Consider the following 144179-nt stretch of genomic DNA (forward strand, 5'->3'; position numbering starts at 1 on the left):
TGTTAAAAGGGAGTTTTTCCTTCCCACTGTTGCTCATAGGGGGTCATATGATTGTTGGGTTTTTCTCTGTATGTATTATTGTAAGGTTTAACTTATTATGTAAGTGCCTTAAGTTGACTATTGTTGTGATTAAGCACTGAATAAATAATGTCTAAAACTGAAGTTGATACTTGAGGTGGTGTGTGAATGACATTTTGAAAAATTTAAATTGTGTGTGGAAAGACATTTCTTGTAGTTAAGCAAATACTTCAATGAACTCATTTTGTTTGGTAATGGAATAGGATTTAATTTTATCAGAAATCCGTACAGTAATTTTGGCTGTGGATCACAGGGTGCAGAGTGGGGGTCACCCAGAGTCATAATCCAGTGAGATATCTGCGTCACCTCTTACAGTTTTCCTGTAATCTGAGGTCAAAGATGAGAATATTAAAAGTACAGTAGAGTAAATTGTGCAAAGTTTACTATCAATTTTCTCAAAAACCGTACAGTAATTTTTTCTGTGGATCACAGGGTGAAGAGTGGCGACAGCCTAGAGTCATAATCCAGTGAGATATCTGCGTCACCTCTTACAGTTTTCCTGTAATCTGAGCTCAAAGATGTCAATATATAAAGTACAGTACAGTAAATTGTGCAAAGTTTACTATCAATTTTCTCAAAATCCGTACAGTAATTTTGGCTGTGGATGACAGGGTGCAGAGTGGAGACAGCCTAGAGTCATAATCCAGTGAAATATCTGTGTCACCTCTTATAGTTTTCCTGTAATCTGAGCTCAAAGATGTCAATATGTAGAGTACAGTAAAGCAAAATGGGAAGATTTTACTATCAATTTTCTCAAAAACCGTACAGTAATTTTGGCTGTGGATGACAGGGTGCAGAGTGGCGACAGCCTAGATTCATAATCCAGTGAAATATCTGCGTCACCTCTTATGGTTTTCCTGTAATCTGAGCTCAAAGATGAGAATATATAGAGTATAGTACAGTAAATTGTGCAAAGCTTACTATCAATTTTCTCAAAATCCGTACAGTAATTTTTGCTGTGGATCACAGGGTGCAGAGTGGGGGTCACCCAGAGTCATAATCCAGTGAAATATCTGCGTCACCTCTTACAGTTTTCCTGTAATCTGAGGTTAAAGACGAGGATATTAAAAGTACAGTAGAGTAAATTGTGCAAAGTTTACTATCAATTTTCTCAAAAACCGTACAGTAATTTTTTCTGTGGATCACAGGGTGAAGAGTGGCGACAGCCTAGAGTCAGAATCCAGTGAGATATCTGCGTCACCTCTTACAGTTTTCCTGTAATCTGAGCTCAAAGATGTCAATATGTAGAGTACAGTAGAGTAAATTGTGCAAAGTTTACTATCAATTTTCTCAAAATCCGTACAGTAATTTTGGCTGTGGATCACAGGGTGCAGAGTGGAGATGGCCTAGATTCATAATCCAGTGAAATATCTGCGTCACCTCTTACAGTTTTCCTGTAATCGGAGATCAAAGATGTCAATATGTAGAGTACAGTAAAGCAAAATGGTAAGATTTTACTATCAATTTTCTCAAAAACTGTACAGTAATTTTGGCTGTGGATCACAGCATGCAGAGTGGGGGTCACCCAGAGTCAGAATCCAGTGAGATATCTGCGTCACCTCTTACAGTTTTCCTGTAATCGGAGATCAAAGATGTCAATATGTAGAGTACAGTAAAGCAAAATGGTAAGATTTTACTATCAATTTTCTCAAAAACTGTACAGTAATTTTGGCTGTGGATCACAGCATGCAGAGTGGGGGTCACCCAGAGTCAGAATCCAGTGAGATATCTGCGTCACCTCTTTCAGTTTTCCTGTAATCTGAGCTCAAAGATGAGGACATTAAAAGTATAGTTGAGTAAATTGGGTAAATTTTATTGTTAATTTTCTCTGAATCATACAGTAATTTGGGCTGTGGATCACAGGGGTGAAAGTGGAGATTAACCAAAACTGGGAGTGGATTGTGAAGTAAAATAGTGTCAGGACAGAAAACACTGCGTTTCTAAGCTAGTCGGCACCTATACCGTAATATGCGTAAGAGTAGTGCAACAACATTTTAGGTGCGGCTGGCGGGGCGGCTAGCTTGACTGCGACTTCGTAAGTGAGGGCTCACTTGACCGCAGTCGAGATTGACCGTCGGAGCCCAGTCCTCCGACTCTTCATCATCCAAAGCACTTGGGCAGCCTATAGTCCCAATCAAGTCAATATTAGACTACTAACTTAAAAGCACTAAGTAAACGAGAATTTAACGACAACCTAATGCTAATAAGTTCGTTTGCAAACATAACATTACTTCTGACGAAGTGGTCGCTGCAGACACGGGCATTGGCAGACTCTGCTCCTCCCGACTGTAAACGTAAATTTAAAATCCATTTTTTCCTACGTTTTTCGGTTAGAATTTTCCATTTTTCTCCTCTTCGTTGGGCTATTTTTGGTACCCTAAAATACCGTTTATCAGTTTCTCTGGTCGACCTACTGGAGCATCCGTAAACACAACAGGACATAGGCATTTTGCGTACTGTCTGTCTGTGATTTTGCGCTTATCTTTTTCACTTCCGACCGCCAGTCAAATTTCGCGCTTTACGTCGACGTCACGTCTACGTCAAATGAAACCTAGCTATTGAATTGAAAGCTCAAGTCTGTTAATTTGATATCTGAACCTTAAATGTAAGACAAACTCACAAAGAAAAAAAATCTCTGAAGAAATTGAAATCAATAAAAAATGAATAAACAAACGGATCCTTTTTCATGCTCCTGCCGTGTCTTAGTGCTACCTAACTAACGCATGATGGACAGCAGAAAAACTAGTGCTAACTGTGAATGCAATGAGCAAAACAATGGTGATGCAACTTTATAGTCACACCTGTCATGCTGTACTGTCCCTACCTACTCTTTCAGCAAACAGTCTGAACCAGTCGCTTTCATTTTCACCGCTTTACAGCCTGTCATAAGGCTGCCAGCTCAGTAAACAAGCTAATACTCTAGCATTCAAGCTGCTGGGATAATTATTGGATTAGTAGATAATTTTTGTTTTTGGATCATTGCACTAAGCAGTTACTAGGGTTATCAACTCAGTCTAAAATATTTCAAATATACAAATAACAGTAGATTATCATATCAAATGATTTTAGGCTCACTTTATGTGAGAACATTTATATGGATGTGACTTTTACATATACCACATGTACCACCGCCCTACCTGAACACTTTTAAAGGTAAAGTGTGTGAATCTCACCACTAGATGTCAATAGATTTCAGATTCCAGTCAACTGAATTCTGTTTTCTTACTCCTGCCAATAATAAAAGGCCTAGTTTGGTGGCCACCAAGCTGTCAGTCTGCTGTTTACCTGGGTGTCCATGTCTGTTTGCTCTGGAGGTGGCTGTAAAGCTTTGGGAGAGGAGTCTACTGAGGTGAGTTGTTGAGGATATCTGAACTTTTCTGTTTTTGCTGCTATTAGCTGCTGTTAGCTAGCATCAGAGAAACATTTTTTGAAGTGTCTCTAACATTGTTTTCATCTCTTGTGATGTGAGAATGTAATCAAACTGTTTATTAGAGGAGGCCTAAAATTAGCTTAACATTAGCTGGTATAACATTAGCTTATAACCAGCTGTTGTTGTTGTTTAGCAGCTCGTTGTCAGCTGTCCAGAGATGGGAGGTTTGCACGATAAGTTATTGTGACTATACTTTTAATAGATTAAATCTAAGTTTATGACAATAAATCAGTTTTTGGAAGATATAATTATACACTAATACTATACACTATACTGATGAGTTCAGCATATTTTTGTATTAGATCCCAAAATTGTTTTACTTACTGCACCTTTAACGACGAAGTATCCCTTGACAGGGTAATAGTAGTAAATGGTAAATGGGCTGTATTTGTATAGCGCTTTTACTAGTCCCTCCTAGGGACCCCAAAGCGCTTTACACACCCAGTCATCCACCCATTCACACACTGGTGGAGGCAAGCTACAGTTGTAGCCACAGCTGCCCTGGGGCAGACTGATAGAAGCGAGGCCGCCATATCGCGCCATCGGCCCTTCTGGCCAACACCAGTAAGCGGTAGGTGAAGTGTCTTGCCCAAGGACACAACGACCGAGACTGTCCGAGCCAGGGCTCGAACTGGCAACCTTCCGATTACAAGGCAAACTCCCAACTCTTGAGCCACGATAGTACCCCCTCCCTTGCTACAAACACTGAAGAATCAAATGAAGTTCCCAAAGCACTGACCCATCCTAGAAATTCCCTAGATCCAAATTCTTGTGGGCCTCCATACAAATGGGATTGGCTGGAATGAGTTCAATCCAAGGAGGTCCCACCCTGCAGCCAACTGGACACACTCCCACAGAGAACTTTTGCAATGTATAACAGACTAGAACTGTTTTAGGGCCACGTGGGAGACCTAAACAGTATTATGCATGTGGTTTTAATGTTGTGGTGGATCGGTATACAAGAAACTTCTACACAAATCTACTGTCCTGATCACAACCTTTTATCATACACACATTTAACAGAGCACTCTTGAATACCTGCGGCAGCTGTAAGTCCCAGTGAAGCCACCTTTCCTTCATTAAGACATATTTCACTGACACACAACACTATAGGTGCAGCCTGTTTCAAGAAGACCCAGCAGGCTCTGTCTGGCTAATTTATAACCATTAAAGATGTGCGAGGAACCTGGGACAGGTGCTGAAACCTGTTAGTGGAAAATTACTTGTATTTTGACTCATAACATGATCACTACTTCGCTGAAGTATTTATGATGCTTAAAGGAGCTTATGATGCAGCACAGAACCACCAGTTTCTGATTCGATTTGCTTCACTTTGCTGCAGATCGTTAAACTCTATTTGTACCCCAAACATTAGACTATTGAGAAATATTTCAATAGTAGCTTTGATAGTAGCTTAAAACTCTATTTGAATTCCACAAATCTAATTTGTTTAAATGTTATCTGATCGAGCTTTTCACTCAACTGGAAGTTGCTACCCAATCCTTAAATCTTTCAAAATTGACAAGCAACCTGGTTTCCATTTGACCACTTACTTTAACTGCTTAATGGTTCCTGAACGCCTTAATCACTGCAGCTCGAGATATGCTTCAGTTTCTCACTAAGAAAACAAACCTTTGAGTTTGTTGCCTGCCGTTGAACTCAAATCCAACAGCACAGCAATTGTGTCGGCGAATGACGGGACAGGTGTGGTACACTTCAAGGAGGAGCGGCCTAAAACATCTAATGTGAGGAACTCGTGTCACAACTTGTTTCTTGTCTTAATCTCATTACTCAGACTTTCACCGTTTGCTCTGTTTTCTTCCAGGTGAGGAGCTGTGTCGAAAAGTCTAAACTTGTTACGATACTCTTGGATAGTGCGTTTGTCTGCCTTGTGCATGAGGCACTGCCTCGGGGTTACCTCCTGGGCTAATTGTGATGAATCCACCCCTGCTTTCACTCTAAACTCGCTCTCCTTTGTGGCAAAAACCAGGTGTGTATCTCAGGTGTGCTTTTCCTCCCAGAGGCCATCAGTGAAAATGCTCTGGATGTGCAGCAGTTACCCAGCAAGTTCTATTTACTTTATAGCTCATCTCATGGGCTTTTCTCCTCCTTCTGTCCAAGCAACCATGTAATGAAACCCTAATGAGCCCGTCACTCCAACTGTCACTTATTCTCACCTGGGTACACGACAATGGACAGAAAGAAACAGGTAAGAAAGGACATCTAAGAACAGAAAAACAGGGAGACAAAAATAACAATTTGTGAGAGACACACTTTAAACTAATACTTTATATCTCCAATGACTGGTTTCCTTTACAAAGGTTATAACATGATATAGTTTATAACTATAACAAAAAAAACTGGAAGGGGATTTTCCATTCGGTTTCGACCTCAGCTGTAAGTCTGAACACTGCTTCCAACATATTTTCAAAGTAAATTAAAGATCAAATAAAGTTTTATGTTAAGCAAACGAGCTGTGGCAGCACAACAATTAATTTAATTTTACTCCTTTAGAAGTGAAACCATCTTAAATCTGACTGACAGGAATCCATGTGAGTATCATCCCTAGGAAACATGTCCTCTGCAACTGCCATTTAACTGTACAGGATATCATCACTTAGATTGTTATTAATAAGGACCAATAGTTCTTCATGTAGCTTGCTGAGGAGTAGCTAATTTTGACTGCTTCATGACTTCACTAAATAAAACTAGTCTTAATCTGTCTCAACAATCCCAAGGTAAATTTGGAGACTTCATCTAGACTGTGGATAAGAGATGGACGTAGCTACTACCCTGTCACCCAGGTCCTGGTTAAGTCTTATGATTAAGGTGCCAGCTGCACATTTCAATCATCTTCATCTTAACCTTTTGAAAGCGAGAAGGTAGTCTGGAATGGTAGAAACTTGTCAGTCACAATGCAGAGACGCTCTAAAGCATATCTGCCTTTTTCAATCAAAGGAGAATAATTTTGTAGAAAATGGTATTTAACAAGACTCAAAACTAGTCATATTTCCAGATTATTTCCAGTCATCTTTCCCACAGGCTTCTGTAAAATTGCAAACAGGGCAGTTGCCATCTTTTGTATACAGTCTATAGCCAGAATGCAATTAACTGGGTTGAAAAAAAGGTGACGAGGTTAAAGGATTCTTCACCAATGCTTTTTTAGACACTTGTTACCACATTGATCTGAAAAGTATAAAATAAATGTATATAAGGATACATTAAGCTCCTTGGCTTTGTATAAACTCCAGTCGTTCCACAGCGTGGAGCCAGTGAGTAACTTCCCCTGCAGACAGAGAAAATAAAGAGGGAAGGACCGAGACAGGCAGAGAGGAACAGAGATCGACTGATTAAAAGCATGTGCTGACCCCCGATTCCCAAGTTATGACAGACAAACCGCAGCAGACACACAAACGCAAGAGAGAAGCAAAGACGTGCACACAAATGCACACGCATTGCAACACACAAACACACACTTTTGTCGACTAACATTTGGAAATAATATAGGTGGCGGTGAGGGACATTCACGGGTGAGGTCTTAAAATCTGGGTTTTGTACATCTATAACGTTACAACCGCTCATAATGAGCTTAAAATTGACAACGACGAGGGATGAAATGCAGCTAAACGAGTCACTGTAATATGCTCCTCACAGAGCGGCTCAGACCTCCATCTTTCTGTACACGCCGATTGTACACAGGTCACATCGCGGCCTTCTGTTTGGAAGAGCAGCAGATGATAACAAACAAGCGCTCGAGAATCAAGAGAGGAGCTAAAAAAGAGCAGAAGCGAGTGTGTGGGACCACGCGAGAGCATCGATGGCTCATGACGTGAGAAACTGCAATGAGCAAACAGCAAATAAATGACGGCAAAGTTTGAAACCCAGAAAGAAAGAAAGAAAATATACAGGCGTGCAGGCCTGCAAATGAAATAATAATGTCTTTGCAAACACAAGAACTGGGCAGCGAACTCAGCTCCACAATGACAACATGCAGAGACTCTTTTGTTCTCTAAGTGGTTGGTTGAGATGCCAAAGCTTTGAAGCTGACAGCTGATGCGTCCAAACCAAAGACTTAAAGAAAATGTGGCCCTAATTAAACAAATGCACACATTTTTATTCCCCATATTTATACTTTGCGTGCGTTTTCTGTTTCATTGCGATCTTTCACCATCCTTTTTTTTTTTTTTGGTGTGGTCTGGCTTTGAAATATTAAATATTTATTCAATCCTCGGAACAAAACCTCTCAGTCTTTTCACACTGGTGTGGGTTTCGAAAACACACACACATGCTGACTAGTTTACCTCTACCAAAACATGTTCTTGGAGTTTGGGTGAGTGGGAGGGGTTGAGGGGTGGTATACGAGCGCACAAAAATACATCAGTCTTTGTATGTCAGCGCCGTCTTGACACGACAGGGATTTGGTTTTTTTTGTTTTTTTTCTAAATGGCATGATGCATTACAGCTGCAAAAGCAAGAGCAGTGTCCAGATACGACATATTAGTTTGGTCTGTACCCAGAAGAAGTGGTCACGTCTGGGGCTGCTGCTGTGTTTGTCTGGTTCCCCCTTCTTATCTTTTGTTTATCTGGCTCTTGGAGCCCTGCAAGCAGTCAGAAAGACCATTACTGCCCCCCTCCCCTTCACAACCTATTTATGTTAGCTTTGATTAATAGTCTCTGCAGTTACAACAGGACTCACACATTGATTGAGAAGTGGAAAAGGGGTGACTTGTTTTAATTGCAAAAGGGAGCTTTATCCCCCCCCACTCCTCTTGTGACATGCCAGTTGTGCGCCACATGAGCACAAGGGGAGGCCAAGGGTTTGCATGCCAACATCTGCAAACAAGCTCAACCGGCTGTGAAGTGCATGGATGCTAATACTGTCGAAACCCTCGCATCTCTTTTCTTTTATTAAAATGTACATAAAAAACAGATTGGAAGCGCATTTTTTGGAAAATGTGATTGTGAACACTTGGACCAAGATAGAGGAAGCCTTGTGTGTGTCTATTTTTCATAATTTGATTTTTCTATTTGTATGAGCACCCTGGAGATTAGAAATGTTATAACTTAATATGATCCATTTATATTTATTTATGATCACCCATCCTCTCCCCCTTTTCTAGTGTGTGTGTCCAGTAGACACTTAAAAACAAGCAACCAGAAAGACATCTGTAAAAAGTGATTTTTATTGGCATTCTTAAGCCAAGTGTGAAATCATAACAACTCGTTTCAACAAGAGCCCCCTTCTGTTCAGAAGCCTTGCTCAATCCCTTATGTAAACTCAACATTCCCACAGTTGAGCTGTGGTGGCTGGGCTCACCTGTCCTGGCAGGAGTTGTGCTGACGACAGCGCGCGCCACTAAATGATGCGCCCTTTGTTTTTTTGTTATCTGGCTTTGGGTTGCTATAAATGTGTTACCAATACACTGCGTTACCAGGGCTCGGAGCAAGTACCAGAAGCATACAGTAAAAATAATTGCTGGGTAGAGTGAACACTGTGGGGCATACATCTGTGCCTCGACAGTTTAAAGAGTGAAATCTTCCAACACGCTGTTGCATAAGACGCTCCCCAGGTCCTGCAGCTGCAGAGTCGGAGCATGCTGCAGAGTGGGGCTGGAGTGGTCAGTGCAGCTGCATGCCGTTTTCCGGGCCTCCTTATGGCTGCTTCACATTACGGTATTCCTTCATTCCCCATTGTGAAATTTGTTATCTATCATGTGACTGCCTGGATTCTATTAAAGCTCTCACTTCACTCCATCTTTCCTCCTTTCCCCTTCTTCTCCAACTCTGTTGCTGATGGGGGTGGTGATTTAGGATGCTGAAAGATGGTGTTTTTTCCTCCACATTTGCAGATCTGGAAGCACATTCTTTTGTCTCTGCAGGAGGTTGCCTGCTATCTAGAAGTGGACTGATCAAGCCAAATATAGAGTATTGATATCCTATCGAATATTGATACTACCACTATGACCTCAATACTTTGTTTCTATCCTGTTCTATTATTTATAGCCCATTGCTGTATATAGCTAAATAACAGGAGCTGACCCACAATGTCAACCCCCGTTAACTAATTAATGCAAAAATAAAAATCTGGCTGCCTTTATAGGTTAAAAGTATCGGCATTTAGGTGATACTAGCATGTGTGTACTTGATATTGGATTGACACTAAAGTTTGCAATATTGCACAGCACTACTGTGCCTCTTCAGTCCCTGCCCTGCTCCCCATGAGAATCTGCATACCTCACACTTGTATGAATGTACTGTGTGTCTGTATCTTTAGCAATGCCGAGCGAAAAGCTGATCAAATCAATTCAGAGTGTTCCAGGATATAGCCTAATCTTATCTGTTGTGATTGGTAGAGTCATACAGTAGGTATGTAGTATTGCACATTTATGATAACCCACATGTACACAAGCCTATTGGCCTCCATGGGCCTGATAACAAGTTGGCGCCGCAGCAAAAAAAAAAAAAAATGATATCAAATGACAGAGTGAATGATTGGAAGAGAAAGAAAAGCGTCTGTCAAGCATATGACCAGACAGATAACTCCACCGTTCAGTTAGACCTCCATCATTCACTCTGACTCTTTATCAACCCCAACCCCCCTTGCCTGTTAACCCCCTCCCCCCAAAGGATCTCCATCTCTGTCCTCCTCCGACTCATAGCTAGGGGTGACTGCTGCGCTGCAGCTCTATCCTGAGGCCCGACTTTACACTGCTCTTTTGCCAGTGTCAGGGTGATGGAGAGGGGTTATCAGCCCAAACACCTCCTTTTTCTTTCCCTTTGCAAAGAAAAAGGCCTGGGAAAGAAAAAGAGCGAGGCTGGAGGGAACATTTAGTCTGATGGAGTTTTTTTCTTCCTGTTCTCTGGCAAAATGTTAGCCTGAGACAACGTGGAACACTGATATCAGTCAGATGAAGGCTAAACAAGAGGCTCCTTTACAGTGATCCATCATATTTGTTCAGTATGGCATAAGCAGGTTTCTACAGTAGCTTTAGAGTACACTCTAAAGTGCTATACATTTTAAGCTAAAATCCTTTTTCTCATACTGGAGAGAAAAAGAAAAGAAGACAAATAGCTGGTGACCTCAGAGAAAACCTAAAATGCAACAATGCTATTAGTTTAAAACGATAGCATTTAAATGCCTTAGGTTTTTTTTTGGTCAGATTGCTCAACACACATGCACACAGACACACACAAAGGTCACCCAGCTGTGAAAAGAAGCCAACATACACTTAACTAATCTTCTTGATCTAGCAATTTATTGACGAGAAAAACTTCAAAAGGGCTGAAACTTGAGCTGCGTGCGTCCACTAAACCATGGCCAATGCAATTTTCACTGGCAGGCAGGCGGGTGTGTGTGTTACGGTGGGAAGGACCTGACCAGTGGATGGAGCTTTATTGGATGCATTCGACTTGGCATAAAACTAATTCACCCTCGATGACAACCCAGAGCGAATGGGCGAAAGGCGAGACACATTCTTTTTTTTTTTACCCTCCTCCCTCAGCTGCCTACTTTATTAGCTGGCCCCTCTGTGACAGAGCTATTCATTCTCTGCCCTACTCTACCCTTTCTCTCTGACACACACTATGCACATGGCTCTTTCATTCTCGCACACAAACCAACCAAAACATGTTATATTACCGTTTCAGAATTACAGTGAAAAAAACAAAACAATAATACGACTCAGTCGGGGCACAGGTCTCCAGCCCTCGTCTGCACAGGCACGGTCTTTCATGGCAAGGCCCCTCGTATAACCAGAATGCGGCCAAAGCTGCGACACATGCAGGAAATTAGAGCAGGAAAGTCCTGACTATCCCACATCATCTGTACACACGTGCGCAAGGAAAGAAAAAATCAAAAGGCTCTTTATCGAGCATTCCCGTGTCTCCACGAATAGACAGAAGAATGAGCATTCTGGGCATGACGGCAGGACATTTATCTTGGTTAAGTAATTTATTTTTATCCTTTTGAAGGAGTAAATTATTGCTGGTTCAAAGCCAAACATCCCGTCATTTGTTAGCTCTACCTCGAACTTGCCCATCACTTAGGCACATAATCATAACTCTTCATGAAAAGCTCAAAGTCGAGGAAGATAAACTGCCGTTAAAAAATAAAAAACGTCATTCTCGGTAACACCTTCGCCGACATACCAGGACTGGAACACATTGCAGATCTTCCAAAGATCCAAAGAGCTCCATGTTATTCTGAGGTACTCGCAGCTCCAGCCGGGCTTCACCCACAGCCATGCCTCCAGCAGTTTTGCAGGCCTATTGGGTTTCCCTGATTGTGGGTCAGCAGAGCTCTCCTGGTTTCACTTAGAGCCCTGTTTCATTATTTCAGATTTATCACTGCCCTGTTTGCCAGTTGCTATGTTTTCCTTCCATATGGTCCTAGTGTAATTCATAGCATCTAATAATGCACAAACCCAAGACATTTTAAGGGACTGCAAGCTGGACTTGTTCCCAGGCTGTAGGGATTAGGGGCTCTAGGGGCTGCTGGGTAAAGTGGTGAAGTTTTCCTCAGAGGAGAGAAAGGCCAGTCCCAGTGGAGAAAACAATGCTGGATACGTACTGAGCCTGGATCTGATGACGCTCACAACAGCAGACCAGAGAATGGCTTAATGAACAAAGTAGTGCCGTGAATGTTTTTTAGATCTCAGATATCGAGGACGAACATCATTAGTGTATCATTATTTAATTTGCTATCAGAAACACACAAAAAAGTGAGCTCACTAAACTATTGTGATGAATTGAAACTGTTTGGGATGCAGACAAATATCATGCACTGTAAAGAACATTTTACTACAATGTACATCTACAGCAAGACCTTGCTTCTGATTTCTTAGAACTCTTGAGGCCCTTTAACTCCTGTTTTTTTGTGCTGGAAGCTCATTGGTGCTGGTGTGAGGAGGACAGGCGACTCGGAACTGGGATGGAGCAAGGAGGAGACGAAAGCTGGGATTCATCCGACATTACCATAATAGAATTACTGTGGCGAACAAAGCAGGCATTAGTGCGCCCACGGTGGCATTTGGAGAAGATCCATCTCTCTTTCCTCAGCAGGCCAGCCCTCGACGCTTAAAGAAAGAGAAAATCTACCCTTCAGTCCCCCTTTCAGGAACTTTTGCCAGACTGCATCAAGGGGCATAGTAGACACGCACGCACAAAGACCAGCACAAACACAGACACACACATTTGACGTGCTAGATGTACATGCTCCGATGTGTACTGAGTGCCAGCATTTGCGCTTCCAAGGCTGGCTGGTGCCTCAGAATTCAGCAGGCAGTTTGACCTACCCATCAGAAGGGATTACATCTACATAACTCCTACAAAACACTGTCAGCACCCTGCCCCTCCCTCATCCACCCATCCTTTCACCTCTCCTGTCATCTGCCTTTCTCCCCGCTCGGTCTCCTCATCGCTTTTTCAACTTGCAGACCTCCTCTCCCGCCTCTCTTTCTTCTCCTTGTCTGTTAGACTTTTGTCCAGTATGATGTAATACATTATCAGAACGCTAACATTTCTCCCAGCTGTGCTGAATCGAATATCACTCAAAGTCCAGCCAAGATTGAGCTTGAGTGCCAGTGAACAGTGACCTCTAAATATTCATCACAAGACCTGAGAGGGATTTCTGCATGGAATAGCTGCTGTGTTCATTCCCAGATAAGCGAACATGCAGCAGCACTAGTGTTAGATTCTCTGTTGATATGGGGGGGTGGGGGGGGCATGGCGCCACGATGCACAAACACAGTGGGTTGTTATGAAATGGACCTGCAACTTTTCTTTGCCTCGTTCTACTTGCACAACTTATTAACCCGCACCTCATCCTGCTGCTTCAGATGCCGTGAAGGGACTATTTTTTTCCTTTCAAAAACAGAAAACTATATCATATATGTGGACGACACTTGAAGGACTAAATAATGTGTTGAAATAAACACTGGTGCATTTTAATTAAAGGGGATGATGCTGTGGAATAACTTGCTGGCAAATACATAACAGTGAATATATGCATTTGGCCTCTAAACTCCAAGCTTTTCTCATTTCTTGTTTATGTAGAGTACTTTTGGTAACTGCATTTGGGGAATCAAATCCATCTAATCTAAAACTGGACTTAGATTGCACAAGGGCCTCACTGATGCTCACTTTTCACAGACCTCTGCTGCCTCCTAGTGGAATTATGGTAAACATCCATCCATCAGTTTTCTTCCACTTATCCATTTCAGGGGTCCCTGGGGTGGGGTGGATGTGTCAGGAGTGGATTAAGTTATGTGCACACTATGGCACAATCTAATGGACAAACAACACTACTTTAGCACTTAGCTCAAAACATGAATGAACTGTAACATGCTCAGGGAGTGATTTTACTTCAACTACAGCCTGAAACAGTTAGACATGTGTTGATGATGAGGGTGAAAGTGACTTATTACACTGTGAGACCATCACCAGACTTATTAATCCTCTTATCTTTGCTGAATCTACTACATACACCAGACAGTTGTAGACTATAAGGGGTCAAGAGTACTTATCCCCATCTGAGTAAAGTCAGGAACTGCAGCTTTAAAACAAAGGCTTTGCGCTCCACACTGTAGATATGACTTTTCCATTTTTGATTACCAGCCCAACTTAAAGGAACGGCGGATGTTTTCCTTTTAAATCCATGGGGGCGAAAAATCGAGCCTGGACCTGGTTCTCTTTTGGCAGCGTAGCACGTGCTTATCCCCAGGAGTGAAAGACTGCACGGGTCGCAGCAAAACAGCCCACCCCTCCAGCGACCCCCACAGTTCCACTCTGGCAGACACAGGGCCCAGTGTGTCTGCTTAGACTACACGAAGAGGAAACGCATATACTACGCTTGGGTAGAAATAAAAACACGCAGCTCAGCAAGAGACCCAAACACAGCAGCATTGCCCCTGTGCACTCACAGGAAAGAGGCCACGCGGGCTAAATAGGGAGCACTCTTGTACTTTCTTAAACTGAGCACAAGTTCATGCTCATATAAACACACATACATGCACATATGCAACTAGGAAATGGGTCGAGTGCGGCGCAGGTATCCTTTACATCCTCTCCTGGCTCCCACTGTAAGCCGGTGAAAGGGAATACTCCCCACTCCTGAGTCGGGCTGGCCTCGTGCACAGCAGCTTATAAGAGGCCATTTCCTTCATAATCGTCCCTGCCTTCTCCAGCTCTAATCTCTCAAACGACAGTGGCAATTAGCCCAGCGAGGGCCTCACTGTAGCTAGGGCATCTGCGGCATCTCTTTTACCCCATGACCCTCAAATAAACACATTAAGAGCACCTACACGCACATTTTGGGGTCAAGCAGAGGGGTAGTGTGGATTTATAGTGTTCTTCGAGACATTTAAATGCATACAATAGTCCAGGCTTAACTTTGTCTCGTCCTTATATACATACAGTTTGGTTAATTGTTCCTTTAAGCCTCTTCTTTCTTGATGTCTCACCACCTTATTGTTCACTTGCCAGGAATTTACTCCGCAGCCAGTGTCTATTTGCCCTTTTTTCTCTCATAAAAACACAGAAATGCAGTCACAAAGGGTCTGGATGTGGTTTAAGCTTTGTCAACAACAGTGGGGGAAGAGATCTTTCAACTGTGTCTGTCTGGCTTGTTGACAGAGCAGTGTGGATTTCCTATTATATTTGGTATTAATATCATTACATGAACCTGCTATTCCCAGTTTGGAAATTTCCCCACCCTGGCACAATAGGTACGTCAATGCAAGTTGAAATCACGCACCTCTTTCTGAAACTACTAATCCCGATTATTCAAAAGTATCTTTGGCGGATGCAGATCGCACTGCCGCGATCGGCAGAAGTGGCTTCACGCTCCCGACACAATGCGCTCAGACACCGCTTTCTTCTTTTTTTTTGTAAATAACAGTCCCCGACCACAACCTGCACACATGGAAGCCACAAAAGAGCTGCTTTAGAGATAAGGGGAGCTTTTTAAAAAAAGATTACCCCGTCCACAAGTCATTACCGGGATGCGATAAGAGTTTGTCATCATGTGGTAATGCTCCAGAGTTCCTGTGGTTCCCCTCTGCTGCTCCTGCCTGGCCCCCTTGTCCCCACTTTTTTTTTCTTTTACTGTCTCATTCATGCCCTTTTTCTTAAATGGGAGAGTGTGGTGCTGTGTTGAGGTGAGTACATGGTCTGCTGAGCACTGTGGGATTCATTCAAATGGAATCAGATAAAGCATGGGGCCTGAAGACTTGCAACATAAACATCACCTGGAGCCTCCTAAGCAGAGCCCCCAGCACTGCTCCAAAGCCAGTCAGAGCCCGCAAACAGAGGGTGAACAGTGAACTCGACCAATAGCAGCGACTGAAAGGAGGGAGGGAGGGAAGCCGCCTCCTTACCAGGAAAGAAACTCAGATGAGATCGAGCCTGTGGGTTCATTCCACGCCAGGTGATACCCCCAGATGTGGGCGATGAGAGGTGATGTGAGAGGGAGGGGAGGCAGATTGTTTGAGAGAAACAGATATGACCTTTACATGTATAGCTCGGGTTTCCCAAGGAGTGGAGTGGGATCACAAAAAAACAGTGAGGCGAAAGGCAAGAAAAGTGGGCATTGATGTAGAGTGGGCTTTAGTATTCAAGTCAGCGTCCCGGAAAGCTGGCATTTTGTGGAAAGGTTAAAAGGACATCACTGAAAAAGAAATAATCATGCCCATAAAAATAATTATCCTCATAAATGCGGCAGCCACTCAAACCCCAAATTATTCCACTACCTGGGGTGTGAGCTGCGTGAAGAATGCTCAGAAATGTCTGGGGGAGGTTAAGAAAACAATGGAAGAAAGGATAATTACACAGAAAATGAGGAATGAACTCAGTGGTAACCCTCAGCGAGAAACGGGGATGAGGGAGAGTGAGGGGAAAATCTCAAAACATCTCACACAAATGAAGAAGGAGTAAGGGATACAAGCGAGCTTGGACTTGCCCATCCTAGATAAAGCTATCTGTCAGGAGCACCACAGGAGGAACATACTCATGGGAACTGGATGACCCTGGTGTATGTCACTGTCTGCAGCTCACAGACCGTGCAGCAGTGCTGTGCTATACTGCGAATTCTGGTATTGATCCAACACCAAATAATCACAGGGTCAGTATCACAGATACCGATCCTTTTAACCTGTAAAGACATCTTAATTAAGGGAGAGCAGCGTGTCATGATTTATGAGCTGCATCATCAGCTTGCAAATCCTGAACACACTTTAAGTCACTGTGATTTTTTTCTTTCCACAATACTTGGGTAACACAACAAAACACACCTTTCAGCTTTTCCTGTATTTTGAAATTGGACACTTTGGGTCAGCTTCTGATGTTTAAATGAGCAATAGGCTGTTAAAATAGACGTGACAAAAACACAGAAAGATTCAGATATTTTGTATGTTTGAGATGTATTTTGTCATTACAAAAAAATTCACATTGTTGCTATTCTCAGTATGAATAACTAAGTATTGATCATATCACTAGTATCGATGTGATACTAGCGATATTTGGATCGATCCACCTAGCTCTCCTGCAGAAAAAAATAAACATGCGTCCACATCTGTAAACGTCCCCCCCTTCATCATCCTAAACCAGCGGTCCCCAACCTTTTTTGCACCACGGACTAGTTTATGTCCGACAATTTTTTCATGGACCGGCCCTTAAGGTGTCGCGGATAAATACAACAAAAATGAAACCAGTACCGGTAAAAAAAAAAAAAAAAAAAAAAAAAAAATTATTTATCCATAACACACGGAAAAAAGACAGAGGAAAACAGAGTTAACAATAAAAATGATTTTTTTAAAAAAAGCTAAAAACCGACAAAAATCCTGAAAACCATGAATTTCTCACCCGAGCCTCAACTCTCGTGGACCATACCGGTCCATGGCCCAGGGGTTGGGGACCTCCTAAACCACACCCCCCACCAGCAACGGAGTGAAGGGAAACGAATGTAGACTGGAGCCAGAGATTGAATGAAATCCAGTGGGTCACATTGTAACAACTTTCATAATGAGGAATGAAGATAAAAACAAAGTATCGATCCTATAGCGCTGTTATCGATACTTTCGATATCAATCCACCCACCGTGCCGCCTTGGCTTTACCTCTCTGCTTGCTGCACACACAGGCCCCTGTTCCGTGGCTACTTATACAGATGATTGAAAATGAGGAACAGCAAGAGTGCTGCATATGATTGATCTGTAGCTGGCTGCTAATTCTTGCAGTATGTGCGTAAAACAGTGGAGGCGGGTAATTTCCAGTGCTCCTCACGGCTCCGGTTGCTAACAACCCCTTAATATTGTGTCAGCTGAAACGGCTTTGAATTTTATTTAGAGGAAAATGGGGATCCAAGAGGTGAAAGCTAAGCAGCAGACGGAAACAAGTCTTTCAGGAAATTAGTGGAGATGGGGAGCAGCAAGAACATGAGTTGGCATGAGTTTATTCTGGTGAAAGAAGAGCGAGGGAGAGCATGTAAAGTGGAAACTGGGAGTTTGGGGTAAGCTGGGGTGGCAGCCTATGTAGAAAGCAGTGGAACAGCAAAGAAAAGCTGCTGCGAGGCCCCGCATACTGATGACCTGGCTGTAACGGCTGGATCGGCTCTCCGGCAGTTATTCATTAGGCCATTAAAAGGAGCACAACCAAGGCGCTTGTGTGGCCCCTCTGTTCCAGACTGTTTTTCTTCCCTTTGTGTTCTGGGCTGTGTGCAGGACAGAGAGAAAAAGCAGAATACACGTCAATGAATAAATCTGCGACGAAGAAAAGAGTGAAAACGGTTAGACCTGGACACAGAGCTGAAGCCAGCTGTTGGCCCTCCTTGTGAGCAGAAAGGGAGTAATTAATCGCGGAAGTGGCTGAAACAGGAACTAATTAACTTTTAGGACAGCTTGATGAATGAACGAACGCTCAAATTCAATCTACCTGGGTTGAAATTAAACGAGGAAAATTAAAAGGAACACTGGCTATAATGGATCTCTACAGAAACCAGTCACCCTGCCTCCTGAGGGATTAAAGCGCCCTCTTGTGTCTTCAGATCTGTAGCAACACACAGAAAACATGGAAGTTAATTTCGATTTTATTGCCATCCATATATATATATATATATACACATACATTTCTATTCTCTTGCAATATCTATATAACTTAAAGCATTAGGGTCACCGTGTAAACCGTGATCAAAGAACAATGAGGGAGAGGAGAGGGGCCACTAAACTTTGACACCATTACAATCATTTCTTACAAAATATACTGCTAAAGGCACGTCTCCCATCTACATGCCTCAATTTTCAACTATTTTATTTTGTTGAGTTCATCTACATATAAAGAAAAGCAGCAAGTGTTAATCAAACCAGTGCCCGATCACAAATGGGCAGTACAGTACACGCTGCTTCCACAATACCTTTACGACTGGAAGAAGATGATACAGCTTCGGGTCAGCTACATCATAACGTTGTCTGTTGGATTGTGCGACTCTACGGGATCCTACAGCACGTTATGGGGAGGCCGTGTGAAAATTGATATACAGGAAAAACATGCAGTCCCCCCCCCCTAAAATAGGACTGGGTTGCCATAGTGACACAGCCTGGGGTTTACTGTAACACAGGAGAGAAAACGGCACTGACGTGTTTATGAAACACAGTAACGCACTACAAGGTCCCGTGGATGAAGTTGCTGAACATAAAGCAAATTAAACACACAGTCACTAAAATCTTTGCATTGTTGCGCACATTTCGTTTTGTTTTTTTATGATCAGGACATTTTTACCATGTAACGAGGTGAAAGCAAAGGAAAGCTGGCGGCGTCTCAGCCAGTGTGTCGGGTTCTGTGATTGTGATGAGCAACAGCAGAAGCAGCACAGAGTATTTGTGTAAATGATCCAGAGGTCTGAATAAAAGGAGTTTTGACAGCTCTTCTTGTGACACACATACACACTAGAGAACAACTTCACTACACAAACATCAAAGTACACATGTTGCAACGTATCCTCACAATTCTCCGTTAAAAATAGAAAAGATTTTAAAAATCCATTTGGATTATTGGATTGGATTAACAAACAACCCTCTGCACACTCTAATTAAATGGTGCTCAATCCCTCAGGTGGCTGCGGTCAGACTCCTCTGTCCTTGGCATCAAGGGAGATAATATACTAATAAGTGTCTAATAAGTGCAGGGTGGGCTGGCTGTGCAATTTTACTGCCATCCAACTATTACAGCTGCAGAGGCGCGTGCAGCAAGAGCAGCAGCAGGCTTTGGTCAATTACTTATAAAGCACCACCACCTGCTGCAGAAACCCCTCCCCCAGTGTGCTGTGTGCCTGTCTACAGCAACATTACTGTACATTTCCAAGACAGTCAGGCAAGTTTTCAATCAAAATTATGCAGCTTTTTGGTTATATCAAATGCAAAACAAACAAAACAATTGGGAATGTGTCACGTCATTTGAAAATGGACTGTCACTTTAATGACACTTTCAAATGATTTGCATTTTTCAAACAGGAATAGAGAACCTGTAACTTGGAGAATAAATGAATTCTGCCACTTTCAATTTCAGCAAACTAAAGGCAAATTGAACATGCAGAGCTACAGCAGTTCTCGGAAATTAATACAGGCACGGAAAATAAGGCTTAACAAGTAAACTGTAAAAAAGAAAAAATCCTTTGAATTTATCAATCAATCTACCAAAACATATACAGATTTTTGGGGGATAAAGGTAAACAAGGGAAGTGTTTCTTTTGGGGCTGATACATACAGACAGAGCACAGACACAATGGTCTCACCAAACATGACGACATTTCAGTCTGATTACTGTCACAGACAAACCCACTGACTCAACATCAAATTAAACTCCTCATATTGATGTGAAGATGACGATCATGATGACGATCATAATGCTCCTGGATGCTTTGAACTGTTAACTAACTGAAGTTAGACTGAACGGCTAACTCTCGATAAACACCAAAGAGCGGGCTGTCCGTCGTCTTCTCAATCTTCCGTCTTCGAGGTCACTCTTTGCTCTCCAGGCCCAGCTCGACGACCTCTTCGCCGAGAATGGCTTCCGGTATACCTCCCTCTCCTTGAAAAAGCTCCTCCATCAGCTGCTCCCCAGCGCTGCCAGCCCGCGACGCCCACAGAGCAGCACCCTCCCGCAGGCCCAGCGTGCGCAGCAGCCGCGCGTATTCCAGAAATGCAGCTTCGATAAGTTTATGTGCATAGTGAGTTAAGGAGATGCCACAGCAGAGCGACTTGAAACTTTTACATACTGGCATCTCATCTATAGAAGTTCAAGAAAGATTAATCAAGTGTTGGTCTAATTATATCACTGAACCAAATCCAAAAAGGTAACAAATAAAACAAAAGCGTTTAACTAGAGAATAACACAATAAATGCAGGCGCTCAGCTCAGTGATACTGTTAGCTTCCTGCCAGTGCAAAGTGTGCATTACATTTAAAGACACTTTGAGTGCTCATGTGGAGTACAAAAGCTATATATAAGAACCAGTCCAAAGCAGACCACCCTGTGTGAGCATGCACTTGGCGACAGTGGGAAGGAAAAACTCCCTTTTAACCCCTGGCAGAAAAAGGCTCAGGGTGGTCCATCTGCTGCTTATGTGGTTTCCTGACATCCTAAGGACCTGCCAGCATCAGGGTGATAGAAAGGATGGAGCTGAGGGTTTCTATGGTTACCTTTTTTACTACCGTTTGTGTTTCCCTGCTCAAAATGTTTTTTTAGACCAAAAATAAGATCTAAGCTTCTTGAAAGGAAGATTGGTTGGTGCACTGCACTGATTTCAGCTACAGTAGGATGACTGCATTCGCCCTCTTGCACATTGTACATTTGGCTTATGTGATTACTAAATTTACAAAGATTAATTGGTCTCTCTCAAACACACACACACACACACTTGCTCTTTTGTGTGGGCCTAACTTCTAGGCAGTGTTGGCTCATGTACTCACAAAGTCTGAAAAATAGAGATATTTTTACTAAAAAGCTGTTTGACGTTATTGTCACTTCTCCAACAAAAACCTGCGCTCGAAGAGAGCCTGGCTTGATCTGGTCCTCATGAATCATAACTCGCTTTGTGGTTAAAACACAGAGTAAACACAGCTTTGACAAGACAAACAGATATCTTATTACACAGCAGAGATTTCTAGATGAAATATTGCTTTTAGGTGAATGTCAGATTCTTTTTCTTCTCTCACAACATACTCAGCGTGTATTAGATAAAATAGAGATTGTGCAGCACTGTGCGCATTAAAAATGTGGCTGATAAAAAGAAGGGTTTGGTAGGACAGATGTAGACATAAATTCTTGTTAAGGGTTACAGGTTATCTCAGTTGAGTCACAGAGGAGCAGGGGAACACTACAGGATACCATACTACTTGAGTTAGATGGTAAATATATTTAAATCTTACAGATAAGAAGTATGTGCCAAAACTGTGCCCATAGATGGTGATATACAATAAGCTTTCAAAGTTTAGGTTGAAAAAGTTTTCCAACTGTTCTCTGTGATCACAGTGTGTTACTGGCTAATGGGAAAGTGTGAAATAGAGCTTGATGTGCTCTGCAGAGCATCTAAATTGACCTTCACTGTGAAGCTGCCTACTATCAGGTGCATACTTGTAACGTGTAACAATAATGGGTTTTCAAAAAGGATATTGGACGAGTCGTTGGCCTCCATCACCCCATACTTCAGACAGGCTTCGATGAAGAGGGCGGCACGATCAAAGTGTCTCATGCTGTCCGGGAGATGGAAGGAAGAAAAGAAAGATACAGAGAGAAGGAGGTGAGAGGGACCATCAGAAACCAGCATCGTCCCTGCCTTGATGCCTGTGTTCCTACAGAATACATCAACCTTGTCGTCCTCATGTCTCTCTAATTCTCTCTGAGAGCTTTTTGCTGCCAGAAGCATCTCGGAGCATGAGCTGTTAAGGAGGGGGGACCGGTATTCTCAGAGGAGATCGATGCTGAGGTAAGAGACACAGGTACAGCCCACACCCTACACTGTGGTTTGTCCTTCAGTGTAATCAGGAAGAAAAGGACTGTGAAAGTGCAACGTCTTAGAACAAAAAACTTTAGTGCAAGAAAGGGAATCTCATTTTCGAGAAGAAAAAGTGAGATAATATATTTATACATCCATGTATTTTATTACAGGGGATAATTACAAGAGTCTTATCTTCCCATTTCTGAATCTATAGCTTGTTCCTACCTGTGGAGCATCTCTCCTACTTTGTAAAAGCAGCCCAGTGAAAGCAGCACCAGAATGGCTTTGGATTTATGGTTGACCTGTGGGGAGCAGAGGTGTTCTGCCCAGCGCTTCAGCACATCTGAGCTCTCTGCTGGGTTCAGACGCACCTGGAAGCAAACGCGATACGCAAAGGCATGAATTATTGTTCTTAGTTGGAGGTTTGTCACTCTTCTGCTAAAACACACTGCGTGCACAATTATTAGTCAACAAAATATAAATTTTAGTAGTGAACAACTACAGCACTCTTGGTAAATCCAAAATGTTGATGATATATGTGAGAATTGTCCTGTATAAAAATCAGGATCTTCTGAAAAGACGCAGACCTTTTCCTGTATGCTGCTTCAAGAAAGTGTCTTCTAAAAACTAGCAGTCTGTTTGGGAGTTGAGTTTGAGGCTATCTTCAACCCGAAACGATACATTAGCTCATCTTTAATAATACCAGCTCATATCAGTACCCTACCTCCAGCCCCACCTGATGTCTGCTTCAAAGTGGAGTTTAGAGTATTTAATGACATATGTCTGAATACAGACAGTGGAAAAATGCCAGTCTTAGTTTTGCTGGATCTCAGTGCAGCATTTGATACAGTTGACCACAACATATTACTCAAACGACGGGAAAACTGGGCAGGTTTTTCAGGAACTGTACTAAACTGGTTCAAAACATACTTAGAAAACAGGAAATACTTTGTATCAATAGGTAACTTCACATCTGAGCAGACAAGTATCACATGTGGAGTTCCCCAAGGTTCCATCTTGGGACCCCTTCTGTTTAACATTTACATGCTCCCATTGGCACAGATTATAAAGAACAACAAAATAAACTATCATAGCTATGCAGATGACACACAAATATATATCACAATGTCACCAGGAGACCGAGGCCCTGTACAGGCTCTTGGTAAATGCACTGAGGAAATTAATGACTGGTTGTGCCACAATTTTCTCCAGCTAAACAAAAACAAAACTGAGATAATAGTCTTTGGTGCCAAAGGAAAACGATTACAGGTCACCAGAGAACTTCAATCTATACACCTAAAAACCACAAACCAGGCGAGAAATTTGGGTGTAGTGATGGATGCAGACCTAAACTTAGAAAAACACATTAAGACAATAACAAAATCAGCTTACTTTCACCTCAAGAATATATCAAGGATAAAAGATCTGATGTCTCAACAGGACCTGGAAAAACTAGTCCATGCATTCATCTTTAGCAGGCTTGATTACTGTAACAGCATCTTTAAAAAAAATCAGTCAGACAACTACAGCTCATTCAGAACTCTGCTGCTCGAGTCCTCACTAAGACCAAAAAAGTGGACCACATCAGTCCAGCTCTGAGGTCTTTACACTGGCTGCCTGTCCGTCAGAGGATAGACTTTAAAGTTCTGATGCTGGTCTATAAAGCTCTGAATGGTTTAGGACCAAAATACATCAGTGACCTCCTGACCCAGTATCAACCTTCCAGATCCCTCAGGTCATCTGGATCCGGTATTTTATCAGTTCCCAGAGTCAGAACCAGACACGGAGAAGCTGCATTCAGCTTTTATGCTCCATATATCTGGAACAAACTCCCAGAAAGCCTCAGACCAGCTGAAACACTCAGCTTATTTAAATCCAGGTTGAAGACTCACCTGTTCTCAGCTGCATTTGAATAAAGCACCAAATCCACACTTTTAAGCTTAAATTTCAAATTTCAAATTTTAATCAAACTTAAATCATGCTTTTCATTGTCTTTGTTTTTTTAATGTCTCTGTAAAGCACTTTGTTGTTGAATTGTGCTATATAAATAAACTTGCCTTGCCTAGAGCCGGTTACCGATCCATCCAAAGGCCCGTCTGTGTGGCCTGACAACAGTCCCTTCCATCTGATCTTTAGATATTTTCTGGCACAGTACTGAGGTATTAATTTATGTGTCTTGTTCATTGGTGGTCGGGTTCAGCCTGTGGCTGTGTCTCTGAGCACTGAACACCTTGCACTGCAGGTAGGCTGCCTTCTAGAATATGGCAGCGCTGCAGAATAAGGGATTCCTAACAGCTTTATGTCTGAGTCTTCTCAAATCTTTGGCAGTTAATTTGACTCTTTTTTTCCCTCAACACGTATCTTGTCTGCGTGTTGACTATTTACAACAATAAGTTTAGTTCTGTCATCATGCCCTAATATTGTAACAATTTCTGCATCTCCTTGAAAGATTATTTTAAAAATAAGTTTTGCCCTTCAAAGTCAGTTAAATATCTTTTTGTGCCCATTTTGCACGAGGAAAAGAAGCTGATATAGATTGCTGATCTCCTTAGACCAGACCCTCCTTCATTACACACATCACCTGATATGCTTCAATCCAATAAGTCATTCAAGTTTATAAAGCTTATAGCTGGAAAATATGCATAAAAACAACGATAAGGTCAAAATGTTTGCCTAATAACTGTGCACACAGTCTATGTTTGTATAAAAGTCTAGGGGAGCATAAATATGTGACCACTACGAGAGTTCCCTGATGTGCAACAGCTAACAGGAAAACAAACTTCAGAGAATAAATCGTGGCGCCATAAGCGTCACACATCCACAACTCACATGCCCACAGATTTACACTATCCAAACATTACTCAGTATCTGATCTTCATCCTGCTGATGGATCCCGTCATGCTGAGTTACCTTAGCCAGCCATGCGGCTCGGTTCCACTCCCCGTAGGTCTGCAAGTAGCGGCAAGCATCTGCTGCCTTGTCAATCAAACACAACAGCTGAACTCCCTCTGATAAACAGCAGAAGATTGACAAGTCATACACACGTGTGAGACATCATAGCTATCAGTACCAAAGGTGGCCAACTTGGCCCTGAAAGCAGCAGAATGGTTTCATTACACAATGCTGCTATTAGCCAAATTGATAAGATAAGCATTATTTGATTTATTGATTGATTCCAATATAAATCTTTCCAATTTAAATTAAAAATAAAAAGATCCCAGGTGTATGCTATACAAATAAAAATGTTCTTTCTGGTATCAGATATAGAGGAACACTACCTGCAAGCTTGCCATTAGCTATCATATTGGTGGCCACTAGCTTGATTGTAGACTGCGAGGGGCCTGAAGAGGTGATGGTGGTCACTAGGCAGGCCTTGAGTGAATCACAGTAGTAGCTGGGGTTGTCTGCGCTCGTCTCCAACAGTAATTGCACCGCCCGGTCCGTCTGAGAGCAACAACAAAGAGATGAGAGCGTAATTACCGTGGCAGCAGAGAGAAACAAGGCATTAGTGGCTCTGATAGGTAACCACTGTGCACGAGCTGAACAAGACAGAGCTGCGAGGGGAAATTATGTTTATTATCATGCTTTTCATCTGGTGTAGATGAAGGCTGGAGCTCGTGCTGGGGTCAGCACCGACCGGCCTCTGCCTGTCTGCCTGCTGGATAACTGCACCTCCAGCAAACAGCCGGCTGATTGCAGCTTGTGATTAGAAGGAGAGTGGTGACATTGAGAGGTGAAAGAGGTGATGTCAGTCCCCGCAGGCTGTGAAGCTAGGGAGGACAGGAGCAGCGCTGATTTTCTTCACTGCGATATGAACTATTTATGACTATGACATTTTAGCTTGCATGTATGCACAGCTAAGGAGGTGTAGATTTGTGTGGTTTGCAATGGAAAGTGTGGTGCATAGTCTACCAGTTATGCCACATGACAACTCACAGCTATAGTCTCCATGCAGATGCACTTTAACTGTGTAGGCGGTGCGGTGGTGTCATACTTACCTGACCCAGAAGGAGGAGCTGGTCAGCGCATTTCTTAGTGTGTTCATAACTGGAGCGCTTTACTTCCTGCAGGTGAACTCGATCCAGCTGGAACTTCTGTTAAAAAGAAAAACACAAGGAGCAACAACTTAAGGAGTAGTAGGAATAAGTTTTTGCTTTGTGTAACAAGTGCTTCCAGAAATCCATTAAACTTTGTGTCAGAGAGAGACAGAGAGGATATGAGTTAGTACGCATGCATTAATATAGGGAGAAAGTGATGGATTACATGAATACATATACCAGAGATGGAGAGTATAATTATAATGTCTTTAAAAACTTCACAAGTTTCTTGGGTGTCAGTGCTCCCTGTACTGTATTTCATTATTAAGTCTCTGTTTCCCAATTCTTGGTGACAGGAGATCTCATTTTTTCCCTGTCAGATACTTCACTTCAAAGATGAAGTCAGTGGAAGAAATACTCTGTTTGGTTTAGGTTAAGGTGCTCCTGGACAAGACCACACAGGAAACACAACGCACCATCCACTCGCCCACTACTGTGAATTCAACTTGACCTGCTCCATTCTCACATGGGTGAGATCACGCCGACTTTGTACCGGGATGAGGCAGGTTAAAGCCTGCTCAAAGTCTGACATTTTTATTCTCATGTGCACCTCCACCATGTAATGTATGGAGAAGTTTAGAGCTGCCTTCTTCATGTCTTTGAGTGGACGGTGACACCTCTTCCATCTGTGGAACAAAGGCTGAATGAGCAGTCTTCACCAGACGCCAGCTTCCCACGTCCAGTTAATGCATCATGCTAACTGTATGTGGGAAGTAAACAAGACTAGTTCTTTGTTCACTGATCACGCAGTGATAGAAACAAAAGGTTTCCACAAAATGATGTCTTTCTAACTGCCTTGTGTGGACGCATCCATCAGTATGTGGTCACTTCTTGGGGACTTTAAGGGTCATCTCTGTGGAAGAGATACAGCATGCTATCTTAGGTTCGCCAAACATGACTTCGTGACTTTTTTTTATTTTTACCTACACTCTATGGCTCAGAAAGTCACTCAAACAGTCCTGTCAGTGGGAAAATGATGCAGCTGTCATCACTGCAGCTGCTGTTTCAAGGCCATGTCAGCTCTGTGGGAGTCTTGGGGCGTGATGCTATATCCCCATAATGATGTGTAATACTGACTGTACTGACACAAAGGGAGCTGGAGGACATGGAGAAAAATCACTGATGTGTTGGTGAAAATGTCTCCGTGGCTTCCCCGACTCAGTCAAAAATTGTCTCCCTGGGGGAAGGATAGACGTTCAGGTCTTCACTACCCTGGGGGTTCAGTGAAGGTGGCGTTGGATCTGATATATTATTTAAGGAGGGCAGGGCGTCCCATGCATGTCTCAACAGGCATGTTAAAAGAAATTCTTCAGGTTGGTTTCGCGTGGGCTCAATCTGCTATACTCACTGCAGGCATCGAGATTGTGTGATTGTATGTACTGACTGCACTCTGTTCAATGAGCAAAAGATAGGCAAGAAAAAGAAAAACAGCAGCTGATGGACAAAAGACTGAGTCATCAATTTTCGGGAGAGATAGCAGCATAGTAGATTTCTTTATAAGAATGGCTACGTGCACACATTTATTGCGTCTACATCTACAACAGAGGCTTCTTTTTTTGGCTTCGCTTTATTTTGATGAATTCTTCTGCAATTCATAGCTGTGGGTATACTTCCTTGCGGAGATACCAAATGAGTTTAGTAACTTCAGAGCTGTGTGCTCTGTACTGGAGTCCGGGATATTAGTAATTACATGCAGGCTGCTGCCACTGAAGTCGTTTTATGACAACAGGAGCCAAATGCTGCTGCACACTGTCTTGGTAGCTCTTTGAAAGTCCTAACTTTGTGATCACTGCATGGCCCCTCATTAGCAAGCAGCACAACTTTCACAAAAACGGAATGGTGCATAATCCATTAGAAAAAGATGTTAAGACTTTTTAATTGGAACTATACTGAGTGAAATTAGACAGTACATTTGCTTGTTGCTACTTAAAACCTTGAACTGAAAGGTCTGGGGCACTGTTTTCAACTGGCTAAATCGTCTTTTATCAAAAATGGAAAAGGTTTTTTCCTCATTTTACTTTCTCGGGTACACGGAGGTTGGCACAGTGGGGGAAAAAAAAAACGGTACAGCAGCCAAAAAAAAAAAAAATCAAAAAATCCATCTAGAAATTAAGTCAGTTCACAGATACAAAATAGGAAAACGATGGAGACATTTGAAAAATGTTGCTCAGTGTGCTGAAACACGTCTAACTAGTCTGTTAACTGAAGATGAAAAGAGAAGAGTCATATTTATAAAGACCTTGGATGCTGATGCAAGAATGTCTTCAGCAGGATGCTACGCAATCAGACTGCACAAACAAATTAGACATTTTTAAGAGGGCATCAATAAGGGCTTGAATCACTCAGAGGAGAGGAAGGCATGGAGTTGACCTTAAAGGCTTAAAAATGTGGGCGAGAGTAGATCCACAGCGTCATTAGTAACAGAATGCACTGTTTGACCGAGGTGATATTGACACCGTGGACGATAAGGGACAGGCCGTCTGTGTTTGTTTGTGCATAGTCTGGCTTGAGGACATCGACTGTCTTTGGGATGACTCCTGGGGGGATTTTTTTTTTTCCAATGTTGGCTGAAACTTATCTGTCTTTACTTTCTCTGCTCACCAAAGAGACAGCACCAAACACAGGTAAACACTTTCTCCATTTTCTCTTATTATACTGACCTGGAAATAAGAGGTTTCACACAAGACATCGTGGCAGATGTCCAGGTGGCTCTGAGGTGACGGTTGGACTCCTTCGCTTGGGGCCTGACCCTCTGCGGCGGACACAGTTAGCTGACGAGCCTGTGCAAATGACTGGATGTAGTGGGATGCCACCGTCCAGAAGTGAAGGTCTGACTCGTCCCCGAACAGCCTGCAGTTTGCCACAGAAAAACAAAAACGCATCACCTGAGTTCAGTGTTTGTCTCTGGACTAGTCAGATTCTGCAGCCTGAATCATCATGGCACCTGGTTTCCCTACTCGTTTGCTCATTAATGACCACAGTTCCTCCATCATCCAGCCTACGCTTTGTCTGTAAGTGAGCTCTCCTCCTCCTCCTCCTGCTTTACTTTCCTCAGCCTCCTTTAACATATCGGCACAGACACATAGCTGTTGCTAGGTTACCTTATGACATTAACAATGGCATGGAAACTTGAGACAGCCAGATGTAGAGACATAATCGTGAGCTCTCACTGAGAGTGCAGCCAGGGTGTTCAAGGAACAAAAATGATCTTTTAGACTTTCCTGGTAAATCATGGCATTAATAACAGGATGCAAACAGGGGTGGGATGATATGATATTGCCTTTCTTTTCATACTGGCTGCTCTAGATTTGTCAGATGCTCGAGGGAAATGAAGGCTGAAGCAGAGATGAGATGAGAGTTGCTGACACAAGCACAAGTCTCATACTTTTTTTGTGGTGCTTCAGAACTACACTTTACAGTTACAGCAAGTATATGCTCTTTGGCAGTTAATTTAAATGTTTCAAAAACAAAATAATTTGCTTTGCTTGATAATTTTACACCTTCTGGCTCATCTTTCCAATTTGTTCTAAATTAAGTAGTTACATGTTTATAATTATTTTCCTCCACAAATAACTAGAAATCCCTGCTAAAACATCACTTTACAATATAGTAGAAAAATGAGCCCAGCCTTGTGTAATAGCAAAGCTCTCAATAGCAGCCTCATTTCTCTGTTGACGAGTACAGTATTTCCTCTACTATTCAAAGCAACAAAAAAGCAAAAACTTTCTTAAAAAACAGCTTTTGGAGGAGAAAGGAAACAAAAACCTTCCTGCAAAAGGTAAAAACTCAATGTAGCACAAGCCAATACATCACTGACAGTCAAGTTAGAAAACCTGTGATCACTGAAACCAGACTGACAATTGACTCTGCAGCATGGCTCCATGAGGAAAAGAAAAAGCCAGGGAAAATGAAATTTGATTGTGAGATTATAAAAAAAAAAAGATGGAAAAGGACACAGGATGATGGGGAGACGGGCCAAAAAAATCAGTTGAAAGAAAGTTACAGCAGTAATCAGAAGGTATTGAACGAGATACAGAGCTGCAGTGGCCGCCTGGCTAAAATGACAGATGGCTACTTGCGCAATCTAGAGCTGAAAAACAAGAGTTTCAGACTAGGCACAATGGAAATTCACGTTTCTCTAGCAACTGACTGCATTTATTTGACTTTTCTAGAAACCATGAAGATAAGCCGGAATACTGAGCGTTATTTGGTCAGACGAGACCAAGACAAGTTTGTTAGATTAGATGAAGAGGCAAGAGCACAAATAGCACTGCAAAAACCTCTGTGAACCGAGAATGCATAGTCCTGAGAGTGATGCACCAAGGTGAGAGAATACGGCTCTTCAAGAGTGCAGAAGGAACCGGGGAGGTGATAATTATAGGAGGCACCATGTATGACTGTGGAGATTATGGAGAACAATACTGGCTGATGAGATCACTTTTCATCTGCAGAAACTGGGCAGGAGAAGAATATTCTAGCATGCTAACAATGCAAAGCATACCACCAAAAAGTCACGCAGGAGTTTAGAAAGAAGACACAAGCTATGATCTGGTCAAATGTATCATCATGGGCCACTCTCTGATCTTAAGTGGGCACGATCACTAAAACTACATGATAAATATGTAAAATTACAGAAACGGTACTGGTAGCTGCCCAGATTGTACTGTAATTGTAAAATTATGAAAAAAATGAAAGGAACTCCTGTGTGTTATTTCAAAGATAGAAAGTCGCCCTCTTCATCACCGAGTAGCTGAAATAAGCTCTTTAAAAGATGGCTGCAATATCTTTTAAGATTGGTATCCTCCATCCTGAGAATGTTTAGTCTGTCATACAAAAAATGTGAACATAGATATGAAAAAATATTAAATCCACCCCAAAAAAGCCCAAGGTGCTTTTCTTGCACAATGAGGGCAAATATTCACTGTGCAACTCATGTAAAGTCAGAATTATTATTTTTATTAGAGAATATCATTAAGTTAGTATTATTCTCTATATTAGACAACTTTTTTTCTTGTCCCTTATACTCTGATACTTCTGTTGGAACTCTGTAACCAAGGCTTTTATGAGTCTTTGACATAGATACACTGTCTGAATGTTAACAAAATAACCGCCCCAGGGTACTAGCGAACGCTCACGAACACGGTACAATCTGCGCAGAGACAAACACTGGCAACTTCACACAGAGCTCGAACTCACCGTGAGACGAGGAGGCAGCGCTGCAGAAGACTGAGCTCTGGGTCCTGTAGCACACTCTTCATATCACTGGGGGGCCAATCAGAGACAGACAATCAAAACACAGCCAGGGCCAATTACACTTCTCTAACACAGCAGGCCCAGTGTGGCTGTTCCAGGAGTTTCGTCTTATCTGTCAACCCACAGACTACATGCTCTCTGGGCCCGCTGTCTAAGCACTAAGGAAGGACTTACAGTTTCTAACTGTAAAACAACCCTACATGAACACAAACTGGAATCACATACATGCACTGTTATTTGGTTGTTAGTGTCTGTGCCATTACATTAATATCGAGTTATCACACGAACTTGGCATTAGAGGACAAAGCAACAGTGCAGTAACTCACTTTGATAATGAGTTGAGCTGCTCCTGGATTAGGCCTTTTATCTCATCTTTCTCACTGTAGTCTCTGAAACAGAAGGAAGGATCAAAGCAAGTCAAACGGCTCCTTTAACATCTACCTTAAATAGAACCTGACCTGATATTAAATGGAAATCTGAACACTTTTTAAGAGAAGTCGATCTGCGGTGTCAAGCGAAGTCTATTCTAACATTTAAGCTGAGGATGGGTATTGCCTTACACACGCTGCTAATATAGCTGCTTACTTATGATAAGGGAGCTGTGAAGCAGTGAAATACTCAGGGCTCAGTTAAATGGGTTTGTAACTACATCTGGCTTAAATAGTGTCCCTCTGGACGGCCTCTGCTGAATCCCGCGTTGAGCTGTTTACTTGTTTATACTGGTGATTTTTACAGACAGTGTCTGGGTGGTTGACAGAAGCTGTAGTGGTAGATGAAAAAGTAAGAGCCTAATCTTGCAGACATCTTACTTAAAATTAATTACATTTTCGATATTTATATTTTCAGTTCTCATTTTGCAAACTGGGTGAAAATTCTAACAAAGTTTTGTAAACACAGCTACCTATGAAAGAAGATTAGGGCCACTGGGGGGGGGGAAAGTGTGCTCGACTTTTTTGTTCTTCTTTTCCAGAATTCTGAGGAAAAAAATCTGAATTCTGAGATTAAAGTCAGAATTCAGACTTTTTTCTCAGAATTATTTATTTTTTTAAATTCTGACTTTAATCTCAGATTAGAATTCCGAGGAAAAAAAAAAGGGTCAGAATTCAGACTTTTTTCTCAGATTTATTTATTTTTTTAAATTCTGACTTTTTTCTCAGAATTCTGGAAAGGAAGAAAAAAAAAAGTGCCCCTCTTTTTTTTCCCCAGTGGCCCTAATCCTTTTCCATAACTACTTTTTAACTGTTCTTAAAACTATTTTTTGGTTGACAGACATAAAAATCATCCTTCAATGCAAAGTGAAAGTAGATTAAAAATGGATGGTATTACTAAATTGTAACCAAGATTCGCAATCAGATGATTTTTATTTCTCCTCAGAGTGAATCAGTCTGAAAATAGGTCAACGTTATGAATTAATGAGGGGAAAGTTTGGTTTTGAGATAGCAGAGTTGAAAACCTTCTCATACTCATTCATTAGTTTTTTGTAGAACATACTGTATGTGGGGAGATGAGATCAGTCTGTAACTGTAAAAGTAGCACAGTTCAACAGAAGATGGCTTATTGGTCTTCCTCCTCAAATAGAGCAGTACACAGTACACATGTTTAAATGCAATTTAACCTAGAGCATTTCACACAGATTACTGACCGAGGCTGTGTGGATATCAATAATTGAAACTACTGACAACAATTGATGTGCTGCTCTGCTCACTTACAACCGCCTGCTTTCAGGGTAGGAAGCAATATTTCATTTTTATTTTTAAAAACACATCAGTAAAACCCATCTTTACACTGCTCAAACAGTTTATTCAAACATCATATGGTCACAGCTCATACGGATCTTGCAGACAACCTCAGGTCAATTCATGAACTTCTACTCAGTAAGTTGCTTTCTCTTACTAAAATGTATCTGCACCCTTATGTACAAGAAAATGAGAAGTAAAGCTTCTGATCACGTCAAACCAAACCTATTCATAACGTTAAATCTTGTTGCTAGTTCCTTTAGCTCAGCAGCACTTTGTGAAAGTTAAAATCATCCTCAGGTCAAAATCAGTTAGCCTGACTAAAAAGACATGTAAACAAGGAGACGATTTCACAGTGAACACTTGTTCAGAGGTGAGACTTACACTTGCGTGACGTCCATGGTAAAGGTTCCTGACCAGGGCTGCAGCAGAAGAAAAGCCTTTAGAGTGAGGGCAGCTCGGGGCAGCAGCAGGTAAGGGCACCACACTGGATCTGTGCATATTTACCACAGATAAGAAAGAACACAATATTAGACTGTAGGTTTTATCAGCATCATAAACTGAGTGACTACAGATGCCAACCTGTAACTGGGTAAAGGAGCTCTAATCCACAGCTACACCGATTAGCCATAACAACCACCTGCCTAATATTGTGTCAGACCACCTTTTGCTGCCAAAACAGCCTTGACCAAACTGTGCTGCGGTTCTTCCCATAAAGTAGCATGGTGCCAGGTGTTCCCTAGGCATGCGATGCACACACATCTGGCCATCCACATTATGTAAATTTAAAAAATAAAACAGGCCACCTTGTTCCACTTCTCTGTGGTCCATTTACTCACGCGCTTATTATTGGCGCTTTTGGTGATGGCTGGGGTCACCATGGGAACCCCGATTGGTCTGCGGCTATGCAGCACTATACACAACAAACTGTGAGACACTGTGTATTCTGATTCCTTTCTACCAGAATTACATTTTTCTGCAAACTGAGCTTCAGTAGCTAATCTGTTGGATTGGACCACATGGACCAGCCTTCATAAGAGCTGCAGTTTAGGAGATGTTCTGACCCAGTCGTCTTGCCCAGTTTTCCAGCTTCTAGTTCATCAATTTTGAGAAGAAAAGGCTTACGTGATGAAGAGACAAGACAATCAGTGTTATTTAGTTCACTTATCAGTGGTAATAATGTTATGCCTGATCGGGGTATATGCAACCATTTTTAGTTGACACTTAACAAAAATCAACAACAAAAATCTACATAAACCTTTTCTTTTCAGTCCTTTATGCAGCATAAGGATCCTAGCTCACCAGTCAGGTCTTGTTCATCCATGCGGTAGCTGGCAGACTTCATGGCCATTTCCAACACTCTGATACAGCCATCGTCGGATGCCAGGACAACCTTGTCTGATGTGCACCAATCGATGTCTAAGATGCGGTAGTTCACATTGCGACCAATGCGCATGCTGCTGACCATTTGAACCTGCAGAAAAAGGACATCCAAGGTGATTGATTTCAAATTGCAATCTAATTGCTTCTTTTATTTGTAAGGACACAATATGGAAAGGTTTTTTTTGATCAAGTAAAACAGGAAACAGAATGATGTTATAGGCACACAAGAAAAAAAAAAAAAAGTACAGTAAATACATATTTGTTTTGGTAACAAATAGATATGCCTGTAACTGAACTGTTGTGAATTTGTATGTGATAGCACAAGATCCCAAATGGCTCATGTGCTTCCCGCTTCAGCTGCTGATTAGCTCATTGGAAGCTGGGGTTGAAATTCTCTTTTAGATTTCGAATCATAATTCTCATGATTTGTTACATTATAGCTTTTTCTTGTTTTATTCTACGGCTTGACTCATCTACTGTCTGGCTTTTATAACTGGGGACCATAAATAGGGCTCCACGATGACCATTTTCTCTCTACCTCGCTCTTCATAATAAACCAAATCATCGACGCGTGTGTCATTTAATCTGCCAGTTAATATCTAACACTGATTGCTGCTGGGTAAGCCAACAAAAAATGTAGAATGGATACAGATAACAAAATGCAGTGGATGACATTAGATCAAATAAAAAACTGAAATGTAAACAAGCCAGAAGGAATCTCGGGCAAGATGAAAAGTAGACTGCTCAGAGGGGACCTTGAGGATGTTGACGACTTTGGTAAACAAAGCTAAAGATGAAGCAGGGATTCGAGTCGCCTTCAGAACTCACAATCATCCATCCTGCTATGCTTGAGCTTTTACATGTCAAGAGAAAGCTTTTAAGAACTGCGTGTGTGTACCTATACAACACACTGTAATGATTTGTCAACGCAACAGCAGAACTGCAGCAGTTGTATTATTATTACAGTGTTAGCTTCAGAAAGGACATTAGTTTAATGCACCCCATAGAAATACTGTCATGCCCCAGTGAATGCCGTTCTATGAAAACCCATTAAGTGTGCCACAGTGAGCCCGTAAACCACTGCTATGAACCTGAAGACGACTGTTGCTTTTTTAACTTCTGAGCTACGCAGTGCAGTGAGGGTATGCATGCTGGGAATTTATAGCATCTCATATACAACTACCAGCATGTGGAGTTACTGTATAGAGTCTTACCTCTTTAGTGTCCCAGACCTCTGCTCCATCTGTGTACATGACCAGCAGCTTTTGGTTACCCTTCCCGGGGGCGAAGCGAATCTTCTTCACCCAACCACGATGTGTTGGTATCCCCCTAAAAATGTCAATTAATAATAAGAAGAAATGACCTTATTTACTTTGTGGATTTGACTTTTCAGCTTCATCACTCACAGGTTCATTCAAACATGCTCGTGAAAATGAGCCTGTGTGCACTACATGATGTACTTTGCACAAAATCTGAGAGCACATCAAAGGCCATATAATCCATTTTATGTGCCATGTATTCAGAGCAGGTCAAAAGTGACCCATGTGCGATTTCAAACACGAAACCTACAACCTCTGAAATGGGCTTTACTGATCGATTTGCTCATAATGTTTACAATCTATGAACCGTTTCTTTAACAAAGCATCAGAAAGCAAAACTGGAGCTATCATAAGGTTTTTCAGTCTAGCTGTTACCTCGACAAACGAGCTTTGAGATCCCAGAAGTTGAGATTGCCATCCACATCCCCAAGCACCAGGGTGTCACCTTTCCAGGCAATACAGGCTATACTGCCCATGCTCCCCTGCAACACAGGAAGAAAGAAAAAGGTGTTAAAGCAAAGATGATAAAGTGCTAGCCTCACACGTGAGTCGCTCTAGCTGTGTCCTCTGAGTTTTAAGATAAATTGCAGTTGAGTCCATGATTCTTCAGACATGCAGTCTGAAGTTTATGATTACCCATCATATAACTGGAGATAGACATCAAAAGGAATTAGGTTATTATGTTCACAAGTCACGTCTTTAATGCAGCCAACCATTGCGTAGTTAAAAAAACAAAAACGCGCAATTCAAACAGCATAAAAGCCATCCCTTTTCCCTCTGCAATAAAACATCTCGCTGCCAGGCATTTAATGTCAGGGCATGAAGAAAACAAGACAATAAATTGATATATGTGTGGCAGCTGAGTGGTAAACAAGCACAACATCTGAGTTTTGAATAAGGCCAGACTATGCTGTGAAGCAGAGTGCCAATGTTAAGATGTTACGTGTCAGCTCATCCTCAGTATGTGATAGCCCAAAACTTTTTAGAAGACTTTGGCTCAGTTCCCTGACAGAGATATGAAGATCTTCTATCATCCCGAAAAGACTGTAAAACCTTTGGGGTATGCAAATCTTTGAGAAATAAATCTCAAAGCCGTCACAAAACTAAGGCTTTAAAATCCCCAGGTAAACCGCCGGTATCTGTCTACGTGGCGGAAAGCAAAGCATTGAATAGGCAAACAATCCACCGGTTCACAAAGGAAACTAATATATTCCATAGGTTTCCCTTTAGAAATGCTACACGAAGTGAGATAAATGTTACTCAGTTAAATAATATATTAAATGATAATGAAAAGATATGAGATTGTGCCATCTTCAGTGATGACAAAGATGTGGGCAATCAACACCCGACAGCAGCAGGTGCTACACTACAGCGTGACTAAGCTCTAAACAACTGCAAGTTTGAACAAGGTAATGAGTCCAAGAAAGTCAAAGTCCTCCAAAAGAAAGGGAGGCTTAGGTAACTGAAACTTTCTTAATTAACAATCCGAAGCGTTCTTTGTTAGGGGTGACATGTCCACTTGTAAGGTAATCAAACCATCCTACAGTCATGATGTTACCAATGCATCCTGGATTCACCCGGGTGAAAAGAAATCCTGTCTTCAGTAATAGCTCGTTTCTTTTTACAAGGGAGGACACTTTGCTGTCAGAGCAGATTAATAGCTAGGTTAACATGTACTTGCTTTACATATAAATACACACACGCTTTCTTTTTCCTGTAGCCTGACTCATTGCTCCCTATCAGTGAGGTGAACATTTGCTAAACGCTATCTGGGACAAACTGATGACACCGTCAAATTCGCAGACATTCAGCTGGCCGTTTGGTTCCCAGGGGAAAAAAAAAAGAGAGAGAGAGAACTGGCAAAAAACATAGCGCTGTACAATTTATCTTTGAAACCTTTACTTTGATTACATTTAGTTTATGACTGAAAGAGACATTAGGTTGGCAACATTTTGTTGGGGAGCCAAAATCTATATCATCCCCTGCACAAGTTCTCACAAATAACCTGAAGGACACAGGATTTTAAAGAGGGAGTGGTGGCATTTACTTTATCGAGGGGAAAATTGGGCAGACACTGCCTAACAACCGGAAAGCAGAGCTTCTTTTGAGTAAAGTGACAAGACAGTGCAGATATAAAGTAAAACACATAACACCAAGGAGATATTTAGCCTCTAAACATAAGAGAGCCCAAAGTAGATGAAGAACATAAAAAGAAAAAAGAGCACTTATTAGCCTTTGGCTAACAAAATGACTGGAAGTGATGGATATGGTACACAGCAGAGGTGGGGGAAATCCAGGCCTCAGGGGCCATTGTCCTGCAGGTTTTAGATGTGTCCTTAATCCAAGACAGCTGATTTAAATGGCTAAATTACATCATCAACGTGTCTTGAAGTTCTCCAGAGGCCTGGTAATGAACTAATCATTTGATTCAGGTGTGCTGACCTGGGTGATCTCTAAAACCTGCAGGACACTGGCCCTTGAGGCCTGGAGTTCCCCCACTGATTGTATACAGTAAAAAAAACAACGTGTGTTAGGAAACAGAGAGTAAATAGATAAACAGATGGTGGAAGGTGGGTGATCAGTAGTTACACTGTCAAAAACTTCCTGAAATGAGCCCTTTCAGGGGGAAACTACTGTGAAATGATCAGCAATCAAAGGATGGCCAACAACATGGGTGTGTGGACACAGCCACAGCAGGTTGTTGGAGCAATATTCAGAATCAGAATACTTTATTAATCCCGAAGGAAATTAGGGATTCACTGATTTCATTGGCACACAAGAGGAAGTGAGTGCACAGTAAGCTCCTCGTAGGCTATGCTAACCTCTGATGGTATTGCAAACCTGGCCCCAAATTTGCCCAGACGGTTAGGTGACAGAATATTTTATTCTGCATATACACTATTTAAAGAAAAGAATGCACAATGGAATGTCACTTCTTTACTGTCACCAGCATCTTGAAAATGCAAATGTTTCAACTAAATTTTTAACATTTTTCCTCACAACTTATTACAGCAACAGAAACACAGAGAGAGAAAGCACACAGTCAGAAGGAAAAGGAATGACAAGAGAGACTGATGTAAAGGAAAAACCTGATTATGATCTGTGTGTACAAAAAGGATTAACATGATATTAACAAAATGAAAAGAGGTCGATATAAAGCGGGGACAAATAGCTTTGTGCAAGGATCGGTGTGGACGACCTTGAAGCAGTACAAGAGCTTATAAGGTAAAGAGACGAGGAAGAAGGAAAAAAAAAAGACAGTCTCGGGACTCACATCAGGTGGAATTCTTGCACCATCTTTGACTGTGTTGCCCTCTACAGTGATGTGGTACACTTGCCCATCTGTGTCAGTGAATACAAAATGCTCTCTGGCTGAGATAGCCTGGCTTGTCTCCGACTTGCTCTCAGCATCCTGCAGGAGACTGTAGGGAGAAGAAGACAAAAAAATGATACTGACTATTCTCCCACCTAAGCGCTCGTCTTTGTTCACACTTTCTCGTGTGAAATCTTTTGGTTGGACATCTTGTTATTCGGCTCCGCACTTTGACAGGGCTTTACGATTATGAGGAGCCTAGTGATTCCCCAGCAGGGGTGGTTGTACCGCAGGAGGCACCTCTGCAGTTGCCAGAGGGGGTGAAGAAAGACTGTCAAGAAGCTGAACTAATATGAAAAACTAGACACATATATGCACATATATATATCAGCTGTTACACATGAGTGCTACATGACATGTGGTTGAATTATTTATTCTTTATTACAATGTTTTCTCAATGAAACATAGTAAGGACTAAGGAATTTGTTCTGGACTGTCTGTTCTCTTAAGTTCTAACATTGGGACCATAAAAAGTAAATACGATCTCAGCCAGATGGATTTAATGCTGGATTTCATAAATGTCAGTCAAAAGGCTTCCAAGATTCTGGAGCTCCACAGCACTCACCTGATTACTGAGGATTCAACGCTACTCTGCTCGGCATCTGACACAGTCTGCCGAGCCATGGCCTCCCTCGCAGCCATCTGCTTCTTCTTTAGACTCTTCAGGTTGTGGGATGGGGACCATTCCTGTTGACATAACCGGGGGATTGCGGTTTTTGTAACAAAGCCATCCGTACAACACATTTGCGAACACAATAGCAAACAACTGCAGCATGACCCGCAGACAAAGACAGACTGAGAGAAGGGAGATCTGCACACTCACATAAATGAAACTAAGGGAGGCAGGAGATTTGTTTTCCTCAGCCCTCTTGTCTACATTCTGGTGCACTGTGGCTACAAGTCTGGGTGAGTCGAGGTTGTAATCAATATGGAAATGAGACAGCAAAACGGTGCTAGGGGAGGCCTGCATGTATTATTAAGGTTACTGCCGTTTTTATTCACACTGTGGACGATTTTTACGGCCTCACTGTAAAGTTTGTCCAGCATAACTCTTGTTTTATGAGCATTTCTCTGGCCTAATGAAGCCACTGCTGTTTGCTGAGCTTGGGGAAATTTTCCAGACTAATCCTTCAAATGACCCATGCAAACACAAGGCGAGGATGGGCCAAAAAGTATGAGACTATTAACGCAGGAAAGAGTCAACAATGGGTGTTTGCAACACTTTGTAACACAAGTTAAAATATAAAGTGTGGAGTTAAATGAACATTTAAAAGCAGAAATGATACATTCCAGCATGATGATGATCTGTTCTCTTAGTATTGTGGTCGACTGGTCGTCGTCTTTCGGATGCTCACCTCAGCAGATCATCAGCCTCACCCTATGCCCAGCATCCTCCTCTGTATGTCCTTCTTGACTACATCCATGAATGTTTTTTATCATCATCCTCTTTCTCTCCTCCCCGGCAGCTCCATGTTCAACAACTTTCATTCAATACATCCACTCTCTCTTCTCTATACATGTCCAAACCCTCTCAGGCTTCCCTCTTCTGACTTTGTCTCCCAACTGTTCAAACTGATGTGTCCCTCAGGTATACTCATTTCTAACCCTGTCAGTCCTGGTCACTCCCGATGAAAATCTTTGCATCTTTAAATCTGCCACTACCACCTCCTGTCTTTTTGTCAGTGCCACTGTCTCCAATTCATATATCATAGCAGGTCTCACTACCATCTTGTAAAGCTTTTCTTTCACTCTTGCTGCTATCCTTCTGTCAAAAATCATTCCTGACACTCGTCTCCATCCTGCCTGGACTCTGTTCTTTACTTGGTACAAAATCTAATTTTTATTAGTGTGTAAATGTGTTTGTACCAGTGCAGTAACAGTGGGGAAGTTCTTAGCCATCTCCCGGAGAAGAGTCCCAGTCCGGATGTCCCACAGCTCCAAGGGTTTGTCTCTGAACACGACCACCAGGTACTGCCTGAGGAGGAAAAACACAAAACATACATTCTGAACAACCAATATAAGGCTTGTTGTGGTGTAGCATAAAGTAAGAAGTTAGCAATGTGTGGCTAAAGTAATGATGAAGACACGAGTTGTTTTCTTTATTATGCAGTCTAAGACTTTTTGTGTTTATATGGTACAACAACTCCTCCTTTCTATTCAACTCTCCATATTATCTTCTAGCTTAGTTACACCACTGTTTACAGTGTACAACAGATTAGACATTCTGACGTGTAACCTGATGTTTATCAGACTAAATCCACAAAATAATCACTGTCCAAACCTGTGACCGAGCTAACAAGCTGTTGTTCTACTGTGCAATTACACAGAAGCCAATATTTAACCTTCAGCTGCTGTACAGGAACTTGAGCTTATGAAAAAACATTGTCTTCTTTCACTGTAAATACAAACAGTAAGTAATAATTATTATAAGATTGTGCTTTGTGGCCTCCTGTAAGATGTGATGAGTCTCCCAGTAATTGTACTTTTTTCTCCTCCCTATTATAATCACCTCAGTAACACACAGCCTAGCTGCCTTTTAAAGTGAGGCTGTGCAGATTTGGAGTAAAAGAAGCAACTTTGGAAATAAAATAAAATACATTTTTAAACTAATTTTGCAGAAAATCCCTCAAAAATCAAAACGTGGTATGAGCAGTCACAGATGATCTTTTAGAGTGAACTCAGTTTCAGAGGCCAGAAAAGCAAGACACAGATTGTGAGTGCAACTGAAAGAGGATAGTCAACATTTTCAGAATCTTTTCCAATGAATGATTGATTATTGAAGAAAAATAACTAAAATATTTGGTGCGACTCTAAGAACGTTCTTCAGCCTAACATCTTCAACAACACTAATCGGCCTGCAGTTTGTTGCTAACCACTTCGCTATGGCGTTTGTTGTCGCTTGTCCTGCTTTTGTTTATCTATCCTTCTCCCACAAGTCTGCCGAATCCTCCCGCCACTGTTTGTTTGGGTGGGTGGGTGATTTGGGCATCAATAGCATGTAATGTATTTAAATGATACTTCAGACTTGAAGTACTCCGGTGATAAGTAAACTCAACTTTGCAGTGCTTTACAAATAACTTTAGTTCTATCAACACTGCCGTCTGCAACAGGTTTAATATGTCCATGCAAAAGATCTCCACCTTTTCTGTCCCTGCACCTTTTTTCCTGTTTCGGTTCATGTGAGCGCTGCAGCATAGGTAGGCCCACCATTAAGTTTCTTTAATTTCTCTCTCTCTTTGCAATTGCATGTCATCAGCCAACAGTAAGCATAAGCCTTATAAAATGGTGGCAGTAGGTGAAGCAAAGTCTTGCAAAATTAAACATAGACTAGCTACTCAGGTTGACTGTGTTTGGCTTGTGTCAGCGCTTCGAGTTTGAGTGTTTCTATATTCATTAAAAAGGCGATGTCTAATCACTCTGGGTTCATTCTCAGGCCTATATGTCCACAAACTTTAGCACACAGGGTTTGATTCTGTTCATCTGGATGTAGCATTTTCAGTTGCAGAAACGTTTTGTCACTCATCCAAGTGGATGTGGACCCTAATTTGCTAGGGTTCATAAACCAGGACTAGGGCTGATTAAAAGGAGAGCAATAAGATCATGCACTGGTCAGTTCAGACTGAGACAAATGTGGGTTTACTGCTTGTTACTCAAGCTTTGAAAGCAGTTCGTGGAGAGGATACAGTTTACTTAGTAGAACGCCATTAGGAGTACATTACTTGTCTCCTCTTGTGTTACAGCTTGTGATATCATATATAACATTCTTATGGGCATGGCTTCTGTACTGACCCTTACATTTACTGCCTCCACTTTAGCCTGTTCCTTTCATGAGAGGATGAGAAACTTGTTGCCACTGGCAATAAAGTAAAATGCGCTGTCAGTAGTCGCCCAGTGTGGGCTGAATAATTAGATGTCACCTTCCATTACAATACATTACCTACCTTATGCCATTCGTAACGTATACACGAAGCTTGACAAAAGATGTTGGCCTTGAAAAAAAAGATGAAATGACTGTCTCCCAGAGAGCAGCAGAGTATGCAATAAACAGCTGCTGTATGAAAACCTTGTTTATAGTTTCATTTTTTTAAAAATGTGTGATGACTGTAAATGAATGCTCTATTTTTTTCCACTGAATAACACAGCCCCTTCAAAAGATAAGGCAATGAAAGAGAGAAAATGAAGTTTCCAAAATGCTGCACAACATGAATAAATGAAGGTCGGGGAATAATTACGAATGAAACAGCAAATTAAAGACAACTCTCAGCTTTAAAGCCCTTTTCACAGATTTCTATTACAATTGGATCCGAGTATGGCAAAGCCACAAGACCACTCACACCTTTGTGTGAAATGTACACAGATCTCAGGTAGAAACATCAGCAAGTGTGTGCCTCTTATTTGTATTTACTTTTGTTGGTGTTTTGGAGAGTTGGTGACTTACTTGAGATGAGACACTTTAATCATCTCAATGGGTGGCTCATCATTTCCGCGCTCGCCTCTGAATGCAAAGCATCTGCCTGGAAAGCACAACAAACACACACCGAGAGGGAGAAAGTGAGAGGCTGAAGGAGAGGAGGTGATAATCGAAGACAGAAGATGGTATCTTTCCTTATACCTATGAAAAAGCTGATCCATCTCATTTTCTTTTTAGTGCCAGTGCATCCTGGTTTTATCTCTTTTGTCAGAGCCAGGAGAGAAAGCTGTACACAACTTATTCTAACCATCTGCTCTAATCCGTGCTTAACACTCGCAACTTTCCGGTCACGAAATTCGACATTATGCAGAGCATCAAAGTGGCCCTGTGAGCAAAACAAGAATGCCCTTCAGGTGCACTGCATCACATTTGCCAACGGAAGTGCTTATCAGATTTCGCGAAGGGCACTAAGGAAAGGTGGCCTGATTGAAATGTGCAAGTGATAGAGGTGCCTGTTGCAAGTTTAACCTACAGTTGTGTTGATGACGGCAGGTGAGAGCTGTGGTTCACTAGAGGCTTATGAAGCACTGCTCACCATTTATGCCTTTATTTCCTTACTTATATAAAGTAGGAAGAATCGCATAGGTCAAATGTGCATTTACAAAAACACACATCGCAACTACGACCCAGGGTGGAGCAAACACAGTAACAGAGACACCAGAAAGGGAAATTACATTCGACTTCTCATTACCATAAAAACTGTCAGAACCTGAAGCGCTCCATGAATGGATTCTTTTTGGAAAGACAAGTCAAAGGGTTGATGCCTGAAATGATCATGGATGTGTAAGTAACAAGTAATCATCAACATTTATGCAATAAATTTTTACATTGTACACGAGGCGTTTCAAACTGGGTGCACAGCTTATCTTTACTGCACCTTAGAAAAATCCTTTCACAGGAAAAACAGCATATCCATTTAGGACAGCTGCTATCACTGCTGCAGAAGCCAAGTACCACCACAGCTGACAACGTGAAGACAGTTTCCCATCCATGAGTCTTCAACTTTATCAGGAAATGCTGTAAACGGCATGAGTTGCCCTTTAAGTGGATTAATGGGTGAAGTGAAAACATTTAAGAGCAGAACACACTTTTGTGCATGTTCACTTTCCCTGATTAACTGAGATGAACACACATAAGCTCGAGTAACAGAAACAAATCTGTGCGAATCTGACTTATAAAATCTAGACCATAATGTTCAGGAGTAAACGTAAAAGCTTCACTGTGTAATTGTTCTTTTAAACATTAAAAAAATGTCAAATTTTCTAAATCTTCTTTAAATGCAATTTAAATACTGTATGGATATTGTTTAGACTTGAAACCCGTGAATACTAAATTCACAGAAGCATAATGCATTCAGTTAACAAAACAAATAGTCCTGTTTTTCTGAATCAACGACATCATTATCTCAGAAACTCAAAGAAAACTTTCTACTGAAAAAAAAAAAATATTGCCCTGTTTTTCAGAACTTAAACTCCCAAAACAGGCTCCTAACTCGAAAGCTTGATTTCACGAGTAATAATGGTCCGACTGCTTGGTTTAATACAGGGAGATACTGTCGATTTGAATGCATTTCAGATCCTGGAGAAACGCTGCAAAATCCAGCACATATTACTCGAGTCATGAAATCAATCTCTCAAGTCAGCAGAAGCTCTTTTGAGATTTTAAAATATTTTTTTAAATTAGAAAACAGGGCAGATTTGTATTAATTTTTTTTTTGTTAAAAATGTTCTCTGAAAAACACATGTGCATTGAGCTTTTGTAGAAGTTTAGGTTGTAATCGGTAAATAAGATGAGCTGAGTTAGAGAACGGTATGTTTTTATAATTTCATTGGTCTTAGGGAGCCGTTTTCCTCATGAACCTAGCGCCATGCTAGGCTAAACAGATGAAATTAGCATTGATCTTTTCCATCTAATTCTTGGTAAGACAGCCAAACAGAACATATTTTCCATAATATGACGGACTAAACTGCACAACAGAGATGTAAACCTGGACAGCGAAGGCTAAAGATCCTGTCTGCACCTCCAGCATGTACAGGTGGATGACAAATTAAAGGAAAAACCCTTGTTTCAAACTCTGTCACGAGTGATGTGGTTTCTTCAAGCATGTCATTGTGAACCATATGCTACAGCCTTTGAGGTCAATATAAATGTGGTCTTTGTGAATTGTTACACTGACACGTTACACAACGGTGTCCACATACACATTGATTTTTTTTCTTTTCTCTGCGTCTCTTTAAACCTCTTAAATCCAGAGACGTAGAATAAATGCTAAGACACATTGATGCTATTCTGGCAGCACAAGGTGACCCAGCACCTTTCCTTTAATTTGTCACCTGTCTTTAAATTTGTATTAAAGAACAACTGAATGAAAAAGTGTGTTGAATGGCGTGTGGTATTGTAACCAAACGTAATGTCACAGACTATTAACTTTGACGATGCTGGTGCTTAAGACAGTTAATAAAGTGTCTGTGGCGTGGGTGTGGTCCTTGGCCAGCTGCAGAGGAGGAGTGACGCAGTGAGCTCCCGGGGCGGCGCAGGGGCGGGGTGAACAGGTGTGCTGGGATCTGACAGTGATTGTGTCTCTTTATATGTTGGCAGTGACAGCAGAGAAAGAGAGCGCGGGAGCATATGTGTCCACGTACAACCCCGAGTTTAATAAAAAGTTCTGCATTGTCAAAGTCGCTCCGGCTGGTATTTCTTGGGTCCACCGTTACACTGGTGCCGAAACCCTGGCGTGATGTCCGGTCCCCTGCCGGCTCCCCCTGCTCCCCCGGCGGCGCCGCCGCCCGCCCCGCCGCCCGCCCAGCCGCTGCAGATCTTGGGCCAGATGATGGTGGACATGGCGGCGATGGCGGCTCGTCAGGCGGCCACGCAGGACCAACAGTTGGCGTTGCTTCGCCTGCAATCGGAGCAGCAGACCGCGGCTCTGGGGCAGCTGCTGGGGAATGCGGCCGCGCCGGCTCCCGCCCTCCGCTGTCGGTGACGTTGCACCGGATGCGGGATGGGGAGGACCCGCTGGTTTTCATCGAGGCTTTCCAGGCCACGGCGGTGGCCTGTCGGTGGCCGGAGGAGGAGTGGGCCGCCCGGCTGCTGCCGCTTCTGTCGGGTGAGGCCCAGACGGCGGCGCTGAGCCTGCCCCCCGGCTCGCGGGGGGTGTTCGAGGACGTGTGCCGGGCGGTGCTGGATCGTTTGGGGCTCTCCCCAGAGGATTACCGCCGTCAGTTCCGGGCCAGCAGGATGTCGGGGGGGGGAGCGGCCGTTTGCCTGGGCTCGGCAGCTGGAGGATGCGGCAGCGAGGTGGCTGCGACCGGGCCCCTCGGCTGGGGAGACGTGGATGCTGAACATGGTCGTCCTCGAGCAGTTCGTGGGAGGCCTGCCCGAGGCGACGGCTCGTTGGGTTCGCTGCCACCGCCCGGCGGATTTGACGGCGGCGGTGACGCTGGCAGAGGACCATCTGGCGGCCGACCCGGTACCGGGCCGTGAGGAGCCGCGGCGGGGCGCCCGTGTTCCGCCGCCCAGGCCACCGGCGGCGGCGTCGCAGGGGAGAGGCGGCGGCCCTGCGGGAACGGAGCAGGCAGCAGGGTGGAGCCCCAGGAACCCGTTCCGGCCGCTGCTTCCCGCCGGAACCCCGGCGGCCGCCGAGGTTGCCCCGGAGCCACGGGGAGCCGCACAGACGCCGGGGCCGGACTGTTGGAAGTGTGGGCGGCCGGGGCACCTGCGCCGAGACTGTCCGCTCATGGAGGTGGGGCAGGTGTTCCGCGTTGCCGGCGCTCCAGCGCCCGCCCCCGGTCCAGGAGTGACGTACCGCGTGCCGGTAAGGTGTCAAGGGGGTATTCGCCATGCTTTGGTGGACACGGGCTGCACGCAGACTCTGGTCCACCAAAGTTTGGTTCGCCCCGGGGCATTGTTGGAGGCTGACTGGGTGGAGGTTAAATGTGTGCACGGGGATATTCACAAGTACCCAGTAGTGTCACTGTTGCTGAAATTCGGGGGCAAAACGCATAGAGTGAAGGCGGCGGTTAGCCCGCGCCTGTCGCATCCCCTTATTTTGGGTACGAATTGGCCGGGGTTCCACAGCTTACTGGGGCAGTACGCGGGGATGCGATCGCGGTCTGTAAATTCGTGTGACGTTTGCGCGGCGCTCGGCGGTGACGCGGGGTCGACCGACGCTGACTCTGGGGGGGGAGGAGGAGGCGGGGACTTCCACGGAAGCCCCGCCGCCTCCCGCTGTGTACCCCACGGAAGATTTTCCACTAGAGCAGTCTCGGGACGACACCCTACGCTCAGCCTATGACCAAGTGATGGATATTGATGGTCGCTCGGTGCGCCCCGACGCTGCGCGAACGTACCCTCATTTCCAATTGCGGAACGATCGGCTTTATAGAGTGAGCCGTGACACTCACACTAATGAAATCCGCACACAGTTATTGGTGCCGCAAAGCCGCCGGGAAATGATTTTCCAGGCGGCTCATTCGAACCCCATGGCAGGGCACTTGGGTGGCGAGAAAACTCTGGAGCGCATAATGGCCCGATTCTATTGGCCGGGCATTTGGGCCGACGTGCGCCGCTGGTGTGCGTCGTGCCCCGAATGCCAGCTGGTTAACCAGCTGGCCGTGCCAAAGGCGCCGTTGCGCCCATTACCGCTGATGGAGATCCCGTTTGAGCGTATTGGCATGGATCTCATCGGGCCATTGCACCGGAGTGCACGCGGCTATCGCTTTGTGCTGGTCCTGGTGGACTACGCAACGCGGTACCCGGAAGCAGTGCCGCTACGCACCATTTCAGCGAAGAGCGTGGCGCAGGCACTGTTTCAGGTCATCTCCCGAGTCGGTATTCCGAAAGAAATACTGACTGACCAGGGCACGTCGTTCATGTCGCGCACATTGCGGGAACTGTACGAATTACTGGGTATTAAATCTATTCGGACCAGCGTCTACCACCCTCAGACTGATGGGTTGGTGGAGAGGCTGAATAAGACTTTAAAATCCATGATTCGTAAGTTCATTCGCGAGGATGAACGCAATTGGGATCGCTGGTTAGACCCTCTGTTGTTTGCAGTGCGGGAGGTGCCCCAGGCCTCCACGGGATTTTCTCCCTTTGAGCTGTTATACGGCAGGAAGCCGCGGGGGGTGCTCGACCTGATTAAGGAAAACTGGGAGGAAGGTCCGAGCCCTGCGAAAAGTGAAATTCAGTACGTGCTGGACCTGCGAGCAAAGCTGCACACACTGGGGAGGCTCTCACGGGAGAATTTGCTCCAGGCCCAGCAGCGGCAGCGACGCCTGTATGACAGAGGGGCTAGACTCAGGCAATTTTCACCGGGAGATAAGGTGCTTGTGTTACTTCCTTCTTCCAGCTCTAAATTACTCGCCAAGTGGCAAGGACCCTTCGTGGTCACACAGCGAGTGGGGGACGTTGATTATGAAGTGGTACGGTCGGACAGGGGCGGGGCCACGCAGATTTACCACCTCAACCTCCTCAAAGCCTGGAGGGAGGCGGAGACCGCTTCTCTAGTGAGCTTGGTAAGAGGGAGAGATGAGTTGGGGCCGGAGGCGCCAAAGTCTAGCATCCCCGCCTCCCTCCATTGCAGTGACCATCTCACACAGGCCCAGAGGGCGGATGTTGCTGCATTGCAACAGCGCTTTGCCGACGTGTTCTCCCCCTTGCCCGGCCGTACTTCTCTCATAGAGCACCATTTTGAGACGCGGCCTGGCGTGACGGTGCGTTCACGGCCCTACAGGCTGCCGGAACATAGAAGGCAAATTGTTTTCCGGGAATTGAAGGAAATGCTGAGGCTGGGAGTAATAGAAGAATCACACAGTGCTTGGTGTAGCCCCATCGTCCTTGTAGTAAAGAAGGATGGGTCTATACGGTTCTGTGTCGATTATCGCAGAGTGAATGAGGTGTCACGTTTTGATGCTTATCCCATGCCCCGGGTCGACGAGCTCCTGGACCGGTTGGGCACCGCTCGCTTTTTTACGACTCTGGATTTAACCAAGGGCTACTGGCAGATTCCCTTGTCTACAGAGTCCCGGGAAAAGACGGCCTTCTCCACTCCGTATGGGTTGTACCAATTCGTGACGCTTCCGTTCGGCTTGTTCGGCGCCCCTGCCACTTTTCAGCGCCTCATGGACCGGGTGCTGCGGCCCCACGCTGCCTATGCTGCCGCCTACCTAGACGACGTCATCATTTACAGTGACACGTGGGCGGGGCATGTGCGGTGTGTGGCCGCGGTGCTGGAGTCCCTGAGGCAGGCGGGGCTCACGGCCAACCCGAAGAAGTGTGCGGTTGGACGGAGGGAGGTACAGTATTTGGGGTACCACTTGGGGAGCGGGCAGGTGCGACCTCAAGTGGAGAAGACGGCGGCGATTGCATCCTGCCCGCGTCCCAAGACGAAAAAAGAGGTGAGACGGTTTCTGGGGCTGGCCGGCTATTACCGGCGGTTCGTCCCAGGGTTCGCGGACCTGACCAGCCCCCTGACTGATCTCACCCGCAAGGGTGCCCCAGATCTGGTCCAGTGGACGGAGCGGTGCCAGGCGGCGTTTGTGCAGGTGAAACGGGCTCTCTGTGGAGAGCCGCTGCTGTTCACACCTAACTTCTCCCTCCCTTTTTGTCTGCAGACTGACGCCTCGAGCAGAGGGCTGGGGGCCGTTTTGTCCCAGCAGGTGGGGGGAGTTGACCGGCCGGTCGCGTACATCAGCCGGAAGCTCACGGACCGCGAGTCACGGTACAGCACCGTGGAGAAGGAGTGCCTGGCGATCCGGTGGGCGGTCGACTCCCTTCGCTACTACCTCCTGGGCCGCCCGTTCACCCTCTGCTCGGACCACGCCCCGCTGCAGTGGCTCCACCGCATGAAGGATGCCAACGCCCGGATCACTCGGTGGTATCTGGCCATGCAGCCCTTTAAGTTCAAGGTGATCCATAGGCCGGGCGCGCAGATGGTCGTGGCCGATTTCCTCTCTCGCTCGCGGGGGGGGGGGGGAGTAGGTTCGGCCGGATGGGCCCCGGCCTCAGTCGGGCGGTGGGGATGTGTGGCGTGGGTGTGGTCCTTGGCCAGCTGCAGAGGAGGAGTGACGCAGTGAGCTCCCGGGGCGGCGCAGGGGCGGGGTGAACAGGTGTGCTGGGATCTGACAGTGATTGTGTCTCTTTATATGTTGGCAGTGACAGACGGAGACGGAGGTGACAGCAGAGAAAGAGAGCGCGGGAGCATATGTGTCCACGTACAACCCCGAGTTTAATAAAAAGTTCTGCATTGTCAAAGTCGCTCCGGCTGGTATTTCTTGGGTCCACCGTTACAGTGTCGTGCTTGCTTTGCCATTGTCCTAATGAACACAGGGCAAAGGCTCAGTAAATGAACCACCATAGTGACCATAATTCTTTTTATTGCAGCCATAAAAAAAAACCTGGAGGAATTGGAAATATTTGACCAAAGCAGAAACGACTTATGGAAAAGAGGAAAGTTCTCATCAGTTCTTTGCATCTAAAAATTGTGTCTGATTTTCTAATATTTTAAAAAGAAGTAACAACAACACATATTTTTTAAAGTTCCACTGAAGCCATTAAACATACTTTTCCTCATCACCCGAGGTTACAGAGAAATCCTGCTTTCTTTCAGCTCAGAAAATCTAGCATTTCCCATTTCCACTCCTGTGGGAGGCAGAAACACAATAATTCTATAGATATGTAAGAAATCATGATGGATCTCACTTTCAGAGCTAAACTTCCTTAGGTGGTGCCCTAACACTGTTTAGTTTGGACCTTAATTTGGATAGTGTGCAAGTATTCCCTGGAGGGAAAATGGAAGTGTCTCTTTGAGAACCACACAGACAAAGAGAGACAGATAAAAGAGAAAGTCAGAGCGACAGAGACTGAAGTCTCTTTTTTTTGTGTTGGTAAGGGTGCAGAAAGCCAAAAGAAAACTCTAAAGAACAAAGGATAATACAAAAGTTGTGGTTGGTACCCTCAGGTATAGATGATAATATGTGCGTGTGTGTCTCTCACCAGTAGGCAGGTCGACATGCTGCAGTTCATTTCGCACCAGCCCCATGTTGTTGGGTGCAGAAGTGGCAAAAGACAGGAAACTGGTAAGACTCACCCATTCTATCCCCCTGTGAAATAAATCAATGCACACACAAGATTTTTAGTTAAACTAAAAAAAAAAAAATAGTGCCATCTAACAGATGCAGCCTAGCTGTAAAACATTCCCATTAATACATCCAAGCGTGGTGTGAGGTAGATGGGTTTCGTTAAAGCCCAAAACAGATCGGGAAGGAGCAAAATGAAGCTAGAGAGTGTGAGATTAGGATATTTTTCGAAGAAGCTGGCCCAGTGGAGGGAGCACAAACTCCACAGTAATGAGATGGTAAATAGCCACATGATTAATTAGTCGATTTCCCCACTAAATGTAAATGAGATGCTGAGAAACTGGGCTTCTTTCGGCATGGCTGTGCAGGGCAACGGCTGCTGGACTCATCTACATAAAGCATCTCTCCTCTCCCAAACTCATAAAACACACAGCTTTAAACCTAAGATTGTACATCACAGCACTGCACTGTGTTCCACCTGTGTCTGTATATGAAGAGAGAAGAAAATATCTATTTATATGATAAAAAAAAATGCACAGGGGGAAACATCTATGAGATCTGTTTAATACGAGCAAACGTATTTAAGCAGCGGACAGGTCAACGGAATACATATTGTATGCTGAGAGCGCAGAGCAGTGTTTAAGGAGACAAATTACAAGCGGATGAAGACATGAATCCTGAGTGTCACTGCTGAAGAGCAAACTCTCAGTCACCAGTAACCAGGCAGAAAAAGCCACTGCCTCATTTCTCCCTTTAATCCTTACATACACAGAAGGCGTTTCAAGTAACTTCTGCTCGTGTTGCGCAGCTCATTAAACTTTGCTGAAGTTTTGTATTTGTGGATACCAACTTCTCTCATTAAAGAAACCCTGGCTCTGCTTGAACGGATGGTGTTTGCTCCCAATCAATCTCTTAACAGTATTAATTGATTCAATCTTGTGCTTAATTAATCCTGGTCAAATAGCATTCTCTAATGAGCAGCAAAACTAACTAATGAAGCACAGTTGGCTCTGTGCTGATGTCTGGCGGTTGCATTGTGGGGCAGCTTTCTACACAAAGACTGTAAATAAAGATAGGGCCTTTATTCCAGTGTGGCTGTTACCTGCGGAGCAGGGCCCTGTTTCAGGAAGCCGGTTTAGAAAACTCAGAGTGAAAAACGATACGCAGGGTTGAGTAACCCCGAACTGTCCAACTCGGAATATTCGGTTTCAGAAAGGCTGATAACAAGTAGTTCAGTCAACGCGGAGTTGCTTTAACCCCAAGTGAAGCGCGCGGACGAGGATACATAAAGCCCTGATCAGTGGAGCACAGATTAAGTGAGTCACCATGGAGACGGAGGGAAAGAAGGCGCGGTCAATGTATTTCACAGCGCTTGAGGCCGAAATTCTGATGGCAGCATATGCCGATAACATGCAAATTCCGCGGAAAAAAGTAACACAGCGACAGCTGCAAAAGAAAGTGAGCATGCATGGCAAAACATAGCCGACAGAGTCAATGCGTGAGTGTTAATTTAAACATTGATCTAGGGATTTCCACCCATTTAACACGTTATTTTATCATATGTTATTTTATTTGTTATTTTATACATTTTATTTTGTGACGTGATGTGAGCGCAGGTGCAACCCAACAGGCCCCAAACGTTCCTGGCAGCAAGTAAAAATGAAATATAAAAATATAGTCCAAACAGGTAAGGTGTAATTGTATTATGAGCCATAGTGCTTGGTCTGTTTGTCCGATGTAAATCAATTGCAGTTAGAGGCTACATTAATTTTCTGTCTGTAAGCACTTATTGAAATTATCTGAGCACATTACAAGTACATATTTGCTTACTCTGTATGCTCAAATGTGGCCCGTTATAGCCAACAGAAAAAAAGCGGAGGCCCGAAAAACAGGTGGGGGTCCTCCACCACCACCACCACTCACAGAGGCTGAGCAGTTGGCCCTCAGCCAAAACAGTGGGCGCCCTGTGGCCGAAGGCATCTCTGCGGGGACATCCTCTGAGGCAATAACCCCGCAAGACACAAGTGCCTACATAGGGGGTAAATTCAAAATAATACATGATGTGCATACATCCTTTCTTCACAGTCACCTTTGCAGTGCTACTCATTCATTTGATAAACTCTTTACCATAATGGATTATTTTGTAGTGAAGTTATTTTCCTACTGATTTTGCCTTCCCTCAGTCTTGGTTGTCTTTGAGAGCATAATGACAATGAAGTGTAAGGTGATTGGTATGTTTGTTAATTGCCATTTGGTCCCTTGTAAGTTATAAGTGACCTGTATAAACCTCATATTCTATCAGTTGATGGTGATGGTGTACTGCATCTGGTGCAGCCTCCTGTTGAGCCAGACCAACATGCAGTTGTGAGTAATACTCCACAGATTATATGAGTTTACAGTAGAACAGCAATGTTGTTTATTTCTTTACTACAGGAAAATAATGAAGAAACATTGACAGCTGTTACAGAGGAGGAAGCAACAGAGACACTTTATGAGGTTTACATCTTTTAATACTTTGTGTACAGGAAATACAGGTGACCAATAAAGCCAGTTGAACAAAAAATCTGTTTATTCTTCTTTCAACATGTTGAGGTGATGGGTCAAAAGAAATGATTGTGACATATGGTGTCTCTGACTGCTCTTCCATCTTGTATGTCCGTGGGAGGGTCAGGATGTTCATGGTTTGGATCACTGCTGATGTTTGGTTCAGAAGGACAGTGTTCTCCTCTAATTGTGGCAATGTTGTGAAGAATCACACATGCCACAATAATGTCACATGCCCTTTCTGGGGTGACCCTGAGTCTTTGCAGGCACTGGAACCGGGCCTTAAGCATTCCGATAGTCATTTCAACTCTGGCTCTTGTCCTGCAATTAGCCAGATTATATCGCTGCTGTGGGCCCGGTTCAGGGTCAGAGTAAGGGGTAAGCAAATAGGGTAAACATGGATACCCCCTATCACCAAGCAAGTAGCCAGTGAACTCTCCTAAGACAGAAGGATACACTTCAGTTCAAATGTCCCTGAAGCAATTGGTCTTTATATATTTTAAAGTATTTTCAACTCACCATGTCCAAATTTTGTGCTCAGTGTACATTCACGGAATATTTGTGAGTCATGGACAGAGCCTGGCCACTTGGCTTCCACATTTGTGATAATGTTGGCAGCATCACATATGATCTTCACAGTGCAGAGAACACAAATTAGCATCCATTACTATAATGAAATAATTTGTTAGTTTGAAATGCTACAGGGAACTATGTACCTGTACATTAATGCTGTGGAAAGACTTCCTGTTCACATAGTCTCCTTCATTTACTGAAGGAGCAATGATTGGAATGTGAGTACCATCTATACAGCCAATCACGCCTGGGAACCCTGAAAATAAATGTAAAATTTAAGTAGTAGTTCAAGTATCACCACATCATAAATTAAGTTTTGGTCATCCTGATACCTGCAATTTTGTGGCATCCCTCTTTGATGAATCTTGTGGGTCTATGACCGGGGAACACCACAAACGTGTACAGGAGACGTTTCAGTGCAACTGTAACATTCCTGACTGCCCGACAGACGGTAGCCTTGGAAACGTGCTCAGCGTCACCAATATTATACAGAAAGCTCCCGTTTGCAAAAAACCGAAGTGCAATACAAATAATATGTACAGAACTGAGAGCATGTCCGCGATGTGTCACATGCGTAATATATGGCCTGAGGATGTTATCCAAATAAATTATAGATTGTGCTGAGAAACGGTAACGTTCGCACAGACAATCATCAGGAAATGATAAAATGTCCAAACGCGCTCTGATCACTCTCTCCCGGCGGAGAGCTCTGCGGAGAATTTGGGCTTCACGATCTACTGGCTCTTCAAGGAAGGGACACGCCATGTCTGACACTTCCTACTGTCAGGTTTCCGACAAAGGGGCGGAGACAGTCAGGGTTAGTTGTAGTAAACCTGCTAGGGGGCAGGTTAGCTTCACGGCGTGTGTCGTCATAGTGACTCACTCAGGCTTCAGCTGAACTCGCTTTGTGAAACCGAAAACCCAGAGTTTTCGTTAACTCAGGGTATACTTACTCAGTTTTTCCACTAAACCGGCTTCCTGAAACAGGGCCCAGGTTAGGAATGGGACCAGGAGCGTGCTCGTCATCTTGTCAATATGCATAAATTTATGCATCGTGAATTCGTCCTTCACTGTGTGACTAACAATGAGTTCTGTTTTATATTCTGAGGCAACCAGGCGGAAAACATTCAGCACAAATCACCTGAACTGTGACTCGTACGATCGTGTGCTGGCACGCAGTACACTGAAAAGTTTTTTGGCCGCGCCAGCACATTCACTCGCCGCTTGCCCAGCTCAGATTTCAGGTTCAGTGGCACACTGGAGATCCAAAGTGCATCACAGAGGTAAAAGTGTCAGAATGGGACTTACACCGAGTGATGTAAACATTAAAAAAACAGCCACTGTGTTGAAAACACAGGCACAGAGGACTGGCAAAATTTAAATCTGGTATGGTTTTTGATTTTTATAGACCAATTCAAGGACAGTTTTGATCACATCTTGTACATTTGAAGATACAGCATGTATCGCTATCCAGATCTGAAGAAGTGCATTAGGACAAATGAGTTAAAAGAATAGGAAAACTGCACTGAAACACAGTCAGATTTTAGTCAAGAACATCACCCCAATCTGTCTCCTAATTAGAATAAACAGCCTGAACACTTACTTGATATGAATTCGACATGACTGAATGGTGCCCTTATAAATATGTAAAATGATATGTGATGTGGATTCAGCCCAGCAAGCGTTCTGCCTAATGTGTAACCAGTCTTACAGTTTTATATCTCTTTCTGAGAAGGCACAGAGACATACACGAATGCAGACAACGCACTGCTTTCTCCCTCCCTGGATTTCTCTGTTACACCAACAACAACAACAAAACAGAAGGACGAGGTCTTTTCAGCAGCTCCCTTATTTCCCAAGAGGTCGCAAGAGTGGATGGATCCACACGTTTGATCTGGCACAGATTTTACACCGGATGACCTTCCTGACGCAACGCTCCCATTTATCCAAGCTTGGGACAGGTATTAGAAGTCCACTAGCTTGTGACCCTCCTCCTGAGGCTGGGTTTGTCAATTGAACTGAGAATCTTTCCCATGTAAGACAAATGCATTAACCGCTACGCCACTGACAACAAGGAAAATGCAACAGAAAAAACAAAACAAAAAACGTTTTACTGTTTTATTCTAGCTTTTTATTGTGTTTGTAGTGTTTGAGTTCCAATTAGCAGAAATGTCAACAGCTTCTTACTGCATCTGTTTTTAATGATCACTTTCCTGGTTAAAATGCATAGTTAATAACAGAGGGAAGAAGCTTCCTAATTTAGATTACTGCTCTTTCCTGAACTGCCCCTTTGATCTGTGATTGACAGCCTAATTAATTAACTGCTTAAACTTCAGGGATTGGTGTGTGTTCAGAGCTAAGGGTGCCACAACATGTCTGAATACTGGTGTTGAGTTTCTCCCTCAAATAAGTAAATTACTGTAAATGGCAGTGGGAAACCAATAAATCACTTTTTTTTTTTCAAGATTTGGTTATTGTACTTAGTTAAACCACCTCACTCTAATAAATACTTGAAAAAAAACATATAAACCAAATAGGGAATGATTTCTCGTAAAAAAAAAAAAAAAGGGTTGACATTAATTGTGTGACAGTGAATTGCCTGAATCCACCTCAAGCTGACTGGCTCCTGGGATTTGTCTAACATGTCATTTAGCTGATGTTTCAGCTAAAGACTGCCATGACTTCATATACTTGCTCATTACTGAGACTGAACTGTTGAAGTGTAAAAAAATAAGAATAAAAATTTGTACACAATAACAGAAACAATAGTCTTACCTGACTTCACATGAGTGAACGCTGAGTTCTTTGTGGAGAAGTCCACTCGTTAGGTTGTAGACCAGCACAGACCCGTTGCTCGTGCCTAAGCAGAACAAACGGAAACAGAGAGCAGGGAGTAAGACATACGAGCCAGGCTGATGCAGAGAGGAAGAAAGGTCACAAGCCAGAGTTACATATCATAGCAGCATCTAGCCTCCAGCAGTATCAGAGACACGATGTGTCAGTGTGACACCCCTGTGTTCCCTGTCACTGCAGTAGGTGTGGAAAGAGGCAACACATCAAACCCTGTGTCATTCAGCTCACAGCCTGAGAACATCAGTTTCATCTGCTGCTGAAAACGACACAACAGCTCGATCCATCCCTAAACTTTACCTGATTAAATACCGCAAGTGACAGTCGACACTCCCACAAACTCAAACTTTTTTTAAAAACATTTGTTCATACTCATATTGCACTTTTAATGTGATTTTCTGAGGTTTGCTTATGCAGCTAAAAAAAAAAAAACCCAAAAAAAACATTTTTTGAGCAAATACAAGAAATGTTTTTTTTGCCCTGACATAAATTCATACACAAAAAAAAATCAAACTAAGACAACTGAGTCGTCACTTTGAATCATTTGCATCTTCTAAGGATGTGAACAAGTTTAAGTTCTAAAGCCTCTATATCCCACCTTAGCTTAATTTACAAAGTGGAATGGCATCATGCCTATTGTACATATGCAAAAAACCCAATTTCATTTTCCTATATATGCAATAATATCCTTTATTTGCACTCTTTGCTTTAAACCATAGACTATGAAAAACTACCAAGTAGTTTGAAAACAATCAGGAATGACAAACTATTATTTAAAAAACCCAAACTCTGCGGTGCATCTAATATCTAATGAAGACTCAAGTTTAATGATGCCTGGAAAGCATTTAACTGGGTCTGGGGCATTCCTTCTGCAGGTGCAGAAACACATTTAGTTTTTGCAATTATATTGACTGTGACCACAGTGACTATGATCACATGCTGACAAAACATCTGGAATCGGTGATAGGCAGTGTGGCATGGGTGTTTGTGTATCCTCTTCCGTCTCCTGGTGCTGCTAATAGATGGCATGTAGTGTGGGCACAAAGATGCTTCAGCAGGATTTGAACAGGGAAGGACTGAGTGGAGATGACATTCCTGCAGCGTGACTTCCTCACAGCCAGTGTTTGTTTACTTTATGCAATATTAGTCAGGCTCTGTACCTCGCAAATTATCACCTTATAGCTTCAGAGATTGTTAATCTATTAAAAACACATGTAAAAATGTCAAGTTGTTGTTTTATGTGGATCTGGAATACACTTCTTGGCTCAGCATAATGACTCCAATGCTTTAGCTGCTTGGCAAGGTCACTGGAAGAACAAAACTGAAAGAAGTCGCTCCTTCAAGAAATATATTAGTGAGCATGCCTGCAGAAAGGCCAGCCAAGCAAGCTGTCTTTCCTAGTCCCAGTGTTTATGCACAGTTAACCAACAACTGGCTGTAGTCTCATATTAACCACACAGACATGAGAGTGTATACGTCTCCTCTAGCACTTGCTCAATAAGACCACACTATTGTTTATTTCATGTAGAATACAAATACGATGTTTTCTGACCAGCTATTTCTATAGTGCTAGTGGTAGTGTCGGCCTTGCAGTTTCTATCGAGACTAAAATAATAAGAATATCTCAGAGTTTGTATGTCTTGGGTTGTCAGTTCTATTTATTTGTCCTGTAATAAAATAAACTGATAAACCATAAATTAACCTTTATCAAAAAGACCACGGGAGTTAACTATTACAAAAATGAATCATTAATTTTAATCAAAACTTCATCCTTTAAACATTCGGTTTTGGCTTGGGCATGGATAGTACTTGGCGATACAGCCTCGCTAGCGTTTACTGAGGATTTCAACACAGCAACAAGGTCAAGGCTCAAATCAGCCAAATGCATTAAAAGTCATTGGAAAACATTTTAGCATTCAGCAACATAGCACACAGTCCTGAACAAATGGTCATTCAGATGTTATCACAGTGAAGAGTTGGGATCAGTGGGGACGATGCAAAACATTCAGCCAGGTACAAGCTAAAAAAATATTTTAGTTTTGTGTCATCATACTGGCATTTTATGTCATTTTCATGTAATATACTATAGTATTCTTTTTTTTATTGCTGGTATAGAATGTGCAGCAAAATATTTCATTAATAGCGTATTTAGACAGATTCTTGCACCTTCCCATTTAACCTCATGAATTCCTTGAGAGTACCAGAAATCATTTTATGCTAATCCAAAAATTAATGTTTCAATACCAAGTGATGACAGATCTGAACTCCATCTGCAAATGAACCCAACAAATTATGAGAAGGGGGAAAGATAGAAAAAGAAAAGAGACATAAAGTGGAAGCTTTGAATGGATTCTTTTGTGGGCTACAATCCCGATTCCTCTCTGACAGGCCACTGGAGCTGATAATTAAAATCCATCAATCCGATAATTGCTTTGCTTTCTGAAGCACAGTAGCTTTATTTTGTATATTTGTTATTGATAAATTTAGATTTTGCTTTATTGATACTTTATTTAAATCATCCATTTTCTCTGGTTCAAACCACACAGTGGAGTGTAGCTGTCAGGAAAGTGTGGATAAATAAATATTAGAAGGCTGGGAGGGATATCAGTCTGTCAGTGTTTGTACAAGCCACTGAATAAGAAGGGTGTGGGCCTTGTACCTATCAGTAATGGAGCTGTCAGATCCCCCAAGGCTTACAACTCTTTAAACAGGAGACCAGACAGCAGTGATTTTGGGAAGCTCCTTGGGTGCAGAGCTTCTGTAACCTTTCCTAAGAGAGGAGAACAAGAGCAAAAAAGACTGGCAGAGGGGAAAGTGAGAGACGGAAATGAAGAAAACAGAGTTGGGAATCCCTGCACTTTGTCTAACTGTGATGAAACTGTGGAAGGCAATTTCAAACCTCAGTGCTTTCACACCATCAGCAGTAGGTGCATCTCCTGCTTTAATTGCACTAATAGAAAGTGTAAAAAGTCTGTATCCTTAGCTGTTCCCCTGACTAGTGTCTCATAACTGAGAACTCAGTGTTTCTCCTCTTTAACTTGTGCACACATTAGGGAGAAGCCGAATGCCGACTGGAACAGAGGCCAAGAAAATGATACTGCATGTGCCAAGCACTCATGCGTGAATCAATCTGGATTTACTGATCAGGTAAAATATACCAACACCCCCTAGAATACCTGCCCCAGTGCCAACCGTGGCAGCAATACTGAGGAGGTGAGAAATGCTACTGTAACTTTGACTCATTGATCATTAATGATCAAGGAACTGACCTCACAGCCCATTGTTCATTCAGTGGACTGGTTTCAGTTATTGTGCAAATGTACTGTTTATAAGGTTGGGGAAGCCTGCAGTCAGCTGAGACAGAAGAAGTCACTTGGATGAGTGATGAAACATTTCTCCCACTGAAAACGCTGCGTCAAGATGAACAGAAACGACTCGTAAACAGAAACAACCTGGGGATTTACTTACCTGGATGGTTGAGCGCGCATCAAGACAACGTAACCTTGACTCGTTTTGCATTTGATGATAGCGTAAGTAGGTAAAGTAAGTTTAAAAAGTTTATTTATTAAGCACATTTCAAATTCACAAAGTACTTTACAACAGGAAACAGTAAAATATATTAGAAAACAGACACAAAAAGATAAAATAAAACCGTAGATTGAAAAAATCTTGACAGTGAGATCTTGACTCGAGACAGACTGTTTAGTGCTTTGTATTTGCATACAGGAATTGTATATATGACATTAGTTAAGACATTACAGTAATCTGAGCGCAATGACACAGCGAGTAACAGGCTCCAACTCTCCAAATGCAATATTTAATATTATTGTAACTTGTACTTTGTGTGCACATTCCCTCTAACTGTACTAATAAAATAAAGTGGCTATAAATGACACGCATTAGCCTCAAGATACCATTTTAATTAAACATACTTCAGCTTCTGAATTATCTGGACGCTGCCTCCACCTTTCAGCGGAGATTGCGATTCTCCTTCTAAATCCTCGGTGTAATTAGCCAGACCTTCAAACTTATTATTCACAAGGCATTTCACTGGAAGTGGAACAAAAGACACATTTCAATAATGCAGCTAGAGACTGTTTAACTACTTGACCGTGCAAGATGACAACGGGGACTTGCCAAATGATGTGCAAAGAAAACCTAATCATCCTGTTCTAGCTTTAGATTCAAAATGCTACCGAGAGCCAGCTGTGCCAAGTCACCCCACACCATCTGCAGCAGGACGAGCAGCCACTCCAATCCCTTGTTAAATTGGGGAGGGAGGGTCAGTTTTTCTACTATTGCTACCTCTTCATTCATTTCACTCCTTAACAAAAACACACACACACCTAAGACAATTTGCTATTAACAGTTTTAGGTTTTCCCCTTAGCTCTTTTAGAACTATTGCACTAATTAGGCGATAATGTGCAGTGAACTTAAGAAAGTTCTGTCTTCCATAACTGTGGACCTGACAGGTGTATAGCAAAAGTAAACAGACCAAGAAAATGGTTGTAAGACGTAGAGCTTGAAGGTATTATTATTCATCTGCCTGTCTGTAGGTATGAAGGAGGCAATGTATCTTTAAGGTATGATTAATTTATGTGTCCAATGTCAGGGGACAAAGTGTAGCCTATTTTTCAGCCTGACAACTAAACTGAAGGTTTGCTGCAACAGGGAGCGAAAAGCAGCCTGCCTAGACTTAAAATGGAATTTGGCACAGAACCACGAGTGTGTGTGCGCGCATGTCTACACACATGAAAAGCAATGGCAAAATGAGGGGAAAAAAAACACAATCCTGCTCTTAATTTCCCCTTCAAATTTAGACTTTCATAATTTTATGTATCATTACTGTAGTGAGGGAAAACAAAATTGCTATGCCGATCTAAAACTAATAAATCCAAACTTTGACTGCTTCTCTCTCTCTCTCTCGCTTTTGCCTGGCAGCTGTCTTAGGAGAGTAATAACAGAGGATGATACTTCAGATTAAGTCTATGCCTTGTGCCATCGTTTACAGAGACCGCACAGTAGAATTTGATGGCCCGCTGCTTACTCACCGTCTGCCTCAAGGACATAAATTACAGCAATGATATTGCATATTCACAAATCCTGACATGCACTTCATTTGAAAAAAATCAATTTTGAGTTTTTTTTTCCAGCTCAAACTTGAGATTGTGTTGCCATTTGAAATAAAGACCTGTTTAACTTGCTTGGCTTCATATCAGCTCTGTTAATTTCCTGTTAGGGACAAAAAAAATGATGACAATTTGAATAGCGTTCATTTTTGTGTGTGTTTAACTTTGCAGCAAAAACTCTTAAGGTGACAAACGGAATCAAATTTATGTTTATATATTTTTTGAGTCAACTGGGGGGGAAAAAAAAACAAAACCCTAGAGCGTTAACAAAGAGTGTCGATGTGCATGAAATTAAAATGCGCATGAAATTAAAATGCGCAGCTGCAGCTTATAGCTGCATAATCATTTCATCTCGTCTCCCTCTAAAGCATTCTTCACTCACTGGATATTTACAAACAAACTTTGATAAAATCCAACCAGGCTTTTCCTCAAACAGATCTGTGGTAGTTACACACGACGGCAAGAATGGCATAGATGAGTCAAATTTAATAAACATAAAAACAAAAACGAACCCTTCTGTGCGGCGAGCCAAACAGTTGCTGATAAACATCCATTTGTGTCTTCCACTTGGCATTCTTTTAGAAATCAAACTGCTGGCAGTGCACCTCTATACATTTCACTGATCAATAAGATTAGAAAAGCACTATATAAATGCATTGCCTTAACTATCTATTTATCTGTTAGAGTTAGCCTCGTCTTAATTGGCTTTCCTACACAGCTAGAAACTATAATTTCTCCAGACACCACGTCTAAAGCTGAAATTGCACTGTTGCTATCGGTGGGACTTCATTTTATTTTATTGTATTTTGCAGCCAATCGTTTAATGGAGATTCTTAAGCTGTTGGGAACAACAAATAAAATCATCACTGTTTGATATTACTCATTTTATAAGTCCATTTCCCCCCTTTTTAGGCTACAAGCCACTCTTGAGCAAGAAGAGAAATAAAAAAAAATATATATATATATATATATATATATATATATATATATATATATATATATATATATATATATATATATATATATATATATAAATAAAAACAAAAAAAACACCCAGCACGCCCCTGCGGGCGGTTTATCCTTCAAGCTCGGGTCCTCTACCAGAGGCCTGGGAGCTTGAGGGTCCTGCGCAGTATCTTAGCTGTTCCCAGGACTGCGCTCTTCTGGACAGAGATCTCCGATGTTATTCCCGGGATCTGCTGGAGCCACTCGCCTAGCTTGGGAGTCACCGCACCTAGTGCTCCAATTACCATGGGGACCACCGTTACCTTCACCCTCCACATCCTCTCGAGCTCTTCTCTGAGCCCTTGGTATTTCTCCAGCTTCTCGTGTTCCTTCTTCCTGATGTTGCTGTCATTCGGAACCGCTACATCAATCACTACGGCCGTCTTCTTCTGTTTGTCTACCACCACTATGTCCGGTTGGTTAGCCACCACCATTTTGTCCGTCTGTATCTGGAAGTCCCACAGGATCTTAGCTCGGTCATTCTCCACCACCCTTGGGGGCATCTCCCATTTTGACCTCGGGACTTCCAGATTATACTCGGCACAGATGTTCCTGTACACTATGCCGGCCACTTGGTTATGGCGTTCCATGTATGCCTTGCCTGCTAGCATCTTGCACCCTGTTGTTATGTGCTGGATTGTCTCTGGGGCATCTTTACACAGCCTGCACCTGGGGTCTTGCCTGGTGTGATAGACCCCAGCCTCTATGGATCTTGTGCTCAGAGCTTGTTCTTGTGCTGCCATGATTAGTGCCTCTGTGCTGTCTTTCAGTCCAGCTTTGTCCAGCCACTGGTAGGATTTCTGGATATCAGCCACCTCCTCTATCTGCCGGTGGTACATACCGTGCAGGGGCCTGTCCTTCCATGATGGTTCCTCGTCTCCCTCCTCTTTCTTGGGTTTCTGCTGCCTGAGGTATTCACTGAGCACTCGGTCAGTTGGGACCATCTTCCCAATGTATTCTTGGATGTTCGTTGTCTCATCCTGGACTGTGGTGCTGACACTCACCAGTCCCCGGCCCCCTTCCTTCCGCTTAGCGTACAGCCTCAGGGTGCTGGACTTGGGGTGAAACCCTCCATGCATGGTAAGGAGCTTTCTTGTCTTTATGTCAGTGGCTTCTATCGCCTCCTTTGGCCAGCCTATTATCCCAGCAGGGTACCTGATCACGGGCAGGGCGTACGTGTTGATGGCCCGGATCTTGTTCTTACCATTCAGCTGACTCCTCAGGACTTGCCTGACCCTCTGCAGGTACTTGGTGGTTGCAGCTTTTCTAGCGGCCTCTTCATGGTTCCCATTCGCCTGCGGGATCCCCAGGTACTTGTAACTGTCCTCTATGTCTGCAATGTTGCCTTCTGGTAGTTCAATCCCCTCAGTTCTGACTACCTTCCCTCTCTTTGTTACCATCCGACTACACTTCTCCAGTCCGAATGACATTCCAATGTCATTGCTGTATAGCCTGGTAGTGTGGATCAGTGAATCGATGTCTCGTTCACTCTTGGCATACAGCTTGATGTCATCCATGTACAGGAGGTGGCTGACAACTGCTCCATTATGTAGTCTGTATCCGTAGCCAGTCTTGTTAATGATCTCACTGAGGGGGTTCAGGCCTATGCAGAACAGCAGTGGGGACAGAGCATCTCCTTGGTAGATCCCGCACTTGATGGTGACTTGTGCTATGGGCTTGGAGTTGGCCTCTAGTGTTGTACGCCACATCCCCATTGAGTTCCTGATGAAGGCTCTTAGGGTCCCATTGATCTTGTACAATTCTAGGCATTCCAGTATCCAGCTGTGGGGCATTGAGTCATAGGCCTTCTTGTAATCAATCCAGGCAGTGCACAGGTTGGTCAGTCTGGTCTTGCAGTCTCGGCTGACTGTTCTGTCTACCAGTAGCTGGTGTTTTGCGCCTCTGGTATTCTTGCCAATCCCTTTCTGTGTCCCGCTCATGTATTGACCCATGTGCCTGTTCATCTTAGCCGATATGATGCCTGACAGGAGCTTCCATGTAGTACTGAGGCAGGTTATCGGTCGGTAGTTGGAGGGGACCGGTCCCTTCTTGGGGTCCTTGGGGATCAGGACCGTCCGACCTTTGGTTAGCCATTCCGGGTGTCTCTCGTTAACTAGCAGCTGGTTCATTTGTGCTGCCAGACGCTCGTGGAGTGCAGTCAGCTTCTTTAGCCAGTAGGCGTGAACCATGTCGGGCCCTGGTGCTGTCCAACTCTTCATACTGGAGACCCTTTCTTGGATATCTGCCACTGTGATGGTTACTGGACCCTGTTCAGGGAGGTCGCTGTGGTCTGCCCTCAGATCCTCTAGCCACTGAGCATTGCCGTTATGGGTTGCGTCCTTCTCCCATATGCTCTTCCAGTATTGCTCCGTCTCCAGCCTTGGTGGTGCTGTTCTCTTATTGTTCCCTTGCCACTGAGAGTACACCTTTGCTGGTTCTGTGGAGAACAGCTGGTTTATTCTCCTGCCTTCTATCTCTCTGGTGTACCTCCTCAAGCGGCTGGCCAAGGCTGTGAGTCTTTGCTTGGCAGTTTCCAAGGCCTCAGGTATGGACAGCTTGCTGTATTTCTTAGGCACCTTATTTGTCGCACCTTTCTGCAACTCCGTTAGTTGGCTAACCTCCCTCCGTGCTACTTTGATCTTGCCCTCTAGCCTCCTTCTCCATGGAGGGTACTGCCCCTTGTGGCTGTTCAACTTGTAGCCAAGCATCTCACTGATCACTGCTGCCGTATTGTAGATCAGCTTGTTAGTGTCGGTAATCGTGGTTGTAGGTATTGCCCGTAGTGCTGCATTAACATCATCTAGCAGACCTTCTGAGGGTACTTCACGTAATCTTGGTAACCGGCTACGGGGGATCCAGGTTTCAAGCTTGGCCATGATCCTATTTTTCAGGTCAGTTCCTCTCGCACTCAACTCTCCTATCGCACTTGGGGCTATGTACCCAATCTCGGGTGGGGGTGATGATATCGCCCCCCTGACCTGGCGTCCTGACTCCTCCTTGCCGTAGCATTTGTGTTGTACCTCGTCAATCTCTAGCTGTGAGAGCAGTCCCTTCTTTCGAATGTTGGAACACTGCGCTACTAGTTGTTTCGCCGTCATTGTGGATGTTGGGTCTCGAAGAATGAATATATATATATATATATATATAGTAGGGGTGCAACGATACACAAAATTCACGGTTCGGTTCGATACTTTGGTGTCACGGTTCGATATTTTTTCGATACAAAAAAAATGTTCATGCCTTTTTAATTTTTCATTTATTAAAATTATAAATTTATATTTTAACTCAAAAGTACAGTTTTTAAATTTAACCCTAACCCTTGTGCGTGTTTTTTATTTTGACAGCGAATGCGCACCTGCGGACCACTTATGTGCAGCCCTGGTTATATAGTTCGTCATATTGCAGCCACAGAAATTATTTTGTCCATGAAACCATAAAGCTGCACTTTCTTTTTGCCTTATAGTCTGATTTGTCATAACTTCTCCGTTTTGTGGTAAGCTTTTCTTTGGCTGTCACTTCTTCACCCTGACCTGTCTTATTTGGCTCAGCAGAACTAAAATATATATATCCTGCTGCTTTTACACACGCACTCACATAAGCTCAGCAATTCTCTGCGCAATCAACCTCTCACATGTTTAAGCTTGCTGTGGGAGATTTCACTTGTCATGTTTGCATAGTAAGCTAACGATTAATAAGACGATGTCAGAGGAATTGGTGCGCAAATTATCATCACTCACAGATCAGTGCTGTCGCTCTCTATACACAGTTCGCATGATTGCAAAGTGAAAGCAAAAAAACAAGTGCAAATTCAAACGCGATTTCAATATGTCACATATTGACAGTGGCTCACAGATGCCAATGACATAATTACCCAGCTACATTTCTGAAAGAATGCAAAAGCATTGACATATATTTTTCCTTCCTACAATAGCCCGACGGGCAGGGCAGAGATAGATTTTGGTAGCCCGACTGAAAAAAATCGCTAGCTCCAGGACGTCGGGCTAGCGATATTGCAAGCCCTGTATCTGATTGAGGAATCACTCATCTTTGGAAAAGAGAGTTTATTACAGAGAAATGGCTCTTTCCAAAATAAAAGCTATACTATCCGCTTCTTCTGGGCTATATTCTCAGCAGCATAAGGAGAATCATGTGCTAACAGCTGTCTAAATGACTCGGCTAAAGTTAGTAGCATGCTTGTTGTTTTGGTCTTTGCACTAGGATGATGTCGGTGTAAATGTGCAGTCATATTCGTTGTGTTCCCACTAGTGCTTTCAGGTTAATCTCGTTGAAATGACCTTAACGCCACAACACGGCAAATCTCCGTTAACGAGCTACCGCCGATCGCCCCGTGTGTGGGGCTAGACAGCCAACACGTTAACGAGCTAACTGCGCTAACACACTAGCTCCCACCCATGTAATTGAGCATTGCATGGCACATCCAACATACTGTTTTACTTTAGTCCATGACTCGCTTACCTTCAGGGTCATACGTCACATGAAAACCAAAATAATTCCAAACGCCAGATCTGAATGAGGGTGGGGGAGGTCCATGTGTCTTGCTAGCTTGCCCTGCGCTCTTCCTTCTGACTATGCTGTCTGTGTTGAGCGCTCAGTGGATCTGCGCTCGACAGTGCAGCCTAGGCGGAGTAGTCGAACGCAGATTCACTGAGCGCTCGACACAGACAGCATCATCGGAAGGAAAGTTGATAAAATAAATTACAAATGTTGTATTGTTCGATACATATGCGTACCGAACCGAAAGCACTGTATCGAACGGTTCAATATCGATACGAATATCGTTGCACCCCTAATATAAATATATATATATATATATATATATATATATATATATATATATATATATAAATAAATAGCTGCTGCTGTATATATATATAGCTGTATATATATATATAGCTGCTGCTATCTGCTTAAACATGCAACAGTGAGGTGACATGCATATTTTGTGCTAGTTTGTGCTTATCTTCAGGTCACTTTTGATCAGGACATGTCCTTCAATGAGCATATTAAGCAAATATGTAAGACTGAGAGTGATGCCGTAAACCTAGTTCATTCATGACTTCTAGGCTAATCAATTACAATTAGACTATTGTAATTCATTATTATCGTCAGGTTGTTCTAAAAGTTCCATAAAAAGCCTCCAGTTAATACAGGGACAAGAGAGAAGGATCATATTTCTCTCAGATATTTTTTCCTGTTAAATCCAGAATTGAACTTTAAATCCTTCTCATGAACTATCAGGTCTCATCATATCTTAAAAACCTCATTGTCCTTTCTTAACCAAGCACTTCGCTCTCAGACAGCAGACTTACTCGTGATTCCTTGGATAGTAGAATAAAAGTAGAATTGCCTCAGCCTGATAGCTGAGGCAGAGGCTTCAGCTATCAGGTCCCTCCCCTGTGGAGCCATCTCACAGTTTGGATTTGGGAGACAGACACTCTCTCTCTCTCTATGTAAGAACAGACTTAAAACTTTCCTTTTTGATAAAGATTATAGTTCAGATTGGAACAGGTGACACTGAACTATCCCCTTAATCACGCTGCAGTTGGCTCAGGCTGCTGTGGGACAGCTGTGATATGCTACATTGTGACACACTGAGCACTTCTCCATTCACCTCTTTTCCCTTTCCAGGTGTTTAGAATGGAATGAAAATATTATTATCCCACATTGGGGATTCACGATTTTCTGTTGTTGTTGTTTATTTACCACTGCAAGATGTCATTACTTTTTCATCTTCTTTCTCTCTCAGTCTGTGTTTTGCCTGTCTCCCTATGCTTTGTTTTTTTTTTTTTTTTCCTGCCCCCCCGCCCCAACCAGTCACGACAGATGGCTGCCCCTCTCTGAGCCTGGTTCTGCTCAGAGAGGTTTCTCCAGCCCACCTTCACGCGGTCTTTGCACATAGGGGGTCATTTGAATGTCTGGGTTTTCTCCAGAATGCTGTAGGGTCTTTACCTTACTGTGTAAATCACTTTGCAGTGACTGTTATTGTGATTTGGTGCTATATCAATAAACCTGAACTGAAATGTATTTTCTTTATTAACTCAGAGTTTGAAAAATACAAGCAGTGGAAGCATTTGGCACACTTGCTACACTTGTGAGGCTGAGCCTCTGTGTGAATAAGGTGATAACAATTCCAATCTCATAAATACAGGGAACTTTCCCACATTGGTTACAGCAATGCTGTTTCTCTAGAGTGTGGATAGACTGATCCAGCTGTTATTCACTGAAAACATCATCACACTCATCATGAGGTCTGTCCGGATATTTTCAGCTGTGGTTCTGTGAAGCAAACAGAGATGGACAATTTAAAAAAAAAAAAGCCAGTCATAACAGTGTAGTAAGATTAGCAAATCACACAGGAAGAGGTCTCCTGACGCACAGAAAAACTGGGCATGGTAGAAGTGAAACATTAAGTCAATTATCTTTTGATAACCTTTTGAAATTTTCTATAAAACTAAAAGAATGTCTGTGCCCGTACCTGACAGTAGCAGCAGCTACATCCGAAACGAACTGAATAAGGGGCTTTCTGTCTTAAAAAACAGAAGAAAAAAAATGGCACAGTCGGATTGTGGAATTTATTGCTCAGGGCAGTTCTCAGGGGTTCTGAAATCACAATATTATATATATTACTACTCATTCTGGACGCCTTATAAATATAGGCAGGTACACACTGGTCTCTAGTCTGTAGTATAAAGCGGTATATAACAACTATCACTTAAGATTCTGTGAATAATAATAATAGTGAATAAGAGCTTTTTCTTTAAGTATTAGCTGCTTTAAGGAAATACGAGTTATCTGTGGGATGCAATCAGTGCACTGGGGCCAAAATAAGATCACTTTAAGTGTTACAACTGCTGTTGAGCCCTTTTGTAATGACATTACAATAAAATGTCTTTATAGCTAGGGCTGGGTATCGTCACTGATTTCTAGAATCGATTCAATTCCGATTCACAAGGTCCCGAATCGATTCGATCCACGATTCGATTTAATTCGATTCGAATCTGGGAAATTTTGACAGTTAGAAATATTATAATTCAGATCAGTACATTTACATATTTTTGTATCTATTAAAAGGAAGCTGACACACGCAAGACTTTATCAAAGTTGTGAGCATCACAGCAGAGGCCTTTGTGTCAAAGTAGCTGAAGATAAAACACAGAAAAACATGAAGGTGATTTTCCTGGCCTGGGATAATCTGCAGTACATCAAAAACGAAAGAAAACCATTAATCAACACATGAACATTACCTCTGAAGTTACAGCAGTTTTATTACAGACACGGCTAAGCGTTTTGCATTTTGCTTAATTTTAAAAAGTTTAAAGTTGTTCAATATTGAACGGCAGAAATCAGGTTTACTTTTCGGAAGTAAGTAAAAGGGAAAAAAAAAACGTCGGCCGACAGCGCTGTAAACAACGGTAGACTTGTGCGTAACAAGCAAGCGAATAATGCAGGAGAGAGAGAGAGAGAGAGAGAGCCCGCGGATCAGAATCAGCGAGCTGTCGGCTTTCAGCCCCGACCGTCAGCTGAGAAAGGCGACATCTCACTGATTCTGATCCGCGGGTTGCGCTGTGTGTTTACGTCTTTGTGCAGAAGCCGTGTACCTGCTCTCATTTACTGTCTTAGCTGTTTGGTGGTTGTTGAAATTTTGTGATCTTTCACCTGAGATTCTGGCATTTCGGGCAAAATAAATTAATATTAAAAAATCGATTCAGGATTTTAATGAATCGATTTTACGTTATCCAAGCCAGAATCGATTTTAATCGATAAATCGATTATAAAAACCCACCCCTATTTATAGCTACTAAATGCCAACAGAAGAAGCAGAGATGGAAATTTTACACACAGTAAATATTCGTTAAAGAACTTACATCCGTGAATTATATCTGTTTTTTTTGTTGGTGTGAGTCTTCTATCAGGCATTCCTCCATCTTTAAATCCCCTCTGGCATAAACAAACAGAAATAATAAAGACGGTAAAATGCTAAAACACTGCAGCAACAACGGCAATTGCATTAAAAATCATCACCTAAACATGTCAATGAAAATTCATCTGACCTTTATAATTGAAAAAAACAAAACCTAATAATGAAAAGATTTTTGTAAGTAGCAATAAGAAAGCTAATCCAGGTAAATAGTAAACAGAGAAACAATACATAGGCCTTCTATCCATTTTCTTTTTAAATAACTGCCGCTTGGAAAGGAACCACATTTAGAAAAGAATACATAAAAAATAAAACTATTTATGCCACTTTTATGCACTTCTACGGTAAAGCCCTCCACGCTATAGAACATCAATTACAAATTAAATGAACTAAAGAAAGCTTGTTTTCTTCTTACCATTCCAGTTTCGATGATGTTTAATTATCGTCTGCAGTCAACATGCATCTTCACACAGAGACGGGAGGTTTGAAAAACGCAGCACTGGTTTCCAAGGTAACCAAAGGTGAATCCGGTTTGAGTTACAGAAGCGTTTTAAAAAAAATGAACAAAAGCTACAAAGGAAGAATATGTCCCCGAATAATAGAACCAAAGTCCTTTTTCGCTCCTCAGTGGGCCGCGAACTCTGTCTCAAATACCAAAGTGCTCGTCAACATTAACTTACCCAGCTTGACAATTACTCACAATACAGTCAATGTTTAAATGTTTTGCCACCATTAATTTACAAATGCTTTGACATCTAATTCACTTGGTTGTGTATCAAGGACTTGTCAATAACAGTAGGTAATGATGATAAAACAGTAGCAGTACTGTGTTGAAATCTTTTGTGGACTTGTAGGACTGCCAATGTGAACTCAAAAGAAAGCAAATCGAACGTATACAGTTCAACAAAAACAGGACATTTAGACTAGAATTCGCTGCATTTACAGTTTCTGCAGAATTTACCAACGTCCAGTAAAATTTACTGTTACGTGGTTGTTAATGATTAAATAATGATATAACAAATCAATAGTTTTTGTTTTTTTTTTCCCCCCCCCAGAAAAACAGAAACCTCATATGCCAGTGGTAGTGGCTCATTTGTCATAAAGTTTTGCAGAATTGCGTGACTGTGAGTAACTGGTTTCCTATTACCTACCTACAGCCAGAAGGGGTTGATAGTGGTTGATATTTTTGGTGGTAAGAGGTGGACACATTCGGATGGCAAATGGTGGCAGTGGCAGACCAGACAGCAAACCGGTTAGCAGGAACTTCAGCTGGACTTCTTGCTGGTGGGAAGATGTAGGAAGAGTCTCACCGGCTATCAAGGTCTGACCTGGAGATGGAAAAAAAAAAGATAAAATAAAAAGACAAGACGTCAAGTGTTAAGTTGGACATAATGTGAAAAACTACCTCTTATTTGCTCCTTAAATAATGAAATAACAACAGGTTAGGAAAATCTAACCAAAATCAAGACTTTCTTTCATTATCACTGTCACCATTGTATTCTATCTTATACAGCTCATATGTAGAGGGAAGGCTGTCATTCTGTAAATCAATCACTGTATAACGCATAGACAGCAACAGTGGGTGCTACCATCTGTATGAATATGTTCAACGAAGAAATAAACACAAGCAAAATAAACAAAAAGTCAAAAAAATATAAACCAAATATAAACAGAAGCTTCTTGAGAGCAGCAACATCAACAAGTGAACTGCAATAACAAGATGCTACATTATGTGAAACAAATAGTGTTTGAATACTGTGCAGGAAGTAAATCATCCCAAATCAAGACTGTAGACACCTCGTACTTGTAAGAAGCTTAATAGAAGTCTTTTGAATACAAATTTCAACTTGGCCTTACTGATCTAAAACAAAGCACATGTTTGTCTGAAGTGGAAACGTTGTACACAATGCAACTACAGCTGGAGGCAATAGAAAAGAACTAATATTGGTTATTTCAATGAGCTGTGGACTTAGTTATCAGGCTGAGCAGCTGTAATTATCATAAGAATTTAGTGGTATGTTAAAGCACTAAAGGCAAAGAGTAGCTAGTGCCCTCATCAATTTTAATCAACAATCAATTTTAAATATCAAGAAAACATTTTGTTGGGATGTGGGTGGGCCCTCCGTAATGCGAGTGTCACGACTGGCAGCCAGCACTGGAGTAATGACGTAAAGGTCTCTGAGGTAGCTGAGGAAGCATTCCAATAGTAAGACACCACACTCATGTTATCAGAGAACGGGTGTACGAGATAAGTAACAGCAAGTTTCTTCAATACTTTAAAATCACAGACTGAGACATAGATGTGAAGGCGATTCGCTTAAAATAATTTCATTACTGCACATCAGACTGCGCATTTTAATGCACTGTGAACGAATAATTCATCTTTATCTGTGTATCTGCTGGAGAGCTTTAGTATTCCCCGAGGAACAAACCTTAAATTGTCATTAGCACTTGTTAAATAATTCATTTGGTTTTCTTGATTTCTTTACACTGGAGATGTTTTGTCTTTCAGCTTGGAGTTAGATTCTAATCTTATATTATTATAACTACAAATAAAACAAAAAAAAAACCCAAACAAACAACACTGTGCCTACCATAGATTGCAACAAAGGAAAAATGGTTTTCTAGTTACCAGCTCTTTCCACATCTCAGTGTAATAACAAGCATGTTTTTGTTTTACAGACTATAAGTAACCTGCATGACAGTGATATTTCCTCATAACAAGAGCTTTAGTCAGCAACTGTCAAACAGAGCTACTGCTCCAGGCAGTAGATGGCTTCAGTCTGTGTCTGTGTGTGTCTGTGTGTGTATACATATCTGTATAGATATAGATATATATAGATTAAGGATGAGACAGAAAACCCCTCCCTTCTAATGCCATCCACCTCCCACAGGTCTACCTCCCAATGCAAGTTAACTCTCACTTAATACAAATGACAAACCTAACACACAAAAAAATCATCCTATCACAATTTTACATTTACATTCATCTTTTGACAGGCAGCCTTAAATCATCAGGGAGGATAAAGAGAGAGGGTGGAGAGGAAAAAAAGAATTAAATGAAGGAGAGACATCATAAGCAGAAAAGATGAGACAAAAAAAAAAAGGGGAAAAAGGGAAAGAGAGGAAGGGCCATGCATCTATGGGACTCTTTGTGCAGAGCTGCTCAACAGGGGAATAAGGCTGGCTTGTGAAGTGCACAGAGGAGAAACCAGCAGTCACACATTAAAGCAGAAACTGAAGGGGTGCCTTGAGGCCCACTCAACTCGCAGAGGTACAATAAAAGATACACTAAGACCTGCAGCATCCACACACAATAATCTAATTCCCTTCATGTTTTTGAGTTTTCACATTTTCTCTCAAAAAAATTACAACCATCCTTCTATGATGAGAATGAGAATGCTTCAGCTGCACCAAGATGTGACATGTGTGACGTTTTGCCTTCCAAACAGCAAACTATATTGTCTGAGATGCGCATTGTAGTGGAGTGTTGATGGTGGTGGTGTGTTTAGGCATACCAATCATGCTGTTAAGAGACAGATCCTGAATCTTTTTCTGGTTTGGACCCAGTGGAGCTCCACAAAATGACACAGGGGAGTAGAGCGGCGACAAACCCGAGCTGTCGTGGAGAAAGAGAAAGAATCATTCACCACATGAACTTCAGAGTGACATAAATGAATAAACACATGCGATATTTCATAAACTGCATACTAATTATATGCATTGCGTCTTAACCTTCCTTAGTTAACTCAGCTTTCCCTTTCAAAACCACCTCACTGAGAATATAATTTATGTCATTATATCAAACGTAAGCTAAAAAACTTTTTAGGAAACATCAGACTGTCAATTTAGAGCACCGCAAAAGAAAACTTCTGCAACTCATTAGCCGTGAAACAGAAAACCCACCTGTCAAGCAAATGAATTCAAACAAGACTATAATAAGAAAATTCCTCACATACTGACGGAAAGCAAAAACTTTTCATCCCTTTTTCATTTAATGCTGTAGATTTCTCTTGTTTGCCCACATTAAATTGGCTTGTTCACAGGCAGGCAGAATTCACTCTGTCTCACGTAGGAACCTGACTTAAGAGAGAAATACAAAACTGTTCTCGACAGCAGCGAGGGAACGCTCCATCAAACGAAAAGACACGTCAACGACAACCAAACCCCTCTGCACAGCCCACCTGCGCCAGTCACGATGAAGACTACATTTAGGTCAGAGGATTATTATTTAAAGTCAGCTTGAGTCACCTTACAAAGTAGTCAAACTTTTAACCATTACGTCTAGCTTTCAACTGTGAAATTGTAATGTAACTTTGCAGAATTATTTGGCTTTCTGCATACGTGTGTGTGTGTGTGTGTACCTAGGATTGGCAGCTTTGCCGGTGTGGGCTCTGAGCTCCCACAGCATGGCTCTGCCATCGCTGACCATGAGCGCAGCCTTGTTTTCATTGACGGGGCAAATCACCATGCGATATGGTCGGACGGTCTTTGTGACTCGGATGGCGTCACACTGAGAGCGCAGGTCGTACACAAGCTCCTGGACACTCTGTTCTGGGTCTGGGAAACCAAAGGAATAAAGGAAAAATACGACAAAGAATTAGGAAGAGAAAAAATGTACAGCGAGGTCGACATGCAGGAAGAATAGTGGCAGATAAAAACCACATGATGGAAATTGTGGATTGAGAAGGACAAACGAGAGGAAAAAAATACAAAATGTCAAAGTCTACAGAGTAGATGTTCATAATACTGACAACGGAGGGGGGAAAAAGGAAGAAGAATAGGAGTATATACGATTGAAAGAACAATTTTGAGCACATTAAAAGAAAAATAGAGAGCATAGAGAGCTTTACATAGATTTAAGGCAGTAAAAAGAGTAGGTGAGAGATACAAGAGGAAATTTCAGGGAAAAAAAGGAAAATGGGTATAGAGAGATGTGTGTGGAGGAGATAGCAAGGAGAGTAAGTGAGGAAGAGAGAGAGATTCAGCGAGACAATTGCCTCCCATTGGCCTATCACGCTAAGCCAAAGATAAATGAGACAGTAAGGGGCTAAATGCCCACTGGAGCATAGGGAAAAAGGCTACAGGATCCAATTGCAGTGCAGTTGGCTGAATAGATGATGACTGGGGGATGGAGCACTGAAGTGAGGAGCAGCTTAGGCGCTGAAGTGAGGAGTGAGTAAAGCACAACGGCTATGTGCAGATTGTGAGTGGATACACCATTGTGAAAAGGTTTCATACCCGCTGCTTCCTCAGTGGCAACCGTGGAGCGACAAACTCGTAGTGTGATACAACCATTCTCATGGAGACAGTAGAGGGCGTCTCTCTGAGCACAGGGAATCACCTAAACACAGAGGGAGTGAAAAAAAGGGGATCATGTGTGATTGTGACTTTGCCAAATGTCTATTTGAGACTTAATGTTGAACAGGTGGTGTTTACATTTGCTCTAAGCACTGCATGAATTTGCCAATGTATTTGCTCCACAGCATGAGAACCCCCTAATACACTCATCAAAACCTACATGTGTAAATTTGTTTGGCACAAACAGAGGAAAACAGAGCAGGGGCTAAGCTTAATTAGCTTGTCAGATCTCATGCTAGTCTGAAAAGGAGGGATTTTTGCCAAAGGCTGCTGAGACATACTGATGACGTGATTGGGAAAAATATTATTGTGCAGACTTAAGATGTTATGGCATAGTCATGTTTTATAAATATATGGACAATAAGCTAAGAAGTTGGGAATTCAAAATATTGCCGACTACAGCAGGCAAGATCTATTATCATACAAAAAAATTATCCTGATGATGAGTTGTGCAAATATACAGCAGAATTCATTACAGTTGTACTTCAAGTAATTATTCTACACTTTTACTCTCTCCCCTCACCCCTAACCAGTCGTGGCAAATGGCTGCCCGTCCCAGAGCTTTTGTCGTGCAAAAGAGGAGTTTTTCCTTCGCACTGTCGCAAAAGGGGTCGTCTGATTGCTGAGGCTTTCTCTGTATTATTGTCGGGTCTCTACCTTACAATATAAAGCACTTTGAAGTGACTGCTGTTCCACATTAGCGAGGATAGAAGAAAATTCACATTTCTCGGAGCACAACGGACAACAAGACTGTCATCAAAAACACTGAATGACTTGTTTGCATTTAACAGCTCTGAAAATAGTTTTATCTGAAAGTGCAAAGAAGCAGCAGCATTTTGGGGCCAGTTCTAGCGTTGTATAAATATCAGATCCATTTCTGTGATCCTTTGAATATATTTATTGATGTGTGTGGGCATGTACATCTGTTATTTTATTGTGTAATTCTCCGTTTCATGTGCAGCAGTTTGGTTAACTTTGTTGTTTTAAATATGCTGCATAAAGAAATTTGGACTGGATTTGAATTTTGTGTGTAAAACTATAACATAATAACAATGAAGTGTTCAGTTATTTAAATCTATCCATATTTTGTATGACAAAAGCCCTACAGAGCTCACCTGGTATGATCTGTAAACAATAAATTCTATTTCAGTGCAGTTCTCATGTTTCTATACCTTATTAACTCATGACAGTAATTAATATATTAACGTTACAGTCACTGGTGAGGCTACATCACTGAACTTTTTTTTGTTACTTCTAACAGATAATCAAATCAAACTACTACCGGTAGTTAAATTCATCTTATTCACAAATATGTGCATTCAGTTGTGATTGTTATTTTGACATCTTCACATTGCTTCTTTTGTTGGCTTTCTGAACGTCTGATTTCATTGAACATACTGTACATTTTAAAACACCTCACTCAATTTATGCCAGTGCACAAAATATTCCAAATACTGAAATGCAAAAACTGCAAGACATCAATCTGCAGCCATTTGAAATCAAAGTAAATCAGCACCTTGTTGAAAATGAACAGATAAACAACAAATTGATGGATTCTGTATTAGTTTGCTATTGATAGATGGAAAAATGACTGTAGGCCATGTTGACCTGACAAACTGGCAACTGCACACTATGTATGCCCCAACCTGACAGTGGAGCCTCTGTACACTCGAGCATAGACCTTTGCTAAACTGTGTCATCAGTCATGCAAATTGGCTGGAAGACAAGCACTTTATAACACTTAGAGAAAGGAGGCGTTGGTCAGACGGAGCCTAGGCAGCTGAGTAATACCCCTTTGCTTCTGCCCCTGGTGACTTTAGATCTTACTCCTTGACTACAAACGCTCATTCTCTACCTTTGTGTTGTTAAACCATAGAGACGTTTATTAAAACAAGATCAGTGACAACCCAAATAAAGTATGATTTATGATAGGACAATAATACAAAGAACAGAGCGCAATTTCACAGAAGCAGAACATGTCATCGACTGCAGAGATGAACTAATAACTGCAAACTGTTCCATGCATGTACATTCAGGCATGAAATTCAACGAGTTTCAAAAAGGCACATTAGGTCTCAAATACAGTAGAACCACTGCCGTGAAAAATAAGGAGAGCTACTCTGTGTAATGACAGGGCAGCACAGTGGTCAATCTTTTGGAGACGGAGAGTAAGTATAGAAAGGGGGAGCGAACGGTGCGACTTTAAGACAGTTTCTGTTCAATTACTGGCACTGGAGCTGTGACAAATCCTCAGTGTAATACCCCCACAGCATTCATCAATTTCCAATTAGAAATCCAGACTTTAAAAGAAAGTGAATTGGCACCTAAAGGTCAAGTCTGTTGCTGTGGAGAGGCAGTATAAAGAAAGGGGGGACTTTTTCCCCCCTTGTTGCTAATGACTACACAGTCCTGATGTGCAGTTGTCATACCCAATGAGGAGAAACAACTGCAGAGGCGGGTGCAAAGAGTTAAGAACTTTATCATTCGTGGCAGGAGGAACTGTCTTCCTGGAGGAATCATCCATAAAAAAGACAGATTTCAGTAAAGCTCTTCAAGTAAGATGTTGATATATGAGGTTTGTTAAAGCCACATAACACAGCCATCCTTTCACCTAGACCAACTACGGTGTCAGCGCAAAGCAGTTTAAAAAATGTCCTGCACATAACGTCAAGAGTAAGTGATTGGTGAGAACTCAGAGCCTGAAAATTTAATGCTGTTTTAAGGTTAACTTTCATCTCTTCGAGTTTAACCGAGATCCATATTAAAGGGATTTTGCTGCGTATTTTTGCAGCGTGCCTCACCTGGATGAAGGGAACCCCGGAGCGCTCGATGGCCACCACACCCACCGTCTGACTGAGCTCCAGGTCCAGGATCAAAATTTCTCTGGGATAAAGCAGCAGCATGTGGTTTCTCTTCGAAGGTAGGTAGGATAGCTGCAGGCAGTCGTTCAGCGTCACAGCCTCTGCCCTAAAGCATCAGAGAGCAGGGGAATGACAACAATGAGAACAGGAAGTTAGTTAAAACGGGCTGACACTGAAACTGAGAACAAACTAGATGGAATGGTAAATAATAAACTATCAATCTTTATTGACAAAAAGACTTTCTTTAATCCAAGGATTAAGCATGTCCTGGAATTGCCTGTTTTCTCGTGTTGTTTACAGCGCAATTTAATGGACACAAAAGATGAAAAATGCAAATTACGATGACTAGAAATGAGGGTTAGATAATATACCGCTCAGTAAGTCAGTCTTATTCTCCAGATAAATCAGGATATAATGAGACTCTGCTGTAACAACAACACATGCATATGAAAAATGCAAATTCCATGCAAACCAATATGACGCTAGATTTAAAATTCAATATAAAATATAAAAATCTCATTTCTAAGGACAACTTGATATTTATTCATGTCTTCCCAAATAGAAGCTAGAATGAATGACTTATTATTGTTGGTTGGCTGATGAACTAAGCAGGTACTGTAAGAATTGCAAAGAATTTCCTTTACGTTACTTTTGGCTGCTCTGATTTGTTATTCACAGCGACTTCTTTCATGTGTGACCAAATTAATGACAGGTACTATTATCTGTGGCGGCAACCAGTTTTGATCTCTCCGTATCACAGCAAAGCGGTCACAGGTACTTCTGTTCAGTACAGTTCACTCAAGAAGGAAAAAGAGACGATTTGGACTGAACTTACGAGCAGGTCTACAGCCATAACTCATTCCAACAGCTGAATTCCTCTAGGTCACGGCAAGATCAAATAAAAGAGAGACAAACCTTATAACACAATGGAGATCATTATCATCTGGGGAAAGTGTAACAGATAAAATAGACTCAGTAGGGGAAGCTTTAGGAGTTATTGAGCTAAATTACCGTAATTGTCGGGCTATAAGCCGCTACTTTTTGCACAAGCTTTGAACCCTGCGGCTTTTAGTCAGGTGCGGCTTTTCTATGGATTGTCCATGATTTTTGTCATATCGTAAGACGATTTGTTTTGTTTGTTCCGCTGTTGTACGGCACTACGTTGCCTGGCGGAAGGGCATGTGATCAGACACACAGTATCGGGGTTCAAGAGTGGTGTGTTGGTCACGTGTCCATCCGCCAGACAACATAGTGCCGTACAAGTAGCGCGAAAAACAATGCGAAAAGCAAGTTATGCTCAACTCCACCGGTGGAATCTGACAGCGTGGAAAAGTGTGAAAACATCAATGATCACCAACGGATTTCGAAGGGCTGGACTGCTGCATGATGGAGAGGAGGACACCGCCACGGCCCTTCTGAGGGTGTTCGACTCTGACACTGACAACGAGGATTTCTTTGGTTTTGAAAGTGACAACGAAGGAGAGAAGCTGAGAGTGGATGACGAAGCCATCCTGAGCCTGTTTGTATCCGACACTGGAGAAGAGGACTTTGGTGGTTTTAGTGGGCAGGAAGATGGTGGTGAATGACTGACTTTTCTTCTTGTTAAAGCCGTGTCGCTGCACCTGAGCCTAAAAGGTAGTCCGAATCTATTTTTCTGGTGTGCTGTAGGTTACTGTTATGTACTACATTTGTTACTCATTTATGAAGCACAGTACATGTTTCCTACTTGTAATTACCGCTACTTGTACATATACCTAAAAGGTTATGCAAATATGTACCCATAACTTGTTTTTCAAAATATTAATAAAAGTGATGCGTCTCCAAACAGCCATCTCTTTCCTGACAATTCCCTTTGTGCATATTCTCTTACATATGATAAGTCAACATTGAAACACCTGCGGCTAATGTATGTACAAAACAGGATTTTCCCCTGATTTTAGCTTGTGCGGCTAATATTCGGGTGCGCTTTGTAGTCCGGGAAATACGGTACACTTTTAGCAGCTTACTGAAGTCAGAAAAGAAAGAGATAGAGGCTAAAATGTCTGAGTCACCAAAGGCAGAACATCAGAAAGGAGCAGACCTTAGATTGCAAGCAACAGATCTTCAGAGAGAAATGAAAAAAGAAAAAAGGGAGAAAAGGGAAATAAAAAAAACTGCAGCCCTCAAATATTCAGCTCTCCAATTACCAAAACATCACACGCCCTTCTCGCTCTCTCAGTCGTTGTTATGAATAAGACATGAAGGCTACAGCGGTCAGAGGATCACACACAGTTACATATTGCTAAGTACATACACATATGTGTGCTCACGCAGTGAGTTTGCTATCAAAGACGCAGGACATTTGATAGCAAAGGTGGATGCCTTTATTAAAGTTTTAAAGCACTCTCAAGGTTCTATTATTTAACTCACCCAAAGGACATTAAAGTCAAATACTGTCTTTATACAGCAGTCACACCACCTTGAGCTTGTTATCTACACAATACAAATTCAGTTTACACGCACACTGGCAGCTGCTGGAGATGATACAGCAGAAAACTGAACTGATGCTCACACTGTGGGACAAAAAAAAACAAACAAACCACAACCTAAAATACTTCTATAACAAAACCTGTCCATTTCAGTTGGTCACGTCACTCCATTACTGATCACTTTTGTACATGTCTGTGAATGACCGGGTTCTCTTTCATGTTATGTTGTTTCTTTTTCGATTGCTCTCACACTACCTGCAGCCGAGCTTCAAATAAAACTCGAGTTTGTAGTGTTTGGAAGCAGGTGTTGCATGTGTACATCACCACAGTACAAAGCCATAAATCACACCTCTAAGACTGAAGTGAAGACTGAGCTTGAACAAAAGTCCTCAATTATCCATTTATTATCCAGCCACAGCTGCCCTAAAGAAACAGTGTTGGGAATAAGTGGTTGAATGTTTGCTTGATTAACCTCTGATTTTGAAATAAGTCCAGTGTGCAGTCGCAGGGCAGCATCATACTGCCCTGAAACCAGCGAGCCGGCATTAACTGTGCATTTGTCGGTGTGGGTAGCGACTGTTCATCGAATGTGTCCAAATCAAGAGATTCAGTTTCATCCATTTTTGATCAGCATTATGAAGAGCAGCTACAGTCAGACAGAACCCCCAACTCATCGGTAAGATAATTAACTTTGCTATTCCCTGTTGTGTGGAAAACTACTCGCTCTGCACACAACATGATTTCAGATGAAGCCATGAATTTAAAAAAGGCCTGATTATTCAGACTTACTGCTTTTATCAAAATCATTATGATTTTTTCATAATCATAAGAACTACAACTTCAAGCGTCTTAGTGAATTATTTAGATTTTTTTTTAAATCTAACTTATAAATATTTCTGTCAGTTTAAAAGAAAACATACATTAGTCGACATTGCTCTGTATATGTAATAGTATAGCTGACTTCATTTTGATATATGAACCAAATCTCTAGTGGCTAACACCCAGATTAATGGCTCCCTGATGGGACACTAATGCACACAATACCATACTGTATTCAGTAAGTTTCTGATAACGCTGTGGGAGAACAGAGTCTTGTTTAAATCCTCCATTTATCACCCACAAGCAGACAGAACTGGCGAGAGTAGAGACTGTAGACAAAGGCGAACTGAAGGAATACAGCATCCTGGATAGCAATTACACACAGTTAAAGGTGAGGAAGGAAGTTGTCACACATGGATAGAAGACTAAAACAGACAAAATGAGAAAGGCACGAGAGAATAAAGACAAGTAAGATTAATGGAGTGTTTGTTATCAGAACTGGCTTGGTGGGTGGACAGAGAGACTGGGGCATGCTGCTATAAATAACCTGACAGTCACAACCACTCCAGCAGGAAGCTGCCAGCACATCAAACACGTCTACAGCTCATGCAACTTTTTCTAAATTAGCGCTTATACAATTTATCAAGTTTGTCAACTAATGGAATAAGAAGCCAGAAGAAGTACATCACTACTTCTGCTGCGTTTCAGAATTAAAAATCAATGTAGCAAATATGCCAAGTGATCAAATCCTTCCTTATTCTCTTGAGAAATGCTTCTCCCGGACCCTTGACTTGATTTAGCATCTGATCTAAGTTTAAAGAGGAATCTCACTGCTGTGCTGGAGAGACAGTTACATCAAAACTAGGTCATCTATGTAGTGAAAGGTGCTGTTCCTGGTTTGATTTTTTTTTCTGCAATGACCAAAGAAAAAAGAAAACAAACCAAACATAAAAATAGACCGTGTTAGTCCATACTGCTGTCAACAAAAATGCTCCGTGACCTGCTTCTTACAGTGTTGCTTGTCGGGCCATTTTTATTGGTTAGGCTTGAAAAAGTGTCTGGAATACTTCTCCTGTTCACATAATTTGGAGGAGCTTTGCTGTCGAATGAACAGGGAGGTCTCAGGTCAGTGCGGAGTAAAATATACTCTACAGAAAGACCAATCGGCCACAACATTAAAACCACTGGCAGGTGAAGTCAATAACATTGATTATCTTGTTACACTGAGTAAGGGTGTGAGAAATTAAACAGCAAGTGAACTGCCAGTTCTTGAATATGATGTCCTGAAAGCAGAAAACGGGCAAGTGTGATCTTAGTGACCTTGATGGGGGCAAGAGTGTGATGAAAATAATAATGCTGGCTATGACAGAAAGGAGGCAAAATACAGAGCTCACTGTATATAGGCATGCATAACAACAGCCTGGTCTGACTGCTCATGCTGACCCCTCTTCACAGAAGAATGAATGTGAGAACTGGACTGAGGAGAAGTGGTTCTGGACTCACACGTCAAAATTATTTTAGATCAGGAGCTATTAATATTCCTCAAGCTGTCATGTGAGAAACTACATCAATAATATCAGACAATAAAAATGTGAAATAGGCATAAGAAGAGAAAAGACTTTATCACCATTTAATCAACATTTCCAAAACTAAGTGTGAACAAAAATGCGCATTTTTGGGCTAATGTTGTTTAAATTTGTATAAATCTGTTCATATGCGAGGGCAGATCCAAAGAGAACCAACATCTTCTCTGACAATGGCTCTTTTTCCTCCTTGAGAAAATACAAACAAATCCAGGAGTAATACTGATTTAAAGTGCTCTCCCAGCAATGAGTCAGATTGAGCAGGTCAATCGCTGTTTTGATCAAATAATACATATATAAATAAAACTTAATTGAATTTCACATTCTTTTGATAGCTTTCGTTGTAAACCTCTTCACAGATTAAAATATAAAAACTCAAAATAAACTTTCGTAAATGTAAAATAACTGGATAAAACTTTACAGTCAGTTTGATCATTCAGTGTTTTGCAGGTACGACAGGCACTGACTTGATATTAGGCAGCTGCTTTTAATGTTGTGGCCAAACAGTGTATGCTTCCAGCCCTGTACATTACAAAGACTGGTTAGTAACTGAGATTTAGTTCATATGACAGTAAATAAACCTTGGTGTTTACTTAGAAATCATATCATACGTTACAATCAGAGAAACATCACTTCTATCATGTAACAGTGATAACTATGACTGCCTTAAGTCAGTCCTCTTAAACCAGCCTTTTTTGCGCCACGGGCAGGTTAAATGTCAGACAATATTTCCACGGACCGGCCTTTAAGGTGTCACGGATAAATACAACAAAATAAAATGATACGACCAAGACAAAACCTGTGGTATTTTTGTAAATATAATAATAAACGCAAATTCACTGTGGAATTGTGTAACTTTATTAGCAGCATCCTCCTGAAATGCATCAACAACATTGAGAGTAACATCCTTCTCCTTGCCCCTAATACTCTTTGGTCGCTATGGTAACGTGTAAATATTTCTTTCAAAATAAGACACACAACTACAACACGGGAAAAGACCCAGAGAAACAGAGTTAACGATAAAAAAAAATCCCGAAAACCATAAATTTCACACCCGAGCCTCATCTCTAGCGGGCCTGGTACCAAACAACGGGGTTGGAGACCGCTGTCTTAAACCGATAAGACTTTGTAGTTTACTTTGAACAACAAGAGACAAAAAAAGGGAACTGAACAACATTGAGCCATAGCATTTCAATAAAACATGACACTGAAAGGGTGACATAACCTACAGGAAGTTTGATTTAAAAACTGACTTAACTATTGAAACAAATATATTCCACAGATTATCCTTTAGCACCTACATAAGTGTTGAGATGAAATTCAGACATTTATTAAAATATTAACATGCTGTACTGTATGAAGATCTTGGCTTTTCAGTAAGTAACGTCTTAAAAACCATACAATACATAAGAGCTTCATTAGACTTGTTAAACTTGAAACAACAGTCTATGTGTCTAAAAAGAAGGATCCAAAATATTTTAAAATAAAGTCAGGGAAGGAAAATTAATTTAATTTCACTCACGTGGGCTTTTCATTGGTAATCAGCACTTTGACCTTGTTAAGGGCCTTCTTGGCACCAGTAGGGGCCGGAGCTGTTGCAGGTGCAGGTTTGGTATGCGCTGGGCTCGCATGAGGACTGGCAATGTAGACCTTTTTGCCAGCGCTGCCTGGGGGTTTGGAGTAAGAAAAGTCTGTGATGAAGACGATCCCTTCACTGGTCAGCACTGGATAGGAGAAAAAGGACAGAAGAATATTATAAAGATTCATTTGCCAATAAGAGATGGTCAGATGTCAATATTGTTTTCAATTTGCCATCTGTTATTTGTGAAAGTCTCTGCTTTGACTTATCTTTTTCCACAAAAAAAAAAGAAAAAAAAGAAAGAAATACCACTGGTTAAATTGTTGGCATCACAGAATACCAGTCACATGCTTTCAGATATAAGATATGTTCAACCATACTGCAATAAACAGTAAATTTAAGAGATGAAGCATGCCCTGTGTATGTGGGTGGCAAAGTGAAAAATTCGAAGGCTTCGTTAGTCTTTTGGTAAGTATTTTGTTCACCTACATGCCATGTTGGAAGGGTCAAAAGGGTCAAAAGAAAAGGAGAGGATATTCTCAGCGTAGCTTTTTTTCCACAGTTTGGTGCCTGTGTCTCCATTCCACAGAACAATGTAGTTGGGAGGATGGACAGCTAACAAGAGATCACGAGATGCATCCTGATTCCACAGCCACTCCAAGTCTGACAGAGGGAGCGAGCAAAACAGAGAAGAGGAGGTGAGAATGGAAGCGTAGTGCGCACCAGCAGGAGTGGCAGCAAAACAAATAGTCAACAGCAAACCATCGGCTCAGTGTCTCTTCTTGGCAGGACTGCCACTGAGCTGACAAACATGTTTGGTGTCTTGAAGCTGTCTTACCCCCGATAGGTTTGGAGTGCTCCTGTATCTCACAGTGGGCTGTGCCGCTGACCACATCCCACACTATAATCTTCCCCGAGGCATCTCCCGAGGCCAACCGCAGACAGTAGGGTGAGCTCAAGTTGTGGTAGTAATTTTCCCTGGACCATTTTACCTTCCAACATAAAACACTAATTGAGTCTCTGGGAGGAATATCAGGTAAAGCTGTAAGCCTTCTACATTTGTTGACAGAATGCTCAGAAAGTCAACAACAGAAAAGAAAAAAAACAAAAACAACAATAACAGCAAGGTCTGAAGATGTATGATGAATTTCACTAAATGCGACATTGGGGAGAAAAGAGAGTAAAGGACATTATAGGAAATGCATAACACTGAAATAGGGCTGTTCAATATAACGATATAGCACAATAAAGCTCAAGATCCTGTTGAGACTTTTCAAAATAAACTGAATCACGTGAAAGAGCAGATTATTTACGGATGAGAATTTAAAAAAAGAGCCGCCAGGTGCTAAAAAATAAACGTTAGAACAGGCTTTTCCCCGCAGCACGCCGTGTAATAAATACTCACAAAGAAAACGTTACAACTTATGTCTAAAAATGTATAGTTTCATGCATCGGTTAAAACACTCGACTGCAGCTACATGACTCGCAGCTGCAAACACTTCCCGCAAGTCGAGCTGCCCGAGATTCACAGAATTTACAGAAAATGTTACATTTTTATGATTTATATCGTTATCAGACGATAGAATTCTTATATCGGAATATGAGATTTTGGTCATATCGCACAGCCCTACACTGAAATGCACATTTTATATGTGAAATAACAAATTACTCCACATACAAGATGGTGTTTAAATAATTGATTATGTCTGTCTATTTGCTCCCAGGTAGGCATGCCCTTTACTGTAGGTACTTCTTTTTCTATTTCCCTTTTTCCTTCATTCAGCAAGTTCTCTTATGTCAGGCTGGGTGGTGAGGAATAGCTTGTTGCTGTGGCAGCGGTGCTTTACAAGATTAAAGTGTTCTTTATAGTGAAGAATGAAAGGCCCGGATTGAGCCCAGGCACTGATAATCACTGTAGAATTTATTGCCCATTATTTACTCTTCTCTTCTACAACACACATGCACGCGCACACGGACCCAAACAAAATGACTCTCTGTCAATGCTCTATCTGTGTTGCAGGTGTTGGTTTACAAGAAGCAGAGAGAGCCAAAAGTACTCCACTCAAGGTCACACAATGCTAACATTAATACTGTGAGACATAAATAATACAACCCCACAAGGTGTGTTCACTTTGTAGCCTCATTAGTGTGCCTTTTCTCCAACGGCTTAACTTAGTGGTATATATTAAATCATATTTTGAAGTCTATGGAGCAGAGGCGCAACAGTGAGTCAATTAATTTGTGTAATTAAACAGCAATTATGTTGTGGAGGGAAACAATTAAGCCAATTTACTTCTCAAACTCACCTTGACCACATTTGCCTTGTGTCTCTCCAGCACCTGGATGGTCTGGGCGGTCTTAGGATCAATTATGAGAATACTGGAGTGACATCCCTGAGCTATGAGCCCCTGCCAGCCCCTACAGACCACGTTAGCAAGGCAGAATAGGAGGAAGAGGAAAGAAACAGATGAAAGATACGTGAAATGGTTTGGGATGTGAGACATTGATGTACAAAAGATAACATATGATTCAGACTGTGAACTCTGGACATTATGAATTTAAACTTATGTTTCCAGTCAGCCTGACGCTTAAGTGCACCCTCTCCAGTAAACACAGAATTATTCAACAACTGTGTCTGCATTCTGATTTCTGTGCTTTCCACTCCATGTCTAAATTCATCTTCTTTCCGTGTCCGTACAAGACGTGCATGCATATTTGCCTGGAGTGCATCCAGACTGCAAAAAAATCAAAGCTCAATGACACAACAAATTTCAAAATTCAAACATAACTTGAAGCTAAACTTTCAGTTCCAATGACAAAAGCTGCCAGTGCAGAGACTGTACTATATGCTACAACTACACAAGGTAATTTATCTCATATGATGCGTACATAAAGTTAAATATTCACAAGGACAGTTCTCTTTTTAAACATGTCTGGTGAAAAGCAAAAATAGCTTTAGAAGCAAATGTATCATATTTAGGTTCATGTATGCGAAATTAAACTTTGGCACTATGCTGCTCTAATCTAAAGTTTGATCACGCGAGTCCGACTGCCTTGACAGTCTCTGCTGGATTGCTGTGGAGGATGAGGCATTAGAAATTCATCAGGCCCGACAAAATGTCACATGACATTGCACAAGAAATATATACCCCGCATGTTTGTGAGCTCAATGACAAATTATCAGTGGCCGTTCACGCTGACAACTTTACATGCAGCAATAAAGACAAGCCACGAAACTGACACAATGCAAACATCAGTTCCTTAACGTTATCTGTCAGTCGCGTATTCAATTAACCAAATTATGCTAGCAGCAGAGAAGCGGTACTCACCAATCTACGGCGGTTTTATTCTGCAAATTGAGAGTGCCAGTTAACGTCCGAGCCGCGAGTTTAATGTTGACGGTGTAAGGAATCATTGCTCTTCCTAAGAATTTCTGCTACGTTAACATTTAATGAGTAAACACTGCTAAAATTAATTAGCTTATCTGTATCGGCTCTGTTGTGAATATTAACAGGAAGTGAAATGGTGTTTCTAAATAGGATGCCGTGTAGGAACAAATTCCAGCAACAAAGTTCCGCATTGAATACAACAGTACTATCCCCCACCCCACCACCGCCAAAAAAAGAGAGAAAAAGCGAAAAAGAAGCAAAAAAAAAAAACAAAACAAAACCCCAAAACAAAAAAAAAGTTGTAATATATGTAAATAATAGTTACAGTAAATACTGTAACTGAAAAACATACGGGCTACATTTATTGTTTTAATCCTCCCAAGATTATAATAATAAAAATAAGTCAATAAAATAATAAAATACATGAAATGAAATGAAATCAAAAGTTGCCTAAAATACAAAAGTGAATAAGCCTCAAAACAAACAGACACACAAACAGCTGCTTTCATTTTTCTTTACCAAGTGCTGCATTTATAACACAGAAGATATACCAGTTTCACAGCTGAGACAGACAGACATACATACATATTATACCAGAAAGCTGTTCTCAGCTGCTTATTGACAGAGGGTTGCCTGGTTGCTTGGGCATATTTTCATGCGAGTTGCCATTTCTGATACAACTTCAAAGGGTGTCTCACATGTAAGGTGAGTGTACAAACCACTACACTATGGAGTCCCTTATGGGCAGAAATCTGTGCCATCAGAAACTGAATTTGAATAAGTTCAATTTGAATTTGAATTGCTCAGATTGAATCTGAATTGTAACTTGAATAAATGCTTTTGAAAACTGAATTTGAATTAGTCTAATTTGAAATTGAATTTATGGTTTGAAAATGATCATCACTAAATTGAAATTGAATTTTATATTTTGAAAATGAATTGATTTGCTTTGAAACTGCATTTTATCCTTTAAAAATTCAGCTCTCGAATGATTTCAGTTTCACTTCTCACCATTCAGTTTCAGTTCTACAATTCAATTTCAGTTCCAAAATTCAGTTTTTTGGAACTTACATCCGGTTCCGGTTCAAGCGCAGATTAATAGAACTACGTTTTACTAGCGGACCGAAAGTGTTACCGACGGGAATCTACAGCGTCTTGAGCTGAATTAAGACTTCAGAAGTCATTCGTCATGTCGAATGACCAGCGGATAAACTCTCAGGTTGGTAATAAATGTATTACATGTATAAGAACAAGCGTCATGTTAAGAAATGATAGCCGTACAGTAACTTTTATGCTTATTGTAGCTGTTAGCTAAAAACGCTAATTTAGCGTAGTTTGCCCTGAATTCAGCTTTGACAAACAAATATGATCGACTGTTTCTAGTAGAATTCCAAAGTTGTCATCTTGTACCCTCTCAGAATGCTTGCAGAGACCCCTACAGTAGGGAAACATGCAAAACGGTGCCCAAACCTTTGTATTTTAGCTTTATTTATGTCTTACACAGCATCCCAACTCTTTAGCTAACTTAATAACTTTAGCTAAAGTGAATAGTTAGTCTAATTCATTAGTGCAGCATTACTGGGTCACCTCTGTTTGAAGTGATATAATATGATATACAGCTATCACTGAAACAGCAAACTTTGTAAATAAGCAAACAACACTTCTCATTCTCTAAACTTAGGCCACAGCTGTAGATTACACTATCAGTGCTTGTTCACGCTTCACAATAATTACATTTCTAAATTTACTTTGTGCATTTACAGGTAAACAATATCTAATATTTTATCTAAATGACTGCTTTGTCTTTGAAAAGGGTGAAGAGCCTGAGGCCGGTGACAGTCCAGTTCTACTCTAAGTACTAGGGCTGGGCGATATGACCCAAAATTCATATCTCGATATTTTTTAGCTGGATGGCGATATAAGATATATATCTCGATTTTTTTTTTTTTTTTTTTTTAAAGCCATAAGTTAAGAGCAAAAAGAGAGTTCTAGTCACACTGTGTCCCAGATGTGGGCGCTTTTATTTACATACAGCGTAGATGTACATGAAGAAATTACTCAAAAATAAATTATCAGCATTTATTAAATAATCATGGTCCATAAATAAAAGAAAACAATGTTGTTTTTGTTCATAACAAAAAGCTCACAATTGTGCAGTCAAAATGTAAACTAATAGACGCTGAGCATAATAACAAAGAGACAGATTTCACAGCTGCACCACGTCTCTGAACAGGTGCCATTTGTGGTCCTTATACACACACACAGTACGTATCACTCCGCGAGGCTCCTCCCCGGTAGCCGTAATCCTCCAAGACAATCCATCAAGCGGTGCAGCTCCGTAGCTTAGCAAAGTCATATTAAAACATTTTTTGACAGATTGCCGAGCGCTGTGTACCACATAAAATCGGTTCGCGGTCAGTAAGCACAACCAGAATTCATACATAAGGCGCACTGTCGAGTTTTGAGAAAATGAAAGGATTTTAGGCCGTGCAGCATGTCGTTAGCGCGGTTAGCTCGTTAGCGCGGTTAGCTCGCTAACACGTTGACGCCGTCCAGCCCCACGCACGGTAACTCGCTAACGGAGATTTTCCGCTTTCATCTTGTCATTGCCTGCAGGTGAAGCTATGGGGGAGGCGGAGTTGTGTTCAGTGAAGGAGAGGCGAGGCCGAGTAACGTTGCGTAGAGACAAAAGTGGACGAAAGAGAGGCAAACCTGCGGCTCCACGAGTTTAATTATAACGTAACATAGACTATATCGATATAAACGATATTGTCACATCTTATATCTCGTATGAAAATATATCGATATTTTTAAAAAAAACTCGATATATCGCCCAGCCCTACTAAGTACATCCTTACAGTGGCTCACAGGACAAGGCCACATTCCTGTCCTGCCAGAAGAGAAGAGAAACTTCAGTCTTCATGCAGTTCAACCACACTGGAGTTTGAGACCCCTGTCATATTCCATATGACAGGGGTCTCAAACTCCAGTCCTCAAGGGTCAAAGTGTCATGCAACTTTTCCATGCCCTCGAGGACTGGAGTTTGAGACACCTGCCGTATGGTGTTCATGCTGTTTTCTACCCCACAGTTACAGCATGTCTGACTGCCTGTTCAGCATATGCAAAAATATATGATGAGTTTAAGCATGTGATGACTAAGGCCTTCCATTATGGTGTTTGTCATCACATGTCACAGACATCTGGATGATCATTTGGAATAAATAAAATACTAAAAACGTGTTACTTCATCTTTTATCTTTATTATTATTATTGTTGTTCTTATTTTACACTTTTCATTGTTAGGCATTAGGTTTATTTGTAGTAGTCCTTTCCAACCTCTTTCCCTCTTCCATGTTACTGTGTCAGCTTGTCAGCATCTATTTGGGTTTGGAAGTGGAACAGAAAGTAAAGAAATCCAAAGTGCCATTAAAACCAGGAGAGGTTCTTATATTTCAGAAGAAGGGATTAATTCAAAAGAAATGACCTCAATGCCATATTTTATTTAGGAACCCTGGAGAGCACTTTGCAAAATAACACATTCTTATAATTTCACCCTCAGATGAGCCAAGCTACAACTGTCAGAGAAGGTGATGTAGGTTCAGAGCATATGAGAGTGGTTAAGTTTGTCTCTTGTCTAGATGAAGGCACAAGAGGGATCAATGGCAAGGCGTAGAGATTCAGTATCTTCAGTCTTCAGTGGACACTCCATTTCTGGCACAAAACACCTGTAAAAGATGGTCGATTTAGGAGGTGACCCGACAACTTCAGCCTGTCAAACATATTAATGGAGCAGTATGCTTTAAAAAAAAAAAAATCTAATTAAGCATGCACTCAGTACCCTAAGAATTATTATGGTAGTTAAACACAGTGATAGTTGTATATCACTTCAAACAGAGGTGATCCAGTGATGCTGCACTAATGAATTAGACTAACTATTCACGTTAGCTAAAGTTATTAAGTTAGCTAAAGAGTTGGGATGCTGTGTAAGACATAAATAAAGCTAAAATACAAAGGTTTGGACACCGTTTTGCATGTTTCCCTACTGTAGGGGTCTCTGCAAGCATACAGAGGGGGTACTCTGACAGGGTCCAAGATGACAACTTTGGAATTCTACTAGAAACAGTCGATCATATTTGTTTGTCAAAGCTGAATTCAGGGCAAACTACGCTAAATTAGCGTTTTTAGCTAACAGCTACAATAAGCATAAAAGTTACTGTACGGCTATCATTTCTTAACATGACGCTTGTTCTTATACATGTAATACATTTACCAACCTGAGAGTTTATCCGCTGGTCATTCGACATGACGAATGACTTCTGAAGTCTTAATTCAGCTCAAGACGCTGTAGATTCCCGTCGGTAACACTTTCGGTCCGCTAGTAAAACGTAGCTCTATTAATCTGCGCTTGAACCGGAACCGGATGTAAGTTCCAAAAAACAAAATTTTGGAACTGAAATTGAATTGTAGAACTGAAACTGAATGGTGAGAAGTGAAACTGAAATTATTCGAGAGCTGAATTTTTAAAGGATAAAATGCAGTTTCAAAGCAAATCAATTCATTTTCAAAATATAAAATTCAATTTCAATTTAGTGATGATCATTTTCAAACCATAAATTCAATTTCAAATTAGACTAATTCAAATTCAGTTTTCAAAAGCATTTATTCAAGTTACAATTCAGATTCAATCTGAGCAATTCAAATTCAAATTGAACTTATTCATATTCAGTTTCTGATGGCACAGATTTCTGCCCATAGTCCCTTTGCAATGTGGGGGAGAGATATCCAAAACTAAAGAAGGAGAAACAGTTGATGAAAACTATGCATTGTTTTCACAATTTTTCACAAAAAATAAAAATCAGTATAATATTTATGGAGAGGCATGACAATAAAAGAACTGAAATCTGAGGTAGACTTTGGTAACAGCAAAGATGGTGGTATGTAATGCATAACTTTAATGTGTAACTTCCAATGGTAAAGTCTTGTTTTGGGTCAAAGTTGACAGACATACAATTTTTTGTTCTTTGTTTTTTTGGGGGGGTTTGTTTTTTCAGATTTGACCAGTGAACACGTACCGGTGACTTTTTTAGGCTCAGTTTATTTAGACCAGGGGTCTCAAACTTAAATGAGCTGTGGGCCACTGCTGGCACTGTCATCTGATTGAATGGCCACTTTAGTGTTCAAGTAGTACGAAAAAACATACAAACAAACAAGCAAACTTAATCCTTTCACATTGGTACTCTGTGTCTGGCCAGATGCGTGGCAGCACTTCTGCTATAATTTTGTTCATATTTAACAAAATAAATATGCAGACAAATTTTTGTTTTTTAAATAACTTATTTTAACCCTGCACTCAACAAAAAACAAATCCTCCCTAAGAACAAAAGTAACTTCAAAGGCCAAATTGTATGATAAAATATATCATACAATTTGGTCCATTATACGGACTGCAAGTAAGGGTGACGTGGCCCTCAAGTGGCCCCCGGGCCCTGATTTAGACTGTGGCATACAGCGTTAAAGGCTGGCTGCCAACTGACTTCTTGTGTAAATAAAAATGTAACTGAAATGATCAATCCCCCAGTGGAAATGAAGTGAAATTAACCTGAAGTGGAAGCATCCAGTACCCAGTAACTAGGGAATTATTATTGTTCTGCTTTAATTGGTGTTCGATTATAAAATGTCACTGAAAACATTTTTATCCTCTTTTCAATTGCAATTTATTCACAATTTAGCATCCACCACTTGAAAAGATTAAATACATAAACTATCCCAAATACTCGTCTTGTTTGTTTTCTTTTTAATGTCATATGAGTTAAATGAATGATGAAATGCCTCAAATGTTTTGTGTTTTCAAAAATGACTTATGTACTCCAATAAAGTGCTTAAGTTTAGTGGCTTATTTAATATTTAACAACAACCAGTGTCATAACTACTGCAGCAACTCAGCAACTTCATATAATTTCCCCTCGGGATGCATGTTCAGTAGAGACCCCCCATTTCTCACTGTGTGAAGAGTATCCTGCAGGAAGATGGTGACATCATATTTTAGTCTGATGGGCTTGGAGGCAGCACACAGGGGAGTGCAGTGAATGGTTTCTGGCCACCAAAGCTGTGAAACTGAAATATAAACTACCTCATTTAAGTGTCTGCAGTTCGAGAGTAAAATCTTTGTGACTTTTATTTGCCAGTACTCCCTCTGGAGCTGGCACACTGGTTGATAGTGCTGAACACACCAGTGGTGCCTCCTGGTAGTGCTGTGTGATACAGCAAACTTTGGTAGTGATCCAAGTCCATGTAAACACAGAGCCAGAACTGCCGCTACCAATATTGACCCCAATACCAGTTATGAATACGTTCAAGCTACAAAGGCAGCTTATAGAGGAGATCAGAGATCATTAATTTGAAAATGCTGTTCACATTTTAATAGGAAATCACTGAGATTTTTACCTTCCACAATAATAAGCTAATACAACAAAACACTCCATTCAGCTTTTCGTGTATTTTGACACTGGGTGTGTTGGAGACCTGGAATGTAAATCTGCTTGTCTCTAAAGCACTTTGTGGCAATACAATAAATGTATATTTATATAAATACATTAGATGCAACATGGGGCCCGGCCGGGCACAGCCCGAAGAGGAGACATGGGCCCATCCTCCCGCAGGCCCACCACCCGCAGGAGGCGCCATAGGGGTCGGGTGCATTGTGTGCCGGGTGGCGGCCAGGAGCGGAGGCCCTGGCGGACTGACCCCCGGCTGCCAAGACTGGCAATAGGGACATGGAATGTCACCTCTCTGGTGGGGAAGGAGCCTGAGTTAGTGCGTGAGGTTGAGAGGTACCGGCTAGATATAGTCGGGCTCACCTCTACACATGGCTTGGGCTCTGGAACCAGTCTCCTGGAGAAGGGCTGGATTCTGTCTCAGTCTGGAGTTGCCCCTGGTGAGAGGCAGCGGGCTGGGGTGGGTATCCTAATATCCCCTCGGCTTGCTGCCAGTACGTTGGGGTTTTTCCCGGTGGATGAGAGGGTTTGTTCCCTGCGCCTTAGGGTTGGGGAACGGGTCCTGACTGTCATCTGCGCTTATGCGCCGAGTGGCAGTTCAGAGTACCCAGCCTTCTTAGAGTCCCTGGGGGGGGGTGCTGGAGGGTGCTCCACCTGGAGACTCTGTTGTCCTGCTGGGAGACTTCAATGCTCACGTGGGTAACGACAGCGAGACCTGGAGGGGCGTGATTGGGAGGAACGGCCTCCCTGATCTGAACCCGAGCGGTGCTCTGTTATTGGACTTCTGTGCTAATCACAGTTTGGCCATAACAAACACCCTGTTCGAACATAAGAGTGTCCATAAGTGCACGTGGCACCAGGACACTCTAGGCCGTAGGTCGATGATCGATTTTGTAATCGTATCAGCAGACCTGCGACCATATGTTCTGGACACTCGGGTAAAGAGAGGGGCTGAGCTGTCAACTGATCACAACCTGGTGGTGAGTTGGATCAGGTGGCGGGGGAGGACGCTGGACAGACCTGGTGCACCTAAACGCGTAGTGAGGGTGTGCTGGGAACGTCTAGCAGAGGCCCCAGTCCGCGAGATCTTCAACGCACACCTCTGGCAGAGCTTCAACAGCATTCCGAGGGAGACTGGGGACATTGAGTCCGAATGGACCATGTTCAGCGTCTCCATTGTCGAAGCTGCTGCATTGAGCTGCGGCCGCAAGGTGGTTGGTGCCTGCCGTGGTGGTAATCCCCGAACCAAATGGTGGACACCAGAGGTGAAGGGAGCCACCAGGCTGAAGAAGGAGTCCTATCGGGCTTGGTTAGCCTGTGGGACTCCGGAGGCAGCCGACAGGTATCGACAGGCCAAGCGGAATGCGGCTCGGGCAGTGGCTGAAGCAAAAACTCGGGTGTGGGAGGAGTTCGGAGAGGCCATGGAAAAAGACTTTCGGACTGCCTCGAAGAGATTCTGGCAAACCGTCAGACGTCTCAGGAGGGGAAAGCGGTGCTCTACCTGCACTGTGTATAGTGCTGGCGGAGCGCTGCTGACGTCGACTGAGAAAATTGTCAGGCGGTGGAAGGAATACTTCGAGGACCTCCTTAATCCCACTGACACGTCTTCCGAGGAGGAAGCAGAGTCTGGGGATGAGGGGAATGACCCGCCAATTTCCGGGGGCGAGGTCACTGAGGCAGTTAAACAACTCCTTGGTGGCAGAGCCCCTGGTGTTGATGAGGTCCGCCCCGAGTTTCTGAAGGCTCTGGACGTTGTAGGGCTGTCCTGGTTGACACGCCTCTGCAATGTTGCGTGGAGATCAGGGGCAGTACCTGTGGACTGGCAGACCGGGGTGGTGGTCCCCATCTTTAAGAAAGGGGACCGGAGGGTGTGTTCCAACTACAGGGGGATCACACTCCTCAGCCTCCCTGGGAAAGTCTATGCCAGGGTGCTGGAAAGGAGAGTTCGTCCGTTAGTCGAACCTCGGATACAGGAGGAACAATGCGGTTTTCGTCCTGGTCGCGGAACACTGGACCAGCTCTTTATCCTCTCCAGGATACTTGAGGGTGCATGGGAGTTTGCCCAACCAGTCTACATGTGTTTTGTGGACTTGGAAAAGGCATTCGACCATGTCCCTCGGGGTGTCCTGTGGGAGGTGTTGCGGGAATATGGGGTGTCTGGCCCATTGCTACGGGCCATTCGATCCCTATACAACCGTTGCAAGAGCTTGGTTCGCATTGCCGGCAATAAGTCGGACTCATTTCTGGTGGGTGATGGGCTCCGCCAGGGCTGCCCTTTGTCTCCGGTTCTGTTCATAATTTTTATGGACAGGATTTCTAGGCGCAGCCAAGTGGCGGAGGGCTTTCGCTTTGGTGGCCTCAGAATCTCATCTCTGATTTTTGCAGATGATGTGGTTCTGTTGGCTTCATCGGGTGAGGGCCTCCAGCTCGCACTGGAACGGTTCGCAGCCGAGTGTGAAGCAGCGGGAATGAGGATCAGCACCTCCAAATCTGAGGCCATGGTTCTCAGCCGGAAAAGGGTGGAGTGCCCACTCCGGGTCGGGGATGAGTTCCTGCCCCAAGTGGAGGAGTTCAAGTATCTCGGGGTCTTGTTCGCGAGTGATGGGAGAAGGGAGCCGGAGATCGACAGACGGATTGGGGCTGCAGCTGCAGTAATGCGGACGCTGCACCGGTCCGTCGTGGTGAAGAGGGAGCTGAGTGTAAAAGCGAAGCTCTCAATTTACCGGTCGATGTACGTCCCTACCCTCACCTATGGCCACGAGCTGTGGGTAGTGACCGAAAGAACGAGATCGCGGATACAAGCGGCAGAAATGAGCTTCCTCCGAAGGGTGGCTGGCCTCTCCCTTAGAGATAGGGTGAGAAGTTCGGCCATCCGGGAGGGGCTCAGAGTAGAGCAGCTGCTGCTCCACATCGAAAGGAGCCAGCTGAGGTGGTTCGGGCATCTGACAAGGATGCCCCCTGGGCGCCTCCTGGGTGAGGTGTTCCAGGCATGTCCCACCGGGAGGAGGCCCCGGGGCAGACCCAGGACACGCTGGAGAGATTATATCTCTCGGCTGGCCTGGGAACGCCTTGGTATTCCCCCGGATAAGCTGGAGGAGGTGGCTGGGGAGAGGGAGGTCTGGGCCTCTTTGCTTAGGCTGCTGCCCCCGCGACCCAGCCCCGGACAAAGCGGATGAAGATGGATGGATGGATGGATAGATGCAACAGTAATTTTTCATAGCGTAGGTTTTGAGGTATATTTTTTTCCATTTCCAAAAAATGTTTGTATTTAATACAATTCAGTGGGCTACATACTGACCTTTGATTAAGTATTGAGCCTACTGTGCTAGCATCGATTTGATACCAGTACCAGCATTGGTATCTGTACTGTTGATATTTGGATAAATCTGCCTATATCATCCTCCTGGGAATGAAGTGCATCCTGGCAGATTCTTATATTAGGGAAAGACCTTAAACTTATGGGTTCGACTGATAATCAGAAGAATTTGTTTTCAGCTTTGTACATAAAACTGCCACAGAAATATACAATATGCCAGATTTAATTACACTTTATGTGGCTAAACAGAGTTACATAGGTTCATTCTTATTTAATGTAAGCTCCTTAAGCTCTGTGATAAGAGGCTTAATTTGCTTTATTAACTGCAAAAGCAAAAAAAACAAACAACTTCTCTCAGTTGGAGGGTTTTGTTCCAGCCTCTGAGACGTTGGCCTTCAGTTTTGAGATTCATTCTTCAGTGAAGGATGAAAAAAGAAAAAGCCTGCAGTGCAACACAAAGAACATATACTGAGTCCAAGTCAACTGAAATAAAAAATAAATACATACAATGGAACTTTAAGTTTATAGGCTTGAAGGTTTTTTTTAAGTAACATTTGATTTATTCTCATGAAGTAGAGATTTTCTTTAAGAAAGATGTTTTTCCAACTTGCCTATTGTGACATATTGAAAAACACAGGTTCCAACAACACAATGAAGCCCATTTTTCTTTCGTCTGTAGAGACACTAACATTGGATGTGGGGGAGAAAAAAAAAGACATGTTTAATAGTCAAGCACTTTTAAAAGCACTAAATGTTCAGGGTAACTATTAATTTACTTATGGCTCATTGGCTGCAAATGCAGTACTGTTAATGGTGTTTTTACCAGAGAACTAATTGTTATTTTTTAGGCTAAATATTCCTCAGGGAGTTGTCACACTGTTACAACAATTGATTGAAATTATAATTCTGACATTTTCAGCACCTCAATGAGATTTTCAAGCTTTTTCATATTGTGATGCAGATCCAGGAACTGGGGAAATATTTGTATTTATTAATTATTTTTTTGCGGCAGACAGACTAAATGAACATATACGATAGTGTTCTTTATCTTTCTGTTATTGGATTTTGCTAACAATCCCCTCCAGATCTTTTTCTGATTTGCATGTTAATTGTGAGAAGGTTTACTCGAGATTGCGTCTCACCTTACATCCTATAAATGTTTGACTGTCCATCAGGATGCTGTTACGGCTGTCTGCACATTCAGTGTACACACCACAAATCTGTCTTTTTAATAGTAATTATGCCAGGTCTGCCACACTGCTGAGCTGGAATGCAGTTATCATATATTTTCTATTCCTGCTGGAGGCACACAACTTTGGATTTCAGTCCAACATTAAAATATTAAAATATTAAAATTACAGAAACTGTGAATATAATTTTGACGGGCTATGACAGTATTTCATTGTAAAGTCATTTTCTGTTGCAGCTCGGAGAAGCAGTTAACCTTTTCATATGGGAAGCTAAGGCATTTATTTTGAGAGACTGCCTGTCAAAATTGATGTCTTTTTGCTGTATTATACCCCAAATCTACTTAACAGATTGTTGAGATTTTTATGAAAATAGTTTTTGAAGTATATGAAAATTTTCCGGTCATTTGGGAATGCTGTCTAATCTTATTAAGCATTTCTAACTGAAATATAATTTTCTTTTCATTGTTAGTATTTATGTATGTATGTTTTTGTTCATTTAAAAAATATTGTTAATATTATAGAGGAGCATTTTAAACCTCTCCCCTCCAACAACCTGCTCAAACCACCATACCATACTATCTCCATAATTAGATAATCAGAGGGGACAACAAGGGAATAGGCCTCATCTGATCATAAAACTGATTGCCAGTCAGCTGTCCAACGACTTCTGGAGCTCTAAAAATCGGGAACTATGTATAAAACTGTCTGTCATTCATAAATTAATAAAGTTATTACAACATTTTTTATATAAAACAGTGAGTTAAAGCTGATTTCTGGTACTTAAATCATATCTTGAATGTTTATTTAACACAAACACCACCGTGTTTCAATCTTTCTCCAAGTGCACTGTCATGTACATTTGAAATGTTAACATTCCTGAGAAATGCACTGAATGGGTGAATTTGCTAGGATGATCACTCCTTGGGTTTTTGGGACATTGTATTAACACACACATGAAAGCTCCAGAACAGCAAACTGACAGAACTTGCACATATTTTTCTTCTCATATTTAATAAAGTTTATTTGATCAGCAGCACCTGGCTACTACTAAACTACCAAGGGTGTACTTACTGTAGTGAAAACTTTCCTTTTGACATGATTGCAAAAGAGAACAATTTAATTATAAATTAAATGAAATGTATAATCATTTAGTGAGTTTTATACATTATTTACATTTTTGCATTGAATGTGGTAAAGGATCAAAATCTGCAAAAGTTTGCAAAATGAATGTACCTTATGCATTACAAAATTGCAGTATAGCAATGCTGGTTTTGTCAACATTTGAACAACAAGCTCAAAACAAGAACGTTGATCAAGGAGTCTCAGTCACGGTGGCCTATTAATAGCTAAGCTTTTACAGTTCTTGGCAGCTCAAACACTGGAAAACACATCACATGTTCATGAGAATCAAAGTCTAAGCCCAGCATTACTGAAATAATGATCACAGCACTGCTAAATTCAGGACACAGAGTTAAACATTAAAACTCCCATGAGTCTTTGCACCTGTCATAGAGCAGTGTACCACACTCAGAAAAATCAGCTCCAAATGATTAAATGAAAAAAATGCGTGCAAAACACTCTTTAATATGCAGACACACAGTACATATAGCACAACCTAAGTAAGTACACTTAGATTAAAGTTAAATGCATTCATCTGAATAAAGTTTGACCAGTATTCGCATCCATAGTGAGGCTTAACCTGGAAGTTACTAAGAAGCTTAAATGTATTACTTTCTATCATATTTATTTAATTCATATCAGATGCAAAGTCACATACCATCATTCTGGATTTTTTTTAAAGGACAGCAGCAGCATGGCAGCATCCTAATTTAAAATAATTCATGCTGCTGCTTGGCATTGATTAATTAAGCATCTTACAGTTAATGAATTGCTTCTGGACTTATCTAATATATTCTGCAATATGGCTTCATTCCATTGTTATTCCTCATTCTCTTTCCCAAACCAGGCAGAATGTCTTTATTTTTTTTAAACCAATGCTGGCTCATGGTTATCCTGTTCAGCTTATGGTCTGAAAACATGTACAGGACAGCTAAGACGTCATTGGCACATTTCTTTTCAGGGAAACATGTGCATCCTTATTTGTGCTGCGTTTCACCATATGTTGTAGTAGTCAAACAATTTCTTCAGGTTTTCTACTGTGTAATATTAAATGGATGATTTTTGTGATATATGTACAGTTTTTGCAGGCACATTTTAGGTTTATTTAAAATTGCCATGTATTCAGATATTTTTATAACATAAATAAAAAGACAACAATCCAAATGTTATAGCCAAAAATATGCCATTAAACAATGAGTTTTTTTTGGGGGGGGGGGGGGGGGGGGGAAATCTGTCATGACAGCTACAAGAGCGCTGTTAACTGCTTAGCATGAAAGCCTAGAAGCCATACAGAGTGCTAGTCTGACTCTATCTAACATAAAAAAGTAACAAATCTACCTGCCAGAACATCTAAAGCTTGTAGTCAATGTGTGTGCTTTGTTTAATCTGTACAAAGCGTGTAACTCTAACAGTGACAAATAATGTTTGAGCTTTTTCTGAAATGACTGATGCTGTTGTTTTTGTTGAGAAGAGTTCTTTTCACCACAAGTCTTTTTTTATTTCGCTCCACTTTTTTATAGCTAAAACATCGTTGATGTTTTTTTATTCTGCTAAAATAAAACCTACTTGTTCACTTCAGGTCTGTCCTGGTCAAACTGGAAAGGCACTGTTTGATCAGGCATTTCTAACAAGACAGGAATAATTTGAGAATTTGAAAGGTCATAAATCAGCTGTTTATTTCTTTCACTTATTTTTCTTCTTGCAACCTTTACATTTCTTTGTTAAGGCAAAGGGTCTGCTGGGGCAGTGGTATGTAATGAAGATCCTTAAACGAAAATGGAGAGCAGGAATAATCACACTTCTTGTCATGTAAAAACTCAATTAGAGCCTGAGTGCTCTGAGTGTGCTTGAGTGCTGGTCATAAGCCTTGTGAAATATCTCCATTATTTCCGCTGCCCATCTGGCCTTCTAATTTTCGTCCAATGGAAAGTGTTCAAAACGTGCTGAGAAGTTTTTTTTCTCTCTTATTGATGCATAGTAAGCACTTTACATTTATTCCACACAAGCTCAGTGACTCCCATCTCATTACTGCAGAATACAATGATTTGTATGAGGTAAAAAGTTGGAGAACATTTATGGTCTTGACTTGGAATGACCACCAGCTTGGCGTAACTTAATGTTAGTCATAGAGACCAAATGTTCTCTGCAGCTTAATGGACATTACACTTTCAAATTGCTGAGAAGATGGCTTTCCATTCTATTTATTTATTTTATTTGTGATTGATGTTAATGAATGTTAACATCTGATCTACTGCAGTTAAAGAGCACACACAATCTGGGAAAAAAGCACTATGGAGACTAAACAAACAAGACATCCACCGATCAGGCATAATGTTATGACCACTGAGAGTCGAACTGAATAGCGCTGATTATCTTTTCATCACGGCATCTGTTAGTGGGTGGGATAGATTAGGGAGCAAGTGAACATTTTTTTCCTCAGAGTCGATGCATTCAAAGCCAATGGGCAAGCATAAGGGTTTGAGTGACCCTGACAAGAGCCAAACTGCAATGGCTAGGTGACCGGGTTAGAAAATCTCCAAAACTGCAGCTCTTGTGAGGTTTTTCCAGTCTGCATACGTCAGTATCCATCAAAAGTGGTCCAAGGAAGGAACAGCGGGGAACCAGCGACGGGGTCATGGACAGCCAAGGCTCAGTGACGCATGTGTGAAGGCTAGCCCATGTGGTCCGATCCAACAGATGAGCTACTATCACTCAAATTTCAAATAAAGTTAATGCTGGTTCTGACAGAAAGGTGTCAGAATATACCCAACCGCGTGGGGATGCATAGCTGCAGAGCAGTTAAGATGCCCATGTTGATCCCTGTACATCGTCGACCACCAACAATGGGCAAGCGCATCAGAACTGGACCACAGAGCAATGATAGAAGGTGGCCTGGTCTGATGAATCATGTTTTCTTGTACATCACACGGATGGCCTGGTGTGTGTGCATCACTTACCTGGGTAACTCCTTACACTAGGATACACTATGGGAAGAAGACACCCCAGCCAAGGCAATGTGATGCCTTCCATCCTGACAAGTATTTGCTTACAGCATGACTTAAAGAATCTGTCACTAACGTCTTGTTTCCAGATACCACATCACACCTTAAGGGGTCTAGTGCAGATCAACCATGTGTTTGTTCACCTACATTAACAAATTCCAAAACATAACACAAACATACAGCCCAGCGTTGAGACATAATTCCAACAACCTCTGTTGTCAACTGGAAGCCTTTTATAGACAGCTGCTAATTTGACCCTCAAGCCATGTTGTTTTTCTGGGGTTGCATGCTAAACTAAGATGGTAAACTACACACACATCACATTTACTAGCCTTTATTAACATCAAATCAAATATGTAGAAATAATGACAATTATTAAATCAAATATTTTCCCACTTTTTCTACCACCTATAATCTACAATAAAACTTCAATCATGAAACGTTAAAAGGCATTCAGCAAGGCTGGGGCACACCATTGGGTGAAAACACAGGTAAGACAAAATCCTGTCATCAAAATATTCACTTAGGATATTTTGATGACAAGATCTCCTACCTATTAAAATATCATAAATATCATCAGGTAAATGTTAAAGTGATACTGTCCATCAGCTTAACTGAACTTGCCAAATCTCTGTTCCTAGGTTGACATTAACCAGTAGCAGCTGGAAGACTGCTAACAGGAAAAACCAATAAAAACAAGTACAACGTTTTTATTTAAGTGTCTACTTTTACACAAATGTTAAAATTACTCATGTATGTTAATCAAGCAATGAAGATGACCTTCATTACAGGGCCCGACACAGTATTAGCCAGGTGGTCATAATGTAATGCGTACTGAATAGTACATCACACGTACACCCATTTTATCTACATAATTCTCAAATGTTTATGCTTCGGTCCAGCTACAGTACATTACAATCGTTTTTTGATGTTCAACACAGGTTCAAGTGTTCACATATTTCAGAAATTTCAGTCATCTTTTGTAGTTTGTGATCGTTTCAAAATTCACAGAAAAACTCTTAACCTTACAAACAAGGCTGTGACCTTCTTATCACTGTGACATTCTTTCCACTGACCTTCTTATCACTGTGACATTCTTTCCACTACAAAGGGAAAAAAACAGCCTACATAATATTACTCACCTCCACCAAAATATCATTGTGAACACCACCTCCTCCCACCTCCTCCCACCACAACTCTTCATATTCATGAAGCAGATGTGAGGAAGCAGTTTAAGAGTCTGAATGCTCGAAAAGCTCCCGGCCCAGACGGTGTGTCTCCTGCCACCCTCAGACACTGTGCAAACGAGCTGGCCCCAGTGTTTTCTGGCATTTTCAACTCCTCACTGCAGGCATGTCATGTGCCTGCCTGCTTCAAGTCCTCTACCATAATCCCTGTCCCCAAGAAACCTAGGATCACTGGACTAAATGACTACAGACCCGTGGCTCTGACATCTGTGGTCATGAAGTCATTTGAGCGCCTAGTTCTCTCCCATCTCAAGACCCTCACGGCCCCCCTCCTGGACCCCCTGCAGTTTGCATACAGAGCCAACAGGTCTGTAGATGACGCCATCAACATGGCCCTACACTTCATCCTGCAGCATCTGGACTCCCCAGGAACCTACGCCAGGATCCTGTTTGTGGACTTCAGCTCTGCCTTCAACACCATCCTTCCAGACCATCTCCGAGACAAGCTTTCCCAGATGAATGTGCCTGATCCCATCTGCCGGTGGATCACTGACTTCCTGACGGACAGGAAGCAGCATGTGAGGCTGGGAAAGAATGTCTCGGACTCCCGGACCATCAGCACCGGCTCCCCTCAGGGCTGTGTTCTTTCTCCTCTGCTCTTCTCCCTGTACACCAACTGCTGCACCTCCACCCACCAGTCTGTCAAGCTAATCAAGTTTGCAGATGACACCACCGTTATCGGACTCATCTCGGACGGGGATGAGTCTGCCTACAGGAGGGAGGTTGAACGTCTGGTGTCCTGGTGCAGCCACAACAACCTGGTGCTGAATGCCCAGAAGACAGTGGAGATTATTGTGGACTTCAGGAAGCACACAGCTCCACTCCCCCCCATCATCCTGACTGACACCCCCATCACCTCTGTGGACTCGTTCCGCTTCCTGGGTACCACCATCACCCAGGACCTGAAGTGGGAGCCCACCATCACTTCCGTCATTAAGAAAGCCCAGCAGAGGATGTACTTCCTGAGGCAGCTGAAGAAATTCAACCTGCCAACACGGACGATGATGCAATTCTACACTGCAATCATCGAGTCCATCCTCACCTCCTCCATCACCGTGTGGTACGCTGGAGCCACTATCAGGGACAAACAGAGACTGCAGCGTGTTGTGCGCTCTGCTGAGAAGGTGATTGGCTGCAGACTCCCATCTCTGCAGGACCTGTACACCTCCAGGACACTGCGGCGTGCAGCTCGGATCTCAGCTGACCCTTCTCACCCTGGACACAGTCTGTTTGACCTGCTGCCCTCAGGCAGGAGGCTCCGGTCCATTCGCACCAGAACCTCTCGCCATAAGAACAGTTTCTTCCCCTCTGCTGTCGGACACATGAACAATAAACGTACGACTGTTCCCACCACTAACACATGACCCTACGCTGTGTTCACTGCATCATTCCATGTTTGGCACTGATCACCACCTGCACTCATGTATATATCATGTATATATCTATCCACTTAGCACTTTTAATTCTTATTCTTATTTTTATATTTTTATGACAGTATGTTTGCACTGAAGCACCGCAGCAATTTCCTAATGTTGTAAACCTGCTCAACATTTGGCAATAAAACCCTTTCTGATTCTGATTCTGATTCTGATTCTGAAGTGTCAAGGATACACACAATGTAATATTGCACCGTAATGTGATTTATTTACAGCAATATTTGCTTTTGAAACATTTAACCGTGTTTAATACTGTATAGAAAAATATGGTAAAACTAAAAAACAAATAACAGGGGTAATGTTTGAGCCACAAAACCAAAACGCTTATGATGTGACTCTTCTCCACTTTATCCTTCCTAATTTATAAATGGCACACAACAAAATCCATGCCCATCATGTGTGCTTTCAGAAATCACAGAATCAATCACAAGGGGAAGCTTCTCCTCTAGTGCCCATATGCTCTCATTTTTCTCGTTCCTTCTGCCATCCTTTTTGTCTTACCGTCAGCACAATTCCCTCTGCAACCACATGGAGCACGGGGAATGAGAACAATCGAGCGGAGGCAACAGGGTCATAAAATTCTCATTGATTTTTCTTAAACCACAGCAGTCCATATGGTGTGCTCAAGTTAACGTTTTACTACGTCACGTCTTAGCACACTTCGTTGTCGATGCTCACGGAGCATTTTTGATCCACATGAACAGACAAAGCCTTTGACTTGTACCTCCTGTGAGTGCGTTCACAACTCTTTTTCCATATTTTAAATTGTCTCATCTGATGCTTTCAGTGCTGGGTGTCAGGATGAGTTACGATGTCATACTTTAGGAAGAGAGATTCCCACAAGATATCCCTGATTTACTTCTGTCATCCAGGCAATTGAACATCTGCCATATGAATATTAATGAAAGACCGAATGAGTTGTATAGTAATAGCATTGTCGTTGGTGTAATTTGCAGCCCTGTTTCTATTACCTCTCCTTGTATGAAATTGATTCTAAATTACTGCCTTGTAACAGCAAAATGAGTCATCCTTTTATGATCTGACTGCATAATTTCTTCACATAGAGCAAATGATACATGATGGACATGTTTTATTTATCATAAATAGAGCAGAATAAAAAAAATGACTGGAGGGGTATAAAGTGAATAATGACATAAACCAAAAAGGTCATAAAACATAATTTGACCTCCTAGACCTGTGGAAAGCGAGGATGCTAACAACCTCAGGGAATTGCTATATGATTGCATATGAATCAGTTTCACCCTTTCCAGAGTGAAACGGGCATGAAAATAGCTTTTGGCTGACAATATATTTGTATAATGAGCTTCAGCGTTGAGCATCGTTATTTCATGAAAGCCCACAGAGAGAGTGCGTGCATAGATGTTTTACAACCTCAGAATTGTCCAAAATGACCCATACACCAAGGTAATTTCCATCAGATGAATGCAAATGAAGCCTATGTATTTGTGCAACATCTCTGTAGAGTGTTAAAAGTGTCTGAACTACATCTGACTGCAAATTAGGAGGTGATGGTGCTTTTCCAGGATATTACCAATGGCTTTACATCGTTGCTGTATGCATGTGTTCCGTGGTCTGAAAAGAAAGAAAAAAAACCATACATTTGCAAAAGTCATTTGCATGTTGAACTCCAAGTCTTCATTCTTCACCTCATAGGATTATTTGGGCCTACAGTAAATAATTTCCTATTGCACGGTGTTTCATTTTGTCAAAGCAATTTCCAGACTTTTAAAGCCAGCAGAATCGGAATTCCCATGATACCTCTGCAGACTGCTGTAGCCATTCTTGAAGGTCAACCGATATGATCAAAAGCTCAAATATTAAATAGGCTAAGATGATTTTTTTTTAGACTTGCTTAAGTGTGCAGTACACTTTACAGAGAGGCTTTAAGTAAACCTGAATCATCTATATGAAAATACATGAACCCATGTGAGAGACTCCAGATAAAAGTGCTGGATTTACAACAGCCAAACATTGTTCTCATGGTTAGTGGTGGACTAATAATAATAATAATAATAATAATAATAATAATAATAATTTTAAAAAATGGGTCCATTTTGAATCCTCCTTGAATCGCTACCTTATCGTGGTGGAGGGGTTGTGTGTCCCAGGGATCCCAGGGGCTATGTTGTCTGGGGGCTTTTGCCCCCTGGTAGGGTCTCCCATGGCAAATTGGTCCTGGGTGAGGGACCAGACAAAGAGCGATTCAGAAGACCCTTATGAAAAGAACATCGAGGGAACAGTTTACCCTGCCCGGGATAGGGCCGTGCAGAGAGGTTTAAAGGGGCGGGTGCTCAAAGTTAAAAAGGGGCACATTGAACCAGGCTGAATAACAACAACACACATTCATCAAGAATCTAATATGGGCAACAAGGCAAAGTAAACAAGGCAAAGTAAACAAAGTCCCTCGGGGTGTCCTGTGGGAGGTGTTGCGGGAGTATGGGGTGTCTGGCCCATTGCTACGGGCCATTCGATCCCTATACAACCGTTGTAAGAGCTTGGTTCGCATTGCCGGCAATAAGTCGGACTCGTTCCCGGTGGGTGATGGGCTCCGCCAGGGCTGCCCTTTGTCTCCGGTTCTGTTCATAATTTTTATGGACAGGATTTCTAGGCGCAGCCAAGTGGCGGAGGGCTTTCGCTTTGGTGGCCTCAGAATCTCATCTCTGATTTTTGCGGCTGATGTGGTTCTGTTGGCTTCATCGGGTGAGGGCCTCCAGCTCGCTCTGGAACGGTTCGCAGCCGAGTGTGAAGCAGCAGGAATGAGGATCAGCACCTCCAAATCTGAGGCCATGGTTCTCAGCCGGAAAAGGGTGGAGTGCCCACTCCGGGTCGGGGATGAGTTCCTGCCCCAAGTGGAGGAGTTCAAGTATCTCGGGGTCTTGTTCGCGAGTGATGGGAGAAGGGAGCCGGAGATCAACAGACGGATTGGGGCTGCAGCTGCAATAATGCAGACGCTGCACCGGTCCGCCGTGGTGAAGAGGGAGCTAAGTGTAAAAGCGAAGCACTCAATTTACCGGTCGATCTACATCCCTACCCTCACCTATGGCCACGAACTGTGGGTAGTGACCGAAAGAACGAGATTGCGGATACAAGCGGCAGAAATGAGCTTCCTCCGAAGGGTGGCTGGCCTCTCCCTTAGAGATAGGGTGAGAAGTTCGGCCATCCGCTGCTGCTCCACATCGAAAGGAGCCAGCTGAGGTGGTTCGGGCATCTGACAAGGATGCCCCCTGTGCGCCTCCTGGGTGAGGTGTTCCAGGCATGTCCCACCGGGAGGAGGCCCCGGGGCAGACCCAGGACACGCTGGAGAGATTATATCTCTCGGCTGGCCTGGGAACGCCTTGGTGTTCCCCCGGATAAGCTGGAGGAGGTGGCTGGGGAGAGGGAGGTCTGGGCCTCTTTGCTTAGGCTGCTGTCCCCGCGACCCTTCCTTGGATAAAGCGGATGAAGATGGATGGATGGATGGAAAAATGGGTCCATATTATAGATTTGAGAGGAGTATGATCATTCTCTTTCCTATTTGGAGTTATGAGTGGAATGGTGCTGAATTAACCAAAGAATGACCCTTGCCATTAAAACATTTGAATCACTCTGATGGACCGTGGGGTAAGTAAGTAAGAAGGTACAGGTTAAGTCCAATAAAATGTAACCTCCCACAATAAAATTGGTTAAATTATACAAAAGAATCTAAATCTTGTACCCATGAAAGAGGTCAAAGTAACAGAACTCTACTCAAAAGCTGGTAACAAACAATACTACTAACTCAAACAAACTGACCTACTTAAATGAGACAAAGGGAAAACTTAAATAGTGGGTGATCAGCCCGCAAAGACACAAAAAGGGGTAGAACACACGCAAACCTAACCGAAACCAACATAAAAAATTCCATTTCCCCCCCATGATCCAGAGTTGTGGTATGACCCACAGGGCTCCATATAGGCTTGCTCCGCCCCCTTTCCACCTGTTAGCTCATCTACTGAGGGACTGGGAGAAGCTGCTGCTGAGGTAACTCAGAAAACAAAGAAAGATTAACACACATAACAGCGTGGCCTAAAATGTACACACTTATTTAAGAATACAGTTTCATGTAATTGTATAAGTAAATTAATTCTAAACTAAAGCCAATTCTTTATTACCCTGTAAATTAAATCCTATACTTAAAGAAAGAAAATATAAATATTGTTATGTATAAGTCTATTGTAGCGCTGATGTTTGATAGATATTACCCAATACATGTGGCTGTAACTGCAGCCATCACAATCATCATTTACAGACTCAAGCCATTCAATATTAGAGGGAATAAGTCAGTCATTACTAAGCAATAAGAAAGTGAATGATGAAACTGAATTCACACAATGACCAAGGCCAAAAGAAACAAAAGACCCCCCCCCCCTTACAAACAATGACGATAATGATGTACCGCACCCTGACCTAAAGCCCATATTTGTCTGTGTCATATCTCGGAGACTGTGATAAGAATGCTTAATGTAGTGGTAGCTCAGTGTCACGTAATCCTGACCCCGAGAGAAACGTTAAGTGGTTCTTTCGCTCCCCTGGCCACACTTGATGCCTCATCAACACAAACCACATATGCTGAATATTGCTGTCAAGATAACCCATTACCATTCTGGCTGCGGTCTCCCTCTTGATGTTTTATTAACGTCTAATAAATGACAAGGTGATGGACGGTTGGACACAAAACACTGTTAAAGAAAACCGCTCTCTACCGAGAGATGTGCAAACAAAAAGAAGGAAACCTTGTGTAGTGTTTCAGTGAAACAGTAAGACGATATTCGAGACGCAGGGCAGATGAAAGTCCACGGCTTATTAGTTACAGCAAGGAAGAGAAGTGTGAGGATGATAAAGGGCATTAAAGCCAAATATTTCAGTAGCTTAACGTGAAGCCTACGAATCACTAATAACATGATAAGCTTTTAGATGTCTTGAAGTCATGCAAATCATTCTTTAATCACCACTATAACAAGTATTATTATTATTTTTTTTTGGGGGGGGGGGGGGGGGGGGGTACATTCTTGCATCAGTGCATACTTGATTGCTTTTGGAGGCAAATTATACAGCTGTGATAAACTCTTTTAGAACCTTGAGAACATGTTTTAAATTTATGCAGTTTCACTCATTTGAGTTTATCTGTCCTCCTAATGAGGTGATTTAGCTGGATGGTCTGAACTGATTTTATCATCGGTCATCTTGCTGCATACACCTAAGACAAAAGAATAACTCCATCCCTATAGTTGTTGGTAATGACTATAAGATCCTATTACCAGGAGTGCAGCTGAATAATTCATTTCCCTGAAAGATATAATGATGATAAAGAGTGATGCCTAAAGAAAGAAAAAGAGTGAAGTAATGTTCTTTATCTCAGTAACATGTTTTGCATTCCAGTGCTGATCATGCAGGCTTCATAATAATAAAGAATATTGATTTAAAGTAAAATTGGAATGAGACTGAACATAATAGAAAGTGAAAGTCAGATTGAAGGGAGACAGTAAAAGAAAAGCAGGCAGAGAATCATGGGAGATGAGGGCTGACTACTTAAAAGGATGAGGGGGTGATGCCAAAAATACAGCCAGACACTCATTATTGGATCTTAGCTACACAGTAATATACTGTTGGACTTTCTTTACTTGAAGCCTCCTCCAACATAAATTATAGCAAACCAAATATTCAGTGGTGCCTATATGGACTCAAATTAGAAGCACTCCATATAAGACGAGGGAAGAATTATGTACTAATTATCCCAATTTTAATTTAGCCTGATTAGTTTCTAAAAGCAGGAATGCATGGCAGCTCAATATCAACTCACCACTTCTTTGGCACAACTGTGGTGTTCTAGCCTGTGTGTTTCACTCCAAGATTGAGGGAGTAAGAAAACAGAACAATGTGAAATAAACAAAAAGGCGAAGGAAGGTGAAAGAACACTAAGTAAGTCTGTTTGCTCAGTGTAGTAAAAGTAAAAGTAATTCTTCATTTCACCTCAGGCTGTTCGTGTAACTTCTGTGTTCTGTGCTCTCTTGTGCACAGTAGTCTTTGCCAGGCCAAATGCAGATGAAAAGACCTTAAGGCTAACTGCATGAATCACAGTGTGGACAGTTAGAAAGTGGAAGATGTTCTGGACTGTGTATATAAGCTCCTGTACCAGTTAATGATATTTTAATACTCCAGCATATGCAGGTACATTTCTAGATGCTGATGACACTGTAGTTTTCTTACGTGACACACGTTTTAAATTACTGTTTGGCCTCAATATTCGGCATGATTTGTAACACAACCAATCAAATCAAATGTCTATATGGTCACAACTATTGTCAAGTGCTTGCTCAAAGAGATGTGTTTGGTTTCTTCCTATATTACAGTGTCGAGAATGTAAATTACTCTAAGATGACTTGGGTGTAATTTAGTACATAAAGAATATTTATAATTGGAAATCTCACTGCCTGGTGGAAAGTGAACTTGAAACTTTCTCTTTCTACTTTTCACCCCTGTCTGGTTTAACCAATGTGCTGAAAATCAAAATAGCAAAAAAATCAACAACTTGCCTGCATGGAGCAGGAGAGGAATAAGCAGCCTGGAAGCCTTTTTACAGGCAGCTCATGGCTTTTGACAAAATGTATCACACCACAGTTACTTTCTCTTACATGCTTATAAACCCCCCCCCCCCCCCCCCCCCCCCCCCCCCCCCCATCACATTAATTGGGAGTGCAATTTAATCTGATTTATACACACATTTTATCTAATTTGTATACCGTAAACTGAGAAAATCATAAAAAATATAAAATATTCCTGTAGCTGGAGAAGCAGAAAAATATTGTAAAATATTAAAAACTTACCAGTGTAAGTGAACCCTTGTAAAAAGACTGTAAAAAGTCTGTAATTGAAATAGTTTTGTATCTTTAATTTACCTGAGATAGCTGGTATTTCTGTGGATATTTTAGGTTAAATGACAGGTATTTACACGTGTAAAAACAATTAAACTCAAAATTTCCCTAATAGTACAGTCAAGCACACCTGTAATACAAATAATCAGGCTTAAAATTACAGAAAAGTGCTGTCATTATTTGAATTTTATTAGGTAATATTATGTTAAATATTTTGAACATTTAGCTCACATTTAATATAATAACATGATACTATAAATAAAAAAGTACCATTGTAAAACTAGTAAATCTATCTTAATTTTTAATTATATGAACTGTAATACAGGATTTTTGCATGAAAAGTTTGTATATTTGATAGATCTTTACTGTTAAAAAGGTATTCCCACATATAAATCTAATGGATTTACATTTTCACAAATGTCCAGAAATTATTTTAGCAATATACTGTTAATTATAGATCATGTCACGTACAAATTAATTACTAAGATATGATTTCTCATCAGGTCATGTGTATTTATTGGATGCAAACCTTGGAAAAGTTACAATTATTAAAATATTAGCTTTAACTTTTAAAAATAACATCATAATATTACTATAACACAAATTGCTACATTTTGAGTCACACAATATTTATCTTCAGAAACATTTTAAAATTTTAAAACATCTACTGCTACTGTAGGACCACTTTATCACTTCATGTGCATTTTCACATCGTAAAACTACAAAGAGGCATTTAGCTTCTCATCTCCATCATTTAATTCTATTAACAAATAAACCACAACATAACACAGCTGCCCTTCTTTCAGCATTAATAATGACAACACTTGAAACCGAATTCAATGAAAACAATGTGCAATTTCAAAATTTGGCATACAAATTAAAGTGCTCTAAGGAGCTATTAAAAGAGATTTAACAAGACGTTCAGCCTGTTGCACACAGCAAAATTGTTTCAATTCAGTTATAGCTGGTAACAGATATACCTCATGTTTATCCTCAACAAAAGATCACCCTATAACCTTTGCTTTATTTTTTATTTCTGCTGACTGAATTTTTGCCTTGTTGGTATCCTTGTTACAAATGATGGCATGATATCTTACCTGCAACACATTCAGGTTTTACAGGTTGTCCAGCTTTTCCAGGACAGCACAGTCATACATGACATTGCAAAGAATGTTTGCTGTATCTACCAGCACAGTCACAGTGTGGTAGAGGTACCAGAAGACAGATTGTTACATGAGGAAAGGTGGACAGGGCCGCAAAAAGATATAAATCCAACAATAGAACCAGAACTTGCTGCTTTGTGCAAGGAGGAATACAACGTACAGTGCCACGGTAACCAAAAGTGACCTCCAGTTTGGCTAGTTGTGTATGTTTCTAATAAAAAATGTCGGAAATGGACTTCACAAGGGTTGCATCAGGCCCCCGTGCGCTTTACCGAGACCTGTGCTCACAGCCCAGGACTATACTGATTGATTAGCATTTACCAGAGAACACCAGAATAGTTTATTTTTCACAGTGTATACATTTATTTACCACATAGATGGTCATGTTCCTATGCTGGTGAAAACATTCATTTTAAAAATTGGCATTGGCAAAATTGGCAGTGAACATAAAGTAAAACATTGTTTTTTCTAAACATCATCCTGGGATTTAGAACGTTGACAGTCTCATTCTGTACCATCTTTCTTTGCCTCTTCTATTATAATAATTTACTTTAATCGGTGAACCAACAGCAAAGCTTTAGAATAGAGCCTCCAAGATTAATGTCAGGCTTCCTCCTACTATCTGCTATTATGTTACACTGTCACAGCATAATGCCTTGATCCTCCACAGGCACACCAGTAATTCAGTTATCAACTACAGCCAGCTAGAAAATAGCCTTTTTTAACGAGTTGTGTTCCATACCAGCATTATATTCTTCCTTAAATGTTGAGCATTGTAGCGCACAGTCTAAGGAGCTTGGAAAGAAAAGCACCTGGACTTCTTTAGGTTTCTTGAAGACGTTTCACCTCTCATCTGAGAAGCTTCTCAGTTCTAAAAGTAATTGGTGGAGAGTCCCAGATTTAAGCCCAATGGCAGTGTCCCCAAGAGGGTCATGGACCCCCTATTGATTCGCTACCTAATCACATGAGCCAACGTGTGAAAACAGGTGTGGGTCACAATCAGCCATCGTTTTGGGTGAACCCCACCCTATCATGTGATTTACTGTGGTCAAATGGCCCAGGATGTGAGAGGGCGTTAAGGTGTCTCAGAAGGGATCTCAAAACTGGATTATAGATGGCAGACAGTTGGTGTCATAATCCACCGCCTCTGTTCAAAGATGGTCGTTCACAGTGAACATAGATGGCTTCTTTCACCCATCTGTCTTCTCTGTCCAAAATGTGAAAACTGGCATCCTCGGAAGAGTGACCTTTGTCCTTTAGATGTAGATGAACCACTAAGTCTTGTCCTATCGAGGTGGCTCTTCTATGTTGTGCCATGCGTTTATGAAGTGGCAGTACTTAATGTAGAGACCTTGGCTCATGTGATTAGGTAGAGGACCAATAGGGGGTCCATGACCCTCTTGGGGACACTCCCATACGGCTTAACACTCTCGAGGCAGGCGTTGCCGATTTGCAACAAACTAACAACCTGATTACCCCACATACATATTTTATGAGTTTTTTTTACTCAGAAGTACCACTGCAGGACTTGGTTGTGCATTAGCAACAAAAAGTTTAATTTGAGCCTGAGAGGGTTAAAATCTGGAACTGTCCACCAATTACTCTTAGAACTGAAGAAGCTTCTCAGATGAGAAGTGAAATGTCTTAGAAGTCCAGATGCTTTTCCTTCCAATTTCCATAGACTACGATGACCTGGATGACTGAGAACCTTCACAGATATATTGTAGCACATAGTCAATTACATATATCATCATATTGTAACCACTGTCTGAAGTCATATTCCATGTCTATTCTCTTCTGTTGGTTTACTGTCAGTGGTCATTGTGTCCCAGCTGGTCTTCAATCTTTGGTTATACTGGAGAAGTTTACATGTGCCTCCAGAATCTGTGTTTCTTGTTTTCTTTGCAGAAGTGTTCAGAAGAATCTTTGCACTGTTTGCACCGAAAATCTTTTAAAATGAAAAGTCTGTTTAACTTGCAGCTGTTATTTGCTGTGACAGTAGTTTGGTTGGAGTGAGACTGAGAGCCGGTCACTACTCATATTGCTGAAGGGGATTCCACGAAAACATTCATGCCTTTTAATAATATTAAACGAGCAACTAACAAAGATGCACCAAAGGCAATCTCTAAGTGTACATTGCATTCAGAGTGCATGCATTCAGACTTTACATTACATGTAATATGCAAACTTTTCATCACAGCTTTTATGGTAAAGTAAAGAGAGTGTGCATAGAGACACAAACTTGACCCTTTCAGATGCTGTCAGCTTAATGGAAAGGAGTGCATTTCTAAAAGGCTCTTAAGCTAGGCCCTGGCTCTGTCCTTTTAACTCCAGTACAATCTTAAAGAATGTGTCATTTTATCACACATAACAGGAGTCGTCTGGATGCTCAAGATGACTGAACTCTGTCACAGTAGATGAGACATGACTGGATTCACCACCAAAATTAGAGGATTTGTATATCATTGGGATCAAATGTGAGTCTGTCACACCTGTGTTTTGGGCTCTAGCGACCTGCTCTCCCCAATGCTAGCCCCTAAAAATGAGCAGCAAGAGTGCAGCAATGCAGTAATGGTAAGAGTAGATGAGCCTGGTTGCTGATGGCTAATCAATCATCCTTACTGCTGAGATGAGAGCAGGTTCCACTGCAGTGATCCTGAGGTGGTGATGGGAAGGGAGGAGAAGGGAAGAGACACGAGGGTGGCAGTAGGGAGAAGGTTAGTAAGATAAAGTGCAACAGAGTGGAAAAGACAAAGAAAAAGTTTAATCACATCCCCACCAGAACCCAGGCCTGACCCACACAGACAAGGAAGACCGAGTGAGCTAGGAGCTTAGTAGTGTAGAAAGTAGTAGTTTAAACTTCAACTTTAAACAGACTTTTAACCTCAGCGCTGTCTCGAATGACAATGTAAAGCAGAAAAAGAAATAGGGGCTGGTTCAAAATAGGTAATAAAGCCACATACCCTTCTGAAAGACTGAATTTCATCATTTGTTTATCAAAACTGTGAAATCAAACAATCTGATTACAGCTTTTGACATTTACTGCCATTCAGAAAGCAAATTGTACCCCAGAGCTTTTCATCACCTGCCAGACTTTGTGGCCAGCGACTTTCTGATTAGATGGGAGGTTTTTAATTGTGTAGTTTACGTGGGAGCTGCCCACCTTCACTTGTGTGAACGCAGCTCAGTGGTCTTAGATTTATAATATCTCTGCTGAAAGCTGCCTGAAGCAGTGGACTTTTGTACACAAAAGGAATAAATTTTTGAATTTAACCTACACTGTTTGTGCTAAGAGGGTGATATTGGACATCAAGAGAGAAACGTGAGTATTTTCTGCTGAATCCTTAAAAGAGAAACATTTCTGTTGATTCCTCCCCTCCCTTCCCTGTCTCTCCAGCCAACATGTTTTTATTCCAAGGTCTTCTCTTTTCAAGAGCGTTGAATAAAACATGACGTCAAGCTCAGCGGTGTCGACGCTAATCCACTTTCTATACAGTTTGCTGCATATTAGTGCTGAAACACATTTAAATGTGGTGTTGTGTGCACTTCAAGAGGTCACCACCATCTGGCCTGTCAGAAACATGAATAAATAGCAAGTCTGTCGACACAATTTTTTAGGCTGTTTGTGTGAATGGTATGATAAAAACATTAACTGTGCTTAACATTTTTATATATTTAAATATATAAAAAGACAATTCAGTGGAAAAACGCATTAACGTAGGCTGCGAGCTCAGGCTGTCTCTTTCAGATGAATAATTTAATACATTTGTAACTGTCTGTAAAGAATGTTTGCAATTTTCAAACGCTGTCACTATGAGCAGAAGAACATTAAGATGGACAAATGTGAGGGAGTGGGTTTTTTTCAGTACGCAGACGCCGACCTAGACTGATGATAACCTTTAAAGCTGAACAAAAGAAAACATTTTCCCCCCAGTGTTCTTGCACTGTGTACGTCATCAGATACAAGTCTATCCTTCATCTCAACACAGTGCTTATTAAGCCAAACTTGGGAAGTTATTAAGAACGAGGCAGCCACTGGAAAACATTTCACAGCAGCGATGTTTCGCGGTGACCCAGACTGAGTCGGATGTTTAACTGGTGTCGATGGGAGAAGCAGCAGTGACCTTTTCGCTGCTCAGTGGGCGAGGAAGGAGTTGTTAAAGTTCACATGAAACAAGAAGCACATGGATTTCCCCTCACTACTGCTGACAAAAAACAAAACAGGAAAAATAACCACTGATGTTTTCAGCCAGTCCAGTTTAACAGCCCTGAGAAAATCTAGATAATTTATGGTCTGCCCACATTGTATCCAGAAGACTTCAAAATCCCTTGACCCCAGTGATGCTAACATTTTTACCAGTTCTGTGAAATATCTTAGGACGGATTGGTGCACACATTCACGGCTCCCTCGGGAAAACCTCTGAAAACCATGAATGTCGGCCGATTGCATCGCTTTATTGATTCACTGACTTTTCAACTTTTGCTATGTTCTGATCAAACTGTAAAGTTGGCCAGAACTTAGCTTTATGAACAACTGCAGACTGTGTTTAGTGTTAATCAACAAATTTCAGAATAATAACACCCTGAACTAACATAGTGATGTGAAAATGATCTAAAAACACCCATTTTATCTCTAATATTAGCAGCATGTTGCAATCATTTCTTATGATGCAGATGTTAGGGGGCAGTATGGTGGTTAGCGTTATCACCTCACAGCATAAAGGTCGAGCGTTCAAATCCAGCAGCCTTTCTGTGTAACTCTCTCACACTGAACGAGGATAAGACAGAAGTTATAGTTTTTGATAGTCACACCCTGCTGGAACAACTAACTGATAGCCATCTCTCGCTCACTGTTAGAAACCTTGGTGTTTTCCTGGACAGCTCATTAAAACAGATCTCCTCTGTGGTAAAAAACAGTTTCTACCAGCTGTGTCAGATATCTAAAGCAAAGACATACTTTGCTCGTTTTTCACAAAGCCTCTCAGATGGATGAGAGGCATGCATGCCTAAATGGAAATGACGGGATAAACAAAGCTATGAAGGACCTTGCTCATTCACGCTCTTATCACTTCCACTGCTGTAATTCCCTCTTCTCAGCCTCCCATCTTCCTCCATTTACCAGCTCCAGTTAGTTCAAAACCCAGTTAACTGGTACTAGAAATAATGCCCACATCACGCCAGTTTTAGCCAACCTACATTGGCTCCCTGTTGAATATCGTATCAATTTCAATTTTTTCTTGCTTACCTTTAAAATTTTAAACAATTTGGCTCCCAGCTATCTATGCGAACTCCTTCATTTGTATATCCCTAATAAGGCACTTAGATCTTCCAATCAAATGCTCCTGACGCAACCGAGGTCTCGTCTGAAGTCCAGAGGTGATCGGGCCTTTGCTGTCGTAGCTCCCAGACTCTGGAATAACCTCCCTCCTTATATTCGTTCCTCCGAGTCCATCCAGTCTTTTAAATTGCGTCTTAAAACGTATTATTTTAGTCTGGCTTTTGATTCAAACTAGTATGTTATTTTGTGGCTAGTTTTTTTTTGTTTCAAACAATTGTCATATTGTTTCCTGCCCTCTTTTATCTATTTCTTTTTTATTCTGTCTTATGCTACTGCTCTGACCGACTGTGAAGCACTTTGGTCAACTTTGTTATATTATTATGAGCTATAGAAATACATTTTGATTTGATTCTGTGTGGAATTCATGTTTTCCATGTCCATGTGGGATCTCCCCAGATACTCAGTCTCCCTTCTGCACCCTAAAGACAAAGCACAAAAAGAAAATGGATTGATGTTAATGTCTAATGAGACTCTTTGTTTTTTTTTATTAGGCAACGGCTGATTAAAGATCGACACCTTGACAAACAGTAACAATGGTTCAATATGTCAGTCTATACTAATTAAAAAGCACTCAGCTCAACCACTGTGCAAAGCATCTCAAATTTAATGAACTTTTTTTCATCTTCAAGTGTTGCTCTAATTGCTTCAAAAAAGCAATGTCAAAACTTTTTTCCTTTTCGGCGTTATCTCTCGTGCATATGGTAAAGTCCTTGTTTTTGAGTACCAGTGCCAGAACTTTTTTGTGACACAGCTGGAGACTCTCAGTGGAAAACAAATGTAAATTTCATTATCCAGATGCTAGAGAGAATAATGTAACACTAAAACTCTCTGTCTTTCTGCCAGAGTGTGCGCTGCTGTTTTGTTTTTTATGTCTCTCCTCTGTGCAGTCGCTAATGGCCACTCCTAATGCTTTTCCTCTTAATAGTGGAGTTGTTTTCCATAGGGGGAACAGGATGGACCTGGGACACGTCTCTTCTAATGAGCAGCAATTTAGCCATAGCAGCAACTAGAGCAGAACAGGGTAAATGAACAAAAAACAAAACAAAACAAAAAAGATTTCGCTTTGCAGTCACTGGGTTGAATGCCAAATTCCTGTGTTTTTAAGGGCTGCCAGTGGATGCAGAGTGAGATGAAAGAGTAAGGCCAGCATGTTTTTGTGGGTGCATTTAAAGGCTTTTTGTGAGTATGTGGGAGACCAGCCTAAAAACAAGAGGAGGGCAGTGAGGAAGACATACATTAGACTGAGACTACTGCTGAAGGGCTGTCCTTGTAAGAATGTCACAGTATACAGCACTGTCCAAGACTGCCGTCCTCCAATCAGTTACTGGCAACTACTCCCCACTAAGCAGACACAAAGACAGAGCAGCTGCGAGAAGCAATTTATAGTACACAAGAAAGCATTTTATAATTAACACTACAAGGTTAGAGCCACAAGAATTACCCTAACATTATGCACGCAAGCCCAATTTAAAGAACAAACAAAAACTGAAAGATGCGGAAGATTATCCCGCAGTGGTGCACTAAATGTGCATAATTGTTATGCGTTATCAGTTTTCGCAGAAATGTTCCCCTCAACAGTTAATCAAACAAAAGCTTCTTCAGCAGACACGAGAAAGAGTAAAACATGTCTGTGGATGTCTTTAGATAGTATTCATTGGCTGGTCTAAGATGGAATCCCTGGATATGGTGCAATTTTGCAGTGCTACCAGCTGCAACTAAATGATTACTGACTGCTTCTTGTCCCCGGCCACACACGCACACACACATAAGATGAGAGAGCTCAGGGGAGGAAGGAGAGAGAAAACAGACAGGGGTTTATTCAACATATCAGCAGGCAGGTAATCCGACTGGCAGTGGAATAAGAAGATTAGCAATACTCACTGATGAGTATGAATTCAGAGGAAATATTGCTCAGGAGTCTGCTGAGTTAAGCTGCAAACCAGGACAAGTTCAGGGAGAGTTAAAATTCAAAAATTCTGAACTCATCTTGACTACCCTTAACATGTTTTAGCTTTTTAGGAAGATGCATCTGTAAAATACTCGCGTTTTGTTGTTCCTCCTACCCCAGAGTGCTTTTACTGGGTAGCTTCTATTCATTATTTGAGGTTACCTTAATTTGACATTTGCGAAAAAATATATCGCACCTTCTCAAAATGGCATCTTTGAGGATACGTCTTTGAGCGAGACGTTACGAGGAAGAGAGCGAGACTACAGAGTGCTGAAAAAAGTAACAGGTTTTTCATACTGATTAGCAGAGGAGGTGTATCACTTGCCAGATGACATAGTAAGAGGCATTAAAGATTCATGGACAGGAAATGATGTGTAAATCACTGTTATGATTCATGCATATTTAATGAAGCCTCATAAGCAATAAAAACCTAGAGCCTTGGTGTAGATCCAGTGCTTCTTCTGCTTTATATGATAATGAATATATAGGTGCTCTCAGCAGCCAGAACCCCATCGACCAGCCTGCAGGCATCATCTTTTGCTCGTTTTTCACAAAGCCTCTCAGATGGATGAGAGGCATGCATGCCTAAATGGAAATGACGGGATAAACAAAGCTATCTTTTCCTGTGAGCGTCCATCCCTTTGCTAAGCAAACATCTAACAAAGCTCTCTCCATTAGAAAATGGACCCAGGCGAGCAAATGAAGAGAAATCCATTCCTATCAATTTTGATTTCACAAAACACAATAGTAATTTTTTTTTAACACTAATGAATAATATAAGATTAAAACTGAGGAAGAACATGGAAGTTGATAGAGTGGAAATCCATTCATAGTAGTAACTAAGGCAACAGTTTGACAGGCTGTCCCTCACAATTACAACACAATTAATCAGTAACAATAACACACACTGTGCATCAGTACCAGTATAAATAACAGCATTATAATAATATGATGATGATGATGAAGAAAAGAATTTACATTTTAAAAAGTAATTCAATCAAGTCAAAATACTAACCAATTGACTTTATATGAGCAATAAGATTTCAGGTAAACTGACCCTACAGCAGACCTACTGTGACTTTGTCAATGCCTTTCTAAATCAACAAGCAATACAGTAAAAGTCAATTCGGTCTGCACGGTCCTGGGTTATTCCGGCAATGATGTTTTCTTGGTCACTACACTGAAGTTTGGATTTAAGTGAGGAATTCACACTTTGACACCTACAAGTTTCCACCTCCCAAATGTGCAGTGGTCCAGGCTGGGGATTTAAGGTCAGGCCTGTAGTTGTCCCAATTATACTGTGGTGAGCAACGTCACTGCTGGCTGGATTGATGAATGAAGCTGACATTTCTGACATACAGAACAGTCTAAAGGATTTGGTTGGTGTGTAGTTGCAGTAAAAACTGTGCAATTGTGACATAGTTGCCCGGGGATAGAGTTTGTCATTTCGTATGCACTTTTAAGCAGCCAGGCATGTGAAGCTGTCTAAATATGGCGTGTTTGTATTGGTGTGTAACGAGTCATGAGTGACAGAACTGAACTGGAGAGAAATGAAGAGACTTGCAACAGATTAATCCCGTTGGGCAACATATTGCCTTAACACAGAGGATGTGGGCAGTACAATAGAGCTGTGGAAGTAGGGCAAGAGTATCCATCCTGAAAGTGGCACACAAGCTTGAATGTAGAAGAAGATGACAGGACATTAAAAATTCCAGCTGGTATTAAAAAAGGAAATCACTCACTCACAACTAATACTTGCAAAATTGTCTTTCAGACTTACATCTGTTCCAACTAAATGAATAGGCAACACGAAATACATTTGACATAACTAAGAAAGCCCTGCTGGGGTTTTAATACAGTACGCATTCTCTAATCCTTGGCACAGTACAACTTGACTGAAATCCAACCAAAAACTGTGGAAAAAAGCCCAAGTCACCTCAACATGAACTCATCTCTCATTGGCTTTTTTCCATTCTTGGCATAAAGCTGTGATCCCCACACACCACGAGAGCTGTTGTCAGATGCTGAATCAATTTGGCTCAGATCAAGATGCAAATCTACTAAGCAGGTTAACTTTAAAAGAGAAAACTATCATGCAATAAACCAGATAATCTTAACCTGACAATTAGTCTAAAGCAGGGGTGTCAAACATAAGGCTCAGGGGCCAAAATTGATCTAGCAAAGCGTCCAATCCAGCCCACTGGATTTGGCTTTGGAAAATGTGAAAAAGAGCATTGATTTTTTTTTATTTAACTGCATTTTCCTGCTGATAAAGACTTCCACCATGGACATTCACACTAAACCAAAGTAATTAAGTAACAGTTTAACAGTTAAATGGTAGAAAGGTTTCTGTTTTTCAATCTCTGCTATTGAATACATTGGGTTCACAGTAAAGATAAATAAATAAATTAAAAACAAAAATAGAACATTTTCTGTGAAATAAAAACTTTCTTTGTATAATTAGATGACAGTCTGGGCAATAAGTTTCTTTAATTTTACACATTTATTTCTTACAATTTTAGGCCCAAAGAGACATCCTGACAGTTTTCTTTCATTCACTGCAGCAGCATTTATTTATCATGTTCAAAACTGCGCATCTTTTTATTTTATTAAGATATCTCATGTTTAAATGTGTTAAATGTGTGGGATGTTTCACTGGTCGGGGCCCATTTGCGATTATTGTCGGCTGTATGTGGCCCACAATGTAAACTGAGTTTGAGATCCCTGGTGTAAAACAAATCTTTCATTTGGATTTCTCACTGGCCTGTTAAGATGGATATACAATACGCCAGTTACACCTAAAAACATTATTTACAGTCTTTCAGAGGATTTGTTTTTACTTAACTTGTAGTTAGTCTATCTTTATCACATCCCAACCCAGACCCCCGTTAGTAGTACCAATATCATTTTTCTCAAAATACGTCACAGCAGAGAAGAAAACAGCCGCTTCAGCATCCTTCAGGTGTCCCCAGATGTATGTGCTTCAGGTACAACGGATTCCAGGTTGCCATCGTACTTGATGGCAAATCTTATCCAGGCCAGCTGCAGCTCCTCTTCTCTGCTGGGCACCTCATGGGTTTGGCACAGTGGCAGTGCCAATGCCCGTCAGCACTGAACATCAGTCACTGCATGCCCCAGATTCACACATCACCCCCACTTCAGAGAGCCAGCCAACTGTTTGTACATCTATGCGAATAAAATTAACTAACTGAGGCAATTACAGATTTCATTAATATCATTTTTATAAGAAAAGGGCCTGACAGAAACTGATCTGATACAATTCCTCTGCATGAATAATATGGAGGAGATGTGGTTACCTTGTTCGCCGTGAAAGGGGCATTACATTTGCTGCTGGTTCATGAATATCTATTTCCTGATTAATTGAGTTGACCAACAAATCACATAGATTAAAAACACAGACTTACAAAACAGCTTACGAGTTCTTAAAAATCTTGTCTTGTGCATTTTCAGTCATTTCTAAAAACACAATGGTATATAATAAGAGGGGAAGTAACAGGTGCTGCTAATCAAACGCACTGTATTAACTGATGACCAGCAAGGGTGAAGCTCTATAAAAACAGAACTTGTGGTAGTTTGCTGGTCTGGAGTATACAGGAGTGTTTTAAAACAATAGCACATACTTCCCAGGAGTATTAGTGTAGTAGTGCAGATGTTCTGCCATAATACACAGCACTACATCTGAAGAAAACCAAACACAGCAAGCACATCAGCGCAAATACTGCATACCAGCATGGTGGTGGAGGAGTGATGATTTGGGCTCGTTTTTCTCCCACAAAACCTGAGTCTCACTGAGTCGACCATCCACTCCTCTGTGTGCCAAAGTATTCTAGAGTCAAAGGTGAGGCCATCTGTCTGACAGCAAATCTACAACCGAATGGTTGAAAAAGAAAATGAACTGAAGCAACGTTGTAAAGAAGAGAGGGCCAAACGTCCTCCACAACGATGTGATAGACTGATGAAGTCACACAGAAAACTATTGCTGGTTTACAAAGTTTTTCACAGGATTTCTTTGCTTTCACTATATTGTTAAAAATCTCTTCTCAAGTTTTCAAACATATTCGACCGAAGTTTGTGGCAAAAAAGCGGGAAACTCTTCAACAAAAACATCTTGAAAAGCTAAAAATAAAACGTGAAAATTGGAATTCGTTTGGGATTCATCACTTGGAACCAAGCAAACGGACTGAAAGGCAAGTCAATGAATAAAACATACAAGTAAGGAAAAGATGAGACAGTTTTTCTATGTATCCTGTCTCAGTCACTCAGCAAATCTCTTTAGGACTCTTGCCTAGCTTCTTAAACACTTTTCTTAAACACACGCTTTTCTCTGTTGCTGCTTTTATTTTAGAAGAACTCTAGTAAGAGTAGGTAGAAAACAAACACCATTTATCTATAATGTATTATTAAAATCCTTTGTGAACCATATAGGTGTGTTTCTCGCTGTATTTACCTTAACTTGTGAAGTCTGATATATGATTCCTGGGAGACAGACAGCTTTGGGTAGCCTTGGGGCAGTTGAGCTGCCAGGCAAGGTACTCGTCTTTCAGGGGCAGATATTTTTTTTAGACTTTTTCTTTTTCGCCTCAGGCAAGATAATGCTTTGTAATAAGTTTATTTAGAAAAACACACACAAATCAAAAGTATTGTTTTCTTAGGCTGGCTCTAGTCATGCTGTGTGAGTGAAGATGATTAAATACACAACATATTCTCAGTGGTGTTCACAGCTTAATATTTAGATGAACTGGCTTTTTGACTTCATTCTCCATCAGCTTCTTATTATTGAAAAAATCCTTGAGGAAAAAATAGTGACAGTTCCTTAATAATAGAAGTTTTATTTACTGATATTATAGGCAAATCCAACTGACTTAGGTGTAAGACGCTGTACCAATCACCATAACTGAAAGAATAAGATGTGATTTGCTGTTGCTGCAAGACTAATATGTATTAACATTTAGTGTCTCACTGCCTGTGAGCTTAGTAATTTTAGACAAAAACATTTTTACGTATCAAAGAGAAATCATATGAGTTATTGTGATAAACCTTTTTCATGCACTCGGAGTCTTTGAGAAAATTGTGTGTCATCTCAAGGTTATCATCAGCTTACCAATGAAATCTGGCACAGGCTTTATTTGCCTTTTATACTAGAGTTACATATATTTATTCCACCCACAAATGTAAAAGTAGGCCTTTGAGACTATGCCACCATGCATTTAACTGGAAATATTCAAGAGCATTAAGAATTTTTATAAAGAAATATGTGATGGACATTTTCATTCTGGTCAAGAGCATAATAAAAAAGACTATTACTATTCTCAGGTCTACAGTTAGGCAACAGCTATCTTATCTTACCAACCAAAATTATCATTTATAATATTTATCATTATTATTATGATAGTAGATTGTTTTTCCCTCCTCCCAGTGTTTCCAAGTTAAGTTAACTGCCACCTATCCATTGCAAATAAATAATACTTTCTTTTCATGTGGGTGTTATCGTAATATTAGGAGGTATGGCAGTCATCAGTCTCCTTGGGCTTATGCTTTAGACACAGATGCTACATTTTCCAGTTAATGATATACTATAGTAAGAAAGAGGTTTTTTAAAAAGCCTTTATTATTGCTATAAAAGTGAAATAAAGATTAATTATGTTACATACTGGATGATTTTATGCAGCTTTGAACATTTAGAGCTTAAAAATATCACATTTGTTAAAAAAAACAACTAATAATGTGTAATTTTTATACCAGTTTAGTATGTCGCACAGCTGGCACTTCACAGCAAATGATTTAAGAGAAGATTGTGCAAGTGAAAATGTGCTGGTGGACAATAAAGTAAATAGCAGTGTAACCTCCTGTGATTGAGAAAAGGTTTTTTTTTTTTGTTTTTTTTTATGTTTGGCAACTAGGGATGAGCAACATATAGCCTGAAAACAAAATAATGTAAGAAACATTTTGTATAATTATATTTATAATAATATAGAAAAACAATATAAACAACATTTTATTGATGCTTGCAGGCAGCAGCATTTATAAATGCAAGTAAATAAAGAGCATTTTCCATCCTTATTTTCTAATGAGCTACTGTCACCGATGACACACTACCTAATTTCAAGTGCGAATCTATTGAAATAAGGTGCCAACCGCAGCATTACTATAGTGTAATAGTAGTGGCACATCATTGTATCCAGTGACACAGCATAAGTCAAATGAAACTACAAAAGTAACCTAGGTTCGCTGGAAATTTTAAGTATAAAATAAAAACAGCTCAACACTACAGTTTAAATACAACTAGAGTCAATTAACCTAACGAATCTTCAGGTTGTTCCGCACTATTGTCACTTAATAAAAAGTTAGAAGAAAGAAGTTAAACTTGCTTGTTTGAGTAATGTTTTCTATATTTGGGTCACACGTCAGAGTGCCAGTATCTCCTCCTTCATATTCTGGTTGTATCTGATGCTGTGTTTATGTCTCAAGTGGTGAAACACATTTGTTGTTACAGTTTTCTGGCATATTTTGCAAAGTGTCATTGCTGTATTATCACAAACAGGCTGCATGTAATTGTCAACTTGACTCCATTCATTTGATAGCTACAGAAGAGGATTAGGGCCACTGGAAAAAAAAGTGGGCACGTATTTTTTTATCTTCTTTTCCAGAATTCTGACAAAAAAGTCAAAATTATTCATTACTATTCATAAAGTAACTACTTTATGAATTGTACTATGCTGCCACCAGCTCCCACTAACCGTCATCAGTTACAAACAATGGGAGGTAGTATTTTTCAAGAAATAAGGTACAAATACGGTTATGATGCCGGAAAAGATCTGCACAGTTAATCAGAACAAATAACTCGTTCGTTAGATCTCAGTGCTGGATGTTGTGACGGCAAGCCGAAAGTGTCGGGGAAAGCTACAGAGGCAGGCTGTTCTAAAGCACAGATATAACCCGACGCACAAGTTTGTAACTTGGAATGAGCTATTGTAACTGCTGAATTATTGATGTTTCTCTGCTTTTAACCTTCCTGCCTTCTTGGGACCTTTTTGTGCCACTGCTATGTGTTAAATTTTCCCAAGGAGATCATTGTAGATTTCCGGAAGAGGGGTCATAACAACCATCTGCCTCTCTTCATTGGCAGTGAGGCGGTGGAGAGGGTGAGCAGTTTTAAATTCTTGGGGGTAACTGTGACCGAGGACCTGTCCTGGGGCAACCATATCACCTCAGTTGTACGGAAGGCCCAACAGCGCCTCTACTACCTGAGGAGACTGCGGAGCGCACACATTCCCAGATCTCTGATGTTGAACTTCTACAACTGTGCCATCAGCAGCGTTCTCACGTATGGATTTCTAGTGTGGTTCCCCAGCTGCACCAAGGCCGATCAGCAAGCACTCCAGCGGGTGGTGAAAGAAGCTGGCAGAATTATTGGAACAAGTCTGCCAGAGATCAGTAATATCTTCCCCACTCGCTGTCTGAGGAGGGTGCACAGTATCCTGCGGGACCAACATCACCCTGCGCGCCACCTTTTCCATCTGCTGCCCTCAGGGAGAAGGTACAGGTCTATACAGGCCAGAACATCCAGACTGGCCAACAGCCTGTATCCACAGGCTGTGAGGCTCCTGAACTCTCTGCCCCCCTCTCACGGACAATAACCATATCCAACTTCTTAATAGCAATGAACTGGTCTGCATTGGTGCATCATATCTTTATTCTCGTCCCCCTCCTGCCCCTCCCCCCCTCTTTCTTAAATAGATAACTATCATATCTGATATCATATCTCACAGTACAATAATATTGAATGGGTTGCATTGTTGTATTTTGTCATGTTTCTCAGGTCTTTGTCTGAATTTCTACGAACATTATTGCTAAGGATTGTCTTATTGCATTGGAGTCACACTGGGTTAAATATGTACACTTGGGTTTTAAGGGGTATTTATTATTTTCTTCTTTTTTTTTGGGTTGTATGGAAGCCCCAAACGCAATTTCATTGTTCTTGACAATAAATAAATAAATACTAATACTAAATACTAAATGGCTGCCATTTCCACTGTGTTCAGTGGAATATAACCAAACTTGCCACAGGATAGTTTTTACCTGTCAATGTTAATATTCCAGTGTGAATTCCTTAAATCAGCCTAAAATGGCTGAGCAGCAGAAATCCCCACACTCATCACCCTGGGGACCATTTTCTGCCCATTGACTTCCATTATAAACGCTATTTTTCAACCCCAAATTATCATCATATGATTTTATTTTTTCTTCTTTTCTTGGATGTCAATGAAGACTCAGGGCCTTGAAGTTTTAATTTTTAAATTGCAAAAAAAATGCAAAAAAAATAATGGCAGGTCAAAATGTATGTTGGTGCCAATCTTTGGTCCATCTAAAGGCCTACTTATAATGACAATCACATATTACTTCAACTGGTTTTTTGTGGGAATATTTAGTTTCGTTTTTTGGTTTTTGGGGCTTATAACACAGGGTGCTCATGTAATAACACTGGGATTTGAAGGGTTAAAACAACGAAAATATAATTAAAACTTTACATGAATATTTCAGGGAGAAGTAGTTTTACAAGGTTGGCTAATTTAAAGTGGAATAAAATATGGATATATGGTCTTTTTATGGCGTGGCTGAGAATGGTCCCTAGGGTGATGGGTGTGAGTTTTTTAAAGGATGGCAGGAGGGTTAAGAGGCGGATGGCACTTCTTGTGTCAAGCTTTTCTTGCTGACTTAATTTTCTCACTTTTTCTAGGTGCCCTCACCTGTAGTCAGGCAGGTGGACAGAAAGATACACAGACATGCATGAGTGCTCACTTAACAGCATAAATGCACAGAGTGAGCATGATCCCAGACTCTGTATGCAAACTCTGCATGTACCTCAAGGCTGTGTAAACACAGTGACAGGTAATCCCACGGTTTGTAATGTTCTTCAAGTCATTCAGATGGAAGATTGAATTTCAGGCCTTTAGCCACACATTTCTTTTTTGTCAGTGTCACCTGTATGCAGCTATGTGGGTATTTCATTTCATTTATTTAATTGTGAGATGCATTGTAAACAATATTTGAAGGTTTCGCAGTATGGTAGGTTTTCAGAGTGGAAGCCACCATGTTCCCCGCCATTTTGAATACAGTGGCTGAGATGGACATCATCATTCCACCTGGTTGTGTTTTATGTATCTGGCTAGACATCGGCCACATACGAAATATGTCAAAGGCTGAGGAGAAGAGAACTCCTAGGTGTTTGTGGTGCCGTGGAGGCAAATTTTAATTCATGTCTGCATCTTCAGAATCAAGATATGAAGGATCATATGTTTATTTTATCATCATAATAGTTCCCCTCCCTTTTTACCTCAAGCCTCATCTCTTGAACTAAAGTCATAAATAAACATGCATAAACACACTTATTTACTCCCAATATTGTTGCAGTTATTATTAGATTAGACATGCAACCCTCCAGTCTCTGGACAGCTGATAATGAGCTGGCTAAACAACAACAGCAACTGGCTGCAAGCTAACATTATGCCAGTTAGCTACTGTTAGGTTTAAGTGTCCTAAAAATCACAATTTCCCTCTGATAAACAGTTTGGTTACCTTCTCACATCATTTAAATGTTAATTTGAAAATGTCCAACTTCAAATATGTTCAAATATGTTCCCTTCAAAGCAAGTGTCACTAACGAGAGGTAGCAACAATGAACAGATGCTAACAGCAGCAAAAGTTCAGGGGCCTGTTCTTCGTACCGCGCTAAGTGAGTTAGCTGGATGAGATTGTTGACGATTTCGCGTGATCCTGGATCGTTCGGTTCCCCGAAGCCCATCCGGGACTTGCTGTCATAGCAACAGAGCCGTAAGCGTAAACCTGCTGGGGAGCAGGTTTACTTTATGTAAACAGGATTAGATCGCGGCCACGCAGGTATGCCCGCGTCATTCATACGAAAGCAACAGCGATATTCCACCACTGTTTCACCATAAATAAATAACATCAATGTAACTAAAGATAATGCAGCACCTGATCCTTTTATTGATGTCACACAGATACATACAGGTCATTTCCTAAAAAAGGGAAATGTACTATTAACATTCTATTACATGTATGTGATTATTACAGATGTAATTCATATTTCAGAGTAGCAATTGTAAATTACTTCGTGTAATCAAGATGAGAGACCACGGCTATAAAAGCGAAGGTGGATTTGAGAAGTCTGTCGCAGTCATATCCTGTCCGTTTACGCGAGCAACCCATTGCGGAAGGTGCAAGATTGATAAGGAGAGTCCTCAGAATCCAGCGTATATTGCGGGACAGACAGGATCCTTTAGCTCAGCGCGACAGTGTGCTCATAGAGAGATATCGATTTTCCCGTGAGGGTATTATTTACTTAACCAACTTGTTGACGAGGGGGTGCAGGACCACCACCTGTCTTTTGTTGCTCTGCCCTTTTCTTGGTTGCTGTTATAAACAAACAGATTATTCCAGGGTCTCTTTCCAAGAGACTAAAAGCAATATAAGTGATAAATATTACCATTCTGTAGAATATTCTTATATTTCACTTTTACCTGTTCCCATGTTCTAGTGGGTCCTGTCGTGGCTCTAATGTGAAAGAGGATAAAATATAACGTATTATAATATAATATTGGATAATATAGTGTAATATAATAAATCTACCCTACCGCCTACTGGTGTTGGCCAGAGGGGCCGATGGCGCGATATGGCAGCCTGGCTTCTGTCAGTCTGCCCCAGGGCAGCTGTGGCTACAACTGTAGCTGCCTCCACCAGTGTGTGAATGTGAGAGTGACTGAATAGTGGCATTGTAAAGCGCTTTGGGTGCCTTGAAAAGCGCTATATCAATCCACTCCATTATTATTGTTATTATTAAATTACTTACGAGTTTAATTTGTCAGCAACTTCCTGCCAGCCCTCACTCCTTGCTTTTGCAGCCTTTGCAGTGTTCCCTTGCGTTCTGATTAAACTCTGAAACTCCTGAAATCCCTCACTCAAGAGTTCTTGCTCTGCTGCCGAAAAATACCGAGCCGAGCGCGCTCCGTCGACATTTTCGCCGACCAATCAGAGGGTTGCCGATCAATGTTTCTACTATCGATGCGTAGCCCCTTTTACGACACCCAGTGATGTCACATTACTGCGTCCAGCTGTACTAATCGTCAACAGCAGGCGTGTTCGGGGAACCGGATTAGTGAGCTCACGGTTAGCGCGATGGTTTGGTCTTGGATGTGTCATTTGATCTTGGATGTAGTAAGCGACGTACGAAGAACAGGCCCCTGGTCAACAACTCACCTCTGTCATCAAACTGAATTGAACATCACTGACTCCTCGACTCATATTGGACTCCTTTTATAAAGTTCTACAGCCTCCTCAATAGTAAATATTGATTGACAGCTGAGGTAAAAAGGAGACGGACAGTCTACCCAGATAGCGAAAAACTCTAGGCCAGATTCAGTCCAGAGCCACTGCTAACCAGGTACACTCACCTCAGATGAACAGTGGGCAGAGGTTTTGAGGTGAGAGACAGTTTTGATCTCTTGGCTGAATTCTGAGATGTAAGAAGATGGAACTGAGTTTACTGTATTTTACACATTTTAACTTTAATGTGTACACCTGGCAAGTTGTTGAAAAACCAGAGCTAACTGGTTCCATTTTTAAGCGATAGCCTGTCTTTGTTTTACACATTTATTTTGTGTATTTATTTTAAGTCAGTGTAACAGTTGCTGTGGATATTTTCTTTTTGTCTGTAGCCAAAGCTAATCTAAGCTAATCTAAGCTAATCTAAAGCATATGAAGTTAGAGTTATTTTCTTTTTAATGCACAAATTCCACTTTGTTTTGTTTCCTTGCTGAGGCACAGACAGTGTACTTGGCAATATGACAATAGAATTTGAAATCTTGGGTTAAAAAGATGTTGGAAAGTAAGCACTTGATCTGAAAATCTCATACAGCCGATGCCTAATATTAACTTCCGAAATATTTTTTTTGCTTGAGATTTCAGACCAAAACATAGACTGGAATACATTAAATAAGATACATCTTTCCATCTTGTCTTTGGTGAGTTTGCCTTTTGATATGAACCAAAACAAGCCCATTGAATTTTGGTTGAAAGAAAAATCCAATTCTTTCATTTCTAACTGATATGTGAGAGGTGATTTTTGCTCCAATTTCCCCCCGCAGAGCATGTAGCACATATAGATGACTGCAGATGTGTTTCCAGCTGGTGTACTGAATATTAAAGAGATCTAGCAAGCTATGCTGATATCGGTTACTTGTACAATGATTGGAATTTAAATATCTGTGGAGGTCTATAATTTCTATATCGGATTGCTCGTACAGGTTTCTTTGAACTCGTGGATTTCACTTCAGCATTTGCAGTCAGGTCTACCTATACGTTACATGTCGCTTCATGTTGTTGATCATTAAATATTTATGTATTCCACACCGAGCTTTCCTCTCTCTCAGCAAAAGGCACTAACACACCCCAAAGATTGTTCAGAAAAAGGAAAAAAATAATCTGTCTTCAGTCATAGCGTTTACATGTGTGAGCATTTGCGTGTGTGTTTGGGAGAACATGAAGAAAGATGGAGAAGAGGAGGCATCCGTCTTCTCCATCCTACGGGTCAGCAAATGCCAGATAAGACATTAGAGCAGTGATGCTGATTAAGTTCACCCTACTTCTGTTCTGAAAACCCCCCCCAAAAAAACAACTTACCTCATGTCTGTCATTCTGTATCTCAAAAATACACACCACTGTGTCAACAACGTGTAAAAGGGACATCCTTGTGTCAACTGCAGATAGAAATTACCTGCTATCATTTTCTTCCCCTAGATTTATAATTTTGTGCTGTCAGCTGAGCTGGTATCACATGTGGCAGATGTGTCATATTTGAAATACAGCTCCTAAAATAAATCAGTAGAGTTTGGAAAAAAAAATGTCAGTTTAAAAAAAATCTAGGGCATATGTAATTCTTTTCATAAAATTTGCAAAAGAAGGGAAAAAATATGACTGGCAAATAGTCAGTCAGCTCCTTTCTTCAAAGAACCACATCCCGTGGGTATTTAATATGGCTTTAGTGAACCTTGCTGCATGTAGGCGAATCTATGAGATCTAAAAATAGCGAGTTTTTTAAAAAAGTTTCTTAATTTGTGCATTAGTACTCAAATAGATGCAGATCAAAGACTACTTTTTCATGGATCCTAGCATTCCAACAATAATCAGTTTAAAGATTTAAGGAGCAAAATCTTTATTTTAACAGAACAATCAGAATAAACTTGGTTGGTTTCAAACTTTTTAAAAGCAGAAAAATTATAACAAGCAACTCACTGAACCTCTTCACGCATGCCTTCTTTAAAATAAAAGCTTAAGTTTCTTTGTGCCCAAAAATCATTGTTTCAGAGCAGAACAGAGTTCTCTGCAATGAGTTTGTTTGTTTTTATTAATGCAAACATTCAAACTTTATAAAATGTTACAGAATGAAATGCAACACAACAAGTGTGCTTAGCAGATAATCTTCAGAGAACTGATCGAACGAATGCGGACGAGGTGGCCGTTACAGAGGAAGACAAATCCATGATCTGTTCATCACTTCGTGTCGTATTGTTCTGATTAAATGCTTCAGTGCCTGTAAACACAACACTGTATTAAAATCACATTGAATGAAGTGTGCATGTAAAGAAAGCTTGTTTGAGGTTATAATAATTAAACAGAGCTTGTGGCAGACTATATGTGAGCAGCCAGCTGTAGCAGCAACTGAGCCAAGCTTTCTGTTAAGAGTCTCTGCAGGCACAGCCACTCTTCTGGTCTTCCTCGTCATTGAAAATGCTCACAACTAGGTCAGTAGCTGTTAGCATAATGCAGCTCACCTGTGGCTGCTGTACCTGGTGAGAGCTGATAATTTGGGTAATCCTTTAGCTCTCTTCCAGGACATTTCCCAGTGGCCTGAGCTACAGGGGAGAACACTGTCAGTGGTGCTGATGGTGCTAGTTCAATACAGCAGAGCATCAGTTGCCACTGAGGAGTCTTTTTTTTTTTTTTAATCGACTGTTGTTTCACAGTTGTGGAAGTTTTAGTAAAGGTTAGAAGGGCGAGACATTAAACTTCAGTTGTGCTGACATTGTAGGATTTGTTCTCTCTTGGTGTCACACAGCTCTAGCTCTACTTGTAATTCTGTCATCAAGAGAGACCATAAAACAGAAAAGAATATAACAATTCCCTGAGAGTGAGCCTAAACAGCAGGGAATATCGACTTTGTAGCAAACTGCTGATGTCGAGATTTTGTTGCATTGTTTACAATTTGATTTTAAAACTCTTCATCTCAGAAATGAGAAAAAAAAGTTATATAATCTATCTTGTCTCATAGTGTAAGTGACACTACAGGGTATTTGAGTAAAGTCAATTCATTGTCATGTTTAAGAAACCAGTCAACCGGAGATGTGTGAGCACTCCAAAATTATTGACTGTTTTCCTAAAGTGCACAGGATATAACTCACATTGGAGGAGCCCCTCTAACCTTTACTAAAACTTCCACAACTGTAAAACAACAGTCGATTAAAAAAAAAAAAAGACTCCTCAGTGAGTGTATCCAGGATACATTGCTAACTTTCTGATTAGTAGCTGATCTGCTCTACTTTCTGAGCTACAGCTACTCCAAGCTTACAGCACCTGGTATTTCCAAGCTGTTTCCCATTGAAAAACTAACCAGGTGCAATCCTGCTTAGCTTCCGAGATCAGAAGAGCTGGGTGTGTTCAGGGTGGTGTATCATATCATTACTTATTCTAATTTATACTCAGGTCATGCACTGGAAGATTATTAAATAGCTACTGGGGGTTTTTTTTGAGAAAAAAACCCCCAATACAATCCAAATATCCCTTCTCAAGCAAATGTTTGGAAATTTGGTTGCTTGAATAGTGACCTCAAATTTCTAGGTTTTGGAAATTGAGATTGACTGATGTCTTACATTCTAAAAATTCCATTTTGTGGTGAGCATGATGGGCGGTGCACGACATCCACAATCATGTCCGCTGTGTTTAAAAACACAGGGAAGCAGGGGTTGGGAAGAGTTGTGGTGTGATGAATGTGAGAGCTGCAGCCGCGTGTGCAATAAAGATGGCTTTGAACAACACCCTCTGGACCCGCCGTTTCTCTATCACACCACACATTTGTATCTAACCTGATACTTGCAAAAGCACTAAAGAATCTGTCATGCAAGAGGGCTGAACCTGGACACAGCGCAGAACACAGAAAGTTCAGAATATTTATTGCAGGTATTGGCAGATTTAAACAGTCTGATATGATGTGAAGCTGTAGAGTTTAATATGGTGTGAAACTCCCTTTAAATAGGAAGAAACCTCAGACAGAACCAGGCTCAGGAAGGGACAGTCAACTGTTGGGGCTGGTTGGGGGGTGAGGGTGAAAAATGAAAAATGATGAAGAGGGAGGGGGAGGAGAGAGCAATAGAAAGTTCTTCAGATCTTTAGATTTTCGTTCTAGCTTTGCCTCGTGCTTGTATTCATGTCTATTGCTCTGTTGTACTTGCCTGTACATGTCTTCTAACTCCTGCTATTTCCTCTGCATTTCTTGAAGCGTACACTGCAGGTCTTTATGTGTTTTCTTTTGTTCTCGCTTTTGTACCTGCATTTCAGTGTTCTTGCACATCAAGTTGTCATTAAGTTCCTCAAGCTCTGTGTTTTGTCTCAGCCTTTCATTGAACCTATGCTGCATCTCTGAGCAATGTTTTTATTTACTGCGGTTGAGTCCAACTTAATTTAAATAACTTAAATTACATTAGTCCAACAAAAATACTTAATGCTAATAGAAAGCCATTTTTTTAATGTGGAGTGTGGAGTGTTCAACAAAGCCACCGCACTTCAATCCATGCTTAAAAAAAGTAGGTTCTTTTTCTCCCTTTGTGTGTCGTCAGTTGGAGGCGAGGGTTACTCAGTACGAGAGAGATTTTGACAGAATTGGCATGACTGTACACAAGGAGGTTCTCAGGTTTGAGGTATGTTGGGAAATGTTTCTTTTAATGTCTCACTACAAGTTTGCATCAAAGTAGAATTAATGTTGCTCTTTTTGTCAATGTTCGAATATATATTTGACGTGAACACTTATGGTTTTTCCAGTAGCATAAGCAGCTTCATTGTGAGCTCAGGATGGTTGGTTTCAAACATGCACTTCATTCCTTTGCTTTGATTCACATCAATGTGAGGACAGAGCAGGTAATAATAAATAACATTGGGGCACTGTTCCCCTGATGAAAGCCAAAAGCTACAGTGGGTTCTTCTTCACAATAAAGTTGCTGGTTTTCAGCTCTTGTTAATATTAAAGTTCTGACCTCAGAACTTCTGCCAGAAATTCCTACAGCTGGCTTGAGCCTTAAATGTGACAGCTCTTGTCTTTTCAGAAAGAGAAAGCCAAGGACCTCAAGTGCCAGATAATTAAATACCTGGAAGCGATGCTGCAGTCTCAACAGCGGGTAATCACTGCGATCAAGGATCAAATCCAAATGAGTGAGGATAGCAAACATGGCTATTAAACATCGGTAACGATTAACATCTTACTGTAAAAAAAAGTTTTAATAGTCTTTTGGTCTTCTTCTCACTCTGATTGTATTCCAGCTCATAAAGTTTTGGGAGACATTCCTGCCTGAGGCGAAGGCAATAGCTTGATAAAGAGGGAGACTTTTTAAAGACCCCGAATGCCTTTTTGAACACTTCACCTCTACAGCGGGAACTGAGAGGACAATTTTGAAACACACAAGAAACTTTTGTCCATTTTTTTTTCTTTTGTCCTTTTAATGATATCAACTTCTCTAATCTTGTACAGTACTTTGACAGGATAAGCCGCCGCCTTTCCACAGCATTTCTCTGGCTTATTGCCTTGTTTATGTTCCTGATTTAAAGATGGTATGAAGCAAGAATCCAGCAGAGATTAACAGGGCCATGAGTTGTGTTGTTCAAGTTACTTGAAAAAAGTAATTAGTTACTAATTACTTATTACTTTTCCAAAAAAGTAATCCCATTACTTTACTGATTACTTATTTTCAAAAGTAATTAGATCCTTAGTTACTTAGTTAATTTTAAAAAAAAAACCCTGATACACAACCTGAATATGTAATAACACAATAATAATCTATTTTCACCTGTTTAGCAGGAGTGGGGCGGGTGGAGGTTTGCCCGGTGCCGCAGCGGTCATATCATTGGGGGATCCGGGGGTTTCTCTGTGAACTTCACATTCCCGTGGCAGTGTGCTAGGTGCTTGGTCTGGTTTAAAGGTTATTTTTTTGCTGCAGAAAGAAGTTTTCTCCCCATGCAGAGTGCACAGAGGATGCTAATGTTTTTGTTATTTTTTACGGAATCAAACTCAAAGTAATGTAAGTACGCCCACGCTTTAAACGATGCATGGTTGTACTCTCTACCACACTCCATATAATCCATTGTTGATCTACACACGTCTCTTGCTGCCACGGATGTCGCACACGCTTACGTCATTGTAATGAGACACTCTCACAAACAAGATCACGGCGGTTTAGTAACACATTAACGCAGTGTTCTTATGAGAAAATAACAGTAATCTAATTACTTTTTTTTGCAATAGTAGTCCCTTACATTACTTGCTACTTGAAAAAAGCAATCAGATTACAGTAACACGTTATTTGTATCATGTTAACATGGAGGTACTGTCCCAAAGTAGCGTTGCCTACTGTTTACATTAGAAGATAGGCATATGTGAGTCATTGCACACTAACAGATGGATGCATGTCAATTAATGTTTTGATGCACTAAAATGAACTGTACTATTTGAAGAGAGTTTTTGTTTTAAATATTATCAAACACTAATGACAACTGGGGCCATGTACCAGGAGTATTAGCACATTCAAACAGTGCATCATACAGTACATATTAGATCACAGAGGCTGATTTGACAAGGTTACAAGCTTGTCAGATGTGTTACGAAATGATATAAGTTCTTATAGCAAGTGCAGGGTGTGAAAACGTAATCTCTGCTTTGGTAGTATTTTCTACAGTGATGCATATGATAGTTACGTTTACATCAGTTTCTTCAAGAGCATATATTTGGTCCTATTTTGTCAGACAAATCCATTTAAAGGAAACCACTGGGAACTGCTGCATATATTTCTCTAGAACCATGACTGACATGCACAAGTGTGCACATATGGAGCACTGAACAGAACCCATGCAGATTACCAACCATACTTTTTTTTGAGAAACTGGTCTAACAATGGAAGAAAGACATTCAAATGAGATATTCCCTTAATTTTTTCTGTTATGTCATATTTACGTAAGAATGTGCTTTATTTTTGTAACCACTTTGCATTAGTACACACATTTTCCTGGAAATTGTGTACAGGTCGATTTACAAAATCATTGGTTAAGCTTTAGGACACTTGTGGATTTTTTATTTGAGCTTTTTTGCTTGTTTGGTGGGATTTTCCATTTCAATGGGGAAGTCAGATAAATTGTGATCTTGATAACCCACACCTCTAATACAAGAGTAAGGATTGTGGGGATAAATGCTATTGAGGCGATCCTCAAAGGAAATTCCTATCTCCGCCAGGTCAGAGGATGTTTGGACTCCAGTGCCTCCAGTGTCACCTGTAGTTCAGGCTCCAGTGTCCCCACTACCCGTAGCTCAGGCTCCAGTGTCCCCGCTACCCGTAGCTCAGGCTCCAGTGTCACCGCTAGCTCCGTCACTCGTTCTGTCACCAGTCACACTCATTTACTCCATGCAGGGAGAACATCTAATTTCCACCCAGGGTGTTTCTCGCGTTTTAGCTGCTTTGGGCACAGTTATGCACTCCAGGGCCTCCCCAGAGGCTAGGTTTCAGTCCCCAGCTGATTCTGGATCCCTGAAGGTTAAGCAGCCCCCAGAGAACTACACCGTGTCAGCGCTGTCTGGGCAGAGCCAGTGCTCAGGACAGCACCCATTCCCTTCATGTCTGCCAGGGTCCTGCCTCGTCTGGTCCAGCCTCAGTGCCTTCATCCTCGTCTGGTCCAGCTTCAGAGCCTTCATCCTCATCTGGTCCAGCCTCAGTGCCTTCAGCCTCGTCTGGTCCAGCCTCAGTGCCTTCATCCTCGTCTGGTCCAGCTTCAGAGCCTTCATCCTCATCTGGTCCAGCCTCAGTGCCTTCATCCTCGTCTGGTCCAGCCTCAGTGCCTTCAGCCTCGTCTGGTCCAGCCTCAGTGCCTTCATCCTCGTCTGGTCCAGCTTCAGAGCCTTCATCCTCGTCTGGTCCAGCCTCAGTGCCTTCAGCCTCGTCTGGTCCAGCTTCAGTGCCTTCAGCCTCGTCTGGTCCAGCCTCAGTGCCTTCAGCCTCGTCTGGTCCAGCTTCAGAGCCTTCATCCTCATCTGGTCCAGCCTCAGTGCCTTCAGCCTCGTCCGGTCCAGCCTCAGTGCCTTCATCCTCGTCTGGTCCAGCTTCAGAGCCTTCATCCTCATCTGGTCCAGCCTCAGTGCCTTCAGCCTCGTCTGGTCCAGCTTCAGTGCCTTCAGCCTCATCTGGTCCAGCTTCAGAGTCTTCATCCTCCTCTGGTCCAGCTTCAGTGCCTTCATCCTCGTCTGGTCCAGCTTCAGAGTCTTCATCCTCGTCTGGTCCAGCTTCAGAGTCTTCATCCTCATCTGGTCCTGCCTCAGAGTCTTCATCCTCGTCTGGTCCTGCCTCTGTGTCTTCGCCTTCAGCGTCGCCTGGTCCTGCCTCGTCTGGTTCTGCGCTTGGCTTGCCACTTCCTCGTCTACACCTACCACGACCGGCCTTAACCTCCACACCTCCGGCCACTTTCCAGGCCTCTGGTTGGGCGTCATCGCCGTCGTGGGCGGCCTCCAGACCCCCTTCGCCTGAGTCGCCGCCGCTGCCTTCCGCACGGTCGGCCTCCGGACCAGTTCTGCCGTCGCCGCCACTGCCTTCCACGTGGCCGGCCTCTAGACCCCCTTCGCCTGAGTCGCCGCCGTTGCCTTCCGCACGGTCCGGACCAGTCCTGTTGTCTCCTTTGCCTGCGCCGCCGCCTCCGCACGGTCGGCCCCCTGAACTGTCTGGGCTCCTGTGCTGTCGGGCCCCCGGGCCGGCCCCCTGAACTGTTCTGTTTTTGGACTTGGTTTTCTTGGGCTCCGGTGTGTTTCTTTTTTGTCTTCTTTTGGTTTTGGACTCGTGTTTTGTTTTATGACATTCTAGTGCTCCTGTTTTGTTTTGCTCCGAGCAGTAGTAGTATTTATTTATTGTCATTGTCAAGAACAATGAAATTGCGTTTGGGGCTTCCATACAACCCAAAAAAAGAAGAAAATAATAAATACCCCTTAAAACCCAAGTGTACATATTTAACCCAGTGTGACTCCAATGCAATAAGACAATCCTTAGCAATAATGTTCGTAGAAATTCAGACAAAGACCTGAGAAACATGACAAAATACAACAATGCAACCCATTCAATATTATTGTACTGTGAGATATGATATCAGATATGATAGTTATCTATTTAAGAAAGAGGGGGGGGGGGGGGGGGGGGGCAGGAGGGGGAAGAGAATAAAGATATGATGCACCAATGCAGACCAGTTCATTGCTATTAAGAAGTTGGATATGGTTATTGTCCGTGAGAGGGGGGCAGAGAGTTCAGGAGCCTCACAGCCTGTGTTGGCCAGTCTGGATGTTCTGGCCTGTATAGACCTGTACCTTCTCCCTGAGGGCAGCAGA

General features: G+C 41.8%; 1 protein-coding gene across 1 annotated transcript; it reads right to left on the minus strand.

Annotated features, from left to right (window-relative positions):
- Positions 1 to 20107: 20107 nt before the first annotated feature.
- On the minus strand, positions 20108 to 90415 carry wdr11 (WD repeat domain 11). The gene is made up of 29 exons (XM_085368869.1): positions 90246 to 90415; positions 89223 to 89334; positions 87755 to 87908; positions 87406 to 87579; positions 86860 to 87061; positions 80408 to 80573; positions 77487 to 77589; positions 76610 to 76805; positions 75764 to 75864; positions 73397 to 73573; positions 58097 to 58181; positions 52122 to 52228; positions 44091 to 44166; positions 41519 to 41627; positions 40218 to 40339; positions 39554 to 39701; positions 36655 to 36761; positions 36175 to 36289; positions 34880 to 35051; positions 33962 to 34070; positions 32168 to 32230; positions 31785 to 31850; positions 29249 to 29438; positions 26490 to 26585; positions 25770 to 25935; positions 25402 to 25499; positions 22717 to 22862; positions 22167 to 22246; positions 20108 to 20715 (listed from the first exon to the last, which is right to left on the minus strand). The coding sequence occupies exons 1-29, from the start codon at positions 90329 to 90331 to the stop codon at positions 20513 to 20515; spliced, it is 3729 nt and encodes a 1242-aa protein (XP_085224995.1). The 5' UTR covers positions 90332 to 90415; the 3' UTR covers positions 20108 to 20512.
- Between the last annotated feature and the right edge of the window lie 53764 nt (positions 90416 to 144179).

Source organism: Diplotaxodon limnothrissa, linkage group LG13 (genome assembly GCF_057381915.1).
Source record: "Diplotaxodon limnothrissa isolate DT_005_m linkage group LG13, D_limnothrissa_male_GT1.1, whole genome shotgun sequence".
NCBI lineage: Eukaryota > Metazoa > Chordata > Actinopteri > Cichliformes > Cichlidae > Diplotaxodon > Diplotaxodon limnothrissa.

What these genes read in the sequence shown, in the direction of transcription:
- wdr11 (XM_085368869.1), bottom strand. Translation starts at nt 90,331, where the DNA reads ATGATTCCTTACACCGTCAACATTAAACTCGCGGCTCGGACGTTAACT. An exon ending in GTCTCTTAACAGCATGATTG is followed by an intron (nt 73,574 to 75,763) that starts GTATGCCTAAAC and finishes TTCCATCTCCAG; the next exon opens with GTCAGACCTTGATAGCCGGT. An exon ending in CGCTGCCTCCTCGTCTCACG is followed by an intron (nt 29,439 to 31,784) that starts GTGAGTTCGAGC and finishes GGCAAACTGCAG; the next exon opens with GCTGTTCGGGGACGAGTCAG.